We start from the raw sequence: 144,179 nt of genomic DNA, 5'->3' as shown, positions 1-144,179 counted from the left end.
AGATTTTCTATGGGATTAAGGTCTGGAGACTGGCTAGGCCACTCCAGGACCTTAATGTGCTTCTACTTGAGCCACTCCTTTGTTGCCTTGGCCGTGTGTTTTGGGTCATTGTCATGCTGGAATACCTATCCACGATCCATTTACAATGCCCTGGCTGAGGGAAGGAGGTTCTCACCCAAGATTTGACGGTACATGGCGCCGTCCATCGTCCCTTTGATGCGGTGAAGTTGCCCTGTCCCCTTAGCAGAAAAACAACCCCAAAGCATAATCTTTCCACCTCCATGTTTGATGGTGGGGATGGTGTTCTTGTGGTCATAGGCAGCATTCCTCCTCCTCCAAACACGGCGAGTTGAGTTGATGCCAAAGAGCTCCATTTTGGTCTCATCTGACCACAACACTTTCACCCAGTTCTCCTCTGAATCATTCAGATGTTCATTGGCAAACTTCAGACGGGCATGTATATGTGCTTTCTTGAGCAGGGGGACTTTGCGGGCACTGCAGGATTTCAGTCCTTCACGGCGTAGTGTGTTACCAATTGTTTTCTTGGTGACTATGGTCCCAGCTGCCTTGAGATCATTGACAAGATGCTCCGGTGTAGTTCTGGGCTGATTCCTCACCGTTCTCATGATCATTGCAACTCCACGAGGTGAGATCTTGCATGGAGCCCCAGGCCGAGGGAGATTTACAGTTATTTTGTGTTTCTTCCATTTGCGAATAATCGCACCAACTGTTGTCACCTTCTCACCAAGCTGCTTGGCGATGGTCTTGTAGCCCATTCCAGCCTTGTGTAGGTCTACAATCTTGTCCCTGACATCCTTGGAGAGCTCTTTGGTCTTGGCCATGGTGGAGAGTTTGGAATCTGATTGATTGATTGCTTCTGTGGACAGGTGTCTTTTATACAGGTAACAAGCTGAGATTAGGAGCACTCCCTTTAAGAGTGTGCTCCTAATCTCAGCTCGTTACCTGTATAAAAGAGACCTGGGAGCCAGAAATCTTTCTGATTGAGAGGGGGTCAAATACTTATTTCCCTCATTAAAATGCAAATCAATTTATAACATTTTTGACATGCGTTTTTCTGGATTTTGTTGTTGTTATTCTATCTCTCATTGTTCAAATAAACCTACCATTAAAATTATAGACTGATCATGTCTTTGTCAGTGGGCAAATGTACAAAATCAGCAGGGGATCAAATACTTTTTTCCCTCACTGTATATGTTATACATTCTTTTACTTTTAGATTTGTGTATTGTTGTTAATTGTTAGATACTACTGCACTGTTGGAGCTAGGAACAAAAGCATTTCGCTACACCCGCAATAACATCTGCTAAATATGTGTATGTGACCAATAACATTTTATTTTATTTGATATAGCTTGTCCATAAGTATTTAAAAATGATTGATAGCTGCCATCTATTTGACCACATCGCCTACTGCGAGCTAAAGCCTGCAATTACCACATCGACTACTGCATTTCGCTACACCCGCAATGATATCTGCTAAACACGTGTATGTGACAAATAAAATGTGATTTGTGTGCCGAGCAGTGCCAAACAGTTATATTAGGGAAGAGGGCCTGGAGCCTTGTTGCTACTCCGCTCTTGCTTCCCAGCATGACAGACGCACCATCACACGTAATTCCAATGAGGGTTTTGGAGAGAACTTTACACACTAATCCAGATAACAGATTACGGACAATTCCCCCATCAGATAAATCCTCCAGTTCCACAAGATCAATAAAAATGTTTGCCTGTACATCCATATCTGCCAGCTCAAGTCTGATGTGTACAATCAAGGCAGTCTTTTTATTCAAACTAGTAGCCTCATCGAGCATTTCCGTGCCCAAACTCCCTACCTTTTTGCATGTTGTACAGCCCAGCTTTGAATTTTGCTTGACAAACCAGGGGTTATAAGTTTGCTTGGTCTCTGTCCAAATTGCACCGGCACCGGGCACTTCGTCGGTGGATGCACTGATTTTTTATTTGCCTTTCCCTCAGTTTCAAATTCAGTAGGGAGACGACTAGCCTAGGCTACGTGACGTGATTACGTAAGGACCTCTTCATTAGCTGACCACCACTACAAAGACCTGTTTCAAGATCAGTGAATTACCTCGCCGGCCAGCCTCATAACCTATATGTACAAATAAGAGAGCAGGTCTGAAATCAGTGTGGAAGGATTAGGATGATTGCACAGAAGGATCACCACGCATGATGGTTTTCTGGGAGGTGGGAGAAATAACCAGGAGGCAACTTCAAATCAAATCACATTTTATTTGTCACATGCGCTGAATACAACAGGTGTAGACCTTACCGTGAAATGCTTGCTTACAAGCCCTTAACCAATAATGCAGTTCAAGAAATATAATTAAGAAAATATTTACAAAATAAAAGAAAGTAAAAAATTTAATTAAAAGTTACACAATAAAATAACAATAACTTGATTCAACTCTGATCGCCTTTTTTATGTTTACAGTGCAAACAGTGAACAAATTGTATAAATAATGCCGCATGAGGTACCGGAGCCGGGCAAATAGGTGCCAGAACAAACAAGGTAAAATCTGAGAGGTGCCGGATCCTGTTACGTCAGGATCTGGCTCAAATTAAGCACTGACGTCGGTGTGAGACGCGGTGTGGGTGAATGGATGATCTCTGCATGTGTAGTTCCCACCGTAAAGCATGGAGGAGGAGGTGTTATGGTGTGGGGGTGCTTTGCTGGTGACACAGTCTGTGATTTATTTAGAATTCAAGGCACACTTAACCAGCATGGCTACCACAGCATTCTGCAGCGATACGCCTGTGAAAAGGGTTCAACATGGAACCCAAAAGGGTTCTACCTGGAACCAAAATGGTGTTACCTGGAACTAAAAAGGGTTCTTCAAAGGGTTCTCCTATGGGGACAGCCGAATAACCATTTTAGGTTCTAGTTGCACCTTTTTTTCTAAGAGTGTACAGCTATAGACATTGACTTGTGTTGCAGCATGATGTTACAAGTTTAGTCATGTTTAGGTTTCTGTTTTACTAGGTCTGTGGCAAAGCCTGTTATCTTGATTAGAAAGTGGTTTTAATTGGTTTGCTGTTTTCAGTGTGATCTTATTCGTTCTGGAATAGGCTCAACTTAAATGTCAAGTCATTGTAGGCCTATATGCGTCAACATATCATAACCTTAGAACTCTGATGCATAGGTGGACTCTCTCCATGTGTTGTTTCCATATATTTTCAGCTGGGGTGGACAAATGTAACACATCTGGGCAAACACTGGTTGAATAAACGTTGTTTTCCTCGTTGATTTCACATTAGTCGACAACTCAACCAAATGTCAATCAAAACTAGTCGTTGAACTGATATCTGTGCCCAGTGAGATGAGCTCAGCTGGTTCTCACAGACTTGGTGGCTCTAGGCTTCAATAAGGACCCATTAGGACCTAATCATTGGGAATCGATCAGGCGTTAACGCACTTTTGCAAATGCAAATCTTGGAGAGGGCCGGGCCTATATATGGAGGGCCATATCACTATATGCTCTGACCCTCCTCGGATAGTTTGCTGAGCTCATGGAAGCAAACATGGTCAATAACTTCTCTGTAGACTGGTTGGCGAAGAGCCATCACGACACCAACCCGAAAGAAGGACCTGTGGACACTGGACATGTGCATACTATGCTAACCCACTTCAAACCCCATGTTCCTTGCATGGTCCAGCCTCGACCTCCAACCTCTTCTAACAAGGTCTACCTCCAGCCAAAGCCAAAGACCACAAGGTTTGAATTGACGAATTCCACTGAAAAACCAAAGAATCAGGAATCCAGGTTGAGCTCACCTCTGCATCCGACAAGCTGCTCTTCCCCAAGTCGTAAGCAACATTTAGGCTACTATATGTTAACATTTAATTTAATATTACATGTAAAACTTGGTGTTACAACACATTTAAATCGTGTTTTTTATTGAAAAGCATTTTATTAACTGATATTTTTTCACAGTTTCAGAAAACAGTGGGTACTCCTCGGCGTATGATAGTGAGGCTGCCTTCTCGGAATGTCCCTCGGTGGAAGAGGGGAGCGAGGGAGAGAGAGACGGAGCCCAACGACGTGTACGTACTAGGTTCACACCGTCGCAGATTGAAAAGTTGGAAAAGATATACAACAAGCACAAGTATTCAGATGCTGGAAATCGAGTCAAAACGGCACTGAAGTTGAACCTCTCTGAAACTCAGGTAAGACTAGAATGCAAAAGCACATTATACATTGTGCTGTAGGCCTATTTAATTATACGAGTGTTGATTTGGTTCTAATGGTTTTTATGTTATGTGTTTCTTGTTTCAGGTGAGAACTTGGTTTCAGAATAGGAGGATGAAACAGAAACAGGAACTCCAAGACTTGCGCGCTGAGTACCTCGCTCCCGCCCAGTCTCCGATGACGTTCCAGCCCATGCGCCCATTTCAGTACCACAGCTTCGGTGGACAGCACCTACCATACACCCCTGCCAACCACGCGATGTATCCGCCCATGGTGCAACAGATGGTTTCTTATCATCAGCACCCCCACCCAACGATGTCCAACGCATATTTTTACTATATTAATTACATATTAAGACTATACGCTACAGACTGAACTTTCGACTCAAACACTTACAAATCCATCTTTTATCTTGGATGGGATTTTTGTAAATAATTTGTTTAAAGGTGTGCAGAGATTAAAGTCTATTTATCATTCAAGAATATCTTATATCACAACATTTCTTTTTTATTTAGTTTTATTCGTATGTAATGTTACAACACTGCATAACAACTTCCAGCTGAACAATTAGCTTATGCACAACAGTTTTGTGGTTTGACAGTATGTAAATCAGCAATCTTCTCTGTAAGGGCATGGGCATATTAGCGTAATTTAATTCTGATAAGTGTAAGATTAATCAAACCAAAATCAAAGTTTATTGTTCTCATACACAGATTTGCAGATGCTAACTCAGGTGCAGCGCCAACAGTGCAGTAATGTGCTACCTAGCAATTATAGGTATTTTTCCAGTACATATATTATAAAAGCAGAATCATTATGGGTTTAAAAGAGGATTAGTGACTACACCTGTCTGATGTATGAAACATATTTTGAAACATGATGTATGAAACATATTATGAAACATGTTTTGTAATCCAGATGCATGACTGGACAACCACATTGTGACTGCAGTAATTTACATTGACATTTTAGTCATTTAGCAGACGCTCTTATCCAGAGCGACTTTACAGTTAGTGAGTGCATACATTTATTTTTATTTTTATCAATGTACTATATAATTATCATCAGGTGTGTATGTATATTATTTTTAAAGGAACTGTCTTTATCACGCCACCAATAGAGTCAGGCAAGAGGACGGGAAACCAAGCAGACATGGGCATAGACAGGAAAGAGGCTAGACAAGAAACGATAGTGGCTCAAGGTCAACACAAATAGCACTATAACAGTAATCCAAATGCAATCTATGCATATCTACACCGGATGAATTGACACAAAATATACTAAGAATGATATGTACAGCAGTAGATATATGAAATCAAACCAAATCCAAATGTATTGGTCACATGCCGCCCAATACAACAGGTGTAGACTTTACCCTGTTGACTTTACCGTGAAATGATTCCTTATGAGCATATTCCCAACAATACAGAGTTAAAAAGTAAGAAAAAAAATTGCTCAATAAAAAAGGAAATGGTAACACAATAAAATAACAATAACGAGGCTATATACAGGAAGTACCAGTACCGAGTCAATGTGCGGGGGTAGGAGGTAGTTCAGGTAATTGAGGTTATACAGTACGTACATGTGTGTAGGGGTAAAAAACATTACTAGGCAATAAGGATATAATAATAAACAGAGTAGCAGCAGTGTATATGAAAAGCTTCCCAGGATGTAGAAAAAGGAGTCAATGCGAGCTTTGAACTCCCTGGCAGCAAAGATGTCAGAGAAATTAGCAATGTTACACTTCCCCCTAAGGGCAGCAGCATGGTATGTGTCCACATAAAAAAAGTGTGTGTGTGGCGTCAATATGCATGTGTGAGTGTGTATTGTGTGCTTGGGCATTTGTAGTGTGTGTGTGTGTTGGAGTGCTAGTGTAGTATGTGTGAGTGTGTGGGTAGAGTCTAGTGAGTGTGAATAGAGCCAGTGCAAGAGGGATTAGAGTGTGCTATGTAAATACATATGCTGTGTGTACAAAACAGTGTAACTAAAATGCAATGTACAGTAGTAGAAATAAACTGAACAAATATATAAATGCACCATGTAAAGTGTTGGTCCCATGTTTCATGAGCTGAAATAAAATAATTTTGAGGGCCTACCTCTGACACCGCCTGGTATAGAGGTCCTGGATGGCAGGAAGCTTGGCCCAAGTGATGTACTGGGCCGTACGCACTACCCTCTGTAGTGCCTTGCGGTCGGAGGCCGAGCAGTTGCCATACCAGGCGGTGATGCAACCAGTCAGGATGCCCTCGATGGTGCAGCTGTATAACCTTTTGAGGATCTGAGGACCCATACCAAATCTTTTCAGTCTCCTGAGGGGGAATAGGCTTTGTCGTGCCCTCTTCACGACTGTCTTGGTGTGTTTGGACCATGATAGTTTGTTGGTGATGTGGACACCAAGGAACTTGAAGCTCTCAACCTGTTCCACTATAGCCCCGTCGATGAGAATGGGGACATGCTCAGTCCTCTTTCTTTTCCTGTAGTCCACAATCATCTCCTTTGTCTTGATCACGTTGAGGGAGAGGTTGTTATCCTGGCACCACACGGTATATTAGAATAAGCTATGTCGAGAATACAGTATATAAATACACAGTATAAAACCCCATAGCAATATGGTTATAATTGCAGGAAATTAGCTTATGGGCCTGAGTCCAGAATATAAATAATATACTGTATATGTATGTGAATGGTGTGTATAGACAGTATGGGGCTGATTCCAACCCGAGCTAAGCGTGCCGAAATGGAACGTAATTCCCTTTTTATGCAATTTTCTCTCAGTGTATTCTGACCTTGAACTTAAGCATGAGAATAGCATATTTGGGGTTGAGATCTAAGAAATGAAGGTGTGGCAGAGGTGTGTCTACAGATGCCATATTCTGACCTTGACTTAATTCTCTCATAATTCCACCACCTTTAGACATAGGGGAACCATAAATAAGGTCGAGCAAACCTGCCTGTTCCAAGTGAGAAAAGCATCTACTTTCTTTTCTCTGATAGAAATAATATCATTCTTCATGAACTGTAAATTATAAATTGATAAGAACTATTGATAAGAGCTAGGTAAATGAGTAATCCATTTGGAGAAGGGGATTGTAAATACAAATAGCAATTGTTTTAGATAATTTTGAGCTAGGTAAATGAGTAATCCATTTGGAGAAGGGGATTGTAAATACACATAGCAATTGTTTTAGATAATTTTTCCTTATGATCCCTGGTGATGAATGTGAAACCAGTCATATGGAAGCAAACTGAAAATCATATCAACATGATATGTATTGCTGCCCATTTTCCACATTGAAGTAGGCTATTAATTGTTGTGCCATAATTCAGAATTGTAATTGTGTCCCTCATAACTTGCGTGGATGAAATTTGGCGACCCAAGCTATAGGCTTCTGTATCGCTGAACCTGCCAAATTGATGTTTGTGCTTTAGAATGTTTTAATTATATGCCTGGGTTTTTCTGTTTTATTTTACAATTTGTATCATGTTCAATATTAGCCACTATCAGGAGCCACCGTCAGTAATACCCTCATACATTTATAGGTGTCACTTTAGTAGCTTACATTTGGCATCATTCCATTCCGTTTACCGTTCTTTCCTCTGTCATGTATGAAAAATGTATGCACTCACTAACTGTAAGTCGCTCTGGATACGAGCGTCTGCTAAATGACTAAAATGTAAATGTAATGTCTGTGTAGCTGCTCCTGAGGGTTGTTAGTGAATCATATTAGGCTAATGTTGTGCAATAGGTTGTAGCCTATTTGAATCATTATGGAACTCAGACCACATGTAGCACGTTTCATGATGACTGGACCTTTGTCATACAACTGATGATTAGTAAGGATTAGGGTAGATTTATGGGACAATTGTTCAACCTTATTGTACACTTTATCCTGACAACTTTCAGGATAAATCAAACCACTGTCGTTTTGATTCCTCAATACATGTATTGTTTAAAGACTCTCCAAACCAGTTTTCCTTATGATTCATACATACTTTCCTAACCCTAAAATGTGCCTAAATAATCATAATATATAAGATCCAAGTATTTTTTAATCTACCAGTTGGTGCTGAAACGGAGACAATATGCATATATTTAGATGGCTTTCTTTCATTTATCCCTATATTCTGAACCCCTTCTCTCAATGTATTCCAGTGAGTTTTTTCGACACAATTCTAATTAAAAGGTACACCATATTTAAAGGGATGGCTTAAGATAAATGTTCTGAAAACCCTATTGAATGAAAACTCCAAGAGAAAATCTGTTGGCCAGCAAGTGGGAGGGTTTTCAGCTGTTGAATTAAACGTATTAGCGGCGTGCAAGAGACCCCACGCCTGCAAAGCCCTTTACGCACCAAAGCAGAGTTTTGCAAGCTTCCGACCTACCTCGATTCACTGTTAACATTTTCAAATATGAGACACAAAACGCGTTCACATGGATGGTTAACTCTCGAGGTTCCACTAGTACATACCGATCTAGGTAAATCCACCTTCAATTTTAGTGCCCCCCCCCCCCCCACACACACACACACACACATTTCTGTAATAGCCTACAAAACTCCCTACATCTTGACTCTCTGGTGCCTTTAGGGTAGTTTAGGACTTAAATGTTGAATTAATTTAATGAGAATGGCAACTGTTTGGATTGAATGTAAATAATTGAAGCTGTAGTGTTGAATCTGTATTTTGTATTTTATTTTATTTGTATTGATCATTTTAAATGTGTTGTATTGTTGTCCTCAGGGCACAATCGTAAATGAGACCCTGGTCTCAATTGCTTTCCCTGAATTAATACAAGTGAAATAAAAAAATCCCACTTGTGGGATTGTAACGTGGCTCATTTAGCAAGGATCGTTACATTATGCTTTACATATGTTTATTCTATGCCTTGTGACGTCACGAGAGGCTACACAGCTTTCAGCGGGATTGCTCAAGTAGTGCAAGGAGACAAGGTTCAAACAAAACAAGGATTTTATTATAGGTCTTGGGAAATTAACGAAAATATAACAAAATTCTGTTCTCTTGTGGCTCTTTAAGGGTTAACCGTTCAGGGATGTCTCTTCCACATCCAGAATCATAATTCTCACTCGCTCAGATAACTTTTCCCCAGCCTTACTGTAGTCCACGTTGCAGCTAGTGGCCAACCCAGCAAAAAGTCCTTCCAAATGTCTCTCACGTATTTCCACAGGTGCATATATCCAAAGGTGAGTATTTCCCAAAGGTAAGTATCTCCAAATCCTTATATTCCTCATGGAAGTGGACGTGCAGCACTCTTGTCCTCCAGAGAGCCCAGGTTGGAGACGGTGTCTCTTCCCTTCCCCAAACCTTCAGCTCATCAGCTCCTCATTTGTTCCAGCTGCGTGGGAAGATTGGCCATAGAGGGGTGGAGTTCCCGACCATACCAGCAGATGGAGCCATAGCTGTCTGGGTTTGCAGCCACCTCAGGGGGATGTAACGTCCCTCCAGGACACAGCCTCTCGTGACATCACACATCCCCCTCCTCGGGACCGACGTCCTCGTCGGGGTAAAGGCAGCGAAGAAGGCATCACGCCGGGAGAGGGCGTCCGCATTGCCGTGGTGCTTGCCAGCCTGCTCTCTCTTCAACTCCTCCACCTCTAGGACCAGGGACTCAGCCTCCTGTTGTCTCTCCTTGAGTTTCTTACTGAACGCATCAGCCTTGGTTTTAGCAGAGTTTAGCTTCTGTTGAGCAGCTTTCAGTTCCTTCTCTCTCTCTGCCTCCGCATTCTTCATCTTGTTCTCCAACACCTTGTACTTCTCCTCTGCCTTCTTCTGGACCTCCTTACTACTGCGCAGGGTCTCCTCACACTCCTCGATGGTCCTGCGCAGCCTCTCCAGCTCCTCCTGTTGCTTAGGAAGGAGCTCTGTTGGAGTTTAGCCTGGAGGATATCTAACTCTTCTGTCTTCATGTCTAACTGTTGCTTTAACAAACGATACCTCTCAGCGGTCCCCTTCAGACCAGACAGTTCTTTGTCCAGATTCTGTAGCTCCGTCTCTGTGTCGGTCTGGGCACCTGCCATCCCTATCAGAGCCCGGGCGGGAGTGAGTAACTCGGAGGATTGCACCGGAGCCTTCCCAGGATGAGTCTTGCCTCTCCGTTTCCGAGGTACTCGGGTTATCCTCTCCTGAGACTCTCTCCAGAGTGGGTAAAAGGCTGGGCAGTCTCGTCCAATTAGGACAGGGACGGGGAGGGAATCAACCACCCCCGCCGTCGTGTGTATGGTTCCCCGTGTGCTGGTCATTGTAAGTTCAGTAATGGGGTATTCTCTGGTGTCCCCATGGACACAGGAAACTGGGAGGACTTTCCCTGGGGTCAGACACGTTGGGCCCACCAAATCCTTACGCACCAGGGTGGCCCGGCTACCAGAATCCAGTAAGGCCTCCACATCATGGTGATTCACAGTTACCGGGCAGGTGGGGGGTCGATCTGGGCCGCCATCTACGACTCCCAAGAGCGAGGCAAAACGGTGTGTGGGTGCTGAGCTGGAGGACTCCGCAGTGGGCATAGGTTCATCGGCTGGTTTCCCACACTGCCAGGAGATATGTCCCATCTCCCCACACCGGTAACACTGTCGAGTTTCCCCCTCCTGGTGTACTCTTCTTGGACTCGCCTGGTTTCTGGCTCCCCCTGGAGCCGGGATAAGTCCTGACGTGGCTGGGTTCGAGACCTTGGGGTCCTTTGGACGGGTTCTTCCCATTTGTGGTGGGGCCGCCCTCCTGGGGTCTTTTTCGGGAAGCATTCAGCATCTCCGCTGTGGCCTGGTACTTTTCCACAGCTTCCACGGTCAGATCAGCCGTGGTCAAGGCCTGTTGACTGATGAACCGTTTTGCCTCATAAGGCAGGGCGCGTAGGTAACGATCCACCACAACGGCCTCCACCACCGCCGCTGCTGTATTCCTCTGCGGATCCAGCCATTTCCTTGCGATTCGGACAAGTTCATGCATCTGCGCCCGAGGAGGTTGGTCTGGTTGGAAGGTCCAGCTGTGAAAGCGCTGGGCCATACCAAACTTTGTGAGTCCATATCTGCTGAGGATCTCAGACTTCAGGGCATCATAGTCAGTAACCTGGTCAGGGCCCAGGTCCCGGACAGCATTCAGCGATTCCCCGGTTAGAAAGGGGGGCTAACAGACCAACCCACTGTTGCTTGGGCCAGGCTTCCCTAGTGGCCGTGGCCTCAAATGCATGCAGGTATGCCTCAATGTCATCGGTAGCTCCCATCTTAGATATAAAGTCACTTGCCTTTATTGGGCGGGTATTTTGGACCACCCTCTGTCTCTGCAACTGCAATTCCTCTGCCTTCAGAAGGTTGGCTTTCTTTTGCTCCTCCAAGAGAGCCACGTTTGCTTGCATCTGGGCTTGCTGGCCAGCAACAAGGGCTTTCAATATGTCCTCCATTTCAGTCGGCGGGGAGCCTACGGCCAACTTGGAAAACTGGGTGATCAAACCTTCGGTATCCTCCTCTGACATGCACTATTAACGCTTGAGCGTGCCCGCATTCTCCACCACCTGTGACGTCACGAGAGGCTACACAGCTTTCAGCGGGATTGCTCAAGTAGTGCAAGGAGACAAGGTTCAAACAAAACAAGGATTTTATTATAGGTCTTGGGAAATTAACGAAAATATAACAAAATTCTGTTCTCTTGTGGCTCTTTAAGGGTTAACCGTTCAGGGATGTCTCTTCCACATCCAGAATCATAATTCTCACTCGCTCAGATAACTTTTCCCCAGCCTTACTGTAGTCCACGTTGCAGCTAGTGGCCAACCCAGCAAAAAGTCCTTCCAAATGTCTCTCACGTATTTCCACAGGTGCATATATCCAAAGGTGAGTATTTCCCAAAGGTAAGTATCTCCAAATCCTTATATTCCTCATGGAAGTGGACGTGCAGCACTCTTGTCCTCCAGAGAGCCCAGGTTGGAGACTGTGTCTCTTCCCTTCCCCAAACCTTCAGCTCATCAGCTCCTCATTTGTTCCAGCTGCGTGGGAAGATTGGCCATAGAGGGGTGGAGTTCCCGACCATACCAGCAGATGGAGCCATAGCTGTCTGGGTTTGCAGCCACCTCAGGGGGATGTAACGTCCCTCCAGGACACAGCCTCTCGTGACATCACAGCCTATATCGTGAGTAATCATTCACAAATCAATGCAATAGCCTACTGATGTAAGCACCCAATTGTATAGGCTAAAAGTGCGCCTTCCTGACACATGCGCAGAAAGACCCCCAGAAACTCTGCTGTATGTGGGTGCGCGCGCGTCACCTCTCTCTCGTCTATCACAGCAGTGGCACCCATACTGTGCTTTAATGTGCGCGTCTGTTTGTCTCCAATGCGGTACTTCAAAGGTTAGCTAACGGGAAGATCATGGTCAACAATTAGTTAGAATTGAGCCGGTCATTGATGAGTTTACACCTACCACATGAGCCATAGGGACCGGCTCCAAAGAGTCTGGGGTTTTGTGCGCTGGAGAGCCAGATCTCAGGTTTGATGTTCAGCCTGAGGTCACACTTTGATTATGTGATATGATTGCTGAGCCCCTGTGCCTTGAAATAGGGAATTGATAGGACACCTTTGTCTATATAAATACATGTGAAAACCAGTCATTGTCTAGTTGACCATGAACGGTTCAATTAAAGTGTGATCATTTTAAGGAGGAAGGCTAGGATCACAAAAATTACAGTGATTTTGGTCTGCTGATGAGACTGGCGCTGAATGAAATGTAGGAACTGCATTGAAACATGCAATGGAACATGGTCACCAGTTTCACAACGGGCCAGGGGCTTATAGCAAATGCCTATTTAAATTCACAAATAAACAGAGATCAAATGTGGTTCTCTCACTTTCCGTTTAGGCATGTTGCCAACAATCACACCCACTTTGTCAGACAGCCAATTGGTCCTCATCAGCAATCAGCTTCACGTTGGCGAGCAGACAGCTGGGCGCTTCTGTCTACATCTGGAACAACGGTCTCACAAATGATAGTTACAGTAGCCTGTCCCATAGAACATCAGTAGCAACAGAGAATTTAACGTATAGAAAAAAGGCCATATGCCAGCACAAGGGTATGTCACATTAATCAATGGATTTTTAGGTGATAATTGCATTGCATGGGCATACCTTTCCCTAAAAAAATAAGATGAATGTAGGCTATCAATCAATTATGCCAATGCTATTGACAGATATTTTATTTACTTTTCCAAATGAAATAATGTAATAGAATCATATATAGCTTTGTTCAACCCAGTCTACTCTAAACTCGTATGGGCCTATAATGAAGTCATACTCTTAAATGATTGACATACATAATTCATCCTCAGATGGGCAACTAGGAGGCTATACCTGCAAGACGGAGTTTGATAGTATACTCAGACATGGTGGCTACTGAACGTGTGAAAAACCACAATAGCAACATCTATTAATTTCAATTGCACCTACCATCAAGTTTGTATCGTTCCGTTGAGAACCCTTTACATATGCAAATAGATTGGGGTGTCTCCTATATAGAGCGAAGTCCGGAGCCTAGAGGCCTACAACAGACCACCTGCGCCCTAACTAGAGCGCACGCCGCACACCATGGCGAAATTCTCAGTAGAATGGTTATCTCAAAGTTTTTACAACACTTCAAAGGACCGAGTGGATGTCGAAGAAGGCACACAATATGGCAGACATGGAATAACAAGGTCTCATATGCCTTGTGTAGTTGTTCCTCGGCCTCCATTAACGTATAAAGTGGTTTCAGTTGAGCCGAAAGTACCTACTGAAGTGATACTTCATGTCAACATGGAAGAGCTTGCTAAAGAGTCGACTAAAGACTACACTCCATCATCTCCAAACAGTAAGTGTATACTTTCCTTCTCAAAACAATCAATTTGAGCATTTAATGTTGGTGTGTGTTCCGTATAGGCACTTGTGATTTCTGGATTATTTACAAAATAAATGTTTACCTTTCCAGCTAGCTGTGGCTACAATACGGGCTCTGAGAGTGAGGTGGGGGATAATAGCGAGGGCGAGTCTGCACTACACCGCAGGATGAGAACCAAGTTCTCCTCTGATCAGATCTGCAGGCTAGAACGGGCCTTCAACAAACACAAGTACCTCGGTGCAACTCAAAGGAGAAAAAATGCTGACAAACTGAAACTCTCTGAAACTCAGGTAAAGACACAAGCTATAGCATAAAAAGCTATGACATGTCTTAAAGACTTGAATTTATGATATGATCAAGAACAACATTACAAAGTTAGCATTCACTAATGTATCATATTTGTATGCTTTCATTTCAGGTTAAAACATGGTTTCAAAACAGAAGGATGAAGCTGAAGCGCGAAGTCCAAGACATGCGCCCAGAATTCTTCGCTCCTCCAGCATCTCTGCTCCCACCGCTGGTCTTCGCAGCCGCTTCGTCATTACAGCACCATGCGCTTGGTGGACAGCTCCCCGCCCTCGCGCAGAGCACACAAGTGTTGTACCCGCATTACATTCAGAGAGATCCCATGCAACAGATGGTCCATCAACAACCAATACATCCAATGATGTTGGCGCCCTGTTACTACTGATTGGACTGCAATCATAAAGACTGATTCTTATATTTTAACTTCTGTTTTACTATTGAACTTCTGTTTCATTATTTGAGTCTCATCTGGTTGATTCCCATTGGGGGAATTCGTATCTAGAATCTAGATGTGTCTTCATCATTGTCCTTTCTGAGAGGATTTTAGACATTGTAATTAATTGCAAAGAACTAAGTTATATTTATATAATGATCAATATATGTAAACATTTGGAAGTTGCGTTTTTCACAAATAAAAATGCGAATTGTTACTAGCTTCTTGCTTTTTGCTTGTTTTCCCCATTATGAATGGACTATTCCACATTAGTTTCGGTTCAGCCCTTGAAATAGCCTAATTGTATTTTAACCAAGCAGATACTTTTCAATGATCTTCCTTAAACGAAAAAAAGAAAGAAGTTTGCCTGCATCCTGCATTGGTCGTGTATGAAGGAACACAATGGCTTGGTGTTTAATACACACCTGTCATTCCCGCCATGAATAAGGTCAAGCAACAAACGGTATAATTTCAGCAAACTTTACTTATGGCAATTACATATTTGGTGCCGATTTTGTATCACCCATGGCATCTATAGGTATAGAAAATATAATGTCAGCTGGCATGACTGGGTGCCTCCTCAAAGGGAAGAATGAAGGGGATGGCGGGTGTAAGTGGTGCGTTTCTTCGACCCACCTTTTTAAGGACACATTATGAACAGACTAGGCGTACATCATGAGCATAATTATCCTCAATGGTAAGAGAGGACCTATCAATAACGGATTATATTGATGGATATCTTTTTTTATAGTATTATTTTGGTAACAAATGATTTTACAAATTTTAGAAACACAAACAAAAACACTAAATAATTTCAATTTCACTGTTCAAGAAAATAGCAATTTGTTACATGATCTAATACCGACTTTAAGATGGTCTTCTCTGGCCTATATTGCCTCACCTTAATGTCATTAGTTGATACCAGCTAAATAGGTGGCTGATTGAGTCATTCCTTCATAAACAATTCTGGAGATATTTGATTGTCCAAACCATGGTTTTAAACAACCAAACATCTTACACAACACTCAGGGCTAGCAGTGCATCTGAGGTCAAACATGCCCAGATAGGAATCAGGGCCGGAGGCTATGTTTAAGCCATGCCCAGGTACAGCGCCTTCGGAAAGTAATTGTCAATAAAAGCCTTTGACACTTATCGAATGCGTGTAATTATACTTCAGTATACCATAGTAACATCTGACAAAAATATCTAAAAACACTGAAGCAGCAAACTTTGTGAAGACCAATACTTGTGTCATTCTCAAAACTTTTGACCACGACTGTACAGTTGAAGTCGGAAGTTTACATACATCTTAGCCAAATACATTTAAACTCAGTTTTTCACAATTCCTGACATTTAATCCTAGTAAAAATTCCCTGTTTTAGGTCAGTTAGGATGTGAAATGTCAGAATAATAGTAGAGAGAATGATTTATTTCAGCTTTTATTTATTTCATCACATTCCCAGTGGGTCATACAGTGGGGAAAAAAAGTATTTAGTCAGCCACCAATTATGCAAGTTCTCCCACTTAAAAATATGAGAGAGGCCTGTAATTTTCATCATAGGTACACGTCAACTATGACAGACAAATTGAGGAAAAAAAATCCAGAAGATCACATTGTAGGATTTTTTATTAATTTATTTGCAAATGATGGTGGAAAATAAGTATTTGGTCACCTACAAACAAGCAAGATTTCTGGCTCTCACAGACCTGTAACTTCTTCTTTAAGAGGCTCCTCTGTCCTCCACTCGTTACCTGTATTAATGGCACCTGTTTGAACTTGTTATCAGTATAAAAGACACCTGTCCACAACCTCAAACAGTCACACTCCAAACTCCACTATGGCCAAGACCAAAGAGCTGTCAAAGGACACCAGAAACAAAATTGTAGACCTGCAGCAGGCTGGGAAGACTGAATCTGCAATAGGTAAGCAGCTTGATTTGAAGAAATCAACTGTGGGAGCAATTATTAGGAAATGGAAGACATACAAGACCACTGAAAATCTCCCTCGATCTGGGGCTCCACGCAAGATCTCACCCTGTGGGGTCAAAATGATCACAAGAACGGTGAGTAAAAATCCCAGAACCACACGGGGGGGACCTAGTGAATGACCTGCAGAGAGCTGGGACCAAAGTAACAAAGCCTACCATCAGTAACACACTACGCCGCCAGGGACTCAAATCCTGCAGTGCAAGACGTGTCCCCATGCTTAAGCCAGTACATGTCCAGGCCCGTCTGATGTTTGCTAGAGTGCATTTGGATGATCCAGAAGAGGATTGGGAGAATGTCATATGGTCAGATGAAACCAAAATATAACTTTTTTGGTAAAAACTCAACTCGTTGTGTTTGGAGGACAAAGAATGCTGAGTTGCATCCAAAGAACACCATACCTACTGTGAAGCATGGGGGTGGAAACATCATGCTTTGGGGCTGTTTTTCTGCAAAGGGACCAGGACGACTGATCCGTGTAAAGGAAAGAATGAATGGGGCCACGTATCATGAGATTTTGAGTGAAAACCTCCTTCCATCAGCAAGGGCATTGAAGATGAAACGTGGCTGGGTCTTTCAGCATGACAATGATCCCAAACACACCGCCCGGGCAACGAAGGAGTGGCTTCGTAAGAAGCATTTCAAGGTCCTGGAGTGGCCTAGCCAGTCTCCAGATCTCAACCCCATAGAAAATCTTTGGAGGGAGTTGAAAGTCTGTGTTGCCCAGCGACAGCCCCAAAACATCACTGCTCTAGAGGAGATCTGCATGGAGGAATGGGCCAAAATACCAGCAACAGTGTGTGAAAACCTTGTGAAGACTTACAGAAAACGTTTGACCTGTGTCATTGCCAACAAAGGGTATATAACAAAGTATTGAGAAACTTTTGTTATTGACCAAATACTTATTTTCCACCATAATTTGCAAATAAATTCATAAAAAATCCTACAATGTGATTTTCTGGAATTTTTTTCCTCATTTTGTCTGTCATAGTTGACGTGTACCTATGATGAAAATTACAGGCCTCTCTCATCTTTTTAAGTGGGAGAACTTGCACAATTGGTGGCTGACTAAATACTTTTTTTCCCCACTGTAAGTTTACATACACTCAATTAGTGTTTGGTAGCATTGCCTTTAAATTGTTTAACTTGGGTCAAATGTTTCGGGTAGCCTTCTACAAAATTCTCACAATAAGTTGGGTGAATTTTGGCCCATTCCTTCTGACAGAGCTGGTGTAACTGAGTCAGGTTCGTAGTCCTCCTTGCGCGCACACACTTTTTCAGTTCTGCCCACAAATGTTCTATAGGATTGAGGTCAGGGCTTTGTGATGGCCACTCCAATACCTTGACTTTGTTGTCCTTAAGCCATTTTGCCACAACTTTGGAAGTATGCTTGGGGTCATTGTCCATTTGGAAGACCCATTTGCGACCAAGCTTTAACTTCCTGACTGATGTCTTGAGACGTTGCTTCAATATATCCACATAATTTTCCTTCCTCATGATGCCATCTATTTTGTGAAGTGCACCAGCCCCTCCTGCAACAAAGCACCCCCACAGCATGATGCTGCCACCCCCGTGCTTCACGGTTGGGATGATGTTCTTCGGCTTGCAAGCATCCCTCTTTTTCCTCCAAACATAACAATGGTCATTATGGCCAAACAGTTCTATTTTTGTTTCATCAGACCAGAGGACATTTCTCCAAAAAGTACGATCTTTGTCCCCATGTGCCGTTGCAAACCGTAGTCTGGCTTTTTTTATGGCGGTTTTGGAGCAGTGGCTTCTTCCTTGCTGAGCGGCCTTTCAGTTTATGTCGATATAGGACTTGTTTTACTGTGTATATAGATAATTTTGTACCTGTTTCCTCCAGCATCTTCACACGGTCCTTTGCTGTTGTTCTGGGATTGATTTGCACTTTTCGCACCAAAGTACGTTCATCTCTAGGAGACAGAACTCATCTCCTTCCTGAGCGGTATGACGACTGCGTGGTCCCATGGTGTTTATACTTGCATACTATTGTTTGTACAGATGAACGTGGTACCTTCAGGCTTTTTGAAATTGCTCCCAAGGATGAACTAGACTTGTGTAGGTCTACAATTCTTTTTCTGAGGTCTTCGCTGATTTCTTTTGATTTTCCCATGATGTCAAGCATAGAGGCACTAAGATTGAAGGTAGGCCTTGAAATACATCCACAGGTACACCTCCAATTGACCCAAATTATGTCAATTATCCTATCAGAAGCTTCTAAAGCCATGACATAATTTTCTGGAATTTTCCAAGCTGTTTAAAGGCACAGTCAACTTAGTGTATGTAAACTTCTGACCCACTGGAATTGTGATACAGTGAATTATAAGTGAAATAATCTGTCTGTGAACAATTGTTGGAAAAATTACTTGTGTCATGCACAAAGTGTCCTAACCGACTGGCCAAAACTAAAGTTTGTTAACAAGAAATGTGTGAAGTGATTGAAAAATGAGTTTTAATGACTCCAACCTAAGTGTATGTAAACTTCCGACTTCAACTGTATACATGAGTTGTATGAGGCACAATATGAGGCATAATTTCTGATTTATGTTTTGCTAAAATTGTGTCAAGCACACACGTTATAATATAATGGAAGTAAATCACAGATACTACAAACTGCCCTCCACCCCCCAAGCAGGGACATGATGACCACAATTTTACATAACTAATTGACAGATTAGCGTACAGCCATACACTGAATAAAATATATGGTAATCTGTACTTCCCATCCACATGTATGGAGGCATGCATTGGGCATGTTTGAATAACAACTGTTTCAGTGATCCACAGTTAGGGTGAAATCAGATAATGCAATTTTAAATAGAGTTACATTGTAGTTATTCTATGACATAGTTAAAATACCACCATACCACCTTGTACTTAAAGCCTGCAGAAATGACCTTAAGGTTTTTAACATTCACATATGATTTACAGTGAGGGAAAAAAGTATTTGATCCCCTGCTGATTTTGTACGTTTGCCCACTGACAAAGACATGATCAGTCTATAATTTTAATGGTAGGTTTATTTGAACAGTGAGAGACAGAATAACAACAAAAAATCCAGAAAAACGCATGTAAAAAATGTTATACATTGATTTGCATTTTAATGAGGGAAATAAGTATTTGACCCCCTCCCATTCAGAAAGATTTCTGGCTCCCAGGTGTCTTTTATACAGGTAACGAGCTGAGATTAGGAGCACACTCTTAATGGGAGTGCTCCTAATCTCAGTTTGTTACCTTTATAAAAGACACCTGTCCACAGAAGCAAACAATCAATCAGATTCCAAACTCTCCACCATGGCCAAGACCAAAGAGCTCTCCAAGGATGTCAGGGACAAGATTGTAGACCTACACAAGGCTGGAATGGGCTACAAGACCATCGCTAAGCAGCTTGGTGAGAAGGTGACAACAGTTGGTGCGATTATTCGCAAATGGAAGAAACACAAAATAACTGTCAATCTCCCTCGGCCTGGGGCTCCATGCAAGATCTCACCTCGTTGAAAAACACATGTCAAAAATGTTATACATTGATTTGCATTTTAATGAGGGAAATAAGTATTTGACCACTCTGCAAAACATGACTTAGTATTTGGTGGCAAAACCCTTGTTGGCAATTACAGAGGTTGGCCACCAGGTTTGCACACATCTCAGGAGGGATTTTGTCCCACTCCTCTTTGCAGATCTTCTCCAAGTCATTAAGGTTTTGAGGCTGACGTTTGGCAACTCGAACCTTCAGCTCCCTCCACAGACTTTCTATGGGATTAAGGTCTGGAGACTGGCTAGCCCACTCCAGGACCTTAATGTGCTTCTTCTTGAGCCACTCCTTTGTTGCGTTGGCCGTGTGTTTTGGGTCATTGTCATGCTGGAATACCCATCCACGACCCATTTTCAATGCCCTGGCTAAGGGAAGGAGGTTCTCACACAATATTTGACGGTACAGGGCCCCGTCCATCGTCCCTTTGATGCAGTGAAGTTGTCCTGTCCCCTTAGCAGAAAAACACCCCCAAAGCATAATGTTTCCACCTCCATGTTTGACGGTGGGGATGGTGTTCTTGGTGTCATAGGCAGCATTCCTCCTCCTCCAAACACGGCGAGTTGAGTTGATGCCAAAGAGCTCGATTTTGGTCTCATCTGACCACAACACTTTCACCCAGTTCTCCTCTGAATCATTCAGATGTTCATTGGCAAACTTCAGACGGGCCTGTATATGTGCTTTCTTGAGCAGGGGGACCTTGCGGGCGCTGCAGGATTTCAGTCCTTCACGGCGTAGTGAGTTACCAATTGTTTCCTTGGTGACTATGGTCCCAGCTGCCTTGAGATCATTGACAAGATCCTCCCATGTAGTTCTGGGTTGATTGCTCACAGTTCTCATGATCATTGCAACTCCACTTGGTGAGATCTTGCATGGAGCCCCAGGCAGAAGGAGACTGACAGTTCTTTTGTGTTTCTTAGAGTGTGCTCCTAATCTCAGCTCGTTACCTGTATAAAAGACACCTGGGAGCCAGAAATCTTTCTGATTGAGAGGGGGTCAAATACTTATTTCCCTCATTAAAATGCAAATCAATTTATAACATTTTTGACGTGTTTTTCTGGATTTTGTTGTTGTTATTCTGTCTCTCACTGTTCAAATAAACCTACCATTAAAATTATAGACTGATCATTTCTTTATCAGTGGGCAAATGTACAAAATCAGCAGGGGATCAAATACTTTATTCCCTCACTGTAAGATTTCGAGGAATAGCAAGCCTTGTAAGGTCAAGGGCAAAATATGGTTTAGATACCAGTAAAGTCCCCCAGTTGTTATTCAAACATGCCTAATGCACGCCTTCATACATGTGGATGGGAAATACGGATTACTGTACATTTTATTCAGTGAACGGCATGTGAGTGGCAATCAGGTGAGGATGTGCTAACTGCGCTGCTAAGAGCTGACTGCTCTGTGGCTGAATGGCTGCAGACAGAGTGTAGCTGACAGGACTGAGGATGGGGGGGAAAAGAGGCCCAATGGCTGTTTGCTGCATAATGTACACTTTTGTCATTCTCCCATCACTCACTCTTCCATCTTATCCTAAGCTATAGACGCTCTGATACAGGAGACATTCTTCAAGTACAATCATCTAGTGCCATCTGAATTATCAGAATCAAAAGGCAAGATTCTTAGAACCATGCACAGTTCTTAGAACCTTCCACAGATGTATAACCTCACATAATTTTGGCAAATCACTGAAATTCCTGTATTGTGGGAAATGTGACTGATAACATCAGAACCACACTATTTCAAACGTTTCTCTTTACCATTAACTCTTTATGTGGATATGCTTCTTTAAATCTCATAGGATTGAGGAAAAACTACAGTTTAATTATTCAAGTGTAAGCTTTCCATTGCTAAGCTAATTGGTAACTTTACTGGGATCTAAACCATCTTTTGCAAATGCCTTGACATTAAAAGGGTTGCCATTCTTTGAAATCTTGTTCTGTAAAATGTTCTGTTAAAAACCTTATATCGTAATTTCTGCATGCTTTAAATACAATGTCGTGTGTTGGTATTTTAACTAAGTCATAGAATAACTACAATGTAAATCAATTTAAGATTGTATTATCTGATTACTCACTAACTATTCATGATTATTCAGTTTAAGGGTTACATTTGTCCTATAATAGAAAATAAGACAAACATTTGAAGATCAATAATTGGTTCTTTTTTTTTACACACTTTGTTACAACAACAGACAATTCCACCCACTAGGTGGACAACAAACATTACAAAACATTAAGCAATATAAAAAGTCAGCAATACAGCAACAGCTTGGACATCTATGAAATGTACTATAGTATTATCATCATAAATAAAGGAGCCATCAGATGACAACAGAATGTTTCAGGACATTGTAAAATCCAGTCTCTCCTTACGAGGTATGGTATGGTCTCTCCACTGAGTTCAGGGTGTGGTCTTGTTGTGGTCTTTTTATTCTGGAGTCCTCTAGATCAGGTCCAAGATGGGGGAACAGGGAGAACTCCGGGCTGTGGTAGTTGACCAACCAGGGGTAGTTTGGTCGGTGAAATACCTCTGCAGCCCCATTTTCCCATGCCCTATGCCTCTTTAAAGCTAGATCTCAAAGAGGTATATGCATAGGAAAAAGGAACAGCGAGTGCAGATACCCCTCTCGAATCCACCGCTGTGTGGACCTAGAAGGAAGAGACACAGACAACCTCACAGAATGAACTCTTTGAATATTAAACCTTATACAATGGTATTTAAAGAAAAAAAAAAGAAAAAAAGTGATTCCTATTTGATCATGTATAGACGATTTTGTACAAGTAACTATACTTTAGAATACGCCCAAAAAATATTTTCAGGACTTCAATCATTGAATAAGACAATAACTGCAATTGAAAATTCTTAATAAAAAAGAATTTGCTAAACAGCAAATGTGAAAAACATTTGAGACTTTATATTCTGCATGAGCCTGTTTGAGGTTTTAGTTCTATATAATTTATTAGGTGAAAATCCTTCAAAAAAAGCTGACTTACCCTGTACAGCACCAGAGCTGTCTCCCTAAAGCAAACACCTCCTCAGGGTAATTTATTCCTCCCGAGAGACCTTGAAGATGTTTGAGAAAGACAGAGTAGCTGTTTTCTGTGCTCCGTCAGCACTTAGCCCACCTCCTTGGTTTCAGGCCATGGCATAACATGCACTTGCAGGGGCCAGAGCAACCCAAAAAAAAATAACACATTATAAAGTAACCAGCAACAAGCATGACAAAACCTCAGTGTCTCGGCTAAGGTTGATTGGCTGTCGTTGCTCACCATTGTCGCGTAGGGTGAACTTGCTACATAATAATCTGCTATCTTCTTCTCAGATGTCAACAGCACAGCGAGGAAAGAGGGAGAGAGTTAGAACACCTAGTTCCTACCGCTGAAAAGTTTCTTATCGGTTCAGGGTCTCTTTCTCTCCCTCTCCCAGGAGAGGCCCCATGCTTTAGCCTCCTCAAGGTCTTCCGACAAGCACTCTCAGGGTGTGCTGAGGTGAGACATTCACACACGAGTGTGTGTTCATGCACCAACGTAGTACACACAAGCATACACAGACACACACATACAAATGTACACTCAAGCAAACACAGACACACACACACACAAATGTACACTCAAGCATACACAGACACACATGCATTGCACACGCACTCAGGTGCTCACATACACACACACAATGTAACAGTGGGAGTGTTCTGGCACGTCAAGGCCAGAGGCCAGTACAAACCCTCTGACCAGCCAGAAATGAAACCAGCCAGAAATCCTCTTCTGATTTTGCACTAAGGGAGGTGGTCATGTATCATAGGAGTTGGTAACGGAAGTCCTGTCATACATGACCATATCCTTGCCTAAACAGGCCAGTAAAGTATGTCCAAGTTTAGCTTCTGAATAGCAGTGTGGGGAACTCTTTAGAATTAACTCTGTCAGACTAAGACCTGGGTTTAAACAGTTATGGGCATACCCTGTCCTGGAGTCAATCTATTAAGGCCTGTTGTAGTGATGCATAGATTTATTAGATTTCACTGTGGACATGTGTGTGTATCATGACAAGCTGGGAAAATATCCCCATATAGAATAATGCATCTAAATTGTATCTGAATACCTTTTTCAGATATGAATGTGTCAGTCTACTCATGCACTTAATAGGACTCTTGATGAGACACATATACCATGTTGTGAAAACCACTGGGCTGAACTCAATCTCCACCATCCATCATGTTCAACCTTTGACACAGCTTTCCACAATCACCACTGGGGGGCAGCAGTTTCAAGCCCTGGATAACAGCATAGCTCTTATGCTGAGTTTTATATTCTAGGGAAAAATTGCAGAGTTAATAGAAACTGTCTCCCGTCTCAGAAGCGTGCAACAAAAGCTGCTTGTTCATCTAAATAGACCTACCATGCATCATGAACTATTTGCGGCAATTCAGAGGCATATTTTGAAGGAAGTAACAGTTTGAGATCATTAGGTTGGTGACATCACCTTACTTGCTACACTGCGTAAACACGTTTCTCTGCATTTGTAGCCCTTTCAAAGTGTTTGTTGGGCTCAAATGAACAATGATTAGGAAAGTGTTCTTCTGCCTGGTACACATCTTTTGACTGGACCACAGACAATATATCAGCCATTTCTTCAACTTATGTTGACTTTGGGCTTTACAAAGAATTTGGTTTATGGCTGACGCATTGGGCTTTACAAAGAATTTGGTTTATGGCTGACGCTTTGGGCTTTACAAAGAATTTGGTTTATGGCTGACGCTTTGGGCTTTACAAAGAATTTGGTTTATGGCTGACACTTTGACACATTCACTGTATATGTTTTCTTGGTTGCATTGCGTTTTTACATCACATACCTCTTCCAATTCGAATGTGAAGTATTTCTCTTTAATTCCTAACAGCGGATGATATCGCAAACAATGACTCAGGCAGGCCCAAGGCCATTTGGGCTGAAGAATACAATTAATCTGTGATATTGGCACCTGTAGTAACGCTTAGAGGGAAAAGTTGAGAGTGGACAGAGACTAGGGGGCCTGAGTCAAACCTGGTAAAACATTGTTCTTCTTGAAGTCTTGTTCAGAGAGAGAGAGAAATTGTACTTTTAAAATAGGTTAAAAGATCAATAGGAGAATATGTCAACCTCTAGCTTTAGACCAAGCTTCAGTGATTAAGCTTAAACTCATGACCTCATGAAATTAAGTAAATGAAGAATGAGGGGTGGTAATGGATTATAGTACAGTGTTCTCATAGCTCAGCCTTTCGAGTGAACCGTTCTTAAACTCATTATACAGTCTGATGAATGTGTCACTGACTTAATATAGTAGCTGCTTTCTTGTAAATACTTGTCCTTTTTATGTCCCTTCTCTGTTGGCCTCATTGTAGTTCACTGATTTTATGCCGCTAGCAGAAGCTTTTATCCAAAGCTACTTCCAGGAAAGTACATTTTTATTTTGTTCTGTGATCCCTGTGGGAATTGAACCCACAACCTTGCTAGGCCATGCTCTTACCAACTGAGCCATATTATTTCACTTCATGTTGAAGTCAAAACAAGGCAATGTCTAACCCCCGGCTGTGTTCATGATATCAGTAACACTGTATGATACTGTATACTCACCTTGCTAACATTGCGGACAATACTTTCTCTCTCCCTGGCTGAGTTAATGTTACTACTTCTTGCCCACAATACCCATATTCCTATTTTTCCTTATCCTGTCCTCTCTTTCCTTAGTTAACAGACATTGTTACTCAAGGCTGTAAGACACATTACATCTAATATTAATTTAACCAAAGGCCTTTCCTGAGGGCAAAATCTTTGTAGCCCCTCATTTTGACAGGTCATGGTCAAGTTTGGTTTCTGGCTCATTCACTTGACCTTGGTCCTCACCACCATTACCAGACTAAACCAATTCCGTGTCTCTAGCCTACCGGTCCAATCGTGTTCAATTTGGTGCAGGATGTTGTGATTTGTGAAATCAGCTCGGTGGCTCACCTCTCTCCTAATTTCTGCCCAAAGGTGGTTCAGACAGACAATGCCTGTCAGTCATCCGTCAGACATTTGCATTTAGCCACCTCACTCCCGGGCGAATTTTTACTTCAAAGGCATCGGGTCCCCAGGTTTCCCCTGGAGCTCCAGGCTCGGGACACTGTCTATCTCCCCTCACTGTTCAACAATGCTGAGGAGTGCCTTGGCACCCCTGTGGCACGTCTGTCGGTCCCCATCCAAAACAAAGGACTCTCAGATGGAAACAGGAGCACACTGAATTATTCTGGATGAATAAAATAACATCTCAATTGTACTGTACCGGATGGAATATTTCTGACGTTTTACAATAAGAAATATACATGTGGAGACAATTTGAATTGTTAACATCTTTATTATGTGATTGATAGCTGTGATTGCTGTATAAAAGTCACATGTTGACCGTGAAATACATGTGAGGTTTTAGTCTCTTATCTAATGTATTATTCAATCAAAACCTGTAACCAGATTTCTGGAAAAATTAAATAGCATTGTCTTTCCTGTGCAGTGAGAAATAATATTTTTGAAATTACATGTCAGAGTCTTTGTTTCACACAGTAGATGTATTTTTGAGGAGATGAATTCCGACATGCCTTCTTGCGATTGAACAAGGGCCTCCTATGCTATAGTGTGACAGAGATGGGAACAACCTTGCCATGAGTGTAGTGAAGTGTGAACATGTGACTACTTGGTGTAAAATGATAGACAGTAGCCATACTACTATAGTTTTAACAGGAGCAAAGGGAAGTTCCACAATGTTAATCCATAAGGTTCCCAACACAGGCCTACCAAATGAATGAGAACACAAAAATACACAAAAAAAAGCTTTTATTTGGGATGTAACTGCTAATATTTGCTTGGGTAATCTTTTTTAAGTGACAACTTTATGTTTCAGTACAGTGGATGGCATTTCACTTCTAAAGAGAAGGACATGACAACAAAAAAACATTAATACATTTGACCATTGACACCATTCAAGCTTGCAAATGTTTCTTAAGAACAATTAGAAAGTTCCAAAATAGGTCCAGTCTCAAGATATGGCTTATGTGATTTTTTTAACACCTAGGAAAGGACAAATTAAATACATTTCCTTTACCCTTTCAACAATATAAATTCATTTGTGGGAGAATTGTAGGCCTACCTTCAAGAAGACATTCATTCAACAAACAATTCTGGCACATGGCACCACAGGAGGCTCCCAGGTAAAATGTCTACGGTATTATGGTGGTCCGCAAACATACGTTAGAGGTGCATGCCGCCACCTACTGTTTGGGAGTGTGAAAAAAGGACAGGGAAAAGGAAGAAAGAAATGGCCCTACCAACTAACCCTTTATGTTTCAGTACTAAAAACAAAGAACAAAGAACAAGGGTTGGCATTTCATTTCTAAAGAGAAGAATGACTACATAAAAAAACGTTAATACATTTGACCGTTGAAGCTTGCAAATGTTTAAGAACAATTAGAATGTACACTTACAAAATAGGTCTTCTTTATAGAAATACCAGTCCCAACATATGGCTTAACTTATTTTTTAACACCTAGGGAAGGACAAATTAATGAAATACATTTCCTTTACTAGTGATGTTACGTTTGATACCAGAGCTCCAAGGCATGCATCAAAATAGCTGAGCACTGTACTTGGAAGCAGTGTGCCGATGCCTGTATCACTTTATCAGAAGTGTGATCAATGACGGCCGAAGCTTCATTTCATCTAACAACCACCTGATTGGTTTGGTAGAAGACAAAAAGACTACGCTGGACACACGCGTCAGTGTCTGGGACATCCTCTATAATAATTTGGCTGCTCTAAATTCTTTTGACCAGCAGGTGCCAGTAGTGTACACTGTGTTGATGAAAGCCTTGTGTAATGAACCTATTTTCTACACAATTGGCTTTTCTCTCTCTCTCTCTCTCTCTCTCTCTCTCTCTCTCTCTCTCTCTCTCTCTCTCTCTCTCTCTCTCTCTCTCTCTCTCTCTCTCTCTCTCTCTCTCTCTCTCTCTCTCTCTCTCTCTCTCTCTCTCTCTCTCTCTCTCTCTCTCTCTCTCTCTCTCTCTCTCTCTCTCTCTCTCTCTCTCTCTCTCTCTCTCTCTCTCTCTCTCTCTCTCTCTCTCTCTCTCTCTCTCTCTCTCTCTCTCTCTCTCTCTCTCTCTCTCTCTCTCTCTCTCTCTCTCTCTCTCTCTCTCTCTCTCTCGTTAGCTCCATTGTCCAAATATATCTGGCGAGGACTGTAGAAATTGGTTCCCACCTTCATTGGTGGGAACCTGGAGGGGGCAGAGATAAGGTGATGCAGCTGGGTGGTCTCCAGAGAACAGGGCGTCCTGGGACTCTAATACTGGTGGTGCTGAGAGATAGGGAGAGCGGGAGGAAGGGATGGAGGCAGGCCCGGCTGGGTGGTGACACCATTCCCAAGTTAGTGCTGGTGGTATGAATGTATCAAGTGTGTGTGTGTGTATGTATGTCTCTATGCGTGTGGTGACATAACGTTATCAGGGCTGTTCAACAAAATAAAAGAGATCACTCTTGCAGTCCAGTTCATAACATCGTTCCCTCCACTTTCTGCTGAGCTCTACAGACTTGACATTGCCCATCAAAAACTTCCCCAAAATGTACTTTTTTCCATTCATCAAATCTGCTTTTGTATTGAGGAATTCTGTCCCATATCCTTGAAAATACACATCTGGCAACAACTTGTGAACTTACATAACCATTCAAGGCTAGTCAAAGCATAGGTCAGGATGACCCTGCACAGAGCAACCTCTCGAGGCCGGCCTCAGTGTGATGTTCTCTTTTCTCTTTCTCAATAGCCTCGTTTATACCTGCCACTAACATGTGTACTGTGTCTTGATCTTCTTTACATTCTGATTGTGCTCACATTTTCAGAAATGCTTCTACACATGATATTAAAATGTCTCATCCGTCCACTGTGTCCGCATTGTGCCCAGATTTCCTGGTCTCTCCATGTATGCAAATTATTTGACTGATATTCTTTCAAAATAATATTGACTTATTCTAAGACACATATTGATGCCATAAGTCAGTAGTGCCACCTGTCAATGATTTTGTAGGATGGGATAAAATGGTTTCACTGTCCAAATCCATCTACACTTGTAAGATATCCAGACACAATGGCTGCATTTACACATTTTTGGCCCAATTAATAGTAAAAAATGCTGATCTGATTGGTGAATAACCAATCGATGGAAAAAGATCAGAATTTAATTGTCTACACATGTCTAAACATTTGGGCACAGATCAAAACAAAGGACGCATGTTAGAACCAGGTATAAATGGGGCTAATGTTTAGTCATTCACTGTGTCCACTGTGACTTTACCACCTGGAAAGCATCTGAAAACCTGTCAAAAATAATACTTTGATTTCAGATGCTTTCTCCCTTTCCAATTTTGTTAATGAGCTGTCAGCCAAATTACGAAGTTTGATCCACAGGCTACAGTTTCAGGGATGTGTGTGTTACTACAGGGATACTCTACTATACTAAGCCGCATGCTGCCTTTTTCTTGAGCGGATTGTCAGGGGGGCGGAACATAATTAGAAATAATTTGTAGACTACACATTCACCCCAAGAAGCCAAACCGATTTCACTAAAACATAATAATTTCAAACTTTGCTTACATTTGTATACGATCACATACATCTCGCTATGCGTGGGAAAACTTTGGAACAGATTTCCAAAATTAAAATCACTTGGAGCTGATTTGCTGGTGTTTTTACAGTTTTATGTCCAACAATAAAAAAAAATATATACACTGCCATTCAAGGGTTTTTATTTATTTTTACTATTTTTTACATTATAGAATGATAGTGAAGACATCAAAACTATGAAATAACACATATGGAATCATGTAGTAACCAAAAAAGTGTTAAACAAATGAAAATATATTTTATATTTGAGATTCTTCAAATAACCACCCCTTGCCTTGATGACAGCTTTGCACACTCTTGGCATTCTCTCAACCAGCTTCATGAGGTAGTCTGTCGTAGCTGGCCGCGACCGGGAGACCCATGGGGCGATGCACAATTGGCCCAGCGTCGTCCAGGGTAGGGGAGGGAATGGCCGGCAGGGATGTAGCTCAGTTGGTAGAGCATGGCGTTTGCAACGCCAGGGTTGTGGGTTTGATTCCCATGAAAAAATAAACAAATAAATAAATAAATAATAATAATAATACCAAAAATAAAAGACAAGACAAAAAAATGTAGTCACCTGGAATGCATTTCAATTAACAGGTGTGCCTTCTTAAAAGTTAATTTGTGGAATTTTTTCCATTCTAATGCGTTTGAGCCAATCAGTTGTGTTGTGACAAGGTAGGGGGGTTATACAGAAGACCAAGCCCTATTTGGCAAAAGACCAAGTCCATATTATGGCAAGAATAGCTCAAATAAGCAAAGAGAAACGACAGTCCATCATTACTTTAAGACATGAAGGTCAGTCAATATGGAACATTTCAAGAACTATGAAAGTTTCTTCAAGTGCAGTCGCAAAAACCATCACGCGCTATGATGAAACTGGCTCTCATGAGGACTGCCACAGGAATGGAAGACCCAGAATGACCTCTGCTGCAGAGGATAAGTTCATTAGAGTTACCAGCCTCAGAAATTGCTGCCCAAATAAATGGTTCACAGAGTTCAAGTCACAGACACATCTCAACATCAACGGTTCAGAAGGGACTGTGTGAATCAGGCCTTCATGGTCAAATTGCTGCAAAGAAACCACTACTAAAGGACAACGATAAGAAGAAGAGACCTGTTTGGGCCAAGAAACACGAGCAATTGACATTAGACCGGTGGAAATGTGTCCTTTCGTCTGGAGTCCAAATTTGAGATTTTTGGTTCCAACCGCGGTGTCTTCGTGAGACGCGGTGTGGGTGAACGGATGATCTCCGTATGTTTAGTTCCCACCGTAAAGCATGGAGGAGGAGGTGTTATGGTGTGGGGTGCTTTGCTGGTGACACTATCAGTGATTTATTTAGAATTAAAGGCACACTTAACCAGCATGGCTACCACAGCATCTGCAGCGATACGCCATCCCATCTGGTTTGGGCTTAGTGGGACTATCATTTGTTTTTCAACAGGACAATGACCAAACACACCTCCAGGCTGTGTAAGGGCTATTTTATCAAGAAGGCGAGTGATAGAGTGCTGCATCAGATGACCTGGCCTTCACAATCCCCCGACCTCAACCCAATTGGGATGGTTTGGGATGAGTTGGACCGCAGAGTGAAGAAAAAGCAGCCAACAATTGCTCCGCATATGTGGGAACTCCTTCAAGACTGTTGGAAAAGCCTTCCAGGTGAAGCTGGTTGAGGGAATGCCAAGAGTGTGCAAAGCTGTCATCAAGGCAAAGGGTGGCTATTAGAAGAATCTCAAATATAAAATATATTTTGATACGTTTAACACGTTACTACATGATTCCATGTGTGTTATTTCGTAGTTTTGATGTTCACTATTATTGTACAATGTAAAAAATAGTAAAAATAAAAAACCTTTGAATGAGTAGGTGTGTCCAAAATTTTGACTGGTACTGTATATGTACACATCTTTCGCTCAGAAAACTTGGAGGGCCAAATAAAATCATCCGCAGGCCAAATTCGGCCCACAGTTGGGGAACCATGCTCTACCAAAACTTGGAACTGGAATTACTCCTGGCTTTGCGCACAAAAACAAACAGGCAAATGTGAGTCTGTCTGTTTAGTTGATCTCGTATATCATATTCACAGTGTAGGTAGGAATTAACACCCTCTGTTGGATTCTCCCTTTATCTCTCTCTCACACATCGTTCACAGCTTTGTGGAAGTTACCTGTGGCGCTGATGTTTAAGCCAAGGTATGTATCGTTTTTTGTGTGCTCTAGGGCAACGGTGTCTAGATGGAATTTGTATTCGTGGTCCTGGCAACTGGACCTTTTATGGAACACCATCATTTTTATCTTACTGAGATTTACTGTCAGGGACCAGGTCTGACAGAATCTAGGTGCTGCTGTAGGCCCTCCTTGGTTGGGGACAGAAGCACCAGATCATCAGCAAATAGTAGACATTTGATTTCAGATTCTAGTAGGGTGAGGCCGGGTGCTGCAGAGTGTTCTAGTGCCCTCGCCAATTCGTTGATATATACAGTGGCTTGCGAAAATATTTACCCCCCTTGGCATTTTTCCTATTTTGTTGCCTTACAACCTGGAATTAAAATAGATTTTTTGGGGGGTTTGTATCATTTGATTTACACAACATGCCTTAGACTTTGAAGATGCAAAATATGTGTTATTGTGAAACAAACAAGAAATAAATAAAACAGAAATCTTGAGCGTGCATAACTATTCACCCCCCCCCAAAGTCAATACTTTGTAGAGCCACCTTTTGCAGCAATTACAGCTGCAAGTCTCTTGGGGTATGTCTCTATAAGCTTGGCACATCTAGCCACTGGGATTTTTGTCCATTCTTCAAGGCAAAACTGTTCCAGCTCCTTCAAGTTGGATGGGTTCCGCTGGTGTACAGCAATCTTTAAGTCATACCACAGATTCTCAATTGGATAGAGGTCTGGGCTTTGACTAGGCCATTCCAAGACATTTAAATGTTTCCCCTTAAACCACTCAAGTGTTGCTTTTGCAATATGCTTAGGGTCATTGTCCTGCTGGAAGGTGAACCTCCGTCCCAGTCTCAAATATCAGGAAGACTGAAACAGGTTTCCCTCAAGAATTTCCCTGTATTTAGCGCCATCCATCATTCCTTCAATTCTGACCAGTTTCCCAGTCCCTGCCGATGAAAAACATCCCCACAGCATGATGCTGCCACCACCATGCTTCACTGTGGGTACCTTATTTTCACTGTGAGTACCTTCTTCCATATGTTTGGGTAGTCTCCCACATGCCTTTTGGCGAACATCAAACGTGTTTGCTTATTTTTTTCTTTAAGCAATGGCTTTTTTCTGGCCACTCTTCCGTAAAGCCCAACTCTGTGGAGTGTATGGCTTAAAGTGGTCCAATGGACAGATACTCCAATCTCCGCTGTGGAACTTTGCAGCTCCTTCAGGGTTTTCTTTGGTCTCTTTGTTGCCGCTCTGATTAATGCCCTCCTTGCCTGGTCCATGAGCTTTGGTGGGCAGGCCTCTCTTGGCAGGTTTGTTGTGGTGCCATATTCTTTAAATGTTTTAATAATGGATTTAATGGTGCTCCGTGGGATGTTCAAAGTTTCTGATATTTGTTTATAACCCAACCCTGATCTGTACTTCTCCACAACTTTGTCCCTGACCTGTTTGGAGAGCTCCTTGGTCTTCATGGTGCTGCTTGCTTGGTGGTGCCCCTTGCTTAGTGGTGTTGCAGACTCTGGGGCCTTTCAGAACAGGTGTATATATACTGAGATCATGTGACAGATCATGTGACACTTAGATTGCACACAGGTGGACTTTATTTAACTAATTATGTGACTTCTGAAGGTAATTGGTTGCACCAGATCTTATTTAGGGGCTTCATAGCAAAGGGGGTGAATACATATGCACGCACCACTTTTCCGTTATTTATTTTTTAGAATGTTTTGAAACAAGTTATTTTTTTCATTTCACTTCACCAATTTGGACTATTTTGTGTATATCCATTACATGAAATCCAAATAAAAATTCATTTAAATTACAGGTTGTAATGCAACAAAATAGAAAAAACGCCAAAACAACCTTGATAAAAAAAGGAGAGTAGAAAGAGATAGAAATAAATATTTTGAGAGAAAGGGAGGGAGACCTAGGGCCGTATGTAGGAAGAGTCTCAGAGTAGAAGTCCTGAACTAGGATCAGGTCCCCCTTGTCCATGTAATCTTACTCATTGTGATCTAAAAGCAAAAACTGATCCTAAATCAGCACTCCTACTCTGAGATACTTAATACATAGGACCCCTGCTCTTTCCCTACCCCTCATCCCATCATTCCCCTAGAACTCACACCCCCTACCAGCTCAAAAAACAGAGGGTGTTTCTCAATATGCATATTACCGTGCTCCACACTCTCATGCTCTGAGTGCATTCTCCGACCACGTTCTCTTGAGTACGTTCTCGGCGCCCGGGGAACAGTGGGTTAACTGCCTTGCTCAGGGGCAGAACAACAGATTTGTTTACCTTGTCAGCTCGGGGAGAATGATTCCTATGTTGTTGATGTAAAAAATATTTGTTGGTCCATGGTGTGTAATGAGAATCAACCAGATGCTGCACTTGACACATTTATGAAATTGCTTATCCTAGTTACTAATAAGCATGCACCCATTAAGAAAATGACTGTAAAAATTTAAAATCCCAATGGATTGATGAGTAATTGAACAATTGTATGTTTGAGAGGGATGAGGCAAAATAAATGACAAATAACTCTGGCTGCACAACCGATTGGCAAACGTACTGCAAATTGAGAAATCATGTGACTAAACTGAATTTAAAAAAGAAGGAACTACACTATGAAACAAAGAAAAATGACAAAGAATGATAGAAAAAAGCTTTGGAGCACCTTAAATTAAATTTTGGCCAAAAAGGCAAACTCCGCTCCATCATTCATTGAATCAGATGGCTCATTCATCACAAAACCCACTGATATTGCCAACTACTTTAATTATTTTTTCATTGGCAAGATTAGCAAACTTAGGCATGACATGCCAGCAACAAACGCTGACACTAGACATCCAAGTATATCTGACCAAATTATGAAAGACAAGCATTGTAATTTTGAATTCTGTAAAGTGAGTGTGGAAGAGATGAAAAAATATTGTTGTCGATCAATGACAAGCAACTGTGGTCTGACAACTTGGATGGAAAATTACTGAGGATAATAGCGGACGTTATTGCCACTCCTATTTTCCAAATCTTCAATTTAAGCCGACTAGAAAGTGTGTGCCCTCAGGCCTGGAGGGAAGCAAAAGTAATTCCCCTGCCTAAGAATAGTAAAGCCCCCTTTACTGGCTCAAATAGCCAACCAATCAGCCTATTACCAACCCTTAGTAAACTTTTGGGAAAAAAGGTGTTTGACCAGATACAATGCTATTTTACAGTACGTTTATAGGGAAGGACATTCAACAAGCACAGCACGTACACAAATGACTGATGATTGGCTGAGAGAAATTGATGATACAAAGATTGTGGGGGCTGTTTTGTTAGACTTCAGTGCAGCTTTTGACATTTTCGATAATAGTCTGCTGCTGGAAAAACTTAAGTGTTTTGGCTTTACACCCCCTGCTATATTGTGGATAAAGAGTTACCCGTCTAACAGAACACAGAGGGTGTTCTTTAATGGAAGCCTATCCAACATAATCCAGGTAGAATCAGGAATTCCCCAGGGCAGCTGTCTAGGCCCATTACTTTTTTCAATCTTTACTAACGACATCCCACTGGCTATTGTGTGCGGATGACTCAGCACTATACACGTCAGCTACTACAGCGACTGAAATGACTGCAACACTTAACAAAGAGCTGCAGTTAGTTTCAGAATGGGGTGGCAAGGAATAAGTTAGTCCTAAATATTACAAAAACTAAAAACATTGTATTTGGGACAAATCATTCACTAAACCCTAAACTTAAACAAAATCTTCAAATCAAATCAAACCACATTTTATTGGCCACATGCGCCGAATACAACAGGTGCAGACATTACAGTGAAATGCTTAGTTACAGCCCTTACCAACAGTGCATTTATTTTAAATAAAAAAGTAGAATAAAACAAAAAAGTGTTGAGAAAAAAAGAGCAGAAGTCAAATAAAATAACAGTAGGGAGGCTATATATACAGGGGGGTACCGGTACAGAGTCAATGTGCGGGGGCACCGGCTAGTTGAGGTAGTTGAAGTAATATGTACATGTGGGTAGAGTTAAAGTGACTATGCATAAATAATTAACAGAGTAGCAGCAGCGTAAAAAGATGGGGGTGGGGGGGCAGTGCAAATAGTCCGGGTAGCCATGATTAGCTGTTCAGGAGTCTTATGGCTTGGGGGTAGAAGCTGTTGAGAAGTATTTTGGACCTAGACTTGGCACTCCGGTACCGCTTGCCGTGCGGTAGCAGAGAGAACAATCTATGACTAGGGTGGCTGGAGTCTTTGACAATTTTGAGGGCCTTCCTCTGACACCGCCTGGTATAGAGGTCCTGGATGGCAGGAAGCTTGGCCCCAGTGATGTACTGGGCCGTACGCACTACCCTCTGTAGTGCCTTGCGGTCGGAGGCCGAGCAGTTGCCATACCAGGCGGTGATGCAACCAGTCAGGATGCTCTCGATGGTACAGCTGTAGAATTTTTTGAGGATCTGAGGACCCATGCCAAATCTTTTCAGTCTCCTGAGGGGGAATAGGCTTTGTCGTGCCCTCTTCACGACTGTCTTGGTGTGTTTGGACCATGATAGTTCGTTGGTGATGTGGACACCAAGGAACTTGAAGCTCTCAACCTATTCCAATACAGCCCCGTCGATGAGAATGGGGGCGTGCTCAGTCCTCTTTTTTTTCCTGTAGTCCACAATCATCTCCTTTGTCTTGGTCACGTTGAGGGAGAGGTTGTTATCCTGGCATCACACGGCTAGGTCTCTGACCTCCTCCATATAGGCTGTCTCATCGTTGTTGGTGATCAGGCCTACCACTGTTGTGTCGTCGGCAAACGTAATGATGGTATTGGAGTCGTGCCTGGCCATGCAGTCATGGGTGAACAGGGAGTACAGGAGGGGACTGAGCACGCACCCCTGAGGGGCCCCCGTGTTGAGAATCAGTGTGGCAGATGTGTGGTTACCTACCCTTACCACCTGGGGGCGGCCCGTCAGGAAGTCCAGGATCCAGTTGCAGAGGGAGGTGTTTAGTCCCAGGATCCTTAGCTTAGTGATGAGCTTTGAGGGCACTATGGTGTTGAATGCTGAGCTGTAGTCAATGAATAGCATTCTCACGTAGGTGTTCCTCTTGTCCAGGTGGGAAAGGGCAGTGTAGAGTGCAATAGAGATTGCATCATCTGTGGATCTGTTGGGGCGGTATGCAAATTGGAGTGAGTCTAGGGTTTCTGGGTTAATGGTGTTGATGTGAGCCATGACCAGCCTTTCAAAGCACTTCATGGCTACAGATGTCAGTGCTACGGGTCGGTAGTTATTTAGGCAGGTTATCTTAGAGTCCTTGGGCACAGGGACTATGGTGGTCTGCTTGAAACATGTTGGTATTACAGACTCAGTCAGGGACATGTTGAAAATGTCAGTGAAGACACTTGCCAGTTGGTCAGCACATGCTCGGAGTACACGTCCTGGTAATCCGTCTGGCTCTGCGGCCTTGTGAATGTTGACCTGCTTAAAAGTCTTACTCACATCGGCTACGGAGAGCATGATCACATAGTCATCCGGAACAGCTGGTGCTCTCATGCATGCTTCAGTGTTGCTTGCCTCGAAGCGAGCATAGAAGTGGTTTAGCTCGTCTGGAAGTCTTGTGTCACTGGGCAGCTCGTGGCTGTGCTTCCCTTTGTAGTCTGTAATAGTTTTCAAGCCCTGCCACATCCGACGAGCGTCAGAGCCGGTGTAGTACGATTCAATCTTAGTCCTGTATTGACTCTTTGCCTGTTTGATGGTTCGTCGGAGGGCATAGCGGGATTTCTTATAAGCGTCCGGGTTAGAGTCCCGCTACTTGAAAGTGGCAGCTCTACCCTTTAGCTCAGTGTGGATGTTTCCTGTAATCCATGGCTTCTGGTTGGGGTGTGTACGTACGGTCACTGTGGGGACGACATCATCGATGCACTTATTGATGAAGCCAGTGACTGATGTGGTGTACTCCTCAATGCTGTCTGAAGAATCCCGGAACATGTTCCAGTCTGTGCTAGCAAAACAGTCCTGTAGCTTAGCATCTGCGTCATCTGACCACTTTTTTATTAACCGAGTCACTGGTGCTTCCTGCTTTAGTTTTTGCTTATACGCAGGAATCAGTAGGATAGAGTTATGGTCAGATTTGCCAAATGGAGGGCGAGGGAGAGCTTTGTATGCGTCTCTGTGTGTGGAGTAAAGGTGGTCTAGAGTTTTTTTTCCTCTGGTTGCACATTTCACATGCTGGTAGAAATTAGGTAGAACTGATTTTAGTTTCCCTGCATTAAAGTCCCCGGCCATTAGGAGCGCTGCCTCTGGATGAGCGTTTTCCTGTTGACTTATGGCTTTATACAGCTCATTCAGTGCAATCTTAATGCCAGCATTTGTTTGTGGTGGTAAATAGACAGCTATGAAAAATATAGATGAAAACTCTCTTGGTAAATACTGTGGTCTACAGCTTATCATAAGATACTCTACCTCAGGCGAGCAAAACCTCGAGACTTCCTTAGTATTAGATTTTGTGCACCAGCTGTTGTTTACAAATATACACAGACCGCCACCCCTTGTCTTACCGGAGTCAGCCGTTCTATCCTGCCGATGTAGCGTATAGCCCGACTCGGTGAAACATAAGATATTACAGTTTTTAATGTCCCTGTGGTAGGATAACCGTAATCTTAAATCATCCAATTTATTCTCAAATGATTGAAGATTGGCTAATAGGATTGATGGGAGCGGCAGTTTACTTGCTCGCCGTCGGATCCTTACAAGGCACCCCGACCTACGTCCACGATATCTCCGTCTCTTCCTCATGCGAATGACGGGGATTTGGGCCTTGTCGGGTGTCTGTAGGATATCCTTCGCGGCCGCCTCGTTGAAGAAAAAATCTTCGTCCAATACGAGGTGAGTAATCGCTGTCCTGATGTCCAGAAGATCTTTTTGGTTATCAGAGACGATGGCAGAAACATTATGTACAAAATAAATTACAAATAACGCAGAAAACACACATAATAGTACAATTGGTTAGAGGGCTGTAAAACGGCAGCCTTCTTCTCCAGCGCCATTATAATAACTATAATGAATAATGTGGAAATTGAGCAAGTTGAGGTAACTAAACTGCTTGGAGTATCCCTGGATTGTAAACTGTCATGGTCAAAACATATTGATACAACAGTAGCTAAGATGAGGAGAAGTCTGTCCATAATAAAGCGCCGTTCTGCCTTCTTAACAGCACTATCAACAAGGCAGGTGCTATAGGCCCTAGTTTTGTTGCACCTGGACTACTGTTCAGTTGTGTGGTCAGGTGCCACAAAGAGGGACTTAGGAAAATTGCAATTGGCTCAGAACAGGGCAGCACAGCTGGCCCTTAGATGTACACAAAGAGCTAGCATTAATAATATGCATGTCAATCTCTCCTGGCTCAAAGTAAAGGAGAGATTGACTTCATCACTAATTGTATTTGTGAGAGGTATTGACATGTTGAGTGCACCGAGCTGTCTGTTTGAACTACTGGCACACAGCTCAGACACCCATGAATACCCCACAAGACATGCCACCAGCAGTCTCTTCACAGTCCCCAAGTCCAAAACAGACTATGGGAGGCGCACAGTACTACATAGAGCCATGACTACATGGCACTCTATTCCACATCAAGTAACTTATGCAAGCAGTAAAATTTGATTTAAAAAACAGATAGAAATACACCTTATGGAACAGCGGGGACTGTGAAGCAACACAAACATATGCACAGTCACATGCATACAAACACACGATAACATACGCACTATACACACGTACACATGGATTTTGTGTTGTAGATATGTGGTAGTAGAGTAAGGGCCTGAGGGCACACACTTAATGTGTTGTGAAATCTGTTGTGAATGTATTGTAATGTTTCTAAAACGGTATAACTGCCTTAATTTTGCTGGACCCCAGGAAGAGTAACTGCTGCCTTGGCAGCAGCTAATGGGGATCCATAATAAATACAAATACATAAAACAATACATTTGAGAAGCACTCGTACTACCTCACGCTTCACCTCCCCATTCACAGAACCTTCTTCCAAGATATACACAAAGCAACCGCTTTACTTAATAACAATCAGCTAGCTATATGTGAATCGTTATAATGTAGCTAACCAGATAGTTTAACAGGCAAAATGACCTAAAACTGATATTATGCAAGATAGATGTCAATTCTTCGTGGGTAGCTAGCTAACAATTCTTCGTGGCTATCTGGCTAGCTAAAAGTACTAGTAGCTAGCCAGTTAGCACTATTGATTTATAATGGGCTTGCAATCTATGGTACGTAGGCAGGTAAACATGCCAAAATTAACACAGCATGTATTTATTAACATATCAAGATTACAATATTGTAGTCAGGCAACATATGAGATGTGAATAGGCAACATTTCATTCCGAAGTCGGAATGTTTTTTCTCTCTCTTCAGCTCAAATAATGGCCGCCATTGATTTCACAAAATGGTGCATAATTTTTTACGTGATTGCATCATATTTCTATGCATACTTTCCGTTGAAGCTTGCATCGATGCATGCTTCAAAATATGTACAAACGGAGTACGCATTCGAGAAGTGCCCTCCGTGCTCCGTTTCGCATACTTTGATTTGGACTTAAACTCCGACCCTCCCGTGCTCCAATTTGCGTGCTCGGAGCACGGTAGTATGCATTTTGAGAAACATCCAGAGTCTATCTATCAACATTCAGACATTATTCTGAGAACATTCAGTATGTATGAGCCCATTCATTCACCATATCCCAGTGAAAACCCATTGGAGCGTTTCCCAGTGATCACACATGAGGAAACATCAGTGTCTGAAAGTTGCGCTTGAGTGTACTCTCTCTTTCACTCACTCAAACAAACACCCACCCACACAGCATCTGTCTGACGGTATAAAGAAGACAGTATGGTAAATAATACTTTTTTTGTTTAGATTTGATAGGGGTAATTCAGTCACACTCATTAACACAGTCTGGGTTTTACAGCAGCCAGTAAGGTTTTAGCGCAGCTTTACGCTGTGTGCCCCTGATGTTACCCTACTCTACTACTCTGTGGTCCTCTGTAGCTCAGCTGGTAGAGCACAGCGCTTGTAACGCCAAGGTAGTGGGTTCGATCCCCGGGACCACCCATACGTAAAAATGTATGCACGCATGACTGTAAGTCGCTTTGGATAAAAGCGTCTGCTAAATGGCATATTATTATTATTATTATTACTCTAAAATCTAAATCTTCCCTTTTCATCTGCTAAATGAATTTATCACAGGGCTTTTATGCTGAGGGCCCAGATGAGCAGAGACAAGCCTCTTTTCCCCTCCATGTGACCTGAATGCAGCTGCTTTCCCCCACTTAGCAAAGACCGCCATGGGAGCACATCAAAGTCCATGCCCTCTGCACTGTGAAGGCAATGAAAAATCCACAAACAAATGAAAAAGTATTCACAGAGCTGAGCTGAAAACCTTATTACGAGGTACAGTGCGTTTCATCATTTTCACATGTGATCCGTTTAGAGCTGTTGTTCCCTTTCAGTCGATCACTCGGTATAACATACTATGGGGAGTCAACGGCCAATTATATTCACCTGAAGAAAGCTGAAATAATGCCCAACGGGCCAATGGATGCCGAGCCCACCCAGGGAATCCCCGCCTTCCTGGCTATAATATTAGGTCTGGCATTAATTTCCTCAATTCTTCGCTCTTCAGCTCGCCTGAGGGAAGAACGTGTAACGCAATTGACAAACCTTTCAAGCACACAAAGATTACGAGATTCGGCTCCGACTTAGGTGTCTGTTAGTGGGGAGAGAGTACTCATCCCCCTAGATGTTTGCGCGTTTTGGGTCTTGGTATTGTTTTTTGTGTTTGCTAAAAGCTAACTACTTTCTGTTCTGCTTCTGTAGCCAGTGCTTCCTTGCTTAAGTAAGATGGCCAGTGGTAAGAGTAAATTCAAGGCAAACCAGCTGAGTTTGAACCTCCGACCGTGTCCTATGGCATGTGGTTTCACAATGAAAATTAAAGATACTCACGATTGCTATGCTGTTTGCCTGGGGTGGAAACATAATCAGGAAGCTTTGGCTCGGACCAGTTCGTGTGACCATTGTCTCCAGCTGGGTTCAACTTCCATTGGGCGTAGGGCTGACTTTGTGAGAAAAGATTAGGGCTGCTGGCGAAGGTTCTTCCGGTGAGGCGACCTCGGGAATAGGGTTGTTTGAGGCTGGGAGAGAGCAGCAGTGGTGGTCGGAGTTGATAGGGGTCTCATCCCAGCCGAGTGAGGCTCATTCCAGTTTCTCTGGCAGTGTTCAGAGTCCGGATTCCAGGGATGATATACTATCCTGGTTGGCTCTGGAGGGTTTTCAGAGTGTGAATCAGATGACATCAGTCCAGGGCAGCCTAAAGCCCCTGCTTTGGATTCGGCGGGGGAGAGTGAACCATTGGTGGTTAATGCGCCTTTGATGGAGCTGTGTCGTAGGGCGGCAGATCTCCTGGGGGTGGATTTGCTGTCTTCTCCCCCACAGTGGAGTTCCTCCAGGTTTGAGGGAAGGTATTTACCTCCTGTCCCTGCAGCGGTGAAGTGTCGCTTATGCTGTTTAAAGATTTTGCAGATGAACTAAAGGCGACCTGGGATTCCCCTCATTCAGCCAGGCTGGTACTACAAAGTTATGACGAGTTCATGAAGGTAGAGGGTATGGAGGAGTTACTTAGCTCCAGAGGTTAACAAGGGGGCTAATCCCAGCACGGTGCTTCTGAATAAACATTGGCGGTCCTTGGTGGATCAGCTGGACAAAGTGTACCAGGCTGAGGGTATGGCGGCCCGGTCGCTGAATGTGGTAACAATGCTGCAAATGTATCACATCGATTTGCTGCACGAGCTGAATAAGACTGTCGAGGCGGGGAAGACTGTTTCAGAGCTTCTCGACAAAATCCATGCTACGGCTGATTTTGTGCCGTGTCTGTCCAACTGTACTGTCCTGGATTTGACTCAGCTATGGGAGTACTTACACGCCTGTTTTGAGGAGAAACAAAAACAGGGCGCAGCTCTACGGGTCCTTTTCCCAAGAAAATCCTTCACAGGGGGTGGCTCGGCAGTCCAGGCGAGAGGCGGGTTGGCCAGGGGGCGGCTTCGAGGTCGTTTTTTGACTGTCTTGGTGCTTTTGGCAGCGGCCGACGTCTTGGCACAGGTGCCGAGCAGGGTGAAAGCCCTCCTCCCCAAGCATTTACTGGGGCAACAGTGCTCCCAAGTGGCTCGGTCAATGGGGGAAATTGACTGGTTGCCGAAGTCCCCGAACCCGGTGTGTGGTGGGTATCAGAACGGCGGTACCACAGAAGCACATTGTTTCTACCCAAAGTCCCATGTGTTCAGGGGTATCAAGAGTGCGGTATCGTCCAGGTGTGGGCATAATAAACACAGTTCCTTCCCCACATTCAGACACACGGTTGACTAGAGTGGTGGATATGAAAACAAGCATGACCCCAAAAATGTTTTTCCAGTCCTCAGGGTGGCACTCTGCCCCTTCAGGATATAATGTATTGGAGACTGGCAGCGTGCGCCGTCCATGCGTAGTTTCACCATGGGTGGTGCCAGGGGATCAAAGTATTGGCCTATCTGGATGATTGGCTGGTCGTAGCAGAGTTGAGGGAACAGGTGTAGCTCCACACTGCCACGCTGGTTTCCCATATTCAGTATCTGGGGTTCATAGTGAATCACAAGAAAAGTTGTTTGACTCTGGCTCAGCGTATTCAGTTTGTGTGTCTCGTTCTGGACTCGGTTCTAAATCATGAGTTTTTGTCCCAACAGAGGAGGGTTGCATTCCGGCTCTGTCTGGCACAGTTTCAGCTGGGGCACAGTGCCTTCTCGCTTGTGCCTGCGGTTATTGGGTCTGATGGCCTCTATGATAGGTGTGGTGCCTCTGGGACTTCTGTTGATGCATCTGTTTCAGAGCTGGGTGATTGCTACGCTTCTGGACGCATCTCGCCATGGCCATCGGTTGCTCAAGGTATACCTGTCATGCCTAAGGGTATTGACTCTTTGGAGGAACCCGCGATGGCTGTTGCAGGGGGTTCTCATGAGCTGGGTAGTGTCCCGCAGGGTGATCACGACAGATGCATCCTTACTGGGATGGGGAGCGCTGTGTCTGGGCTACTCGGAAAGAGGGATTTGTTCAACAGAGCAAAGGGCGCTGCATATCAATTACCTAGAGCTACTGACTGTTTTGCTAGTGTTGAGGTATAAGCTTCCGATGTAGGAGGGCCAGCATGTGTTGGTAAGGTCCGACAACAGTACAGTGGGGGCGTACATCAACAGGCAGGGGGGACACGGTCTCTTTCGCTCCTTAACCTGGCCCATAATCTGCTCATATAGAGCAGTGCACATTTCCTGTCGCTCAGGGCGACGTATCTTTCCAGATCGCTCAATGTGTGTTTCTACAGAGTGCAGACTGCACCCCTTGGTGGTTGTCCAGACATGGGACTGGTTCGGCAGGGCCAACGTAGATCTTCACGCATTGCGAGAAAACTTGCATTACCGTCTGTTCTTCTCAACAAGGGATCTGGGCGCTCCATTGGGAACGGATGCTTTGGCGTATCAGTGGTCTCGGATCCTGCTCCATGCGTTTCCTCCGGTGGACCTGATTCAGGCCACCGTGGAGAGGGTGATTCAGGAGGATCTGTTGTTGATTCTGGTGGCTCCCTGTTGGCCCAGACAACCCTGGTTCCCGGAGATCATCCGCCTGTTGGGCAGGGACCCATGGAGGGTTGCGTATCGTCGGGATCCATTGTCCCAGGCGCACGGGAGAGTTTGTCACCCACGGCTACAGATATGGGATCTGTGGGTTTGACCCCTAAACGTTTGACAGCTAGGGGTTTACCCTGAACATTATTACGACTATACAGTCGGCGCGTGCGCCCTCTATGAGAGCGTTGTATACAGATAAGTGTCGCGCATTTGAAGGTTGATGTCAGGTTAATCGAGTTTCTCCTTTTCAGAGCTCTTTGATGGACATTTTAAAAGTTATTGCAAGAGCTTTTTGAGCAGGGCCTTTCTTTTTACACATTGAAGGTTTATATGGCAGCCATATCGACGTGTCATGTAGGGATTGACGGCTCTACCCCTGGTTCACTTCCTCTGGTGGTGCGGTTCCTAAAAGGCATGCGTCAGCTCAGACCAGTGTTTAAACCTATGGCACCGACCTGGGACCTGGTTTGGTCCTGGACACTGTGTGAGCCTCCATTTGAACCATTAGAATCTTTGGACCTGAAGGTCCTTTCCAACAAGACTGCCCTGCTCATTGCCTTGGCGTCATCCAAGCGTGTTGGGGATCTCCACATGCTATCAGTACATCCTTCCTGTTTGGAGTTTGCTCCTGGCGACTCCGAAGTGATGTTACGTCCTAATGCAGACGTTGCTCCCAAAGTTTATGCCTGTCTTACAGGCCCCCTGGTTTACAGGTTCCCTGTTTTACAGGTCCCCTGGCTTACAGGTCCCCTGCCTTACAGGTCCCTGGCTTTCGAGCTGTTCCCCTTTCTTACCTCTGTTTCCTACCAGTGAACAACTGAGGTTGCATGGCCTGTATACGGTATGCACTTTACTTACGTATATGCATAGGACCAAGTATATCCGCCTTTGTGACTAGCTTTGTCTGTTTTGCTAATCCAGCTCGGGTAGGGCATTTTCTAAGCAGCGACTTTCTCAATGGATTGTGGAGGCTATCTCCCTGGCATATGACAGCAAAGGACAAGGGTTGCCTAGCGGTGTGCGTGCTCACTCCACTGGGGCTTCTTGGGTGTTGTTCAGGGGCATGACGATTGGTGTTATCTGTGCTGCAGCGAGTTGGGGTTCCCCACATACCTTTCTGAGGTTTTATCGCTTGGATGTCACTTCTCCCAGTTCCCTGTGGATTTGAGACTTGGGTTGCGGCAGCGCTTCAGTGTGCATTATCAGGGTTACCACAGTGTCCTGTGGGTTTGAGCCTTGGGCTGCCGTGGCAGCGTGCGAGTACACATTTTACAGGTTGCTACAGGCTTCCTGTGGGTTTGCGCCTCAGGCTGCCGTGGTTCATCGACTCTGGTTTATGCTATGTAGCGCACGTATTGTTTCGGGCTTGCGGTTCCTTGTACACGTTCTGACATTTCAGGCTTGCAAGGTAAGTATTGTTCTTGGAACTGTGGGGTCTATGGACTTGGTCTGCGGTGGCAACGTGTCAGTACACATAACCAAGTTGCAGCATGTTCTGGTTCCCTATATGGGGCTCTGACTAGGGCTGTTTCAGTGACCATATTACCGCCACACCGGCGGTCACGAGTCATATGATGGCAGTCAAATTCCATGTGACCGTTTAGTCACGGTAATTAGGCTTCTCCAAGCTCTGATGCTGCTGATGGTCATTAGTAGCCTACCAAACTTGCTAACTGCCTGGTACTCCACACTCTATTGTCCCTCTAATCACTAACATCAATGCAAATGTAAACGAAAATCTAATCAAACACTTCATGAGAGCCCATGAGCTCATGTTGCGCAACATTTCTATAGGCTATGCAATTGCATGAGAAAACAGAGTGATGGCCTCTATTAAAAAAGAGGAGGATCCCATCAGCTTTAAAACCGGAGTATAGCCTACCTGGCTGACATGAAAATGAACCATGAGAAAAGCGTCCTCCATTCGCTATTTAACTGCATAGATTACATGTATTTTCTTTTCGCTGCCCCTGTTTCAAGAATAGTGTGATGGATGACAATATTAGCCTATCACTTGTGAATTATATATTATCACTTGTGAATGATGCCCAGCTTAAGACAAACAGCACATGCTTTTTTTTGCGACTTTTTCATGTAGCCTAGCCCATAGGCCTATATGTTTTGATATGGTTTGTATCACAACTAAAATGGCCAAATAACTTCTTAAAATGAAGCACATTAATCCGCTTTACAATGGGTGTAGAGCCTGACTGGCATATATACGCAGCGCGTGAGTTTCAAGTTTGGGGAAGATAATTTTCACCATAAAAATGCACCTACAGTGGGGAGAACAAGTATTTGATACACTGCCGATTTTGCAGGTTTTCCTACTTACAAAGCATGTAGAGGTCTGTAATTTTTATCATAGGTACACTTCAACTGTGAGAGACGGAATCTACAACAAAAATCCAGCAAATCACATTGTATGATTTTAAAGTAATTCATTTGCATTTTATTGCATGACATAAGTATTTGATCACCTACCAACCAGTAAGAATTCCGGCTCTCAAAGACCTGTTAGTTTTTCTTTAAGAAGCCCTCCTGTTCTCCACTCATTACCTGAAATAACTGCACCTGTTTGAACTCGTTACCTGTATAAAAGACACCTGTCCACACACTCAAACAGACTCCAACCTCTCCACAATGGCCAAGAACAGAGAGCTGTGTAAGGACATCAGGGATAAAATTGTAGACCTGCACAAGGCTGGGATGGGCTACAGGACAATAGGCAAGCAGCTTGATGAGAAGGCAACAACTGTTGGCGCAATTATTAGAAAATGGAAGAAGTTCAAGATGACGGTCAATCACCCTCGGTCTGGGGCTCCATGCAAGATCTCACCTCGTGGGGCATCAATGATCATGAGGAAGGTGAGGGATCAGCCCAGAACTACACGGCAGGAACTGATCAATGACCTGAAGAGAGCTGGGACCACAGTCTCAAAGAAAACCATTAGTAACACACTATGCCGTCATGAATTAAAATCCTGCAGCGCACGCACGGTCCCCCTGCTCAAGCCAGTGCATGTCCAGGCCCGTCTGAAGTTTGCCAATGACCATCTGGATGATCCAGAGGAGGAATGGGAGAAGGTAATGTGGTCTGATGAGACAAAAATAGAGCTTTTTGGTCTAAACTTCACTCGCCGTGTTTGGAGGAAGAGGAAGGATGAGTACAACCCCAAGAACACCATCCCAACCGTGAAGCATGGAGGTGGAAACATCATTCTTTGGGGATGCTTTTCTGCAAAGGGGACAGGTCGACTGCACCGAATTGAGGGGAGGATGGATGGGGCCATGTATCGCAAGATCTTGGCCAACAACCTCCTTCCCTCAGTAAGAGCATTGAAGATGGGTCGTGGCTGGGTCTTCCAGCATGACAACGACCCGAAACACACAGCCAGGGCAACTAAGGAGTGGCTCCGTAAGAAGCATCTCAAGGTCCTGGAGTGGCCTAGCCAGTCTTCAGACCTGAACCCAATAGAACATCTTTGGAGGGAGCTGAAAGTCCGTATTGCCCAGCGACAGCCTCGAAACCTGAAGGATCTGGAGAAGGTCTGTATGGAGGAGTGGGCCAAAATCCCTGCTGCAGTGTGTGCAAACCTGGTCAAGACCTACAGGAAACATATGATCTCTGTAATTGCAAACAAAGGTTTCTGTACCAAATATTAAGTTCTGCTTTTCTGATGTATCAAATACTTATGTCATGCAATAAAATGCAAATGAATTACTTAAAAATCATACAATGTGATTTTCTGGAATTTTTTATTTTGCTTGTCCATTCCCAGCGCGCCTCATCAGGGTGTTGTTGGAGAGACTCATCGCTGCCACGCTCCACCAAAGTTCTGTCAAAGAATCATCTAACATAAATCATGTAGCAGATATAGTATATGGTAGAAAGAGTATGTGGCCTTTTCTGTAGCCTACAGGCTGGAGATAAAATGTATGACAATGTATTTAAAAAAAAATACATTTTAAGTAATTTAGCCGACGCTCTTATATAATAATAATAATAATAATATGCCATTTAGCAGATGTTTTTATCCAAAGCGACTTACAGTCATCCAGAGCGACTTACAGTAGTGAGTGTATACATTTTCAGATGTGTTTGTACTGGTCCCCCATGGGAATCAAACCCCCAACCCTGGTATTGCATTCGCATGCTCTACCAACTGAGCCACACAGGAGAGACACGGGAGAGACACTTTTTACATCATGCAGGTTTCTCCGATCAAATAGCCAAACCTAAATGGCTTCTAATCAAATAAAAACTGTGCTGAGATGTTAACAAACAACATATCCTAAAAGCAGGCCAGGTCAATGTAAAATGGACTATATGGAATGGATAATCAGGCTGGTCACAACTGCTGTCCAGGAGTTTCACCCCATGAGCTAAATTGTCATTATCAGTAGTTTCAAGTTTGTATCCATCAATTTCTGACAAGTTGATCATAGCGAAAAATAAAATACTTATGCATTTCCCGCTGTGTAAACACATTGCAAATAGGCTCAGGATAACTCCTGAAAAAGTTGGGTAGTTGATATTCAGAGCTTAAATAGCCAAATTGATTAGTCACAGGAATCAGGACTAATAAAGCCAATTCAACGGCCTGTTTTACAAATGGTGGGTCTACCACATCGTTGGGCATTCATAAAATTCCATTGCAGGCCAGACCGGCCTTGACTTCCACGGACGTTGGTTTTTGGTCCGGTCTGGACCGGCCTTGATTTGGTCCAAACATACAGTGGAGGAAAAAATTATTTAGTCAGCCACCAATTGTGCAAGTTCTCCCACTTAAAAAGATGAGAGAGGCCTGTAATTTTCATCATAGGTACACGTCAACTATTACAGACAAAATGAGAAAAAAAAATCCAGAAAATCACATTGTAGGATTTTTAATGAATTTATTTGTAAATTATGGTGGAAAATAAGTATTTGGTCACCTACAAACAAGCAAGATTTCTGGCTCTCACAGACCTGTAACTTCTTCTTTAAGAGGCTCCTCTGTCCTCCACTCGTTACCTGTATTAATGGCACCTGTTTGAACTTGTTATCAGTATAAAAGACACCTGTCCACAACCTCAAACAGTCACACTCCAAACTCCACTATGGCCAAGACCAAAGAGCTGTCAAAGGACACCAGAAACAAAATTGTAGACCTGCACCAGGCTGGGAAGACTGAATCTGCAATAGGTAAGCAGCTTGGTTTGAAGAAATCAACTGTGGGAGCAATTATTAGGAAATGGAAGACATACAAGACCACTGATAATCTCCCTCGATCTGGGGCTCCACGCAAGATCTCACCCCGTGGGGTCAAAATGATCACAAGAACGGTGAGCAAAAATCCCAGAACCACACGGGGGGACCTAGTGAATGACCTGCAGAGAGCTGGGACCAAAGTAACAAAGCCTACCATCAGTAACACACTACGCCGCCAGGGACTCAAATCCTAAAGTGCCAGACGTGTCCCCCTGCTTAAGCCAGTACATGTCCAGGCCCGTCTGAAGTTTGCTAGAGTGCATTTGGATGAACCAGAAGAGGATTGGGAGAATGTCATATGGTCAGATGAAACCAAAATATAACTTTTTGGTAAAAACTCAACTCGTCGTGTTTGGAGGACAAAGAATGCTGAGCTGCATCCAAAGAACACCATACCTACTGTGAAGCATGGGGGTGGAAACATCATGCTTTGGGGCTGTTTTTCTGCAAAGGGACCAGGACGACTGATCCGTGTAAAGGAAAGAATGAATGGGGCCATGTATCGTGAGATTTTTAGTGAAAACCTCCTTCCATCAGCAAGGGCATTGAAGTTGAAATGTGGCTGGGTCTTTCAGCATGACAATGATCCCAAACACACCGCCCGGGCAACGAAGGAGTGGCTTCGCAAGAAGCATTTCAAGGTCCTGGAGTGGCCTAGCCAGTCTCCAGATCTCAACCCCATAGAAAATCTTTGGAGGGAGTTGAAAGTCCGTGTTGCCCAGCGACAGCCCCAAAACATCACTGCTCTAGAGGAGATCTGCATGGAGGAATGGGCCAAAATACCAGCAACAGTGTGTGAAAACCTTGTGAAGACTTACAGAAAACGTTTGACCTGTGTCATTGCCAACAAAGGGTATAAGTATTGAGAAACTTTTGTTATTGACCAAATACTTATTTTCCACCATAATTTGCAAATAAATTCATAAAAAATCCTACAATGTGATTTCTGGATTTTTTTTCTCATTTTGTCTGTCATAGTTGACGTGTACCTATGATGAAAATTACAGGCCTCTCTCATCTTTTTAAGTGGGAGAACTTGCACAATTGATGGCTGACTAAATACTTTTTTCCCCACTGTAGATGTCTATAAATTATGTATTTTAATCTTTTAAAATTAACCTGATTTCAACATCCGGAAAAATACATATTTTCACCTTTCATTCAGAACCTAAATTGAACCTTCAACGTCTGGAAAATACGTATTTTTAGACGACTTTTCAACGCCATTTTGCTTACTGGGACTATTCTAGTTTTGCAGGGGTGGCAATATTTTGGTCTCAGAATGGCCAGGACTAGCCCTGAATAGAGGAGTAGTAAAGGCCCAGTGCACAACTTTTGTGAGACAATTATATTTTTTGCGCTGCAGACGGCTATATTGGTCCGCTAATACAGGATTGTAAACATTTATTTATTAAAAAAATTCAGAGGGTGCTGCAGCACCCTCAGCACCCCTACTTCCTGCGGCAATGCTAAAGGGTATTTCATTAACTGAGAAAACACGGTGACTGTAAATCTCTAACAATTTTATAACATCTGTAGAGCTATAATATATTCAAAATAATGTTGAAGGTTTAATTAGACCATATTGCTGCAGAACTATTAAAGTCATGTCTGTGGCCAGTTTAGACTGTGCTCATCTAGTAAACATATTGCCCTTTATATTGACATGGAGGTAATTAATTCACATGAAGGTCACTGCAGTATTAGACTTGTATCATGCATTTACAGTGTGGCGGTTGGTGTGCAAACAGTTTAGCTAGCAGTAAACGCTACTTTGCCTTTGATTCAATGGTAAGTACTGTACATACATCACAACAGTACTTACCATTGAATCAAAGGCAAAGTAGCGTTCACTGCTAGCTAAGCTGTAGGCCCAAGGAATAATAATTATTTGATCAAATGCTCTCTATAAACCTCTATTTACACTGGAGATTTTCCAAGCATTTGCAACAGGTAAAAAGTTTGCACCTGTTTTTATAACAATAAATAAATAAAATAAATAAACATTATGAACAAGAATAATTAAGAACAAAAAAGTACATAAAAAACGTAGGATAAAGAATAGTACATTAGGTAACATGTAAATAAACCATTTCATGTTTTATCTTTGTTTAGGTGTTAAATCCCTTCCAGAAAAACAGACATTTAGTATATCTGGGCCTTAGTATTGAATGACTACAGACCTCGTACAGCAGCTTTTTGCTGTGAGACAACAAAATATAATCTGTTGAAAGTGACCTTCACACTGTTGGGCCAAAATAGCCTTTGTTCATCCTGCCCACCTGCTGAGTGGAACCAGTGTATTCCCTGAGCTTGACACAGTGAGTGTGTGTCTACAGTCAGACATGGGGTTGCTGGGTAGGTGCTGGATGGGCTGGAAGCACGTACACGCACGGCTGAGATGGCTCTGTGACCTGGACAGGACCTCCCTGTGAGGGAGGATGGGGGTTTTCTGCCAGGTGACCAGGCACATGACACACACAGGATGGGGCAGGACTTGGCAAGTGTCACATCCCTGTTACAGCCACCTGCACATACTGATAAGGGGGAACCCTCGAAAGAGCATGTCCAGACACGTCACCTCATGTTATTCTTGAAGGACCTATATGCCCCCTAGTGAAGACAAAGAGTAATAACAGCCCTGGGCCTTTCATGCCAAAATGTGTCCACCCCTGCTAGAACTTGACAAATTCTGCCCGGGCTATGTAAAGACAGAAAAAAAATCTATAGCATTCGTTGCTATGTTCTGAATGTTCTGAGGTGCATGGTGAGAGAGGCGCATGCAGTCAAAAGACAGGGGGAAAATGTATGCTTCGAAGTTACAGGTTATTTACACTATTTATATAATATATAAATATGCCATTTAGCAGACGCTTTTATCCAAAGCGACTTACAGTCATGCGTGCATACATTTTTACGTATGGGTGGTCCTGGGGATCGAACCCACTACCCTGGCGTTACAAGCACCATGCTCTACCAATTGAGTGTCATAACACTTTATAACACAGTCATAAAAGCTGACATAAATCAACACTGTCATGACACATATAGATATTTAGAATTGTGACATATATTGCATTATTTTATGGCTGGTTATGACACCTACAAAAGAGTATAAAAACCATATAATTAGGAATTAGAATACTAGAATGGACATGAACCTTCATTATGACGGGATAAAGGTCAGCCATTTTGGTCAGGGAGTTGGTCAACCATGGTTTGCCCGTGCTGTGATAAGATATTGTGTAAAATAATGAATTTGAAGAATTTATCTGCACTGTATGTTTGTTAGCTAGCCAGCCAGCCAGCCAGCCAGCCAACCAGTTCCATTCATTTTTCAAATTAACTGCCAATATGACAACATTCCACTCAAACAATGCAGTCAATCCACAGCCATACACTGGCTGAAATCAGTTGATGATAGGACTTAAACAAGTTGTAAATGCAACAAGTTCTGATATTGTATCGTATAATAGCACTCACAGCTTTAGACTGGTTTGGATTTCTCCTTGACCAATGTGGCTGCCATTTTCATCCCATTCTGGAACTTTGAGGGTTTATGTTTATGACATAACACCTCTAGTAATTTAATAGCACGCAACCCACCAAAAAAGGCTTCAATAAAGGTGTTTCGGGCCTCCCGAGTGGTGCAGCGGTCTAAGGCACTGCATAGCAGTGCTAGAGGTGTCACTACAGACCCGGGTTCGTTCCCAGGCTGTGTCACAGCCAGCCGTGATCAGGAGTCCCATAGGGCGGCGCACAATTGGCCCAGCGTCATCCGGGTTAGGGGAGGGTTTGGCCGGGGGGGCTTTACTTGGCTGATCGCGCTCTAGCGACCACTTGTGGCGGGCCAGGCACCTGCAGGCTGACCTCGGTCGCCAGTAGAACGGTGTTTCCTCCGACACATTGGTGTAGCTGGCTTCCGGGTTAAGCGGGCGGGTGTTAAGAAGCGTGGTTTGGCGGGTCATGTTTCGGTGGACGCATGACTCGACCTTCACCTCCCGAGCCTGTTGGGGAGTTACAGCGATGAAACAAGATCAAAATTGGGGAGAAAAAGGGAGTAAATAAACCAAATAAAATAGTTTTCATGACCCAAGAAATGGAACTGCAAAGTTTCAACATCAAAACGTTGATAATTTTATGAACATGAACACTGCGTGATTCAAAACTTGTAAAAGTTGCACATTAATCAAATAATATAAATCAAAGGTAACATTTCCAAATCATAGTCCATTTTGTGTAATTCCCCCTAGCAACATTATGAGGTTGCTAAGTTACATCTTGGTTACAATTGTTACACAGGTTCCGTTCTCTATAAGTGCAGAAAACAACGTAAAGTGAGCTTTAAAAGTACTGGGACAGTGACACATTTGTTGTTGTTTTGACTCTGTACTCCAGCACTTTGGATTTGAAATGACATTCTATTATTTTTGTAAATAAGAATAGAATGTTTCTAAATATGTATACGTTTAATGTGGATACTACCATGACAACTGATACTCCTGAATGAATTGTGAATAATGATGAGGGAGGAAGTTACAAACGCACAAAAATCATACCCCCCCAAAAAATGCTAACCTCCCTTGTTATTGTAATGGTGAGAGGTTAGCATGTCTTGGGGGTATGATATTTGTGCGTCTGTAACTTTCTCATTATTATTTACGATTCATTCAGGATTATACGCAATCATGATAGCATCCACATTAATGTAGAAGTGTTGAGAAACATATTCTATTCTTCTTTACAATAAAAGTGACTCCAAAATGACACAATACATTATTTCCCATTCATTTCTATTGGGCACAAAATAATCTGGAACAACCAAAACAAACAGCCAGTGTTGCCAATTTAGCGACTTTGTTGCTATATTTAGCAAGTATTCAGAACCCTCTAGCGACACATTTTCAAAAAAGCGACAAATCTAGCTACTTTTTCTGGTGTTATTGGAGACTTTTGGAGACTCTGACGTGAAAGCACGTATCATTCTTACTCTTCTCAACGAGCAGCGGGTGCTGCCGTGGGCCCCACCCCAGTCCCAAAGCACTCACAGGCGGCCCAGTCCTCGCGCAGCAGTCAGAGCAGGAGATGATCACCCCTCAACGTCCAGACTGCAAATTAATTGCGCATGCGGGAAGCTGCCGCTGGCTGATCCCGCCCTGGCTTACATTCAGGGCAGGTTGTAAAGGTAAAACATTTTAAAAAACAAGAATCGTCAGAAGAAAGTTCAATTGTATTTTACTCACTTTTTGTCTCTCCTACGACGTTATTCCTCTCTCCTACAGCGTCCATCGCAATTACATGCACATGGCCAATTATGGAAATTAGGTGATGACGTCATTTAGCGACAGCCAATAGCTACTTTCCTTACTGTGGAGTTGGCAACACTGCAAACAGCAAATGCATCCAACAGATGTGTAGAGTCACAAGCTTGATGTAGTCATTGTGTGCTATGAATATGGGACCAAATATTACACTTTTTACTACTTTAATACACGCAAGTGAATTTGTTCCATTTGATACCCTAAAATGGGGGGACTGTGTACATAAAAAGTGCTGTCATTTCTAAACGGCTCACCTGATATGAATAAAAGTACCCTCAAATTAAAGCTGACAGTCTGCACTCTAACCTCATAGTCATTGTATCATTTCAAAACGAAAGTGCTGGAGTACAGTACTAAAACAACAAAACATTTTTGGAGCTCACTGTATGTACCGGACTGGAGGAATCCTGAAATTATACGAGAAAGGAAGCTGTTGAAACATGCTAAATATATTTTTCTCAGATGCCAGAACAGCGCTTTATAAAGCTGTCGGACATTGAATGTTTTGAGCGCTGTGTTAGCTAGCAAAGTTGTGCAGGCTTTAGTTTGGCTAGCAGGCAAAAGCAAGGATGGCCCTATAGGCCCTATAGGCGAAATACAGCTGCCAAAACATATTATTTTAACTGAGAAAACCACTGCACATGGTTAAACATATTTTCTCGTTTTGGGGCTCATCTGGATCAATGAAGGACCGATAACATGTGTTGCTTGAGATAATGCAAGGATGAACATCGAACCCACAAATTATTTTGTGTTCTGTATGTCAGAGTACAACAAAAGTAACCAAGGTGAAACATAGCAACGTTGGAACGTTTATAGAGAAATTACCTAAGATGCGCTGTGATTTCGATGCTAAATATCGTGACTTTGATGAAAGGTAAAGAATTTCTGTGCACATTTTACAAGTTAGTAATCAGGCAGTGTTCATGTTCATAACATTATCTACATCATGTTGTTTACATTTTGCAGTTCCGTTTTCTGGGTCATGGACAACACATTTTTGGTGGGTGGCCCTTGGACTATTATGTCACAAAGAGGGTGTCTTGTCCTACTCTTAAAACCTGCTTCTGCATTAATCAGCAACAGAGCATTGGGGTAGGTACAAGTCTGACACCAATGTGTGTGCAATTGCAATGGTAATAATATGGCTAATGGTTTGCCTTGAGTGGTAGGATTTGTGGGTTTTGACACCCTTATGTAGGTGTCATAACAAGCCATAAAATAATGCAATACATGTCACAACAGGTCTAAATGTAGGTGTCATGACAGTGTTATTACAATATTATGACAGGTTATGACACGTTATGTCAGCTGTTATGACAGGTTATGACAAGTTATGTCAGCTGTATGACATGGTTATGACCGTATTAGAAGATGTTATGACACTGCTGAGTTTATAGAGTATTCTGATAGCCCGGCATGGAATAGCAAGTTATCTGACAGAATGGTTCTAAGAAAACACAAAATATGCACCCATAATAACCAGAGATAATCATGATGAAAATAGTAATATGCTACTCTGCTGTTTATGTTGAATATTCACATCTGTGAAACTGCATCATACATACAGCACAACTCCTGTGAGAACTGCTACAATAAGCATATGATTTACTGGCTGCCTCTACAGCCTAATTAAACCATTGAACACTGAACAGTGGTGAAATACAGGAAGAGCTCTTTGACTTCAGCTTGCTGACTCTTGTGATTCGGCCCCTTTTGCAGCAGGCACTACCTTCAACGTCCAAATCCATTAGTGATTTCTGTACGACTAAAGTGGCGCTCGAGGGAAACCATTTCCCTGCATTAATGGCCTTCTTCCACCGCAGCGAATCAAAGGCTTAGCCTAATGACTCAGTCTACCTTAGCATGCTCTCTAAAAAAAAACTCAGGTTAGGAGCTGGAGGGCAGCACAAGAACCAAGGGAGAAAGAGATCCCATTCCACCGTTACATTTTTAAAGCAGAACAATTTATTATCAAGTACAATAATATCAAACAAAGAAGAAAAAAATTTAATCATGTTCACAAATGAGTTTTTCCACAATCTGCATCACTTTTGGTTGTTACAGTACAGATAATGACTTCAAGCTTGGGGATTTTTCCATGTTAGTTTGTAAGTTCTTGCTTCGTAAATGTGGAACTGCTCTGCTGACACAAGAGCAGAGTAAAAGGCAATTGACAGGGGTGTTTGGGTGTCAGAGTTCGTAAAGTGCTTCTCCCCCTATAACACCGGTCAGTCAGTCCCTGAACAGTGCTTCCTAAGCCATATGTGGGCCAGGGGGAACTAGTCCTCATAGGTAGAGGGGTGAACTAGCTTACTGCCAGTCAAAGGAGCGCTTCACCAGCCGGTAGAAGTTACGGTTGTGCTCCCGGAGGTAGGAGCGTAGCTGCTGCAGCACGGTATCATTGACGGCCGGGTGGGGACGCCCTTTGGACTCGTGCAGGCAGCGCTCTCGCCCTTCACTCCGGATGCAGTAGAACCCCTTGGTCTGGTTGAAGTAGAAGTTGGAGGACATTATCCTGGGGGGCAGGTTGAGAAAACGCTCCACCTTCTGTACCTCAGGCAGTGGGTCCCGGATCAAAGTGTCCCCATCCACGATGTGGATCTGCTCCAGGGGGAAATAGCGCAGCCAGTTGCGCATGTGCACGTCGTAGAGGCTCCGCTGGATGGCCTTATAGCGGGTATTGAGGGCTCCGCTGTGCACCAGCAGGTTCTCGATGGCCTGCACTGGCTTGTGGTTCTCCAGGCGGTTGAAGTAGACCTGGGTGTAGTCTGAGATGACACGTTCAGTTGGGTCTCTCAAAATCAGCAGCAGCTTGATGGAGGAGTTCATGGCACGGATGCGTTCTGGCGCCAAGGCAGAGGTGAAGTAGCCTGGCGTCTTCTCCACTGTGATCTGGTGCGGGTAGGAATATGGCATCAGCTCACGGTACCAGTCAAAGCCCTTGGCGTAGTTCTCGTCCCAGTCAAAAAAGTGCACCTCTATGGCAGCGGCAGCGACCTCAGGGTGGATGTCTAGCATTTCCAGCAGGGCGCGTGTACCCCCCTTGCGCACCCCAATAATGATGCTGTGGGGGGCATGTTTGCTAGTCCCCGGGGGTGGAGACAGAGTGTTAATGGCTGTGAGTCCAGGGCCCAGATCCAGACTCTGAACAAGCTCTGGTGGGGCAGCATATACCTGGAGAACCAGGAGGAACATTGATACCAGCAAGCAGGCCATGGTGAGGGAGGGTGATGAAAAGAGGAAGAGAGGAGAAGATGGTCAGAGAGAGAGCAGAGAAGATCAGAGAGGGATATCCTATGGTTTAGCTGTGGATCAGAGCCATCTCTCTGAGATCAAATCTGACAGGAAAGGAGAAGGGAGCTGTTTTCGTCTGCCATTGATCATGAGAAGGAGAATGAGGAGGAGGAGAAATCACAGCCAGTCCGAAGCACATCTGTAGAGACAGAAGACAAGAAAAAAAGAAATGGACTTAGATCTCCCCATCTGAATAGCTAGCACAGGCCCAAGTTACTTTCTTCATTTACCTGACAAAGCTTTCTAGTAATTAATAGAATGTATGTCTGTCTCAAGTGTTTCCTCTCCTTGGATTATCATTATTTATCTCCCTTTGCGTCTCTCATTTTGTCCTATCTCCCTCTCAGATCTCTCCTTTCCATATCAAGAGTAACTTACGTTTAATACTATGCTGTAATTTCACAGGATATATATTTTTCCTCATTACAAAATGTGGCTCAGATATGTGAGAGCGTGGCTCGGGGCCAAAACACAGAGGTCACACTACTTCATCTTGTTTTACCGGGTCATAATCCTCACACAAATCAATACACTTAATATCCTCCTTGGAACATTTCAATCAAGACAGCAGAGGTAGCTGTAAGGTCAAAGTGTGGCTGTAGAAACAAGAGGAGTTTTCAGTTCTGATAACTTAGATTTTCTATACACGTGAAACAAGATCAAAAGCAAGGCCAAGTGATGGATGCTATGTATTGGGACTAAGTATTTATGTTCTATGTGGGTTTCCGTAGCCTTAGTTCTAACGCTAAGTATCATGGGTATTGAAGTGGGTTGTTTAGAGTAGACTTCCTGAAGTAATGTAAGACGCACAACTTCTCAGTAAAGCACTCGTTGCATCTAAAACGATTTCTCCGTCCCCATTCCTGTGTGAGTCTAAAGTTAATCTGAAGAGTCAAGATACAACAAAGGTAGGACTAGGACAGGAGGACTAGGATTTAAAATACTGGATAGACTCTGAACAGCCATAACAGTTGAATCCTTCTGACCTTAAGTCTTCTCAAATACTTTCATGAGGAAAACAACATTTCTCCATGACAGTCAAAATAACTACTCTGCTGCATAAACATCCAACAACACCAAAGGTCATGGTAAGGCTCTATAAATATTACTTTATTGTTTCCACTTTGCTGTTGCCCGATATTAAATCAACCACTACCATCACTATGATTGAATAAGCAGAAAGCAATTGTTAAGGAACAACAACAGCCACAGCTCAAATCTGTTCCCCACTTCCCAGAGGGTTGCCTGTTTCCTCCACTTCCCAGAGGGTTGTCTGTTCCAACAGAGCCACTACCAGCCTCCCCCTCTCTCTAATCAGATCTTCCCATTGCAGACTGAAGGGAGTGATACCTGGACCATCATGAAGCTCTAATCTCTGGCCAAGGGGTCCAGGGGGCTGTGGATGCTAGGTATGGGGCTGGGGCTAGGTATGGGGCTAAGGATGGGGATGGGAAAAGAGCTGGGGCTAGGTAGCTGTGGGCATGGGAATAAGGCTGGGGGCTCTGCCTAGATGTTGCGCTGAGGGCTGGGGCTAGGTATAAGGTCTGAGGCTGGTGTCAAGTATGAGGGCTGGAGCAGTAGGTATGGGGGCTGGGGCTATAAGGGATGCAGCCCTGGGGGCTGGACTTTCCCAGAAGCACTGTGGATAAAGAAAAGGTGCTCTACTGTGAATGTCTGCGCAGGGAGCCACTTATGCGCTGTGACAGGCGCGCCTGCCTGTCAGCACTTCCATGGCGGAGAGCTGCCAAGTCTAATGTTAACAGCCAGGCAGCCAGACGAGCTTCCTGTCTTATCCAATTCCCCTCACTCCCTCAGCACACCGCCACCTGGAATGAGCCATTGTTGTTTCACATCCCGCTGAGCCGCGTTGCTTTATTCAATACTTGATGCATATCTTCAGGTTTTCATTCATCACACAGCCGACCCGGCACACTATCTCAGTATCTGGCAGAGCATTTAACTAAAACTATTGGAATATTGGAGAGAGAAACGGAATACCGACAGGTTACAGACAAGAGACTGTAAATATACTTATAGTCCAGAACTAAGTAAGAGGTCACATTGCAGTTGGCTGAATAAAACAACTAAGGTATTGAATATACTTGCCATTGTAAAAATAAAAAGAAGACATACAATCAAAGCCGCTATAACACTTGCATGTTTTACATCTGCAAACGTTTAGCTATGCCTACCTACGACAAATGACCCAACTATCACACACGTGGCACTGCGCTGACCTTCTGTGATCTCATTTTACAGTTTGTCAGTGGCTGCAGAGACTGTGGCTTATTACCTCATAGCATTATCACCGAGAGCCTGAGCCAGTGTAGCTCACGGTTCTACCCTATTATTCATCATCCTAGCAGGCACAGAGGGAGAAGCCACAGGTTTCCTGCTCCATGGGAACCCAACTCCCACTAATTACTCAAACCAGCCAGCCAGCTATATCTACAGTGGCTTGCGAAAGTATTCACCCCCCTTGGCATGTTTCCTACTTTGTTGCCTTACAACCTGGAATTAAAACTGATTTTTGGGGGGTTTGTATCATTTGATGTACATAATATGCCTCCTACTTTTTGTGTGTAACAAACAACAAATAAGACAAAAAAAAAACAGAAAACTTGAGCGTGCATAACTATTCACCCCCCCAAAGACAATACTTTGTAGAGCCACCTTTTGCAGCAATTACAGATGCAAGTCTCTTGGGGTATGTCTCTATAAGCTTGGCACATCTAGCCACTGGGAGTTTTGCCCATTCTTCAAGGCAAAACTGCTCCAGCTCCTTCAAGTTGGATGGGTTCCGCTGGTGTACAGCAATCTTTAAGTCATACCACAGATTCTCAATTGGATTGAGGTCTGGGCTTTGACTAGGCCATTCCAAGACATTTAAATGTTTCCCTTTAAACCACTCAAGTGTTGCTTTAGCAGTATGCTTAGGGTTAGCTAAAGCTAACTCTCTCTCCTCTGCTCTTATCCTTCTAGACCTATCCGCTGCCTTTGATACTGTAAACCATCAGATCCTCCTCTCCACCCTCTCCGAGTTGGGCATCTCCGGCGCTGCTCACTCTTGGATTGTGTCCTACCTGACAGGTCGCTCCTACCAGGTGGCGTGGCGAGAATCTGTCTCCGCACCACGTGCTCTCACCACTGGTGTCCCCCAGGGCTCAGTTCTAGGCCCTCTCCTATTCTCTCTATACACCAAGTCACTTGGTTCTGTCATATCCTCACATGGTCTCTCCTATCATTGCTACGCAGACGACACACAATTAATTTTCTCCTTTCCCCCTTCTGATAACCAGGTGGCGAATCGCATCTCTGCATGTCTGGCAGACATATCAGTGTGGATGTCAGATCACCACCTCAAGCTGAACCTCGGCAAGACGGAGCTGCTCTTCCTCCCGGGGAAGGACTGCCCGCTCCATGATCTCGCCATCACGGTTGACAACTCCATTGTGTCCTCCTCCCAGAGTGCAAAGAACCTTGGCGTGACCCTGGACAACACCCTGTCGTTCTCCGCTAACATCAAAGCGGTGACCCAATCCTGCAGGTTCATGCTCTACAACATTCGTAGAGTACGACCCTACCCTCCGCCAGGACAGCGGAGTCACTGACCACCTTCCGGAGACACTTGAAACCCTACCTCTTTAAGGAATACCTGGAATAGTATAAAGTAATCCTTCTACCCACCCATAAAAAATAAAAATAAAGTGGCTGTCCCACTGGCTATCATAAGTTGAATGCACCAATTTGTGAGTCGCTCTGGATAAGAGCGTCTGCTAAATGATGTAAATGTAAATGTCATTTTCCTGCTGGAAGGTGAACCTCTGTCCCAGTCTCAAATCTCTGGAAGACTGAAACAGGTTTCCCTCAAGAATTTCCCTGTATTTAGCACCATCCATCATTCCTTCAATTCTGACCAGTTTCCCAGTCCCTGATGACGAAAAACATCCCCACAGCATGATGCTGCCACCACCATGCTTCACTGTGGGGATGGTGTTCTCGGGGTGATGAGAGGTGTTGGGTTTGCGCCAGACATAGTGTTTTCCTTGACGGCCAAAAAGCTCAATTATAGTCTCATCTGACCTGAGTATCTTCTTCCATATGTTTGGGGAGTCTCCCACATGGCTTTTGGCGAACACCAAACGTGTTTGCTTATTTTTTTTCTTTAAGCAATGGCTTCTTTCTGGCCACTCTTCCGTAAAGCCCAGCTCTGTGGAGTGTACGGCTTAAAGTGGTCCAATTGACAGATACTCCAATCTCTGCTGTAGAGCTTTCCTTGGTCTTCATGGTGCCGCTTGCTTGGTGGTGCCCCTTGCTTAGTGGTGTTGCAGAATCTGGGGCCTTTCAGAACAGGTGTATATATACTGAGATCATGTGACAGATCATGTGACACTTAAATAAAGTCCACCTGTGTGCAATCTAACTAATTATGTGACTTCTGAAGGTAATTGGTTGCAACAGATCTTATTTATGGGCTTCATAGCAAAGGGGGTGAATACATATGCACACACCACTTTTCTGAAATTTATTTTTTAGAATTTTTTGAAACAAGTACTTTTTTTCATTTCACTTCACTTCACCAATTTGGACTATTTTGTGTATGTCCATTACATGAAATCCAAATAAAAATCAATTTAAATTACAGGTTGTAATGCAACAAAATCGGAAAAACGCCAAAGGGGATGAATACTTTTGCAACGCACTGTAGCTATATCTAAGGCAGGATCAAGAATAGATCCCGACCAATATGCGTTGTTTGAGTCCGATACCGAGGCAAAAGTCACCGATTACCAATATATCTGCCGTTATATTGTTTTTTAGAGGTGGAATAAAAACATACCTTTTTATTTTATTTTACACAAATTGAGCTCCAAAGGATTAACAGATACATTACATTACCAAAAGTATGTGGACACCTGCTCGTCGAACATCTCATCGCATTAATATGGAGTTGGTCCACCCTTTGATGCTATAACAGCCTCCACTCTTCTGGGAAGGCTTTCCACTAGATGTTGGAACATTCCTGCAGGGACTTGCTTCCATTCTGCCACAAGAGCATTAGTGATGTTGGGCAATGATGTTGGCCGATTAGGCCTGGCTCACAGTCGGCGTTCCAGTTCATCCCAAAGGTGTTGGATGGGGTTGAGGTCAGGGCTCTGTGCATGCCAGTTGAGTTTTTCCACACCGATCTCGACAAATCATTTCTGTATGGACTTCGCTTTGTGCACGGGGGCATTGTCAAGCTGAAACAGGAAAGGGCCTTCTCCAAACTGTTGCCACAAAGTTGGAAGCACAGAATCGTCTAGAATGTCATTGTATGCTGTAGTGTTAAGATTTCCCTTCACTGGAGGGGCCTAGCCCGAACCATGAAAAACAGCCACAGACCATTATTCCTCCTCCACCAAACTTTACAGTTGGCGCTATGCATTTGGGCGGGTAGCGTTCTCCTGGCATCCACCAAACCCAGATTCGTCCGGCGGACTGCCAGATGGTAAAGCGTGATTCATCACTCCAGAGAACGCGTTTCCACTGCTCCAGTGTCCAATGACAGCGAGCTTTACACCACTCCAGCCGACGCTTGGCATTGCGCATGGTAATCTTAGGCTTGTGTGTGGCTGCTAGGCCATGGAAACCCATTTCACGAAGCTCCCGGCGAACAGTTCTTGTGCTGACATTGCTTCCAGAGGCAGTCTGGAACTCGGTAGTGAGTGTTGCAACCGAGGACAGACGATTTTTACACGCTAAGCGCTTCAGCACCCAGCGGTCCTGTTCTGTGAGCTTGTGTGGCCTACCACTTCACAGCTGAGCTGTTGTTGCTCCTAGACGTTTCCACTTCACAATAACAGCACTTACAGTTGACCGGGGAAGCTCTAGCAGGGCAGAAATTTGATGAACTTGTTGGAAAGGTGGCATCCTATGACGGTGCCACGTTGAAAGTCACTGAGTTCTTCAGTAAGGCCATTCTACTGCCAATGTTTGTCTATGGAGATTGCATGGCTGTGTGCTCGATTTTATACACCTGTCAGTAACGGGTGTGGCTGAAATAGCAGAATACACTAATCTGAAGGGGTGTCCACATACTTTTGTATATACAGTATAGCGTATTCTAAATGATGATTTCTTAACACAGTGGTGTGTATTCATGGATGCCAAGGGAAGCCAGGCTTCCCCAAAAAAATTGACCAAGAAAAAAACGTATTAAATAATGTATCTTTTGTCTCTCTGTTTCATAAATTTCCTTCAATTCGCAAGAGGCTGAATGTACCCCACTGGAGAAATCATCCAAGCGAACGAAACAGCACCCCTCTGTCTCCGTATGTGTAGCGTATCTATCTGATGCTGTCTGGACATTGTTGCATTGAATTCAAGGGAAGCCAGTGAGCATTTGGCCTTCCTTGATAAAAAATAAAGAAAATAACAGCCAATCTGCGTTGAGCTAAACTGAGTGAGCTCATCTGTGAATGGTCCTGGCGCACCAAAAAAAATGTGTCAAGGGAAGCCAGTTTGGATTTGGCTTCAGACCAATGACATCACATCAGAAGCGAAGCGTCATTGACAGAAAACAACTTGTATTCTTGCATCTCGTTGTGTCGTTGTCCTCCGGTGTCTAGCTAGCTAAAATCGTCCCTTTCCTAAATTAGCCATGGATGGAGATAGTGATTTGGACTTGTGGTTCTACTTAATTCTCTGTACTGGCCAGTGATTATAACAACAATTCTGATCCAACCATAAATTCATTTTAGCCAGGTAGCTTAGTACAACAAAAATGTAAAGCCTGTACTGTATGACAGAGTCCTAGACCATTTAGGCAACATGACACACCACACACACACAGAAATCAGTATCATGGACAGACGCATCATATTTAACTTTTGTTGATTGGACTAAATAGTTTTTGTTATCTTTTAGTTGTCACTGTATTAGACTAAGCATAGATGATTAGATGTTGAAATGTTGAAGTTGAAATGGTGCTGGAATAGTGGAGGCAGCGCCTGTTTTCTTTGTGACTTGCGGTAACTCTCCGTGGCTCTAAATCAATAGTTATTTAGTATGTCGAAAGTGTCGGAAACATTACCTTGCTTGACCATGCTGTAGGTCATGTAACTGTTTGTTATATGCAATATGTTTTGTGGACTTCACCGGACAGATGTTTCTTTCCAGTTTTGTAATGAAACAAATGTTGGTTGAATTTATTCTGCCACTGTCTTCTTATTGTCTCGGCCTTAGGCCTGTATATCACGATGTCAAGGCATATGAACTAACAAGTTATAGAGCCAACAATGCAATTATCACAACACATAGGTTGTAATATGGCTTTTTTTCTGGCTTGGCTTCCCCAGTGATTTTACCCAGGCACCGCCACTGTGTAAACAAACACTTTATGGCAACCTTGCAATGAGAGGGTCAGTGCTATGCGGGACCCTTGGGACGTCCCTACCCTAAACTCTAACCCCTACCCTAACCTTAACCATAACCCTTACCTAACCATAACTCTTACCTAACCCTAACTATTTTAAACGTCAACTTCAATGGGGTAACGTAAGGAACGTCCCAAGGATCCCACATCACATGAGAGTACGTTATGACAAGCTAGCTGTTCATTACGACAATGTTTTCTTACAGAACCCATATGTACATTACATTTACGTTTGACATTTTAGTCATTTAGCAGACGCTCTTATCCAGAGCGACTTACAGTTAGTGAGTGCATACATTCTTCATACATTACACTGTTATTCAATACAAAATGTATTGGCTATACATTTAAACTTCAAATGGCATGTGCTGATGACTGAAAATGTTTATGCAGGCAAATGCTTGCCACACTCCTTTTAGTCACACGTTCTAATTTAGCTAGCTAGCTAACGTTAGCTACTTATCTCATCTTGAATGCAAGTGCATGGCCTGAATAATAGATCTGTGCCAACTGCTTTTTGCAGATTGCATATTTCAAAAACGAACTAAATAAGCACACTAACTAGCTATAATATGCCCAAACCGTAACAGTGCTCTTTTTGTATCATGGTCGAGTGTTCACTTTGGCGCCAGTCCAGTGTTGGCACATAAGTAGCACAGATTGCTAGCTAGCTAGCCAGCTAACGTTAACTAAATGAGAACGTGATGAGGACAGGGCTGCTTGCTTGGTGAAGTGTACTTTTCACTATTCATTTATTCAAATACACTAGCTGTGGCAAGCTACTCACCGTCAAACCACCATGCCTAATCTCTCTCACGTTGTGACCTAGTAGGACTGAATGATGTTCAATGAGCGCCCTCTTCGGGCAACTATTGAAAATGTCAAATAATTACCGCAAAGGAGCAGACATATTTGTTTATTATATGTATATAATATCGGCGCTTTATCTGTGGAATAAAGACATATACAAATATTTTTTGTGAAAGGGGTTCGGTAATACACTTCTAGATGTGCTGGGTGGTACCACCTCAAGACTTACATGCTGACCACATCGCCCGTGTCGCTTGCTAGAGCGTTGCAAAATAAATGTACACATACATGTTATTCAATCATTGCACCCACACTGCTCACGAGTGTCTGTGTAGCCAGGCGCTAACATACTGACCAATGAGGAGATGGGAGAGGCAAGCCTTGCAGCGCGTCAAGCGTCACAAAAACAACAAGTTATATTTTAGCGCCTGGCTACGCAGAGTCGCAGACGCTCGTTGACGCGCACGAGCGGTGTAGGTGCAATGACTGGTGAATTTTCTTCTGTGAATCAAAACTACATTTGCCGATGTCGAATTCGTGTGCTCAGAGTTTTGGCACTAATTTAGCATCTAACCTTGTCCAAAAGTTCTGTAGTTGTAAGAAAAATAATCTGCAAGAAAGCAGCAGAGAAATACACAAGCTCTGGTGGCCAGGGCTTTTTCTTCTGACCAATCAAGTGAGGTGTTGTCATTCTGGAACGCGCTTTCATGTTTCACAGGGTTCCGGTCTGGAAGCACGATTACTGTGCAAAATATGGATCGAATTTGTAAAAATTACTAGCTAGCTAAATTACATTCACAGAATTTGAAAGCTACAACAAGGCTTTGGTGAGGAAGATGAAGGGAATAATTAAAGCGAGTGTTTCCACATAGCATGACCGCTACACAGCTGATGCTAGCTAGTTAGCTAACCTCTTTTCTATTGACATTACATGGCTGGTTAGCTAGCTAGTATTAGAGCGTTCTGGCAAGTCTGTATCCATTGGTTCTTATGTTGTGTAACAGAGCAATAGGTCTAGCTATGTACTTGTTATTTGGTTGAGACGAACAGTTTAAAAAATAATTGTTTCCTCTGTGTATATTTGGTGTGTAGTTGGTTGGCTTTGCTAGTTAGCAAGCTGAGATCTCCGCTCAATTTGGCTAACGTTAGCTAGCTTGCTAATAATGTTTTGAGGAAAACAGGCTAGCTCCCTGTAGAATCAAGACAAGAGGGGATGGAAGAACATTAGATGTGCAGTTGCTTCATCTGGCTGAAGCAGTGCCCAGACGAGATGAGAGCTACCTGCTACAGAGATAAGCCAGCGTCGTCCAGGGTAGGGGAGGGCATGGCCGGCAGGGATGTAGCTCAGTTGGTAGAGCATGGCGTTTGCAACGCCAGGGTTGTGGGTTCGATTCCCACAGGGGGCCAGTATGAAAATGTATGCACTCACTTAACTGTAAGTCTCTCTGGATAAGAGCGTCTGCTAAATGACTAAAATGTAAATGTAAAATAAAAAAGTGAGATCTCTCAGATTCTATCTTGATTAGCTAGTGAGATTTCAATGTTGAACGAATGCAATGATATTCAATAATATTGGCTTGCTATATGAACTGCTTTTCCTGAACATGTCCATCTGATATAGCTACAGTGAGGGAAAAAAGTATTTGATCCCCTGCTGATTTTGTATGTTTGCCAACTGACAAAGACATTATCAGTCTATAATTTTAATGGTAGGTTTATTTGAACATTGAGAGACAGAATAACAACAAAAAAATCCAGAAAGACGCATGTAAAAAATGTTATAAATTAATTTGCATTTTAATGAGGGAAATAAGTATTTGACCCCCTCTCAATCAGAAAGAGTTCTGGCTCCCAAGTGTCTTTTATACAGGTAACGAGCTGAGATTAGGAGCACACTCTTAAAGGGAGTGCTCCTAATCTCAGTTTGTTACCTGTATAAAAGACAACTGTCCACAGAAGCAATCAATCAATCAGATTCCAAACTCTCCACCATGGCCAAGACCAAAGAGCTCTCCAAGGAAGTCAAGATTGTAGACCTACACAAGGCTGGAATGGGCTACAAGACCATCGCCAAGCAGCTTGGTGAGAAGGTGACAACAGTTGGTGCAATTATTCGCAAATGGAAGAAACAAAAAATAACTGTCAATCTCCCTCGGCCTGGGGCTCCATGCAAGATCTCACCTCGTGGAGTTGCAATGATCATGAGAACGGTGAGGAATCAGCCCAGAACTACACGGGAGGATATTGTCAATGATCTCAAGGCAGCTGGGACCATAGTCACCAAGAAAACAATTGGTAACACACTACGCCGTGAAGGACTGAAATCCTGCAGCGCCCGCAAGGTCCCCCTGCTCAAGAAAGCACATATACATGCCCGTCTGAAGTTTTCCAATGAACATCTGAATGATTCAGAGGGGAACTGGGTGAAAGTGTTGTGGTCAGATGAGACCAAAATTGAGCTCTTTGGCATCAACTCAACTCGCCGTGTTTGGAGGAGGAGGAATGCTGCCTATGACCCCAAGAACACCATCCCCACCGTCAAACATGGAGGTGGGAAACATTATGCTTTGGGGTGTTTTTCTGCTAAGGGGACAGGACAACTTCACCGCATCAAAGGGACGATGGACGGGGCCATGTACCGTCAAATCTTGGGTGAGAACCTCCTTTCCTCAGCCAGGGCATTGAAAATGGGTCGTGGATGGGTATTCCAGCATGACAATGACCCAAAACACACGGCCAAGGCAACAAAGGAGTGGCTCAAGAAGTAGCACATTAAGGTCCTGGAGTGGCCTAGCCAATCTCCAGACCTTAATCCCACAGAAAATCTGTGGAGGGAGCTGAACGTTCGAGTTGCCAAACGTCAGCCTAGAAACCTTAATGACTTGGAGAAGATCTGCAAAGAGGAGTGGGACAAAATCCCTCCTGAGATGTGTGCAAACCTGGTGGCCAACTACAAGAAACGTCTGACCTCTGTGATTGCCAACAAGGGTTTTGCCACCAAGTACTAAGTCATGTTTTGCAGAGGGGTCAAATACTTATTTCCCTCATTAAAATGCAAATCAATTTATAACATTTTTGACATGATGCGTTTTTCTGGATTTTTTTGTTGTTATTCTGTCTCTCACTGTTCAAATAACCCTACCATTAAAATGATAGACTGATAATTTCTTTGTCAGTGGGTAAACGTACAAAATCAGCAGGGGATCAAATACTTTTTTCCCTCACTGTAGCTAGTTGTTGTTGTTCTAGTGTCGGTTAAATGTTACAGCCACAACATCATGATCATGTATTTATGCATCTGCAGACCAGCGAGGAGGAGAAAAGCCTGCTTTTGGTGAGCTAGCTAGAAATAATATCAGAAACATTTTCAGGAATAGCGTGGATCAAGCTAGCTACCTGTAGTAATTGTATTATTTTAAACCAACTCATGCACATCATCTGTATCTGTGTTACATTCCATACTATGTTCTAATACAATTGTATTGCTATCTGTCTCAAATTATACAAATCATCAGCATGAAGAACACTGAATTCTGTTTAAATTGTCAAGTGGACTGAATTGTCATTCAAATAATGTTGTGCCTCCGTTTCATTTCTGCTAAGCACACCTCTGCTAGCAACCCAACCACTGCCTTAGAGTTGTTGGGTAAGCTCCTTCCTGGCTGGCCCTGTCCAGGGGTGACAATGGACAGGGCCACAGTGTCTCCCAACCCCACTGTCTCAGTCTCCAGTAATTATTCTGCAATAGTTTGTGCCGGGGGGCTAGGGTCAACTTGTCTTATCCGGACCCGTATTCACAAAGCGTCTTAGAGTAGGAGTGCTGATCTAGGATCCGTTTTTAATTTTTAGATCATAATGAATCAAATTATATTGACAGGTGAGACCTGACCCTAGATCAGCACTCCTACTTGTGGCGCATTTCCATCCAGGATTTACCTCAGTGTATTACCCAAGAGGCTCAGACTTTTCTGTTTCCATCTACGAGGGCCGTGTCTCACTGGGCCATGGCTCCAGTGGACCTGCTCTCACTTCGGGCCAAAGTCAAGCAACTGGTACTTTTCAACTGGCATTTATATAAATGGTTAACTGTGAACTTTAATATCTTCTCACAAAGCGACTGTTTCAAGCAATCTTCGTTATGCAGAGGTTGTTGATTCTGCTCTTCACAAGTCCTTAGTGCCAGCCCTAGCTATGGAAACAATTTCCCAAAAATATCATAAGGGTGTATACCCTAGTGTAATACAGATGTTAGTCGGAATGCAGCACTGGATGCTTTGTGAAAATTGGCCCTAGTGTAATGTGTGATCCACCACCACTTTTCTAATGAACACACCTCCTCAATCTGTTGTACATGGAAAAACATGATCTATGTATTTATGATTAATATTCCCTTTTGTCATCAACAGATTCTACACATCATGGCAACATGGCTGACTGTAAAAAGCTTTAAACATATCTTTAGACTTTATGGAGGTTATGGTGGTGATGGGCTTGCCCATCAGATTTCATATTATGTGAATATGTAAAAGTTCTCAATTAGGAAGATGGTGCTGTTCAGAATGACAAGTTCATGACTGTTGATGTTCACAGGACTCTCCTAATGCTATGTTGAAAGAGAACCATGGATGAAGGAGGGGGAGGAAAACAGCTTCTCTCTACCTTACCTTCACCAAGTCATCCAATGTTAGCTTCATGAACAACTGTTGCATCTTCTAAGATAAATATAGAATAAAAAAATATCATTCTGTTTCAATTTTTGTTATGCTGGATGTGAATCATTTAGCAGGTCTATAGTATACTGTATTGTTTTGAAATGTTTATTAAATACATATTCAGTCAAGTCATTGATTATTTTATTTTGCCTTTTTAAATGTTTGTTAAGATTATGTATGTTTTGTATTGTTACTTTGTACATGCTGAAACAGTCATTCGTTTTGGGCTAGACTATGATCTGTAAATGTCTACTACCCTTTAAAAAAAGTTGTTGAGTGAAATTAGCACTCGTCTTAGCACTCGTCAACCTCGGATGTGTATTAAGTATGCATGTAAAGTGGACTTGAGTGCTGAAAACCTAAATGTATAAAACTTAATTGACCAGGAGAGATAGTTGACAAACAAACATAATTGGATGGCAAGAATCATCACAGACACATGTGTAAAGTATTGTGTGATATGTTTCTTGTTGAATATGTAATAAAGTGAAAAAATATTTTATATATACACTACCAGTCAAAAGTTTGGACACACCTACTCATTCAAGGGTTTTTCTTTATTTTTACTATTTTTTACATTGTAGAATAATAGCTAAGACATCAAAACTATGAAAAAACCCATATGGAGTCGTGCAGTAACCAAAAAAGTGTTACACAAATCAAAATATATTTTATATTTGAGATTCTTCAAATAGCCACCCTTTGCCTTGATGACAGCTTTGCACACTCTTGGCATTCTCTCAACCAGCTTCATGAGGTAGTCACCTGGAATGCATTTCAATTAACAGGTGTGCCTTCTTAAAAGTTAATTTGTGGAAATTCTTTCGTGTTTATGCATTTGAGCCAATCAGTTGTGTTGTGACAAGGTAGGGGGGGTATACAGAAGATAGCCCTATTTGGTAAAAGACCAAGTCCATATTATGGCAAGAACAGCTAAAAAAAGCAAAGAGAAACGACAGTCCATCATTACTTTAAGACATGAAGGTCAGTCAATACTGAACATTTCAAGAACTTTGAAAGTTTCTTCAAGTGCAGTCGCAAAAACCAACAAGCACTACGAAGAAACTAGCTCTCATGAAGACCGCCACAGGAATGGAAGACTCAGAGTTACCTCTGCTGCAGAGGATAAGTTCATTAGCCTCAGAAATTGCAGCCCAAATAAATGCTTCACAGAGTTCAAGTAACAGGCTCATCTCAACATCAACTTGTTCAGAGGGGACTGTGTGAATCAGGCCTTCATGGTCGAATTGCTGCAAAGAAACCACTACTAAAGGACACCAATAATAAGAAGAGACCTGCTTGGGCCAAGAAACACAAGCAATGGACATTAGACCGGTGGAAATGTGTCGTTTGGTCTGGAGTCCAAATATGAGATTTTTGGTTCAAACCGCTGTGTCTTTGTGAGACGTGGTGTGGGTGAACAGATGATCTCCGCATGTGTAGTTCCCACCGTAAAGCATGGAGGAGGAGGTGTTATGGTGTGGGAGTGCTTTGCTGGTAACACTGTCTGTGATTTATTTAGAATTCAAGAACACTTAACCAGCATGGCTACCACAGCATTCTGCAGAGATACGCCATCCCATCTGGTTTGGGCTTAGTGGGACTATCATTTCTTTTTCAACAGGACAATGACCCAACACACCTCCAGGCTGTGTAAGGGCTATTTGACCAAGAAGGAGAGTGATGGAGTGCTGCATCAGATGACCTGGCTCCACAATCCCCCGACCTCAACCCAATTGAGAGTTTGGGATGAGTTGGACGGTAGAGTGAAGGAAAAGCAGCCATCAAGTGCTCAGCATATGTGGGAACTCCTTCAAGACTGTTGGAAAAGCATTCCAGGTGAAGCTGGTTGAGAGAATGCCAAGAGTGTGGAAAGCTGTCATCAAGGCAAAGGGTGGCTATTTGAAGAATCTCAAATATAAAATATATTTTTTGGTTACTACATGATTCCATTTGTGTTATTTCATAGTTTGATGTCTTCACTATTATTCTACAATGTAAAAAATAGTAAAAATAAAGAAAAACCCTTGAATGAGTAGGTCTCCAAACCTTTGACTGGTACTGTATATGCTTCAATCTACAGATTTAAGGGCACTGAAGTTTTAAACATAATGGCATACAGTGAGGGAAAAAAGTATTTGATCCCCTGCTGATGTTGTACGTTTGCCCACTGACAAAGAAATGATCAGTCTATAATTTTAATGGTAGGTTTATTTGAACAGTGAGAGACAGAATAACACCAAAAAAATCCAGAAAAACGCATGTCAAAAATGTTATAAATTGATTAGCATTTTAATGAGGGAAATAAGTATTTGACCCCCTCTCAATCAGAAAGATTTCTGGCTCCCAGGTGTCTTTTATACAGGTAACGAGCTGAGATTAGGAGCACACTCTTAAAGGGAGTGCTCCTAATCTCAGCTTGTTACCTGTATAAAAGACACCTGTCCACAGAAGCAATCAATCAATCAGATTCCAAACTCTCCACCATGGCCAAGACCAAAGAGCTCTCCAAGGAAGTCAAGATTATAGACCTACACAAGGCTGGAATGGGCTACAAGACCATCGCCAAGCAGCTTGGTGAGAAGGTGACAACAGTTGGTGCGATTATTCGCAAATGGAAGAAACACAAAAGAACTGTCAATCTCCCTCGGCCTGGGGCTCCATGCAAGATCTCACCTCGTGGAGTTGCAATGATCATGAGAACGGTGAGGAATCAGCCCAGAACTACACGGGAGGATCTTGTCAATGATCTCAAGGCAGCTGGGACCATAGTCACCAAGAAAACAATTGGTAACACACTACGCCGTGAAGGACTGAAATCCTGCAGCGCCCGCAAGGTCCCCCTGCTCAAGAAAGCACATATACAGGGCCGTCTGAAGTTTTCCAATGAACATCTGAATGATTCAGAGGGGAACTGGGTGAAAGTGTTGTGGTCAGATGAGAGCAAAATTGAGCTCTTTGGCATCAACTCAACTCGCCGTGTTTGGAGGAGGAGGAATGCTGCCTATGACCCCAAGAACACCATCCCCACCGTCAAACATGGTGGTGGAAACATTATGCTTTGGGGGGTGTTTTTTCTGCTAAGGGGACAGGACAACTTCACTGCATCAAAGGGACGATGGACGGGGCCATGTACCGTCAAATCTTGGGTGAGAACCTCCTTCCCTCAGCAGGGGCATTGAAAATGGGTCGTGGATGGGTATTCCAGCATGACAATGACCCAAAACACACGGCCAAGGCAACAAAGGAGTGGCTCAAGAAGAAGCACATTAAGGTCCTGGAGTGGCCTAGCCAGTCTCCAGACCTTAATCCCATAAAAAAATCTGTGGAGGGAGCTGAAGGTTCTAAGTACTAAGTCATGTTTTGCAGAGGGGTCAAATACTTATTTCCCTCATTAAAATGCAAATCAATTTATAACATTTTTTACATGCGTTTTTCTGGATTTTTTTGTTGTTATTCTGTCTCTCAATGTTCAAATAAACCTACCATTAAAATTATAGACTGATCATGTCTTTGTCAGTGGGCAAACGTACAAAATCAGCAGGGGATCAAATACTTTTTTCCCTCACTGTATAACATTTACATAAGTATTCACACCCCTGAGTCAGTACTTTGTAGAAGTACCTTTGGCAGTGATTACAGCTGTGTCTTTCCGGGTAAGTCTAAGAGCTTTCCACACCTGGGTTGTGCAACATTTGCCCATTATTCTTTTCAGAATTCTTCAAGCTCTGTCAAACTGGTTGTTGATCATTGCTAGACAACCATTTTCAGGTCTTGCCATAGATTTTCAAGTAGATTTAAGTCAAAACTGTATCTTGGCCACTCAGGAACATTCACTGTCTTCTTGTTAAGCAGCACCAGTGTAGATTTGGCCTTGTGTTTTAGGTTATTGTCTTGCTGAAAGGTGAATTCATCTCCCAGTGTCTGGTGGAAAGCAGACCAAACCAGGTTTTCCTCTAGTATTTGTCCTGTGCTCAGCTCCATTCTGTTTCTTTTTAAACATAACACTTTATATTCAGGCCAAAAGTTTTTTGCAGTATTACCTTGTTGCAAACAGGATGACTGTTTTGGATTTTTTTTTATTCGGTACAGACTTCCTTCTTTTCATTCTGTCAATTAGGTTAGTATTGTGGAGTAACTACAAGGTTGTTGATCCATCCTACGTTTTCTCCTATCACAGCCATTAAACTCAGTTTTAAAGTCACCATTGACTTCATGGTGAAATCCCTGAGCGGTTTCTTTCCTCTCCGGCAACTGAGTTAGGAAGGACGCCTGCATCTTTATAGTGACTGGGTGTATTGATACACCATCCAAAGTGTAATTAATAACTTCACCATGCTCAAAGGGATATTCAATGTCTGCTTTTTTATTTTTACCCATCTACCAATAGGTGCCCTTCTTTGCGAGGCATTGGAAAACCTCCCTGGTCTTTGTGGTTGAATCAGTGTTTAAAATTCACTGCTCGACTGAGGGGTACAGAGATGAGGTAGTCATAAAAAATAATGTTAAACACTATTATTGCACACAGAGTCCATGCAACTTATGTGACTTATTAAGCTATTGTTTTATTTTACTCCTGACCGTATGTAGGCTTGCCATAACAAGCCTAAATACGTTCTGGACCTGTTAGTTGTTTAGCACCCCCTGGTGGCAGTTTAAGTGCAACAGTGTAGAATTTACCTGTTTGTGTCATGTGACAGGAAGCAGTTTCAGAATTGAAGCAATGTGGAAGATGTGCAAGTGTGACATAGTAGTTACAATCCTTCAACATCCTTCTTTATAAGCTTTGTAAGATGCAATGTCTAAGTACATTTGTTTATTAACACAAGATAAATGTTTATCACATATCATTTTCATTTTTCTGTAAAAGATGAAGAATTTAGTTAGCTGTTACCTACTTTGCATTAGCTTCAGTGCTATTTTCCCTAAGGACACCTAGCTTAGCAATATCAAGCATACAGTTGCATTCTAGTAACCATATTTTATATTTGACTCTAGATTGAGTACTCTTATTCCTTATTTTGTACATTTAGCGCAGTTATTGTGTAAGACATTCTGTGCTCTATACTACTGTAACTGAAAACATGTACTTTTGTGTTTGTTGCAGTTTCACACTGATTCAAGTAAACTTCCAAAATGGCACCCTGCTTCTCACAGAGTTATTTGAATGAGTGTTTAGCTAACTGGATAGCTGGGTAAGGGCTACTGTACATTTTGCGAGTCCAGTATAAGGGTACCAGAAATAAATGAATAAAAACACAAAACTAATGAAAGAGCACACAGGGCCAGAGCACTTCAGGAGCATAGACACCAAAAAATATCCCTGGCATCAATATTTTCAACTGGTTCGGCTCGCTATTACAGCACCACAAATGTCCACTTATTAAAGGTGGATAAAATTCCTATTGAGAGGGGTGGCTGGAAACAGCCGATGAATCTGCCAAAGTCTGCCAAAAGCTCCAGAACTGTCTTTGTTACAATGAAAATCAGGAGATACCCTATTTGTTTGAGCTTCTCTGCAAAAACCTGTTAGAGAGCCTTGCGTAGTGTGGCACTGTTGTTGACTCCCCTGTGAAGAGGAAGAATATGAGCACCATGATCATGGTGAAGTAGAGGATGGTAGTGGCCACACTGATGATCTGCAGCTTGGAAAAGTAGTGCACATCGTAGACAAACAGGTAGACTGCCATGAAGAGACTAGTCAGGTAGGAATGCCACCACCAGTAAGTCCTATACAAAACACAACACACTCTTTTTGAACACTAGTGAGGTCTAAGTGCTTGGATCAATGAGCAGAGATAAATGGAGTGATTTCATAAAACTAAAATAGATTTACTGTTGACACGAAGACTTCACACTTGTTTCTTTATGAATCATTATACAAGCACCACTAGGCTAATTCAGGCTCATGGTTGAGTGGCAGACTTGACCCTTGTTCTTACCAGATGCTGTTGAGAATGAAGAAGACCTGGATGAAGATGCAGCCGAAAAGTTTGAAAAGGCTTTGTGCCAGTCCACCATTCCTCGCATAATAGCTCTCTATTTCTAAGATAATTATTAAGCACCAGAGAAAAAGTACATTTTCATAGGAAGTACAGACAACCTATTCAACAGCCCAGGTACTTGAGACATTCCTTGAAGACATTATTTGCAAGCAGCAGACATTCGAAGGTCACACAAGAAGGGGTTTAAGAGAAAAGATCTTGGGGGAGGTTGGTAGGAGACTGCTCTCTCATCAACATCATCACATTGGAGTTGGACTAATGTATACCATCGTCGTCGTCGGGTGAGGTTGTGTCTCTCTCTGGCGGGAGGTAAGCTTGGCTTATATGGCTTATATACATAGTTTAAGCTTTGTCGAGTAAAGCTTAAACTATGTATTTAGATTGTAGTTAGGTATTGTAGGTAGTTATCGTAGGTTGTTGTATGTAATTATTGTAGGTAAGTATTGTATTCGGCTGAGCCCGGTGAAGCACGAAGCTAGCCAACCCACTAACTGGACTAGCTAGCGGGTAGCTATTACAGACTACAAAGGGAAGCACAGCCGCGAGCTGCCCAGTGACACAAGCCTACCAGACGAGCTAAACCACTTCTATGCTCGCTTCGAGGCAAGCAACACTGAAGCATGCATGAGAGCACCAGCTGTTCCGGATGACTATGTGATCACGCTCTCCGTAGCCGATGTGAGTAAGACTTTTAAGCAGGTCAACATTCACAAGGCCGCAGGGCCAGACGGATTACCAGGACGTGTACACCGAGCATGTGCTGACCAACTGGCAAGTGTCTTCACTGACATTTTCAACATGTCCCTGACTGAGTCTGTAATACCAACATGTTTCAAGCAGACCACCATAGTCCCCGTGCCCAAGGACTCTAAGATAACCTGCCTAAATGACTACCGACCCGTAGCACTGACATCTGTAGCCATGAAGTGCTTTGAAAGGCTGGTCATGGCTCACATCAACAGCATTATCCCAGAAACCCTAGACCCACTCCAATTTGCATACCGCCCCAACAGATCCACAGATGATGCAATCTCTATTGCACTCCACACTGCCCTTTCCCACCTGGACAAGAGGAACACCTACGTGAGAATGCTATTCATTGACTACAGCTCAGCATTCAACACCATAGTGCCCTCAAAGCTCATCACTAAGCTAAGGACCCTGGGACTAAACACCTCCCTCTGCAACTGGATCCTGGACTTCCTGACGGGCCGCCCCCAGGTGGTAAGGGTAGGTAACAACACATCTGCCACACTGATCCTCAACACGGGGGCCCCTCAGGGGTGCGTGCTCAATCCCCTCCTGTACTCTCTGTTCACCCATGACTGCATGGCCAGGCACGACTCCAACACCATCATTAAGTTTGTCGACGACACAACAGTGGTAGGCCTGATCACCGACATCGATGAGACAGCCTATAGGGAGGAGGTCAGAGACCTGGCCGTGTGGTGCCAGGACAACAACCTCTCCCCTCAACGTGACCAAGACAAAGGGAGATGATTGTGGACTACAGGAAAAAAAAGAGGACTGAGCACGCCCCCATTCTCATCGACGGGGCTGTAGTGGAACAGGTTGAGAGCTTCAAGTTCCTTGGTGTCCACATCACCAACGAACTATCATGGTCCAAACACACCAAGACAGTCGTGAAGAGGGCATGACAAAGCCTATTCCCCCTCAGGAGACTGAAAAGATTTGGCATGGGTCCTCAGATCCTCAAAAAATTCTACAGCTGCACCATCGAGAGCATCCTGACTGGTTGCATCACCGCCTGGTATGGCAACTGCTTGGCCTCCGACCGCAAGGCACTACAGAGGGTAGTGCGTACGGCCCAGTACATCACTGGGGCCAAGCTTCCTGCCATCCAGGACCTCTATACCAGGCGGTGTCAGAGGAAGGCCCTCAAAATTGTCAAAGACTCCAGCCACCCTAGTCATAGACTGTTCTCCCTGCTACCGCACGGCAAGCGGTACCGGAGTGCCAAGTCTAGGTCCAAAAGACTTCTCAACAGCTTCTACCCCCAAGCCATAAGACTCCTGAACAGCTAATCATGGCTACCCGGACTATTTGCACTGCCCCCCCCACCCCATCCTTTTTACGCTGCTGCTACTCTGTTAATTATTTATGCATAGTCACTTTAACTCTACCCACATGTACATATTACTTCAACTATCTCAACTAGCCGGTGCCCCCGCACATTGACTCTGCACCGGTACCCCCCTGTATATATAGCCTCCCTACTGTTATTTTATTTTACTTCTGCTCTTTTTTTCTCAACACTTTTTTTGTTGTTGTTTTATTTTTACTTTTTTCGTTAAAAATAAATGCACTGTTGGTTAAGGGCTGTAAGTAAGCATTTCACTGTAATGTCTGCACCTGTTGTATTCGGCGCATGTGACCAATACAATTTGATTTGATTTGATTTGATTTAGCTACTGGTAACTATTAGCAACTGTGGATAGTTGTTTCACGCCTGAGAGTACCTGTAATTACGCCAACCTTATTGTCTGAAGCGTTAACGTTAGGTAGTAAGTAGCTACTGTGCTCGAAATGTTGTTAGCTTGTTGCTACCTGGATAGCTACTAAAAAATAGCTGGAACGACCTAGCTAACAGACGCAAACTGGCCGAATCGATTCAGTGGCTAGCTTTGCACTTGGCTTGCTACAGTGGGGGGAAAAGTATTTAGTCAGCCACCAATTGTGCAAGTTCTCCCACTTAAAAAGATGAGAGAGGCCTGTAATTTTCATCATAGGTACACGTCAACTATGACAGACAAAATGAGAAAAAAAATCCAGAAAATCACATTGTAGGATTTTTTATGAATTTATTTGCAAATTGTTGTGGAAAATAAGTATTTGGTCAATAACTAAAGTTTCTCAATACTTTGTTATATACCCTTTGTTGGCAATATCACAGGTCAAACGTTTTCTGTAAGTCTTCACGAGGTTTTCACACACTGTTGCTGGTATTTTGGCCCATTCCTCCATGCAGATCTCCTCTAGAGCAGTGATGTTTTGGGGCTGTCGCTGGGCAACACGGACTTTCAACTACCTCTAAAGATTTTCTATGGGGTTGAGATCTGGAGACTGGCTAGGCCACTCCAGGACCTTGAAATGCTTCTTACGAAGCCACTCCTTCGTTGCCCGGGCGGTGTGTTTGGGATCATTGTCATGCTGAAAGACCCAGCCACGTTTCATCTTCAATGCCCTTGCTAATGGAAGGAGGTTTTCACTCAAAATCTCACGATACATGGCCCCATTCATTCTTTCCTTTACACGGATCAGTCGTCTTGGTCCCTTTGCAGAAAAACAGCCCCAAAGCATGATGTTTCCACCCCCATGCTTCACAGTAGGTATGGTGTTCTTTGGATGCAACTCAGCATTCTTTGTCCTCCAAACACGACGAGTTGAGTTTTTACCAAAAAGTTATATTTTGGTTTCATCTGACCATATGACATTCTCCCAATCCTCTTCTGGATCATCCAAATGCACTCTAGCAAACTTCAGACGGGCCTGGACATGTACTGGCTTAAGCAGGGGGACACGTCTGGCACTGCAGGATTTGAGTCCCTGGCGGCGTAGTGTGTTACTGATGGTAGGCTTTGTTACTTTGGTCCCAGCTCTCTGCAGGTCATTCACTAGGTCCCCCCGTGTGGTTCTGGGATTTATGCTCACCGTTCTTGTGATCATTTTGACCCCACGGGGTGAGATCTTGCGTGGAGCTTGCGTCTTGTATGTCTTCCATTTCCTAATAATTGCTCCCACAGTTGATTTCTTCAAACCAAGCTGCTTACCTATTGCAGATTCAGTCTTCCCAGCCTGGTGCAGGTCTACAATTTTGTTTCTGGTGTCCTTTGACAGCTCTTTGGTCTTGGCCATAGTGGAGTTTGGAGTGTGACTGTTTGAGGTTGTGGACAGGTGTCTTTTATACTGATAACAAGTTCAAACAGGTGCCATTAATACAGGTAACGAGTGGAGGACAGAGGAGCCTCTTAAAGAAGAAGTTACAGGTCTGTGAGAGCCAGAAATCTTGCTTGTTTGTAGGTGACCAAATACTTATTTTCCACCATAATTTGCAAATAAATTCATTAAAAATCCTACAATGTGATTTTCTGGAATTTTTTTCCTCCATTTGTCTGTCATAGTTGACGTGTACCTATGATGACAATTACAGGCCTCTCTCATTTTTTTAAGTGGGAGAACTTCCACAATTGGTGGCTGACTAAATACTTTTTCCCCCACTGTAACAGTAGCTGCTAGGGGTAAGTTATAACCTACATTTGTGTTTTGTTTTTACATACTGGTAGCCAGAGTCGTTCAAGGGAATTTGGGACATGGGTGACTAGTTAACGTTAGCTTGGCTCTCTCTGTGTGTTCGTGCCGTAGGTGGACGGGTTTCTTCGTTGGCTGAAAGCAATGGCTAGCTAGTATGCTAACTATTCTAGCTAACTAACTGGCTGAATAAGTTGACGACGGACTCGCTCAAGCTGTCGCGACTAACCCACAATGTTAGACACGGACACGAATGATCTGCTTGGCATGTTGACACACTGGTGGTTTGTTGTGGCCGAGTATTGGTGCTAAACCGTGTTGTTGGAGGCCGGCATGCTAGTTGGCTGTGGCGTCATATGACTAGGTGCCCTGGACGGTTTTCACAGAAGAATACTGTACCAAGTTAGCTAGCTGAATAAACTAAGTTAGTCTATTCCTAGAAAACATTGAACCGCTGTAGTTTACAACAATTATAGTTTCTGAGGTGGAAGTTGGGAAAGTTATATTTGGGTGTTTCAGTGAAACGTAAGTGAGGGAGGCCCCGCTCTCTTGCTTTCCCAGATGTTTAGTTCATTTCATTCTGATCTCCTTTGCATTATTGTAGCCATTTTCTGTAGCCTGTCAACTATGCCTCTGTCTATCCCTGTTCTCTCCTCTCCGCACAGGCTATACAAACACCTCACACCGCGTGGCTGCTGCCTCTCTAACCTGGTGGTCCCTGCACGCACGACCCACGTGGAGTTCCAGGTCTCCGGCAGCCTCTGGAACTGCCGTTCTGCGGCCAACAAGGCAGAGTTCATCTCAGCCTATGCTACCCTCCAGTCCCTCGACTTCTTGGCACTGACGGAAACATGGATTACCACTGAAAACACTGCTACTCCTACTGCTCTCTCCTCGTCTGACAATGTGTTCTCGCATACCCCGAGAGCATCTGGTCAGCGGGGTGGTGGCACAGGAATCCTCATCTCTCCCAAGTGGACATTCTCTCTTTTTCCCCTGAACCATCTGTCTATCTCTTCATTTGAATTCCATGCTGTCACAGTCACTAGCTCATTCAAGCTTAACATCCTTAACATTTATCGCCCTCCAGGTTCCCTTGGAGAGTTCATCAATGAGCTTGACGCCTTGATAAGTTCCTTTCCTGAGGATGGCTCACCCCTCACAGTTCTGGGTGACTTCAACCTCCCTACGTCTACCTTTGACTCATTTCTCTCTGCCTCCTTCTTTCCACTCCTCTCCTCTTTTGACCTCACCCTCTCACCGTCCCCCCCTACTCACAAGGCAGGCAATACGCTTGACCTCATCTTTACTAGATGCTGTTCTTCTACTAATCTCACTGCAACTCCCCTCCAAGTCTCCGACCACTACTTTGTATCCTTTTCTCTCACGCTCTCCTCCAACACTACTCAATCTGCCCCTACTCAGATAGTAATGGGCCGTCGCAACCTTCGATCTCTCTCTCCCGCTACTCTCTCCTCTTCCATCCTATCATCTCTTCCCTCTGCTCAATCCTTCTCCCTCCAATCTCCTGATTCTGCCTCCTCAACCCTCCTCTCCTCCCTTTCTGCATCCTTTGACTCTCTATGTCCCCTATCCTCCCGGCCGGCTCGGTCCTCTCCTCCTGCTCCGTGGCTTGATGACTCATTGCGAGCTCACAGAATAGGGCTCCGGGCAGCCGAGCGGAAATGGAGGAAAACTAGACTCCCTGCGGACCTGGCATCTTTTCACTCCCTCCTCTCTACATTTTCTTCATCTGGTTCTGCTGCTAAAGCCACTTTCTACCACTCTAAATTCCAAGCATCTGCCTCTAACCCTAGGAAGCTCTTTGCCACCTTCTCCTCCCTGCTGGATACCCAACCCCCCCTCCTCCCTCTCTGTGGATGACTTCGTCAACCATTTTGAAAAGAAGGTTGACGACATCCGATCCTCGTTTGTTAAGTCAAATGACACTGCTGGTCCTGCTCACACTGCCCTACCCTATGCTTTGACTTCTTTCTCCCCTCTCTCTCCAGATGAAATCTTGCGACTTGTGATGGCCGGCCGCCCAACAACCTGCCCGCTTGACCCTATCCCCTCCGCTCTTCTCCAGACCATCTCCGGTGACCTTCTCCCTTACCTCACCTCGCTCATCAACTCATCCTTGACCGCTGGCTATGTCCCTTCCGTCTTCAAGAGAGCGAGAGTTGCACCCCTTCTCAAAAAACCAACACTCGATCCCTCTGATGTCAACAACTACAGACCAGTATCCCTTCTTTCTTTTCTCTCCAAAACTCTTGAGCGTGCCGTCTTTAGCCAACTCTCTTGCTATCTCTCTCAGAATGACCTTCTTGATCCAAACCAGTCAGGTTTCAAGACTGGTCATTCAACTGAGACTGCTCTTCTCTGTGTCACGGAGGCTCTCTGCACTGCTAAAGCTAACTCTCGCTCCTCTGCTCTTGTCCTTCTAGACCTGTCTGCTGCCTTTGATACTGTGAACCATCAGATCCTCCTCTCCACCCTCTCCGAGTTGGGCATATCCGGCGCGGTTCACTCTTGGATTGCGTCCTACCTGACCGGTCGCTCCTACCAAGTAGCGTGGCGAGAATCTGTCTCCGCACCACGTGCTCTCACCACTGGTGTCCCCCAGGGCTCAGTTCTAGGCCCTCTCCTATTCTCGCTATACACCAAGTCACTTGGCTCTGTCATATCCTCACATGGCCTCTCCTATCATTGCTACGCAGACGACACACAACTAATCTCCTTTCCCCCTTCTGATAACCAGGTGGCGAATCGCATCTCTGCATGTCTGGCAGACATATCAGTGTGGATGACGGATCACCACCCAAGCTGAACCTCGGCAAGACGGAGCTGCTCTTCCTCCGGGGGAAGGACTGCCGTTCCATGATCTCGCCATCACGGTTGACAACTCCGTTGTGTCTCCTCCTCCCAGAGTGCGAAGAGCCTTGGCGTGACCCTGGACAACACCCTGTCGTTCTTCGCTAACATCAAGGCGGTGACCCGATCCTGTAGGTTCATGCTCTACAACATTCGGAGAGTACGACCCTGCCTTACACAGGAAGCGGCACAGGTCCTAATCCAGGCACTTGTCATCTCCCGTCTGGATTACTGCAACTCGCTGTTGGCTGGGCTCCCTGCCTGTGCCATTACACCCCTACAACTCATCCAGAATGCCGCAGACCGTCTGGTGTTCAACCTTCCCAAGTTCTCTCACGTCACCCCACTCCTCCGCACACTCCACTGGCTTCCAGTTGAAGCTCGCATCTGCTACAAGACCATGGTGCTTGCCTACGGAGCTGTGAGGGGAACAGAACCTCCGTACCTTCAGGCTCTGATCAGTCCCTACACCCAAACGAGGGCATTGCGTTCATCCACCTCTGGCCTGCTGGCCCCCCTACCTCTGCGGAAGCACAGTTCCCGCTCAGCCCTGTCAAAACTGTTCGCTGCTCTGGCACCCCAATGGTGGAACAAGCTCCCTCACGACGCCAGGACAGCGGAGTCACTCACCACCTTCCGGAGACACTTGAAACACCACCTCTTTAAGGAATACCTGGGATAGGATAAAGTAATCCTTCCACCCCACCTTACCCCACCGCAAAGAAAGAAAGAAAAAGAAAAAAACATTTTGTAAAGTGGTTATCCCACTGGCTATAAGGTGAATGCACCAATTTGTAAGTCGCTCTGGATAAGAGCGTCTGCTAAATGACGTAAATGTAAATGTAAATGTATACCTGCAGGGCCCCCTGGTGGTTAAAAAGTAAACCTTTGGCTTGTCAGACTAGCACTAATGCAGAATCACCCAAAATCGATGCATGCCTTGCTGCAACTCAAACCCACAAACAACAAACTTGATCCCAGTCTTCAAGTTTCACCCCTCTTAAGATGTCCTTCTCTCAATGAAGATGGCACCACAGCGCACACATAAATAGAATGAATAGATTATATTTCTATGGCACCACATACATCAGACTTCCCACACCTCCACTCCATAAGCTGATTTCTGAATGATAATGGCGATGGAAGAAAATCTATTTTTTATTTTTTATTTTTATTTTTTCTTATGGCAGGTTTCAGGACACTGATATATCTGAATATGTTGAAAAAATATACTGCCACTATTTTCACCACCAAAGAATAGCAGTGTGTTTTTTTGTTTTTGTTTTTTTTGGGGGGGTAGATCAGCTTAATATTGCAGATAGATTGTAACTTCCATCAATGTAATTGTCTGCATCACTTCTTATCCCCCATGTTTTTTATATATATACTCCCCTTTATTACTTTTCAACCCCGCCATCCTTTCCCTACTTGGGGTAAATTAGTGAACAACAATGCACAGGCCTCTACTTCCAGCCTATACTTACTATCTACACCTTATGGACACAGTCAATTTGACAATAATTCTATTTTATTTGTTTTTGCTCCTGAACTTCTTCTACTCTCAACCTCTCCGATCATTTTCATGATGTCCATCCGGTTTGGTTCTATATGCCATATCTTTCTAACTGTGCTCTTTCCCAAAAGCTCCCAACATACAACCTATATACTTATTATGGACACAGTATGCTTACATTATTACTTATCTTATTATTATTTGTTGTTATTTGTTATTAGTCCCATCCTTCAACTCCATTCAATACCTCCCATCTATCTCTTAACACCATCCATATAGGATTTCTATTTGCCATATATATTTCAACCGTACTGTGATGTTTTACAAAAGTTCTGAACCTTTCTATTCTCATTGCTTCTACAGATTGTGAATTAAAAATAAACATTTTTGCTAAAAGTATTATTATATTATTGATCGATTGACTATGACTTTTCAGATCACCCAGTAATGCTATCTGCAAGGTTAGGTCCAGGTAAATATTGCAATCCTTTAGCCATTCCTGGACCTGTGTCCAAAAACAAGCTACAAATGGACAGAACCAAAACAAATGATCTAATGATTCTGTCTCTTCACAGCAAAATCTGCAGAGATGGGAAGATTGTAATCCCCCATATAAATAACATTCTATTGGTAGCAAGAATTGTATATAATAATTTAAATTGAAAGATTCAAATTTTTGATCCGGTGTCGTTTTGCGTGTCAGTTCATAAACACTATGCCACGGGATCGGTACGTCAAAAATCTCTTCCCAACTATTTTGCAATCTATATGGGACGGCTGTCAATCCTTTGGTCCTTAAGTGAAACTGATATACTTTTTTATTTATCACAGTTTTCCTTAACCAATTATGTTCTTTAATGCAAGGCCGACAGACAAGTTCCTTACTTTCTCCCCCTTCCACTTTCCTCTTCCACTTTTGCGGTAAGGCTGCAATTATTTGGTTGTAATTTTGGGTAGAGCAGACATTTCCATATGTTTTTGTTAGCTGCATGTGCGACATAACTCCACCAGTCCTACCGATGATATCATTTACGAAGATTATACCTTTTTTAAACATTCTGTCAAAAAATAACATTTTTTTGTCAATTAGTATATTTGAATTTAACCACAATATTTGTTGCATTATTTGTTCTGTCGTTTCTGGAGGATTAAATTGAAATTGCAACCAACTTTCTATGGCTTGTTTTAGAAATAGTGATATTTGGGAGATGATTTCCTTTTCAAATAACTGAAAATGAGTGTTTGTAATCTGAATAAAGGGAAAAGGCCATTCTTGAACATTGGGTGAGACAATCTTACTAATTTGCTTGAGAACCAGTTCGGATTTAAGTATAACTTTTGTATGACTGAAGCTTTTAGTGATAGGTCTAATGCTTTAATATTTAATAATTTCTGTCCTCCGAATTCATATTCATTATATAAATAGACCCTTTTAATTTTGTCTGGCTTGCCATTCCAAATAAAATTGAATATTTTTTTCTCATATAATTAAAAAAACTGTTCGCTAGGCGTAGGCAAGACCATAAGCAAATAGGTAAACTGGGATAATACTAAAGAGTTAATCAGGGTGATTTTTCCACAAATTGACAGGTATTTTCCTTTCCATGGTAGCAAGATCTTATCTATTTTTGCTAACTTTCTATTAAAATGTATTGAAGTGAGATCATTTATTTCCTTTGGGATATGTATTCCGAGTATATCCACATCACCATCAGACCATTTTATTGGTAAACTACATGGTAATGTAAAATTTTTATTTTTTAGTGATCCAATACGTAATATAGTACATTTGTCATAATTTGGTTGTAATCCAGAGAGGTTAGAAAATGTATCTAGATCCTCTATGAGGCTGTGGAGGGATTCTAGTTGTGGATTTAAAAGAAAACATGAATCATCAGCGTACAATGACACCTTTGTTTTTAAGCCCTGGATTTCTAATCCTCTGATATTATTATTGGATCTGATTTTAATAGCTAACATCTCGATGGCCACAATAAATAGATATGCCGATAGTGGACAACCTTGTTTCACTCCTCTTGACAGTTTAAAACTTTCTGAGAAATAGCCATTATTTACTATTTTACACCTAGGGTTACTATACATGATTTTGACCCATTTTATAAGAGATTCTCCAAAATTGAAATGCTCCAGGCATTTATATATAAACCCCAGTCGTACTTTATCAAATGCCTTTTCGAAGTCTGCTATGAATAGCAGGCCTGGATTCCCATATTTTCCATAGTGTTCTATTGTTTCCAATACTTGCCTTATATTATCTCCAATGTATCTTCCATGTAAAAAACCTGTCTGATTAGAATGAATAATATCCAACAATACCTTTTTAATTCTATGCGCTATACATTTTGCTAGAATTTTAACATCACAACACTGAAGTGTAAGGGGCCTCCAATATTTTAAATGGACTGGATCTTTATATTTCCCACTTGTATCCTGTTTCAGTAATAATGAGATCTTCTTCTTGAGTGTCAGATAATCTACCATTTACATAGGAATGGTTAAAACATGCTAATAACGGTCCTCTTAGTATATCAAAAAAGGTTTGGTATACCTCGACTGGTATGCCATCCAACCCTGGAGTTTTCCCGGACTTAAAGTCTTTAATTGCATCCAGAAGTTCCTCCTCTGTAATTTCACCTTCACATGAGTCTTTCTGTATGGCTGTTAATTTTAAATTATCAATAGAAAAAAAATCTCTTTGTTTCCTCCTTCAAAATATCATTTGGTGAATCATGGGTGACTCCGTCAATTGTAACCAGTTTCGTTAAGTCCTTTTTGGTAGCTTTCCTATGTTGAAGATTAAAAAATAATTTTGTGCATTTTTCCCCATATTCCATCCAGTTTGCTTTATTTTTTATCATATATTACACTTGATCTTTCTTGAATAAGTTTCTCCATTTCTTTTTGTTTTTCCTCTAATTTATTCTGAGCCTCTATGTTACAGTTTTTATTGCCATCTATCTGTTCTGTTAGACTTTCTATTTCCTTTGTTAGTATAAACTCTTTTGACCTAAATTGCTTTTGTTTTCGAGATGAGTACTGAATTGCATGGCCTCTAAAGGCACATTTAAAGGTGTCCCATACAATAAGTGGATTTGCTGTACCTATGTTATGTCGGAAAAAGTCAGTTATAAATTCCTTTGTTCTAATTATAAATAAATTATCATCCAATAGGCTTTGATTAAATTTCCAATATCCTCGCCCACGTGGAAATTCAGTAAGAGTAATGTATATGCCAATTATATGATGGTCCGACCGCATTCTGTTCCCTATCAACACTTTTTAAACTTTTGGTGCCAATGAGAATGAGATAAGAAAGAAGTCAATACGACTAGCTTGATTGAGTCTCCGCCATGTACAGTGAGCTCCATAATTCATTGGACAGTGACCATTGTTTTGTTATTTTGGTTCTGTACTCTAGCACTTTGAGTTTGAAAAGATACAATGACAATGAGCGTGAAGTGCAGACTGTCAGCTTTAATTTGAGGGTATTTTCATACATATCGGATGAACCGTTTAGAAATGACAGCACCTTTTGTACATGGTCCCCCCATTTTAAGGTACTACAAGTATTTGTTAAATTGGCTTCACAGATGTGTGTCGTTAGGCAGGTGTATTCATTTGTGTCGTTAGTGAATGCAGGAGAGCTGTTGATGAATAGTAATGATTCTAGATGTTGCTATTGCCTTTGGAGGTTGTTATTGGGGTGTGACAACATGAGGAAGACAGCAGTGTCGATGCAAATGAAGTTGGCCGTCATAAGGCTCAGAAATGAAAATCAATCATTCAGGAACATTGCAAAAACCCTGGCCATGCCCAAGTCAACAGTTTTGTTCATCATTAACAAGAAAAAAACAACCGGTGAACTCAATTATGTCAAAAGACCCGGTAGACAGAGGAAGACCACTGTAGTGGATGACCGGAGAATACTCTCTATGGTGAAGAAAAACCCCCTGATAACAGCCCAACAGATCAAAAACACTCTCCTGGATGCAGGTGTAGATGTGTCAAAGTCTACCATACGCAGAAGACTACACCAGCATGACTACAGAGGGTACACTACAAGATGCAAACCACTGATAAGCCTGAAGAACAGAAAGGCAAGATTACAGTTTGCTAAAAAGCACCTAAAAGAGCCCCAAGAGTTCTGGAAAAAAGTATTGTGGACAGATGAGACAAAGATTAACATGTACCAGAGTGATGGAAAGACAAAAGTGTGGAGAAAAAAAAGAAATGCCCATGATCCAAAGCATACCACCTCTTCCATGAAACATGGTGGAGGGGGTGTTATGGCTTGGGCCTGTATGGCTGCCAGTGGAACAGGCTCACTTGTCTTCATCGATGATGTGACTGCAGACAGAAGTAGAACAATGAATTCTGAAGTCTACAGAAATATTTTATCTGCTCAGATAAAACCAAATGCCTCAAACTCATTGGACGGCACTTAATCATGCAACAAGACAATGACCCTAAACGTACTGCTAGAGCAACAAAGGGGGTTTTTGATGGCCAAAAAGTGGAAAATCCTTGACTGGCCGAGTCAATCACCAGATCTGAATCCAATTGAACATGCATTTTACATGCTGAAGAGGAGACTTAAGGCAATAAGTCCCCGAAACAAGCAGGAACTGAAGATGGCTGCAGTACAGGCCTGGCAGAGCATCACCAGGGAAGATACCCAGCGTCTGGTGATGGCGATGCATCGCAGACTTCAAGCAGTCATTGCATGCAAAGGATATGCGACCAAATGTTAACAATGATTACTTTATTCTACATTATGTTAAACTGTCCAATGTTTTTTGATGCCCGAAAATGGGGGGGGACCATGTACAAAAGCTTCTATAATTCGTAAACGGTTCATCCGATATGTATGAAAATACCCTCAAATTAAAGCTGACAGTCTGCACTTCACCCTCATTGTCATTGTATCCTTTCAAACTCAAAGTGCTAGAGTACAGAACCAAAATAACAAAAGAATGGTCACTGTCCAGTGAATTATGGAGCTCACTGTATATCTCACTAGATCAGTATATTTAAGCCTCCATATATCTACTAGTTCTAATGTATCCATGACATTCACAATTTCCTTAAGAGCATGTGGGTGATTGTTTGTGGTGTGATTTCTTTTACAGTCCATTGAGCTATTTAAAACAGTATTATAATCCCCCACCATAATAATATTGTCTTGAATTGCTTGCAGGGTTGATAATTTATTATATATATTGTCAAAGAAGTGTGAATCATCATTATTTGGTCCGTAAAGGTTAATGAGCCATATCTGTTTATGGTCCAATAACATATTTAAAATAATCCATCTACCTTGCGTATCTATTTGGACAATTTGCACATTCGGATCGAAATTACTATTAATTAATATCATCACCCCTTTTGAATTTCTTTGCCCTAATCTCGAATTGTTGAATGAGTTTCCTGTATACAATAGATATTATATTCCTTCTCTTTGAGCCATGTAAATAGTGTTCTTCTTTTGTTATTATCAGCTAAGCCATTACAATTATAACTGGCTATACTTATTTCACCATACACCATAATGAGATACAAGTTTCAAGTCTATTTATCATTATATATGTTTGTAAATTTACCAATAAAAAATACCGTAATGATTGAGTGTCCATATAGCTGTACCGTGATATTTGCATTGCTACTGAGTAACCCTTCAATTGTTCTCCACTAATTCCCCCGCTAAAGCCCCTCCCCATCCCAAATTGAGCCGTCATCCCAGTGATCGGCATCCCACCCACGTCCCTCCAGATCCCTAAGGCCCCGAGAGGCCAGGACCCATCCATCGAAAACAGCACACAGTGCCACCCACAAAACAGAAGCAGATTAACCGCCAAAAGCATTCCCAATGCTGTCACCTCATATATATATATATATATATATATATATATCAACTATTTAAAAAAAATTATGCATATCCATTTTCCATCATTATCAATTAATATGCGTAATAATGTCAGCAGTTCATGCGTAGGATTTTAACATATAACCCGGATTGCCAATGTATTACATTTAATTTATTGACAAGCAATTATTATCCTAGCAAATAATTCCCGTGGTCCATCCCTTTGTAGGACCAACCCTGCCAGGCAGGCTCAGGGCGGTGCTGCTCAAGTAGGTCTCTGACCGTATTTATTTCTCTGTTTAGGCCGCATACTCACAGCAGGTCCATAAAAGAGATGGGAACTTCTTTTTGGTGTATGGGTCGCTCAGGTGGGTGTCCAGGATATATAGTTATGGATCTTTCCATCATGATAGGAAAATAAAACATTAGATTAGATGTATACTATATTAAAAAATGTATACCCATCATCTACACAAAATTGAAAGCTCTCTCTCACTACCCCTGCTCATAGACCCCCGTCGGCTCTGGGATATGCAACCATTTCCCCTCTCACTCACTTAATGCCGCACCTTTTCAAACACAAAAATGCACTCCACATGGTTGACTGCGGAAGAAATGGGCAGAGCGTGCAAACGCACCAGCATCCACACCTGCCGCAAGGGGGAAAGGACGCAAGAGAGAACACAGGACCAACCACAACAACCATCCGCCAAAACAACAACCGCCCGCCAAAAAAGCCATGTTCTAATTATTTGTATTTAAAGATGTATTATTCTGCTTGTTATCTTTCCTTGTTATATCGTTTTATCCTTTTATAAAATACTATACTTACTATAAATGCTCTTTAATATTACAATCCCTATCATTGCTAGTATTGGGTGCTCCATTATTCGACTCCTCTATTACAACTTTTAGAATAGCCATGGAGTAGTCTTTGTGTCTTTGAACATTTGGTTGTTGATATACAGTTTATCCACCACGAGTGCAACACGTTTCCCTTTTAATCTGTTTTCCTTGAAGATTGGATACAGAACTTTGCGCCTTTCTGCAATCTCCCTCGGGAACTGATCATTCATGCCTATTTTCGTGCCAGCAAGTCTTTTCCCTAGGCTTTTAACCATTGCTTTATCCTTAAAAAACGCAAATTTGGCAACGATTGGGCGCTCATATTTCTGTCCTCTTTTTCCGAAACGGTGTACACGTTCGAGTTGGATTTTATCGACAGCCTCGAGTGGGATTTGTAGCGCTGTATGCAGGAAGTCCTTCATAATATTCTCTGTTATTTCTCCCTCCTTTTCCTGAATACCCGTAAGTACTAGATTTTCTCTCATCGATCTAGTTTGGATGTCTAGTAAGGCTTCTCTCAGAAGGTTGTTCTCCTTTTTAAGTTCCCTAACGTCCGTTTCCATCTTAGAGACTATCACTTTTAATTTTTTGGTTTCTTTCTCCATTACCAAAGCTTTTTCGTCACTCATTTGAAGACTCGCTTTCAACTCTTTTACGTCCTTACTGACCAATTCTAGTATGCCCAATTAGTCATTTATCGACTTCAACAGGTCGCTTTCCACACTTACCAGACCCAGTGGTGAAAAGCATATATCATCTGTATCAGTCGACGAGTCGCGTTTCCTCTTGGGGATCGGCTCTCCTCGCTTATCTTCCGCCATGTTTTGGTGTTGCGTGTTGTTGTAATATTTGTCGATATATTTCTCTAGCCTTATGATCTGTTTTGTGTTATTATCCAGATTGGATTATATTAACTGCGAATATATGAAATGCTAATATTTAGTCTAACTTACTGATTTTGAATATTATGTTTTTATCTTGAGGTGGTTTGTACCGCTTTCTATTCAATACGCCATCTTGTCTACGTGTGCCCCGCCCTCTGTCCTCTTTGTTTGGGCTGAAATTGGGGAGCTGTTGGCAGCTGGGAGAAAAACTATTCTGCTATTTCTGGAGCACGTGAGTAAGGCGATGACCTAATCTGAACCCACTTGTCAGCCGAGGCATTCATTATGTGCTGCTGAGAGGGGGTAATCTGCCATTAACTGGTGCACTCAGATACGCGTGTCCTCAGCGCAGACACTAATTGTGGTGTTTTAACTCTAATATTTTGCTCTGCTCTTTATTCAGTTCACTGCAATGGACTTCAATGTTGAGAGCAACATCTCCCATTAGACACCCGTCTACCCACCACCATCTGTAGCTAGCCGCACTTTTGGCTGGATCTCAGTGTGTGTATATGCATGTGTTTGCCTGCAACATAGTGGTCCCTGTGGAGCATGATCCATGATGATCCATCTAAATGCCAGAATGCAGTTATAGGGATAGCCTACTGCACTTTAAGATGTACAGTATTCCCAATGAGTATGCCCCCAGAGAGCACTAACCTTTTGTGAGTTTGGAAACTGACTAGATACCCTAGATACCAATATGACCCAACATATCCATGCCATTTAATCATCCCTTACCAGTGGTGTAAAGTACTTAAGTAAAAATACTTTAAAGTACTACTTAGGTCGTTTTTGGGGGTATCTGTACTTTACTATTTATATTTTGGACAACTTTTACTCCACTACATTCGTAAAGAAAACAATGTACTTTCCGTAGCAAAATGCTTGTTGACATTTTCGATTATCGTAGATTTATCGGTAGTGACAGTGTTTCCTAGCCTCAGTGCAGTGGGCAGCTGGGAGGAGGAGCTGGGAGGAGGTGCTGGGAGGAGGTGCTCTTATTCTCCATGGACTTTCCAGTGTCCCAAAACATTTTGGAGTTAGTGCTACAGGATGCACATTTCTGTTTGAAAAAGTTAGCCTTTGCTTTCCTAACTGATTGTGTATATTGGTTCCTGACTTCCCTGAAAAGTAGCATATCGAGGGGGCTGTTCGAAGCTAATGCCGTACGCCACAGTATGTTTTTGTGCTGGTCAAGGGCAGTCAAGTCTGGGGTGAACCAGGGGATATCTCTGTTCTTAGTTCTGAATTTTTTGAATGGGGCATGCTTATTTAAAATGGAGAGGAAAGCACTTTTAAAGAACAACCAGGCATCCTCTACTGACGGAATGAGGTCAATATCCATCCAGGATACCCGGGCCAGGTCAATTAGAAAGGCCTGCTCGCTTCAGCGAAAAAAAAAGTGTTTTAGGGAGCGTTTGACAGTGATGAGGGGTGGTCGTTTGACCGCGGACCCATTACGGACGCAGACAATGAGGCAGTGATCACTGAGATCCTGGTTGAAGACAGCGGAGGTGTATTTAGAGGGTAAATTAGTCAGGATGATATCTACCCATGTTAACGGACTTAGGGTTGAACCTGGTAGGTTCCTTGATAATTTGTATGAGATTGAGAGCATCTAGTTTAGATTGTAGGACGGCCGGGGTGTTAAGCATATCCCAGTTTAGGTCACCAAGCAATACATTTACATTTACATTTTAGTCATTTAGCAGACGCTCTTATCCAGAGCGACTTACAGTTAGTGAGTGCATACATTATTTTTTGTATTTTTCATACTGGCCCCCCGTGGGAATCAAACCCACAACCCTGGCATTGCAAACATCATGCTCTACCAACTGAGCTACATCCCTGCCGGCCATTCCCTCCCCTACCCTGGACGACGCTGGGCCAATTGTGCGCCGCCCCATGGGATAGATGGGGGGAAATCAATTCACATATGGTGTTCAAGGCACAGCTGGGGGCTGAGGGGGGTCTGTAGCAAGCGGAAACAGTGAGAGACTTATTTCTGGAAAGGTGGATTTTTAGAAGTAGAAGCTCAAACTGTTTGGGCACAGACCTGGATTGTACGATAGAGCTCTGCAGGCTATCTCTACAGTAGATTGCAACTCCGCCCTCTTTGGCAGTTCTATCTAGATGGAAAATGTTGTAGTTGGGAATGGACATTTCAGAATCTTTGGTGGCCTTCCTAAGCCAGGATTCAGACACTGCTCGAACATCAGGGTTGGCTGAGTGTGCTAACGCAGTGAATAACTCAAACTTAGGGAGGAGGCTTCTGATGTTAACATGCAAGAAACCAAGGCTTTTGTGATTACAGAAGTCAACAAATGATAGCGCCTGGGGAGCAGGAGTGATACTGGGGGCTACAGGGCCCAGAGGAACAGAGGAGGAGTAGAATAAGGATACGGCTAAAGGCTTTAAGAACTGGTCTTCTAGTGCGTTGGGTACAGAGAAAAAAAGGGGCAGATTTCCGGGCGTTGTAGAATAGATTCAGGGCATTATGTACAGACAAGGATATGGAAGTATGTGAGTACAATGGAGGTAAACCTAAGCGTTGGGTAAAGATGAAAGAGATAGCATCACTGGAGGCACCGATTGAGCCGGTCTCCACCTGTGTGGGGGGTGGGACAAAGGAGCTATCTGAGTTAGGTTGAGCAGGACTGGGGGCTCTACATTGAAAAAGTACAGTTAGAACTAAACGAAACAGCAATAGGCAAGGCATATTGACATGGGAGAGAGGCATAAAGCAGTCACAGGTGTTATTCGAGAGAGCTAAGACAACAGCTGGTAATGGCGACGAAAGTTTGAGCTGAGGCTAAACAGATAAACAGGATGGGGTACTGTATAAAGGAACAGTCCAGCAGGCATCAGCTGTGTAGCTGAGTGATCATAAGGTCCAGTGAACAGCAATAAGTAAGTCCGGGAGCAGTTCAGTGGCTGCTACGCTATAGGCGAGCTGGAGGCACGGCTGTTGATTGCGTGTGCTAGCAGGCCGGGGCTAGCAGATGGATCTTCGTGGTCGTCGCAACGGGAAGCCTGTTGAAACCACATCAGACGATTACGTCGGCAGACCAGTCGTGATGGATCGGCGGGGCTCCGTGTCAACACTAGGAGGTCCCGTCCGGTTGACAGAGAGGTAGATAGCCGGGAGATGGGCCTGGCTCGAGGCTAGCTCAAGGCTAACTGGGGTTAGCTTCAGGACAGTGGTGATTAGCCAACAACGACAACAGCCGGTGTTAAGGTCCATTTCCATCCACAGTTTTTATGCGAGTAATGTAATACCGTAAAAAAACAAATCATGACAGCTGTGATGGAAACAGGAAATTTCAGTACAATTTTATAAATGCGACTCATAATTTGTTAGTTCGACATGGTGGGATCTTGTGTCAGTAAAATTAATTATGCGAGAAATGGCAGTGGAAAAACCTTGATGCGCAAATATTGATATAATAACCATCATATCGAAGTAAACTTGGAGTCACGCGATGATATGGTGTGTGGTCCTCCCACTTCAACTCGTGAAACCATGCAGTTTAGTAGGCTACAGATTAAATAAGTTATGATGAACTTCACTGGGTGGTGAAAGTGTTATTCTGGTGACGAGGATCTTATTCTGGTGACATGATGATTGATGCTTGACTGCCGTTTGACAAATAAAAAATTATCCATAATAATCTCATGATGTAGATTAGCCTACCCCTACTTGTATCTGCGAGCTGTTGGCTAGAGCACACATGCCAAGACCAGAGTAGGCACATTTGTGCTTTTGAACGCAACAGTTTTTGTGTCAAAACTTTCGGTAGAGTTGAAAATGCGATGGAAACACATTGAAATTTAGACTTTTATTCGGTACATGAAAATGTAAGTGAAAAAGTAAATGTTTTGTTCACTACATCAACACGCACAGATTTCTTTATGTGGATTTTAGAATATTCGCATGAAAATCTGTCGCCAATTGGATGGAAACCTAGCTATTGTCTAAATTCCCTGGAGGCATTCTGGCAGTCAAAACAGGCTAACTTACTCATCACCCCTGGATTGGTAGAGACAGCTATCAGAACCCACGCGGATGCACTCAGGGAATCTGTCTACAGTCGGTCAGACATAATAGTGACACTGAGGAAAGGCTCCGATAACATTTACATTTAAGTCATTTAGCAGACGCTCTTATCCAGAGCGACTTAAATGTGTCAGTAAAACACATTTAAATGTAAATGTGAATACATCTTTTTTTTTTATACTGGCCCCCCGTGGGAATCGAACCCACAACCCTGGCGTTGCAAACGCAATGCTCTATCAACTGAGCTACATCCCTGCCGGCCATTCCCTCCCCTACCCTGGATGACGCTGGGCCAATTGTGCGCCGCCCATGAGTCTCCCGGTCGCGGCCGGCTGCGACAGAGCCTTGATTCGAACCAGGATCTCTAGTGGCACAGTTAGCACTGCGATGCAGTGCCTTAGACCACTGCGCCAGATGAGCTTCATTCTATCTGACAGTTCTGATAAAACATTCAAGTAAGACAGAGACACAAGCATGCACACACAGAGACAAAGACAGAGACACAAGCATTTAAACACAAACACACATTATTATCTCATCAGGCATCTTTAGGTCTTTTCAAAGAGTCTAATCTCCGATTTGAGGTTCTCATATAGTAATTGGTCCAAAGTTTTCTAAAAGTGAACTCTCTCCCTGCTTAATTAAAATATTAATTTCTGCTTAATCTCTCCTTCCCTCGTTCATTCTCTGGAAGGCTGAGCCAGGCTTTCTCTCCAGACTACTGGAGCCTGCTAAGGGGAGGACGGCTCATGATAATAGCTGGAATGAAGTGAATGGAATGGCATCAAACCATGTGTTTGACGCATTTGATACCAGTCCACCTATTCCGCTCCAGCCATTACCACGAGCCCGTCCTCCCCAATTAAGGTGCCACCAATCTCCTGTGCTCCAGACTCTCCAGGCCTCCCACTAGCTGCAATACACACATACATTCTGGATGAATTACTTCATCAAATAAAAAGCAGGGCTTCTTGTGATGAACTTCGGGGATACTCTTCATCTTTGATGAGGCCTATCTGATTAATAGTTTAATGAGGGGACTATAGCAGGGTTTGTTTAGTGTTGACAAAGACTTAAAAGAAGCAGGAAATCGCAGAATAGAGATTTATAATAATTTAGCGAATGCATTTTGTTTTTCATCAGTCTTTTTGTTTATCCTCCATCCAACCAACTCTGTTCATAAGCTGCACAGAGCAAGAGTATGTGGAGCAATTCTGTGTCGATCTCAGAATAGGAGTGCTGATGTAGGATCTGGGTCAGTATCTATAAACGCTCTCAGAGTAGGAGTGCTGATCTAGGATCCATTTAGCCTTTTAGATCATAATGTATAAGATTATATGGACAGGTGGCAACCTGATCCTAGATCAGCACTCCTACTCTGTGACAAGGGCCCAGGTCTCTCCTGTCCATATACTGTATACTTATTCATTATGATCAAAATGAAATACTGATCCTAGATCAGTACTCCTACTTTGACAAGCTTTATGAATACAGGCCCTGAACTCTCCAACTCCGTGGATGTCCTGGAGTTGCTTCTTCCTTTACACAGCTCGCATGTACCATCCTTGAAAGTAGGCCTACCAAATTCTCTAGAGGAGTAACCAGTAACCACAGACAGACAACTTCTGATCTTCTACAACTTTACAGCTGGTATATGTCTGTGTTCTCCACCTACTGGACTCGGTTCCCTGCTCTGGCACAATAGCGTCCCATTGGACGACACACCCAGTGCAGTCCCGCCAGCATTTTTATCATGACAGATATGTACTTAGCAGGCACTGCAGACAAGACATTTCTTGGGTTTGGAGCTGGCCCTTCTGTGATCCGATGCTGAGTGCGAAGCACTAGAGCGCTTTGACTGCTGCTGCAGCTGGATCCAAAGCATTTTTCAGTTTCCCACAGTGTTAGGTATCTATCTGTAAACCATTCTAGCCTAGACTGTGAGATATGCAGATCATAAGTGGTATGGATCGGTATGGACAGCAGCACTGGAAGCACATTTGCACAAAGTGCATGACCTTGATCTCATGCAAAAACAATGTTCACGAGATGATCCCAGTGTTGAGTTCCCAAAAGTAATAGTTGTTGCACTACATATGCATGCTGCCTATTGATTGTAACCTAATCACTCGGCTCTGATGATGTAGGTCAAGGTGGCTAAGGTCAAGTCTGTCTGTCTGTGCATAACCTAACGTAGCAGGCGTAAAATAAACACCTGAAACTAGATCCTCGCATACTTGACAAGAAGAAAAACAACTGGTCGGGGGAGGTTATCTTCTGCACTGTTCAACCAATCCAGTAAATGTGGAGGAGGAGTTAAGATGGAGTGTCACCTTGTTAACGTTCAAAAGCGGAAGTTGCGTCACAGGCTCTCTTTCCATTTCCCTTGAAATGTATGTGTATGTGTTTTGTTCAGCTGCTGTCTGAACACACTTCGGAAGCTAAACTTCCTGCGGTATCCTTGTAATTTCCCACTCGGAAGCGGAATAGATCGGAGGGGAAATGTTTATCTATAATGACAATCTCTAGCTCCATTTCCCTACATCACAGCTCTGGATCTCCTGCAGAGGAGAGGAGTGCTACAGAGATCTGATTGGGCAGATGTAAACAGCATCTGAGCTTCACCTAGTAGTCTTGGTAGTGAGCTGGGCTAGATTATTCCCAGCATGCCCTCCCCCTGCGATGCCGACTATGCTGCACCCCAGTGCCCATCTCTACCGGCTGGCAACGTCGCTCCAGAATCTGCCTTCAGCAGAGCGCTCTACCAGCGTTTAACCTCAGAGACATTGGCAAAGATACATGGCAGATCTATTGGTTCTTTCACTTTCTCTGCTCCTAATACTTCCCCTTTCGTTTTAAGGGAGGATTTGGGAGTGTGAAAAACAATCCAGCACTTTACTTAGAGGGTATCTATCTAGAGGTGGCTATGTCATCATTTAAATCACTACAGGGTGAACCGCAGAAAACAGCTGAAGGTGTGAAAACACATGGTAATTATTTCTGACTCAAAGTAAATATAATACCCAAGAGGGAAATAGCTATCTGATGTGATTTAAAAGCATAAAAGGCTGTCGTAGAGGAAATTAGTGTGATTCTGTTTGTATAGCTTTTACTGTCTGACAGAATCACGTTATGACTGTGTAATCAGGAATTGTTTGGCGGGTTATATCTTTTACAATATCAATGGCCATCTGTTGCTGGTTGTCTATTAGGCCAGAGGTACAGGTCCATGTCATAGTCATTCAAGCCCCAGAACTCTCACTTTCCTCTGTATGCTATTTTAGCAACCCAAAGCAATACATTTGCAAACATACACACATGTCCATAATAATTTCACTTCAGAACAGTGCGAAAGCTCATCATCTGTAAACTTGACCATAAAGTACATGTGGAGACACAAAGGTTGGCCTGGAGTCAAGGTTTAAATCAGCTCACAAGTCTTTTTGAGACGCCTTATCATAACTCTAATGACTTATCGTCCTAACTTCTCCCTGTCACTTTCATCTGTGCCTCTTGTTCTGCTCTGCCCATGAATAAGTCATCAGGGCCTTTGGCTTACTGCTCGTCGTCCCGCCGCCTCCGTGGCCCTGTAAAACCAACTGTAGTGTTTATGGGAGATAAGAGGCAATGAAGGTCGCACGCCCAATAACGGCTTTTATCACCCCACGTTCTGCAGTGAGAGACATTTTACTTGAGAGCCCATACTGAAGACGAATCCTTAATTAGAGAAGTTTCTGGACCCAACTTAAGAGGCATAACAGGGGACTAAAAAAAGGGCATTGAAAGGGCAGCATCTGCGGGATCTCGTTGGCTTGGTCTGGCGTTGTGTCTGCCAGCCTCCATGGAGAGATAGGAGCTCTGTAACCTCAAAGCAATATCTGTAAAAAAAATAAAAATAAACATTTTTGGAGAAGCATGGTAAGCTTTTCTGCAATGCTTGAATGTAATGGTTGTCTAGACTTCAGAATAGTCTCGGAATTATTTCAGTTAATTGATTTTCCTTAGCTTTATCTGCGCAAGTCATTCTACATGGTCTGTCAAATTAGTGCCAAAGGCATTCATTTAGTCTGCTCTCATTTCCTGTAAATCTAACACCACCCAGAAGAAAAGGCTTACCAATAGAAAGAAATGTACTGCATGTTCAATGTTACTCTTGACATGACCTTGTTGGTCATGGTGACCATACTGAGGACACAGATGAGATGACAACAAATCCCATGACTACTCAGATTTCTTGCACACAAACACATTTAGACTAGCCTTGGATCACCACCAACATAACAGCCAAGCCTAGGATTCCATAGAAAATGTCATCACCATACTTGGACCAGACAGACTCCAAAACATGTAGCACAAACATCCTCTACTTCTAGCCATGCTGCACCAAGTCGTCCCTCTTGACATCCTATAATACTTAACGTTTGACGATATTCAACAGCATATTAAAAGGTTGGAACCATAGGTTATTCTATTGCTACTCCATACAAATGTTACCGTTCAGACATCTGAATAGGAGTTAGTTGAAGTTATAATTAGCAAAGCACACGTTTCACCACACTCATATAATGACTGGCGCTCCTATTCCCAGTCGTCTGAATAATCACTGCCGAAAAAAATTGAATTAATTACTCACTCTCCCAGACTGAGGAAGAGCGATTGTGGCCTTGATTGCATAATTTACCAAACTCCATAATTATCTCCACTCCACAGTGAATATGTAGTAGTCAAGGGGACTCGCATATGGTTTGTGTTCGTCCCTTTGACTGTTCAAAGCATGATTATCATCTGTAGAAGACTTCATGACAAAAAACATGTTATATGAAGGATTAATTGGCTTTGATTTTAACACAACCACACCAATGTTGTTTTTGAACACCTATCTTAGTAAATCATCAAGTAGGCCTATGCCCCATATAACTGCCTAACATTCAAACTCAAACACAAGTTCAGATGCAGTACCACAGGTCTAAAATAATAGGAAAGACAATAATAGCCTGGTGGGAACTGGGGAAAGGGATTGACGCGGTTCTCTTCTTCCTGGACTCTCCTATAAACCCCAAATGAGCCATTCTGCAGTTACTTTAGGCTCGGAGGATTCTTCCTGGTTCGCCTGATTATATCTATCACGAACAGGCACCAAAGATTTATTGGTATTTAACAAAGATTAGCTTTAAATTGATGATTAACCTTTGTAATCCTGTGTGCACATAGAGAATAGCTCCGCTTGTCTTTTGCAAGAGCCACACTAAAGGAGCTGCACTATCGTTCTGGGAAAATTGAGGCTCAGCAAGCAAATGACGCAGCAGCGTTATCTGTAACTGCCGCTCCGGTGGATAATGAAGACGAATCTCCAGAATGGAGAGTCCTCTCATAATGAATCAGAACAGAATAGGTTTTTTTGTCTCACATTGTGCATCTTTTAATAAAACTTCTACTTCCACTACATCCCTTGACATAATTGCGTCCCTGATCTCACCAAGGAGGGAATTAACATTAGGGAATGAATTCCTGGCATTGTTTATATGGCTGTATCAAGGACTAAATCGGACATGAAATTAGTAATTTCTTAATATTTACTGTAACTCAGACTTGGGAGGCGATGGTTTAATTTGCCGGGCAATGAGTTTCCCCCTGTGGAGTTTACTTTGCATTCGATCACAGGCTGCTGCCTGCCACTGCTACAATCTGCTCCCTCTTGTATACAACTTACTGGACTACATGCTGTATACTGTACACTTCTCTCAACCACAGGACACAACATGTTGAAGTCTGCATCAACAAGGTACAGCCCTGGCACTGAATTTGCAATGATCAAATATAGCAGTGATGCAGGGAGCACAAGTGGTGGGGAGAGAAAGGTATAGCCCAAGTTTGAAGCCACAAAGCCTACAGTTAGATACTTTACAGGATACTTTCTCACCCTGTGCACCTCTATCAACAGGTATCTCTTTAGATGCTTCTGCCTTGGAAATATCCTGTTTACCCCTCAGGTACCCAGCCTACTAATCTAACACTCTCCATACAAGTTTTAATTTGAGGCCTTTATATACAGAAGGTTTGCCCAATATGGCTTCAGCAATGTCATTGTCCTGCTTTTTTCTGCCCCTATCCCAATGGCATTGTGTCACTGTCACTACCCCATACTGTGCTAAAATATGGACTTCAATGACAGGATGCACGCACACACACACTGAACTACAAGCCATTCATAAGAGCACTGCATGCATGTGGCCTGGATTGCCCTTTAGTTGACTGATGTTTTCACCTACATGAACCTCAATTAATGTCTAGAAATAGCAAGTTTCAGTCAAGATTCAGTCAAACTCAAATATTTCATTCAAATGTCAAATGCCGCTCGTGTGAACCAGTAGAAATGATTGACAACAGCTTGAGGCCCCAACCCAACAGTTGCTATGACTCAGTCTCACAAAATGCATAATATGTGCATAAAGTGACCCTTAAATGGAGTCCCTCCTTATCACCTTGTCAAGGCGCCAAGACAAATGAATGCACTCAACTTAAAATCTCCTTACAGTAAAAAATGCCTCTGTGCCGAGCGTATTTACATATTTAAATTAAAATATCTTCGCTAAATTATTTCTTAAAATATTCTGCTCTGAGGCAGAGAGACAGACAAAATAGGGGCATATTTTATAAACATGAGAACAGTCAGAGATCACTAAATAAAAAACATTATCTTACAGCCTCCAGCACAAGGGTAGAGTATATGTCTAGAATCTACTCTGTAACAACACACACACAATGACACAAACAGACGCACAAACAATGAGACACACACGAGAGACCCACACACACACCATACAGTTTATTAGGTACACCACCCCGTTCATGAAAATGGCTCGCTCCTACAGACAGTGAGAGTCAAGTGACCGTGGCTTGTATATAAAGCAAACAGACAGGCATCGAGGCATTCAGCTACTGTTCGATTGAACGTTAGAATGGGCAAAACTAGTGACCTATGTGACTTTGTGCGTGGTATGATTGTCGGTGCCAGGCACGCCGGATCCAGTATCTCAGAAACGGCCGCCCTCCTTGGCTTTTCACGCACGACAGTGTTTAGGGTTTACAGAGAATGGTGGAACAAACAAAAAGCATCCAGTCCGCGGCAGTCCTGTGGGCGAAAACAGCTAGTTGATGAGAGAGGTCGAAGGGGAATGGCAAGAATCGTGCAAGCTAACAGGCGGGCCACAAACAGACAAATAACAGCGCAGTACAACAGTGGTGTACAGAACGGCATCTCGGAACGCACAAATCGTCAAACGTTGTCATGGATAGGCTATTGCAGCAGACGACCACACCGGCTTCCACTCCTTTCAGCTAAAAACACGATGAAGCGTCTCCAGTGGGCACTCGATCAATAACAATGGACAATTGGGGATTGGAAAAACATCGCCTGGAAAATGACAGTGAGTTCAGTTGACTTGAGTGGCCTTAGCAGTCCCCAGACCTGATGCGTGATGCCATCGCGTCAGCATGGACAAACATCCCTGTGGAACGTTTCCAACACCTTGTAGAATGCCCTGAAGAATTCAGGCTGTTGTGGAGGGAAAGGGGATCCAACCCGGTACTAGATGGGTGTACCTAATAAACTGGGCCATGAGAGCAGCCATTACAATTTTGAATTTTTCTTTAAAAAAAGAAGAGCAGCTGTCATCACCAAAACGCTTTCTCATGGATAATGGCATTTTATTTGATTATACATTCATACTATTGATTTAAAATATATTTTATATACAGTTGAAGTCGGAAGTTTACATACACCTTAGCCAAATACATTTCAACTCAGTTTTTCACAATTCCTAACATTTAATCCTATTAAAAATTCCCTGTCTTAGGTCAGTTAGGATCACCACTTTATTTTAAGAATGTGAAATGTCAGAATAATAGAATGATTTATTTCAGCTTTTATTTATTTCATCACATTCCCAGTGGGTCAGAAGTTTACATAGAGTCAATTAATATTTGGTAGCATTGCCTTTAAATTGTTTAACTTGGGTCAAACGTTTTGGGTAGCCTTCCAGAGCTTCCCACAATAAGTTGGGGGAATTTTGGCCCATTCGTCCTGACAGAGCCGGTGTAACTGAGTCAGGTTTGTAGGCCTCCTTGCTCGCACGCGCTTTTTCAGTTCGGCCCACAAATGCTCTATAGGGTTGAGGTCAGGGCTTTGTGATGGCCACTCCAATACCTTGACTTTGTTGTCCTTAAGCCATTTTGCCACAACTTTGGAAGTATGCTTGGGGTCATTGTTCATTTGGAAGACCCATTTGCGACCAAGCTTTAACTTCCTGACTGATGTCTTGAGATGTTGCTTCAATATATCCACATAATTTTCCTTCCTCATGATGCCATCTATTTTGTGAAGTGCACCAGTCCCACCTGCAGCAAAGCACCCCCACTGCATGATGCTGCCACCCCCGTTCTTCACGGTTGGGATGGTGTTCTTCAGCTTGCAAGCAACCCCCTTTTTCCTCCAAACATAACGATGGTCATTATGGCCAAACAGTTCTATTTTTGTTTCATCAGACCAGAGGACATTTCTCCAAAAAGTACGATCTTTGTCCCCATGTGCAGTTGCAAACCGTAGTCTGGCTTTTTTATGGCGGTTTTGGAGCAGTGGCTTCTTCCTTGCTTAGCGGCCTTTCAGGTTATGTCGATATAGGACTCGTTTTACTGTGGATATAGATACTTTTGTACCTGTTTCCTCCAGCATCTTCACAAGGTCCTTTGCTGTTGTTCTGGGATTGATTTGCACTTTCCGCACCAAAGTGCGTTCATCTCTAGGAGACAGAACGCGTCTCCGTCCTGAGCGGTATGACGGCTGCGTGGTCCCATGGTGTTTATACTTGCGTACTATTGTTTGTACAGATGAACGTGGTACCTTCAGGCATTTGGAAATTGCTCCCAAGGATGAACCAGACATGTGGAGGTCTACCATATATTTTTCTTAGGTCTTGGCTGAATTCTTTTGATTTTCCCATGATGTCAAGCAAAGAGGCACTGAGTTTGAAGGTAGGCCTTGAAATACATCCACAGGTACACCACCAATTGACTCAAATGATGTCAATTAGCCTATCAGAAGCTCCTAAAGCTATGACATCATTTTCTGGAATTTTCCAAGATGTTTAAAAGGCACAGTCAACTTAGTGTATGTAAACTTCTGACCCAACAATTGTTGGGAATATTACGTGTCATGCACAGAGTAGAAGTCCTAACCGACTTGCCAAAACTATAGTTTGTTAACAAGAAATTTGTGGAGTGGTTGAAAAACGATTTTTAATGACTCCAACCTAAGTATATGTAAACTTCCGACTTCAACAAAAAATACAGTGAGGGAAAAAAGTATTTGATCCCCTGCTGATTTTGTACGTTTGCCCACTGACAAAGACATGATCAGTCTATCATTTTAATGGTAGGTTTATTTGAACAGTGAGAGACAGAATAACAACAAAAAAATCCAGAAAAATGCATGTTAAAAATGTTATGAATTGATTTGCATTTTAATGAGGGAAATAAGTATTTGACCCCTCTGCAAAACATGACTTAGTACTTGGTGGCAAAATCCTTGTTGGCAATCACAGAGGTCAGACGTTTCTTGTAGTTGGCCACCAGGTTTGCAAACATCTCAGGATGGATTTTGTTCCACTCCTCTTTGCAGATCTTCTCCAAGTCATTAAGGTTTCGAGGCTGACATTTGGCAACTCGAACGTTCAGCTTCCTCCACAGATTTTCAAAGGGATTAAGGTCTGGAGACTGTCTAGGCAACTCCAGGACCTTAATGTGCTTCTTCTTGAGCCACTCCTTTGTTGCCTTGGCCGTGTGTTTTGGGTCATTGTCATACTGGAATGCCCATCCACTACCCATTTTCAATGCCCTGGCTGAGGGAAGGAGGTTCTCACACAAGATTTGACGGTACATGGCTCCGTCCATCGTCCCTTTGATGTGGTGAAGTTGTCCTGTCCCCTTAGCAGAAAAACACCCCCAAAGCATAATGTTTCCACCTCCATGTTTGACGGTGGGGATGGTGTTCTTGTGGTCATAGGCAGCATTCCTCCTCCTCCAAACACGGCGAGTTGAGTTGATGCCAAAGAGCTCGATTTTGGTCTCATCTGACCACAACACTTTCACCCAGTTCTCCTCTGAATCATTCAGATGTTCATTGGCAAACTTCAGACGGCCCTGTATATGTGCATTCTTGAGCAAGGGGTCCTTGCGGGCGCTGCAGGATTTCAGTCCTTCACGGCGTAGTGTGTTACCAATTGTTTTCTTGGTGACTATGGTCCCAGCTGCCTTGAGATCATTGACAAGATCCTCCCGTGTATTTCTGGGCTGATTCCTCACCGTTCTCATGATCATTGCAACTCCACTTGGTGAGATCTTGCATGGAGCCCCAGGCCGAGGGAGATTGACAGTTATTTTGTGTTTCTTCCATTTGCGAATAATCGCACCAACTGTTGTCACCTTCTCACCAAGCTGCTTGGCAATGGTCTTGTAGCCCATTCCAGCCTTGTGTAGGTCTACAATCTTGTCCCTGACATCCTTGGAGAGCTCTTTGGTCTTGGCCATGGTGGAGAGTTTGGAATCTGATTGATTGATTGCTTCTGTGGACAGGTGTCTTTTATACAGGTAACAAGCTGAGATTAGGGGCACTCCCTTTAAGAGTGTGCTCCTAATCTCAGCTCGTTAACTGTATAAAAGACCCCTGGGAGCCAGAAATCTTTCTGATTGAGAGGGGGTGAAATACTTATTTCCTTCATTAAAATGCAAATCAATTTATAAAATTTTTGACATGCGTTTTTCTGGATTTTTGTTTTGTTATTCTGTCTCTCACTGTTCAAATAAACCTACCATTAAAACTATAGACTGATCATTTCTTTGTCAGTGGGAAAACGTACAAAATCAGCAGGGGATCAAATACTTTTTATCCCTCACTGTACGTACGTACGTACGTACATACATACATACATACATACATACATACATACATACTTCTTTAAATTATATATTTGATCAATATATTTATATTTCATTCATTGAAATGTATTCCAATATATATTTTTTTCCTATTAGACACACACACACACACCACTACCACCACCCCAAACACACAAAGAAAATGCACATGAACAAATAACATTGAAACATAAGACCAGAACCCTGCTGAAATCCAAACAACCCCCTTCTCCACATGATAGGGCTAAGATCGCTCAAAACTTTTTCCTTCCTCTTAATGTGACAGAAATCACAAGGCATGGCTGCAGCATGAAAAGGCCTGTATGCTACACAATAACCAATAATGAGGGATCTGTTAACATGTGCCTACTCATCTGATGGAGGAAGGTAGGGAGGGAACAAAAGGTCATGAATAAAAAATCTACTTCATAACACATGGATATTATGGCGTCTGCCTCTCTCCTCTGAACCCCTGATTAAAAAATGCCCCATAAAATAGATTCTGAATTTGGTGTCAGAGCCTCTTCCTGTCTACTGCGCTCCCACCCACTCTCTCTATCCCATTATTCTAAAATGACAGCAAATTGAGCAGAACAAAGCTCATCGTCTGGTAGCATGGATGGTAGAATGTATCTAGGAAACCTCATCAAATTCCTGTGCCTTTAATAAGGCTTTGCTCAGGCAAGAGTTTAGACTCTGGGCTTTTGATGCAATAGCATCACGGCTTCAATACTGCTTTTTCATATAGTGTTTCCTGGTTACTGATGCGAAGGCAGGCAGGCAGAGTGGGATCAGCCAGCGAGATTTACAGTAGGCTAGGTAGCTTTATGCTCCACGCAGCCCTGCCATACTCATGAATAATGGAATTCTGTACAAATATGCAAATATGAAAAGCCTAGCTATGCCCCTGTAATGTAACTTACAGTGACTTATGTATTATGTATAAGCCCCCGATAGGAAGAAAGAAGGAAAGAAGGCCTGGCAGCTAACTTCATACAGTAGTCTCCACACAGTCACTACCTAACCCGCGTTATGAAAGGGGGCAGAATAAAAGGAGAGGTGGCTCTAAATTCTACGGCTACGCCGCACTAGATCGCTGAAGACGTGCAGAATTAGCATTGGGTTCCACCACCATGCTCAATTGCCAAGCTACTTAAAATAACAATGGTCAACGGTAGGATTTGGAAGCCTATAAGATAGCGGGAATGAGCATAAATCACTGCTATGCTCGCTTCGAGGCAAGCAACACTGAAGTATTCCGGATTACTATGTGATCACGCTCTCCGTAGCCGATGTGATTAAGACATTTAAGCAGGTCAACATTCATAAGGCCGCAGGGCCATACGGATTACCAGGACGTGCACTCCGAGCATGTGCTGACCAACTGGCAAGTGTCTTCACCGACGTTTTCAACATGTCCCTGACTGAGTCTGTAATACCAACATGTTTCAAGCAGACCACCATAGTCCCCGTGCCCAAGGACACTAAGATAACCTGCCTAAATGACTACCGACCCGTAGCACTAACGTCTGTATTTACATTTTACATTTTAGTCATTTAGCAGACGCTCTTATCCTGAGCGACTTACAGTTAGTGAGTGCATAGATTTTTTTATTTTTATTATTATTTTTTATACTGGGCCACATGGGAATCGAACCCACAACCCTGGCGTTGCAAGCGCCATGCTCTACCAACTAAGCTACACGGGTCTGTAGCCATGCAGTGCTTTGAAAGGCTGGTCATGACTCACATCAACACCATTATCCCAGAAACCCTAGACCCACTCCAATTTGCATACCGCCCCAACAGATCCACAGATGATGCAATCTCTATTGCAATCCACACTGCCCTTTCCCACCTGGACAAGAGGAAGACCTACGTGAGAACGCTATTCATTGACTACAGCTCAGCGTTCAACACCATAGTGCCCTCAAAGCTCATCACAAAGCTAAGGATCCTGGGACTAAACACCTCCCTCTGCAACTGGATCCTGGACTTCCTGACGGGCCGCCCCCAGGTGGTAAGGGTAGGTAACAACACATTTGCCACGCTGATCCTCAACACGGGGGCCCCTCAGGGGTGCGTGCTCAATCCCCTCCTGAACTCCCTGTTCACACATGACTGCATGGCCAGGCACGACTCCAACACCATCATTAAGTTTGCCGACGACACAACAGTGGTAGGCCTGATCACCGACAACGATGAGACAGCCTGTAGGGAGGAGGTCAGAGACCTGGCCGTGTGGTGCCAGGATAACAACCTCTCCCTCAACGTGACCAAAACAAAGGAGATGATTGTGGACTACAGGAAAAAAAAGAGGACTGAGCACGCACCCATTCTCATCGACTGGGCTGTAGAGGAACAGGTTGAGAGCTTCAAGTTCCTTGGTGTCCACATCACCAACAAACTATCATGGTCCAAACACACCAAGACAGTCGTGAAGAGGGCACGACAAAGCCTATTCCCCCTCAGGAGACTGAAAAGATTTGGCATGTGTCCTCAGATCCTCAAAAAGTTCTACAGCTGCACCATCGAGAGCATCCTGACTGGTTGCATCACCGCCTGGTATGGCAACTGCTTGGCCTCCGACCGCAAGGCACTACAGAGGGTAATGCTTACGGCCCAGTACATCATTGGGGCCAAGCTTCCTGCCATCCAGGACCTCTATACCAGGCGGTGTCAGAGGAAGGCCCACAAAATTGTCAAAGACTCCAGCCACCCTAGTCATAGACTGTTCTCTCTGCTACCGCACGGCAAGCGGTACCGGAGTGCCAAGTCTAGGTCCAAAAGGCTTCTCAACAGCTTCTACCCCCAAGCCATAAGACTCCTGAACAGCTAATCATGGCTACCCGGACTACTTTCACCCCCACCCCTTCTTTTTACGCTGCTGCTACTCTGTTAATTATTTATGCATAGTCACTCTACCCACATGTACATATTACCTCAACTACCTCAACTAACCGGTGCCCCCACACATTGACTCTGCACCGGTACCCCCCTGTATATAGCCTCCCTACTGTTATTTTATTTTACTTCTGCTCTTTTTTTCTCAACACTTTTTTGTTGTTGTTGTTTTATTTTACTTTTTTATTAAGAAATAAATGCATTGTTGGTTAAGGGCTGTAAGTAACCATTTCACGGTAATGTCTACACCTGTTGTATTCGGCGCATGTGGCAAATACAATTTGATTTGATATGATTTGAAGTAGTTGCTAACCCCCTGATTCTCCCCAAAGGCTGATATGAAGTGTTAGTGTGTTCATTAATCAGTCCACAGGGGACAGAAGGTTCTATAGGCATGCAGAAAATATGTATATGCACTGTATAAAACTACCATCCTAATGTAGGTCTATGATAAATGCTTCCTGTTGACTAATAGTCCTATAAAGACATGGTACAGTATATACTGTATGTAGAGCCACAATCAACACAAGGTCCCACCAGTAGTACAGGATGTTACTTGGTCTATGAGAGGTTGAAATCACAGGCCACATGAGGCTACTGCAATATGCAGCACAGGCCAAAAGCACAATGAATGGGTCACCATGGCCCTATTATAAGCAACACAATTATTAGCTTCAATCAATGTAAATGTGGAATACATTTACATGTTTAAAAATGTTCCCTCCGCTAGTACGCTTCTTCTTCTAATTGAGCAAACATAACCTCATCTAATATTAATAACATTATTGTGTTGTCTTTTATTGGTGTTGATGAAGAAAACTTGAAAAAGATACTGACAAGTCCACGTAAAGGTATTTCGTTGAGATTTTTCACATAAAACATATGCCAAAAACCCCCATTGATTTCAAAGTTTAACAAACCATACAACTCTATGCACAAGAACTACTTCTAACAGTTTACAGTGAAAACTGCACCACCACTCCTTAAATCCATAGTCAAGTTGTGTGCAAAATGTTTTTTTTTCCTGTTTGATACTCTGATCTTTAATGTGTATTGATTCCTACTAGCCAGCTTTGTAAGAGCTAGGTTTGTACTAGCTATGCTGATGATCATTACCATTTTTTCTCTGCATCAGGTCTCACTGAGACTGGATTTCCCAAGAGACATGCTATTCAGCTGCCCATGATTGCCTGATTTTATTTATAATAAGGTTACATGGAGAATATCGGACCTCTCTGAAATGAAAATGGATGGCCCTCCTTTCAGCAAAATATATTTTACCTAACCCCTCCCTGAAAGCTTGTTTAAAAAGTTGATAGAGAACGTGTCCACCTTTACCCTCACTTCTTGGACAGACTAGAGCCTTAGATATGCAGTTTTAGAAAAATGTTCTTCGTCCTGTAAGCATTACATGGCAACACAAGAATTTTGATAGCGCACAGGGCTGCGGGCCAGAAGGCTTTGGTGGACCACGGTGGACAAGAGTAGGGGTGAAAAGATCTCCTTTATAGTAAAAGCATTGTATGAGTTATCATCATTTTTGCAGGTCCAAGAAAAAATTGCCTTTTATAAACATGCAATTGTATGTCACTTTAAAAAAAGCACAATCATTTAATACCACACAAATTACCGAAGTTACAGGCTAGTCCTATGTTTTCATCTTATCAAATTTCTCCAATGCCAAATCAGTGCGTCTTGCAATGAAACTGTCCCCGTTTGCAAATAATAAAATTTGAGAATGGGCGTATAACGTGAATGTCTAGCAACCCAAAAGGTTGTGAGTTTAAATCTCATTCCGGACAACTTTAGCATTTTAGCAACTTTTCAACTACTTACTACTTTTTAGCAACTACTTAGCATGTTAGCTAACCCTTCCCCTAACCCTTTTAGCTAAAACTTCCCCTAACCCTTTAACCTAACTCCTATACTTAACCCTAACCTCTAGCCTAGCTAACGTTAGCTAGAATTTGTAACATATCATACGTTTCGCAAATTCGTTACATTTTGTACATTATGCTAATTCATAACATATAATACGAATTGTAATTCGTAACATATCATATGAAATGGATGATGACATCCACAAATTAATACATACCATACAGTATCATACTAAATGGAGTGTCTAAGATTTAAGTACATAATAATACTAAATGTTTTGAGACCAGGTTGCTCATACCCCCTCAATTCGAGTCTTGGTTTTAACTTAACAGCCCTTCACTGACACGGAGGTAGGCTATTTAAAGAGTGTATGGTGGGTAGAGGAATTGACCGACAAATCTAAGGATATCAAAGAACAGATTTTCTGCCGCATGTGCCAAATACTACAGGTGTAGATCTTACAGTGAAATGCTTACTTACAAGCCCTTAACACTTTTTTATTTTCTTAAAACTGCATTGTTGGTTAAGTAAAAAATAGCAGTAAAATAAAATAACAGTAGGGAGGCTATATACAGGGGGTACCGGTACAGAGTCAATGTGCGGGGGCACCGGTTAGTCGAGGTAATTGAGGTAATATGTACATGTGGGTAGAGTTAAAGTGACTATGCATACATAATAAACAGAGTAGCAGCAGCGTAAAAGAAGGGGTGGGGTGGGGTGGGGGTGGGAGGGACAATGCAAATATACTGGGTAGCCATGATTAGCTGTTCAGGAGTCTTATGGCTTGGGGGTAGAAGCTGTTAAGAAGCCTTTTGGACCTAGACTTGGCGCTCCGGTACCGCTTGCCGTGCGGTAGCAGAGAGAACAGTCTATGACTAGGGTGGCTGGAGTCTTTGACAATTTTGAGGGCCTTCCTCTGACACCGCCTGGTATAGAGGTCCTGGATGGCAGGAAGCTTGGCCCCAGTGATGTACTGGGCCGTAAGCACTACCCTCTGTAGTGACTTGCGGTCGGAGACCGGGCAGTTGCCATACCAGGCGGTGATGCAACCAGTCAGGATGCTCTCGATGGTGCAGCTGTATAACTTTTTGAGGATCTGAGGACCCATACCAAATCTTTTCAGTCTCCTGAGGGGGAATAGGCTTTATTGTGCCCTCTTCACGACTGTCTTGGTGTGTTTGGACCATGATAGTTTGTTGGTGATATGGACACCAAGGAACTTGAAGCTCTCAACCTGTTCCACTACAGCCCAGTCGATGAGAATGGGGGCATGCTCAGTCCTATTTTTTTCTGTGTAGTCCACAATCATCGCCTTTGTCTTAATCACGTTGAGGGAGAGGTTGTTATCCTGGCACCACACGGCCAGGTATCTGACCTCCTCCCTATAGGCTGTCTCATCGTAGTTGGTGATCAGGCCTACCACTGTTGTGTCATCGGCAAACTTAATGATGGTGTTGGAGTCGTGCCTGGCCATGCAGTCATGGGTGAACAGGGAGTACAGGAGGGGACTGAGCACGCACCCCTGAGGGGCCCTCGTGTTGAGGATCAGCGTAGCAGATGTGTTGTTACCTACCCTTACCACCAGGGAGCGGCCCATCAGTTCAGGATCCAGTTGCAGAGGGAGGTGTTTAGTCCCAGGGTCCTTAGCTTAGTGATGAGCTTTGAAGGCACTATGGTGTTGTACGCTGAGCTGTAGTCAATTAATAGCATTCTCACATAGGTGTTCCTCTTGACCAGGTGGGAAAGGGCTGTGTGGAGTGCAATAAAGATTGCATCATCTGTGGATCTGTTGGGGCAGTATGCAAATTGGAGTGTGTGCGCGGTTTCTGGGATAATGGTGTTGATGTGAGCCTTTCAAAGCACTTCATGGCTACAGACGTGAGTGCTACGGGTTGGTAGTCATTTAGGCAGGTTATCTTAGTGTTCTTGGTCACAGGGACTATGGTGGTCTGCTTGAAACATGTTGGTATTACAGACTCAGTCAGGGACATGTTGAAAATGTCAGTGAAGACACTTGCCAGTTGGTCAGCGCATGCTCAGAGTACACGTCCTGGTAATCCGTCTGGCCCTGCGGCCTTATGAATGTTGACCTGCTTAAATGTCTTACTCACATCGGCTACGGAGAGCGATCACATAGTCATCCGGAACAGCAGATGATCTCATGCATACTTCAGTGTTGCTTGCCTCGAAGCGAGCATAGAAGTGATTTAGCTCGACTGGTAGGCTCGTGTCACTGGGCAGCTTGTGGCTGTGATTCCCTTTGTATTCTGTAATAGTTTGCAAGCCCTGCCACATCCGACGAGCGTCGGAGCCGGTTTAGTAAGATTCAATCTTAGTCCTGTATTGACTATTTTCTTGTTTGATGGTTCGTCGGAGAGCATAGCGGGATGTCTTATAGATGTCCGGGCTAGAGTCCTGCTCTTTGAAAGCGGCAGCTCTACCCTTTAGCTCAGTGCGGATGTTGCCTGTAATCCATGGCTTCTGGTTGGGGTATGTACGTACGGTCACTGTGGGGACGACGTCATCGATGCACTTATTGTTGAAGCCAGTGACTGATGTGGTGTACTCCTCAATGCCATCGGAAGAATCCCGGAACATATTCCAGTATGTGCTAGCAAAACAGTCCTGTAGCTTAGCATCTGCGTCATCTGACCACTTCCTTATTAACTGAGTCACTGGTGCTTCCTGCTTTAGTTTTTGCTTATAAGCAGGAATCAGAAGGATAGAATTATGGTCAGATTTGCCAAATGGAGGGCGAAGGAGAGCTTTGTACCCGTCTCTGTGTGTGGAGTAAAGGTGGTCTAGATTTTTTTTTTCCCTCTGGTTGCACATTTAACATGCTGGTAGAAATTAGGTAGAACGGATTTAAGTTTCCCTGCATTAAAGTCCCCTGCCACTAGGAGCGCTGCCTCTTGATGAGCATTTTCCTGTTTGCTTATGGCCTTATACAGTTCCTTGAGTGCAATTTTATTGCCAGCATTGGTTTGTGGTGGTAAATAGAAAGCTACGAAAAATATAGAAGAAAACTCTCTTGGTAAATAGTGTGGTCTACAGCTTATCATGAGATACTCTACCTCAGGCAGGCAAAACCTAGAGACTTCCTTAGTATTAGATTTTATGCACTAGCTGTTGTTTACAAATATACACAGACCGCCACCCCTTGTCTTACTGGAGTCAGCTGTTCTATCCTGCCAATGTAGCGTATATCCCGCCAGCTGTATGTTATCCATGTCGTCGTTCAGCCACGACTCGGTGAAACATAAGATATTACAGTTAATGTCCCATTGGTAGTATATTCTTGTTCTTAGGTCGTCCATTTTGTTTTCAAATGATTGTACGTTGGCTAATAGGATTGATGGAAGAGGCAGCTTACTCACTCGCCGTCGGATCCCTACAAGGCACCCCGACCTACGTCCAAGATATCTCTGTCTCTTTCTCATGCGAATTACGGGGATTTGGGCCTTGTCGGGTGTCTGTAGAATATCCTTTGTGTCCGACTCGTTGAAGAAAAAATATTTGTCCAATACGAGGTGAGTAATCGAGAAAATCACATTGTATTATTTTTAAGTAATTAATTTGCATTTTATTGCATGACATAAGTATTTGATACATCAGAAAAGCAGAACTTAATATTTGGTACAGAAACCTTTGTTTGCAATTACAGAGATCATACGTTTCCTATAGGTCTTGACCAGGTTTGCACACACTGCAGTAGGGATTTTGGCCCACTCCTCCATACAGACCTTCTCCAGATCCTTCAGGTTTCGGGGCTGTCGCTGGGCAATACGGACTTTCAGCTCCCTCCAAAGATGTTCTATTGGGTTCATGTCTGGAGACTGGCTAGGCCACTCCAGGACCTTGAGATGCTTCTTACGGAGCCACTCCTTAGTTGCCCTGACTGTGTGTTTCGGGTCGTTGTCATGCTGAAAGACCCAGCCACGACCCATCTTCAATGCGCTTACTGAGGGAAGGAGGTTGTTGGCCAAGATCTCGCGATACATGGCCCCATCCATCCTCCCCTCAATACGGTGCAGTCGTCCTGTCCCCTTTGCAGAAAAGCATCCCCAAAAAATGATGTTTCCACCTCCATGCTTCACGGTTGGGATGGTGTTCTTGGGGTTGTACTCATCCTTCTTCTTCCTCCAAACACGGCGAGTGGAGTTTAGACCAAACAGCTCTATTTTTTGTCTCATCAGACCACATGACCTTCTCCCATTCCTCCTCTGGATCATCCAGATGGTCATTGGCAAACTTCAGATGGGCCTGGACATGCGCTGGCTTGAGCAGGGGGACCTTGCGTGCGCTGCAGGATTTTAATCCATGACGGCGTAGTGTGTTACTAATGGTTTTCTTTGAGACTGTGGTCCCAGCTCTCTTCAGGTCATTGACCAGGTCCTGCCGTGTAGTTCTGGGCTGATCCCTCACCTTCCTCATGATCATTGATGCCCCACGAGGTGAGATCTTGCATGGAGCCCCAGACCGAGGGTGATTGACCATCATCTTGAACTTCTTCCATTTTCTAATAATTGCGCCAAAAGTTGTTGCCTTCTCACCAAGCTGCTTGCCTATTGTCCTGTAGCCCATCCCAGCCTTGTGCAGGTCTACAATTTTATCCCTGATGTCCTTACACATCTCTCTGGTCTTGGCCATTGTGGAGAGGTTGGAGTCTGTTTGATTGGGTGTGTGGACAGGTGTCTTTTATACAGGTAACGAGTTCAAACAGGTGCAGTTAATTCAGGTAATGAGTGGAGAGAGGAGGGCTTCTTAAAGAAAAACTAACAGGTCTGTGAGAGCCGGAATTCTTACTGGTTGGTAGGTGATCAAATACTTATGTCATGCAATAAAATGCAAATTAATTACTTAAAAATCATACAATGTGATTTTCTGGATTTTTGTTTTAGATTCCATCTCTCACAGTTGAAGTGTACCTATGATAAAAATTACAGACCTCTACATGCTTTGTAAGTAGGAAAACCTGCAAAATCGGCAGTGTATCAAATACTTGTTATCCCCACTGTATATATATAAATTGCTCAATAATTATACATTTATGGATTTAAAGTATTGTTTTCTCTTTATTCAACCCACCCTTCATCCACAAAATATTTAATTACCCTAAGCCCGACCACCCCGCGGATATAACCGCAGGGACTGCAGGTTATGAGTCAACCCACGCATCACTAATGCACACACATTTATACTGACTCTACACACACACAAAATCATCATATACACTGCTGCTACTCTGTTTATCATATATCCTGATGCCTAGTCACCTTACCCCTATACACATCTACCTCACACTCCTGCACATTGTAAATATAGTATTGGAACTGACCCTGTATAGCCTATAGCTTCTTACTTTCTCGTGTTATTCTTATTTCTTATTTTTACTGTATTGTACTCTACTGTAATATAATGTACTGTGCTGTCCAAACTTGTTAAACATAGACGTCTATGTATTTGAGCATGGCCTTATTTATATTACAGCATATTGCATGACCGTCATTCATATTCCATTCACCCAGCCCAATGTAACATTAATAGGTTTAGGCTACTACATACTCAGATTTTCCCTATACCCATCATGAGGTTGCTACAATCTAGCCTATGAATGAAAGTTTACAACATAGGAGCACAGGATGAGAGAAAAATGTGCCTAATAAAGGTGACACACTCTTGCCTGCATCTAGCTTATCTAGGGTGTAATCAAAAAGTTGCAAAAAAAGTTTATATTGGACAAATTCAGGTATGTTTATCCCCATTTCATTCCGTTTGCTTCCGTTTAAGAAACATTTTTCAACAGAATCGGCAGAATGAATACACCATTCATCACACACAAACACAGTTCACTTTCATAGCAGCCACATACAAACAGCATGATCACTTTGCTTGTTGTATAATTCCTTCTCACATCTACGCGCTCTCCTCTTCTCACATTTTCCCTTCACTTGTGGACTTCAGTGCACAACACATCAGCTGTCTGTGACCAGACGAAAATCCTTTCCAAACCTTTATATCATAACCGCTACACACAGCCAAAATCGTCACCATATAAGCGAACGTCATAGTCAACATAGCTACTAGAACTAACACGTTAGTAAACCCGCTACAATCATGCAGTACAGTCAGCAAGCAGTTTAGCAGTTACACCGGCGGGCCCCGGTGGCAATAAATTAATAAAGTCTCTTTCTCATTTGTTCAAAACTGTTCAACTATTGTATTTCTCTCTCTTTGAGTCAACTATTCAGTGGTGGCAAAAGTACCCAATTGTCATACTTGAGTAAAGTAAAGATACCTTAATAGAAAATGACTCAAGTAAAAGTGAAAGTCACCCAGTAAAATACTACTTGAGTAAAAGTCCAAAAGCATTTGGTTATAAATATACTTAAGTATATTTTAGCAATTACATTTACTTTAATACAAAACTAAAGTATAAATCATTTCACATTCCTTATTTTTTTACGGATCGCCAGGGGCACACTCCAACATTATTTACAAATTAAGTGTGTTTAGTGAGTCCGCAAGATCAGAGGCAGTAGGGATGACCAGGGATGTTCTTTTGATAAGTGTGTGAATTGGACCATTTTCCTCTCCCGCTAAGCAGTCAATATGTAACGAGTACTTTTGGGTGTCAGGCAAAATGTATGTAGTAAAAAGTACATTATTTTCTTCAGGAATGTAGGAGTAAAAGTTGTAAAAAATATAAATAGTGACGTAAAGATACCCCAAAAAACTACTTAAGTAGTACTTCAAAGTATTTGTACACCACTTCAACTACTCAACACATTTTATGCACTGCAGTGTTATCTAGCTGTACCTTATGCTTTCGGTACTAGATTAATTCCCTTTGATTGGGAGGACAATGTCAGTTCATGCTGCAAGTGCTCTGATAGGTTGGAGGATGTCCTCCAGAAGTTGTCATAATTACTGTGCAAGTCTATGGAATGGGGTGAGAACCATGAGCCTCCTAGGTTTTGTATTGAAGTCAATGTACCCAGAGGAGGATGGAAACTAGCTGCCCTCTGGGTACAACATGGTCCTACCCTACAGAGTGCTGTTCAGGCTACAGTAGACCTTAATTGCAAAACAGCGTGTTTTAATCAATTATTTGGTGACATATTGTATAGTTTTAACAAAAAATGATCACTTGAATGTTTCACTTTTTTTATGAAATTCAATTTGGAGGATGGTCCTCTCCTTCCTCCTCTGAGGAGCCTCCACTGATCTTAAAAAATACACTACATTTCCAAAAGTATGTGGACACCTGCTCGTCGAACATCTCATTCCAAAATCATGGGCTTTAATATGGAGTTGGTCCCTCCTTTGCTGCTATAACAACCTCCACTCTTCTGGGAAAGCTTTCCACTAGATGTTGGAACATTGCTGCGGGGACTTGCTTCAATTCAACCACAAGAGCACTAGTAAGGTCAGGTACTGATGTTGGGCGATTAGGCCTGGAATCACGAACAGTGGCGACCCGTCATATTTTTGTTGTTGCCTGTTTTGCATGTTATTTTGGCATTAATTCATGTCATATATCAGTTTGCAAACAACGTAAAAACACATTTATTGAGTGAATAAAGCCGCATACAAACATCTCTTTCTAGCTTTCTTGAGTAAGGCAGCTCCAAAATGCAGGTGTTTCATCCTAGCTCAGTGCTTTCTGTGGTGGAGTGGCAGCCAACGGAAAATACAGAGCGTTGGGGTAATCTTCTCTAGTTGCGCCGTGATTGGCACACTACTTCACCGCAGAATCCACAGGGAGAGCTAGGCAGTTCATGCCCCCTTCTGCCATAGATTTACATTAGAAGTGCCCATCCAAAAAGTTCAAGGTCATTGGCCACAGATAAAATGACGCCAAAGCACGTTATATCTACCGTAGCTTTGATTGGACTGATCATGTCAACATCATAATTTCAAAATCTTAGCTAGCAAGCTAGACAAGCAGTCATCATCATGAATCACGTCGACAATCTACTGGCAAATCCTTTTCAATCCTTGTCATATGAAGAGAAATTATAAATAAAATGTATTGGTGCTCACCGGCCCATTGGACATAAACATTACACAACAAGTTGGAAATCGCAAATTCAACAATGAGTGGTTTGGAAGGAATCAGTGGCTAACTGCAAGCGTTGCAAAGCAATCACTATTTGGCTTCCCCCACCTGCTATTCGGTGGAAAGAGTGTGAAGTCTGGGTTTAAGGATTTAAAACATCTGTCTGAAAAGGTCTCTTTTCCAAGCTTAAAAGGATAAACATTCACACACACACACACACACACACACACACACACACACACACACACACACACACACACACACACACACACACAACACCATGGGCCATAAAAGGTTGAATACACTGGCTGCAAAGCTCCACAGCGGAGATAGGAGTATCTGTCCATAGGACCACTTTAAGCCGTACACTCCACAGAGCTGGGCTTTACAGAAGAGTGGCCAGAAAAAAGCCATTGCTTAAAGAAAAAAATAAGCAAACACGTTTTGTGTTCGCCAAAAGCCATGTGGGAGACTCCCCAAACATATGGAAGAAGGTACTGGCGCAAACCCAACACCTCTCATCACCCCAAGAACACCATCCACCATGTTTTTCATCGGCAGGGACTGGGAAACTGGTGTTGAAGGAATGATGGATAGCGCTAAATACAGGGAAATTCTTGAGGGAAACCTGTTTCAGTCTTCCAGAGATTTGAGACTGGGATGGAAGTTCACCTTCCAGCAGGACAATGACCCCAAGCATACTGCTAAAGCAACACTCGAGTGGTTTAAGGGGAAACATTTGAAATGTCTTGGAATGGCCTGGTCAAAGCCCAGACCTCAATCCAATTGAGAATATGTGGTATGACTTAAAGATTGCTGTACACCAGCGGAACCCATCCAACTTGAAGGAGCTGGAGCAGTTTTGCCTTGAAGAATGGGCAAAAATCCCAGTGGCTAGATGTGCCAAGCTTATAGAGACATACCCCAAGAGACTTGCAGCTGTAATTGCTGCAAAAGGTGGCTCTACAAAGTATTGACTTTGGGGGGGGTGAATAGTTATGCACGCTCAAGTTCTGTTTTTTTGTCTTATTTCTTGTTTGTTTCACAATAAAATATATTTTGCATTTTGAAAGTGGTAGGCATGTTGTGTAAATCAAATGATACAACCCCCCCCCAAAAAATAAATTTTTATTCCAGGTTGTAAGGCAACAAAATAGGAAAAATGCCAAGGGGGGTGAATACTTTCACAAGCCACTGTATAGCCTGTTTTAGAGAAATGTAATCATAGAATATTGTAAGAGCTTTCTTTGTCTGCTTATATGCCCCCTTTATTTATCCTATGGTTCTGACTTGGTTTATAGGGAGAATACTGTAAGAACAGCTTTATGTAGGCCCTAACAGTTTGGGGGCACCGTTTGTCACCGTTATAGTGCAATTAATGTATTGTTTAGTGTTGTGTAGTGGCTTTCCTGGCATGCATCCCAGAAAATGTGGGGAGTTTGCCCCACCAAGATTTACATGCTAAAATCGCCACTGGTTACGAAACACCAAAAACTGTAATGACATTCATCGAGTGTCATTAGGCACACTTGTAGTCTGAATTGATGTGTAAACTACTGTCTGCGCACGTCGGTCTCAGCCACTCATCTCTCTGGGAAAATGTCAGTGTTCTCATCGATCCACACCTCATTTTGGAGCGTATACCACCTGTTTTCAAGTCCATTCGCTCATTTTTCATGCGACTGACATGCAGTAATGATAAATAATAATGTAATAGCATACAGTTTTCTTGGCATTATCTTTTAAATATTGTGTTGGCTCATGTTTGAACTGGAATGGCGTACCCCACAATATTTATTTTGCCAGTACACAATACCGGACCAAGCTACTTTCACGGACCAGCATACCCTGCCACTAACCCTAACCCCTAGCTTAGCTAATGATAGCCACCTAGCTAACGTTAGCTACAACAAATTGGAATTCGTAACACATCCTACATATTGCCAATGTTTAACATATTATACGAATTGGAAATCGTAACATACACTACATGGCCGCACAGAAGCCTAAGATTACCATGCGCAATGCCAAGCGTCGGCTGGAGTGGTGTAAATCTCGCCACCATTGGACTCTGGAGCAGTGGAAACGTGTCCTCTGGAGTGATAAATCACGCTTCACCATCTGGCAGTCCGCCGGACGAATCTGGAATTGGCGGATGCCAGGAGAACGCTACCTGCCCGAATGCATAATGCCAACTGTAAAGTTTGGTGTAGAAGGAGTAATGGTCTGGGGCTGTTTTTCATGGTTTGGGCTAGGCCCCTTAGTTCCAGTGAAGGGAAATAACGCTACAGCATACAATGACATTCTAGATGATTCTGTGCTTCCAACTTTGTGGCAAAAATTTGGGGAAGGCCCTTTCCTGTTTCAGCATGACAATGCCACCGTGCACAAAGCAAGGTCCAAACAGAAATGGTTTGTTGAGATCGGTGTGGAAGAACTTCACTGGCCTGCACAGAGCCCTGACCTCATCGAACACCTTTGGGATGAATTGGAACGCTGACTGCGAGCCAGGCCTAATTGCCCAACATCAGTACCCGACCTCTAATGCTCTAGTGGCTGAATGGAAGCAACTCCCTGCAGCAATGTTCCAGCATCTAGTGGAGGTTGTTATAGGAGCAAAGGGGGGACCAACTCCATATTAATGCCCATGATTTTTGGAATGAGATGTTCGACAAGCAGTTGTCCACATACTTTTGGCCAGATAGTGTATCAAACGAATTTGAGGACGATTAATACATATCAAACGAAGCATAACATATCATAAACAATGGAGGGATACAAATGTCATTTTACCACTGAGCCCAGGTTGCAATTGAGAACCCAAGAGGACCCCCTCTTGGGGGAATGAGAATTACTACTGCCCCAGAAAGACTGCTGATTGATTTTTGTAAATCAAGCCTCAATCGCTGACACAGACATGGCTATTTACCACTTAATGCCCCATTATTGGTGTAAGCGCAAAATCAGCTGCAGTGCAAAATCAGATCTGGGGTCTTAAAAGTTTAACTCCATTGTTTTATAAGACACAAATAGTCTAAGGCCTCAGTTTACCTCAACATGTATTAAATCCTTTCTATGAAGCCAATATCCACTGTCTATGATTAAAGTTACGCTGTATCATAGGCTATGTGCACTCCAGAATGGCTGGGATTAAATAAATAAAATACAACAAATAGAGAATTAGGCATGGATATAAAATAGTTGATGTGCATGAATGATGTAGTGTATAGAGCTTACATATTAATATAATTAATATGTTAATATGGAATATTAAGTTTACAACCATGTTCTTATCTATGACCAGACAACATTTATCTGGTTTCAATTTAGCTTGGTAATGGATCGAAAGCCATTCGAATTGTCCAACGAGGAACAATGGTAGATTACCAGAACATGACTTTACATATTTCACAAATAACTTGGAAATACATTGAGCTGGAACTTCTCCTGGCTGATCCAAAAACAAGAAAGAACCCTATTTCAGAATGCGATCACAGAGCAATAAGCCTGCGTCCCTTTCCGTCGCAAATGAAGAGAGCGAGAGAGAGACAGAGAGAGCGAGAGAGAGAATTCGACTAGAATGTATGGAAAAGTACATGTCCTTGGAGACAAAATCTGGTTACCTTGCATGAGGTCGGTGATAGTGATGGAATCTCCGGGAGTCATCGGTCTGGCTTGAGTTCAGTCGCAGATGAACCGAAGGATCCCACTTTTAAACCCAGCAGCCGACTCGGTCTGTCACCCTTTCGCTCTCATTGAAGCGCACCCGGAGCATCAACCACTGTCATCACTAATTTATTTGAAGCCAAACATGGTGCAAACTGAGCCCTGATCTTTACAAAGAGCTTGAGTAGCACTTTGGAAGGAGGACTCTCGTCAGGTGACCAGATAAATCGCTGTTGTAGCCTACCAATTCAAAGTTGCTATCTTCCAGAGGAGGCTGGTGGGATGAGCTAGAGGAAAACGGGCTCATTGTAATGGCTGGAATGGAATACATGGAATGGAGTCAAACATGTGGTTTCCATATGTTTGATGTGTTTGATACTTCCATTTATTCTATTCCAGCCATTACAATGAGCCAGTCCTATAGCTCATTCCACCAGCCTCCTCTGCTATCTTCATAAACGTAAACCATTTAGTCTACTATTAGTAGCTCCGAATGTGAACTCATATATTATTGTAGGCTACTTAATAATGGGAATCTTTTAGGCTAAATTTTGCACTCTAGCCAAAGGCTAGCCCAATATGTACTCTTAAGGAGCCTAATGTTACCGTTACTCTTTAAGGTCCAAGGACCTTCTTTGTTATTTTCAGAGGTAGACTGGCGCTGGCAGCCAAAACAGCCAAATACTCCATCTAAACGTGAAACGATTCTCAATTATGATATGGTTCTAGAAACATAAAGCCCTTTACTTTCATATGACATCTATACTGAACAAAAATATAAGTGCAACATGCAACAATTTCTAAGATTTTACTGAGTTACAGTTCATATAAGGAAATCAGTCAATTGAATTAAATTAATTATACCCTAATCTATGGATTTCACATGACTGGGAATACAGATATGCATCTGTTGGTCACAGATACCTTAAAGAAAGGTAGGGGCGTGGATCAGAAAACCAGTCAGTATCTGGTGTGACCACAATTTGCCTAATGAAGCGCGACACATCTCCTTCGCATAGAGTTGATCAGGCAGTTGATTGTGGCCTGTGAAATGTTGTCCCACTCCTTTTCAATGGTTGTGCGAAGTTGCTGGATATTGGCGGGAACTGGAACAAACTGTCATACACATCGGTCCGGAGCATCCCAAACATGCTCAATAGGTGACATTCCTGGTGAGTATGCATCCATGGAAGAACTGGGACATTTTCAGCTTCCAGGAATTGTGTACAAATCCTTGTGACATGGGGCTGTGCATTATCATGCTGAAACATGAGGTGATGGCGGCGGATGAATGGCACGACAATGGGCCTCAGGAACTCGTCACAGTATCTCTTTGCATTCAAACGGACATAGATAAAATGCAATTGTGTTTGTTGTTCGTAGCTTATGCCTGCCCATACCATAACCCCACCGCCACCATGGGGCACTTTGTTCACAACGTTGACATCAGCAAACCGCTCGCCCATACGATGCCATACATGTGGTCTGCGGTTGTGAGGCCGGTTGGACATACTGGAAAATTCTCTAAAACGACGTTGGAGGCGGCATATGGTAGAGAATTTAACATTCAATTTGCTGGCAACAGCTCTGATGGACATTCCTTTAGTCAGCATGCCAATTGCACGCTCCCTCAAAACTTTAGACATCTGTGGTATTGTGCTGTGTGACAAAACTAGCCTTTTATTGTCCCCAGCACAAGGTGCACCTGTGTAATGATAATGTTGTTTAATCAGCTTCTTGATATGCCACACCTGTCAGATGGATGATTTATCTTGGCAAAGGAGAAATGCTCACTAACAGGAATGTAAACACATTTGAGAGAAATAAGCTTTTTGTGCATATGGAACATTTCTGGGATCTTTTATTTCAGCTCATGAAACATGGGACCAACACTTTACATGTTGCTTTTATATTTTTGCTCAGTGTAAATAATTTCACAAATGCAAAGTATGCACTTACTGTACACTGTTTTAACCGGCTTTGTCACAGTTGCAGCAGACAGTATTTTTCAGTGACAACACGTTTCTGGCGGTCTTCTTCCGTTAATCATAGGTGTTCGGAGCATGCTAGATAGCTAATTAGCACAGGTGGCCCCTCTGTCTTCCACATGCTGGAACATGGAGATATGGCCGTGTGGGAACTCTAACCCTATAAAGGTGTGTATCAATTTAACGTTTCGTTTTTTGAAAATTGTTTCTCGCTGATATGAAAGATAAGGTCCTTATGCTTCCAAAACCGTACCGCAAGTGATGCATGTTAATGTTCAGACCAAGCGTCAAGGCTCTTAACAAAACTCCCCCGTACAGAAGACGCCTTCGTCCAATAACTCTTATGTGTAACATAATGGAACTGAGAGTCATGATCAAGGGCTAGCCAAAGCCATGCTAGAAGCCGTTGACTTCCCAATTTAATTAATAATAATAAATAATAAATATATGCATATTGGATATTTTACAGTATACATTGCAGGCTAGTAGGCCTATGCCCGGAGCTTCATTGATAGAATTGCATCTCTGATAAACATATTTACACTATGGGCAAGATGTATGTAAGTTGTTAGTCATTTCAACTCTAATGTGATGCATCTGTTTCATTCAGAGTAGCCTATGATTATTGTGGCTTTCTTTTAAGTCATAATTTGCTGTCTATTAAAACAACCGGCAGTGACAGATGTTTTGGTCTGTCTTCCATTCATCTTAGGTGTTTGTTGTTAGAGACAAGTGTTTGTGCAAAACGTGATTCTGTGAAAATGTATGAATGAGTCATCAAGCATACATTCAAGTGCTGAGATGGTAAGGAAATGATTTATCCCTTCTCAGTTGATAGCGAAAGCGACCCCTTTGAAAACATCGGTAAGCTCTTTCAATAGAGTGAGTCAAACACGCCTGGAAGCTATCGCCTGCTGTTATGCTATCCTTTCCTCAAGTGTAACAATGACTTCCAGCTTGATGGCACATTCACCACAGACACGGCCTACTACATTCAAATTCAATAAAGGCCTACTAACTTGAACCTACTAAAAAAAGATGTGTCATAATACTTGGCTAGCCCTGCTGCCTCCTCTGAGAGACAAAGAGAGGGCAAACAGGGGGCACATCTATATTTCAGCAGCTCTGTGCCGGCAGAAGGAGAGAGAAAGAAAAAAACCATCCACATAAGTATTTGTTTCGTTAAAATTGCATGATGTTTGTAAAGCTTAAGACGGGAGCGCCAGACAGACTTCTCTCAGCTCTGACACTGGTTGATAGTGAGATCTGTAAGCTATGTGCAGACTCTGATAAAGACATCAAGTAAAATGTTATTTTGAGCAGTGGTGATTTGCACAGACACCTCTCTGGGTCCAGGGGATTCATTCAGCTGAAAATGTGGCTTCCCAAGCTACACTCTTAGAAAAAAGGGTTATTCGGCTGTCCCCATAGGATAACTCTTTTTAGTTCCAGGTAGAACCCTTTTTGGTTCCAGGTAGAACCATTTTGAGTTCCATGTAGAGCCCTCTGTAGAAAGGGTTGTACATGGAACCCAAAAGATTTCTACCTGGAACCAAAAGGGTTCTAGTTGCAACCAAAAAGGGTTATTCAAAGGGTTCTCCTATGGGGACAGCCAAAGAAACATTTAAGGTTCTAGATAGCACCTTTATTTCTAAGAGTGTATGATTTAAAGAGGTGACACTTTGAAAATATTTATTACAATGTTTCATCCCTGCTCAGTCCTATAGTGACATATTTCTAAGTGACCATCAAAGGAATAATATTGATTTCCAAAGATCATTTATAAATTCTCTAATATGTCAGTTTTGAGTGATTACCAAAATTGCACCAATAATGTATTGATATTAATAATTATATATTTGTTTGAGGAATCACTTGTAGTCATGGCATTTATCAAAGTTGGCTGTAGTCTAATCATTGTGTTATCTGATTGGATGAGGTTGTAAGTGTCTCTGTTGTGTGCTGGTGCTTCTGTAATCTCCTTCCCTAGCAGGGCGACAACAGGAGCATTGTCCTGGGCTGGTGAAGAATCCAGCTGATACATTTTTCAGTAAGCAAACAAAGTCAGGCAGAGTTTCAGAATACTTGTAGGAATACATACGCTTGTATTAATACGGTTACTCCGAAATACGGTATGAAAAGGTAAAGATGTCCTTACGGCTGAAGGAACCTCTTCAGGTCAGTGTTTAGGCTTTTAGGTGGACTCTGATTTCCTGAACAGTTGGTTGTGACATGGCTGTGTAACGCTACTGACACCATGGCAAATGTTACATTGTCACACATCTGTAAATGTCTACAAGTGGGTGTATGGTGATGAGGATTATCAGTTTCATAGCGATGGCTGTGAATTCATCTGGGTTCATTGACAGTCTGCAGACACACTACAACAACCTGACCACTGACCCCCTTGGATACTGTGAAATCTGAGAGCCCTATCATGTTTTCTAAATGTCTGTTTTTCAGTTTGTGAGCTGCCTATGAGCCTCTAATGGCATACTTTTATCACCATGTGCTTCATATTTAACGAAAAGCAAATACCATTTGGATATCAGAATTTACACAATTAGTCAGAGTTGAGCTAGTTTGATTTTCTCCCAGGTTTTAAGAAATCCAAAATCACAAATCACAAGAGAGGGACCCTTTTGTCATTGAGGGTTATCAGTTGAAAGTGAAAAGCAGAGCTGTTTTAATTATTCCATGTCTCCACACGTCATACTTCCAGGGGATCTCAAGACTCTGTACTGGCTCCTTACCCCTTATGGACAAATTGCAAGCAGGCCTACGTTTGAATCAGTCCAAAAAATATGTAATGACTGCTTAAACTTTAATTGGAGTACTGGTTAAATATTAATTAATGTTTTGAGAGATTACCCACTTGTGGGTGGTGTTGTCCAAAATAAATCCTTATCATGCTAACATTTGGATGTAGCTAGGCTGACTCATTTCTATCCAGTGCTGGCAGGTAATGAAATAACATTTGCAGTTGCGAAGTTTCATCATGAACATAAGAATGAGATGCTTTTCTTGAAGTTTAATGCTTGGATTCCAAATTTGTGAACTGTGAATACCAGGGGCGTAGCCAGAAATCTGTTGGTTTGGTGGGCCTGCAGAAAGATAAAGTTCTACGACTGGCCATCCAAGCCAAAAAGTCGGGAGTCGGCCCTTTGATGTAGGAGGGCCATAGGATCTACATCAACTCTGACATGAGCAGAGACCTCTATATGAAACGCAGAGAATTTGACCCCATAAATAAAAAGCTATGGGAAAAACTAATCCCGTTCTCTTTGGTGTACCCCGCACAACTACGGGTCAAATGGAAGGAAAGAGACATCACACTGAAATCAGCAAAAGAAGCTAACCTGGACAAGGAGAACAATGGAAATGGCAATGAATGAACTGTGTAGACTACGTGTCTTAACAAAAGACTCCACTATGCAAGTAACCGTTTCAATAGAATGTTCATGATGTCAATGAGACAACTGTTGATAGACATAGCTGGTAAATTCGCTCTGGCTATCTACTCCGATTTCAGAGCACTCTCGTCTGAGTGTGCCAGAGCGCAGAATAACTGACACATTTACGAACGCTCAACACCCGTTGAATATGGCCAGTGTCAGTAAAAGTTGGTAAAAAAAAGCGTAATTAAATTGTTGCCAGCAGCACAGTTGCAGTCACCAACACTCTGGATAACATAAAAACAGCCTAACCAGCTCTGCTAGGGTGAGTAAAATGGTCAGTGAGCTGTTCTCTCATTTGTGTCTGGAAGTAGGTAGCAACCTAGCCAATGTTAGCCAGTTAGCTTAGGTGCTTGACTGCTGTTGTAATGACAAAACGCTCGGATCAACCCTACTCCTCGGCCAGAGCGTCCAGTGTGCGCTCTGAACACTCTGAGAACGAATGGACAATCTGACAACGCTCTGAGTTTACGGGCGGGGCTACAGTGCCTTGCAAAAGTATTAATCACGCTTGGGGTTTTTCCTATTTTGTTGCATTACAACCTGAAATTTAAATGGGGTTTTATTTGGATTTCATGTAATGAACATACACAAAATAGTCCAAATTGGTGAAGTGGAATGAAAAAAATAACTTGTTTCAAAAAATTCTAAAAAATAAATAACCGAAAAGTGGTGCGTGCATATGTATTCACCCCCTTTGCTATGAAGCCCCTAAATAAGATCTAGTGCAACCAATTACCTTCAGAAGTCACATAATTAGTTAAATAAAGTCCACCTGTGTGCAATCTAAGTGTCACATGATCTGTCACATGATCTCAGTATATATAGTGGGGAGAACAAGTATTTGATACACTACCGATTTTGCAGGTTTTCCTACTTACAAAGCATGTAGAGGTCTGTACATTTTATCATAGGTACACTTCAACTGTGAGAGACGGAATCTAAAACAAATATCCAGAAAATCACATTGTATGATTTTTAAGTAATTAATTTGCATTTTATTGCATGACATAAGTATTTGATCACCTACCAACCAGTAAGAATTCCGGCTCTCACAGACCTGTTAGTTTTTCTTTAAGAAGCCCTCCTGTTCTCCACTCATTACCTGTATTAACTGCACCTGTTTGAATTCATTACCTGTATAAAAGACACCTGTCCACACACTCAATCAAACAGACTCCAACCTCTCCACAATGGCCAAGCCCAGAGAGATGTGTAAGGACATCAGGGATACAATTGTAGACCTGCACAAGGCTGGGATGGGCTACAGGACAATAGTCAAGCAGCTTGGTGAGAAGGCAACAACTGTTGGCGCAATTATTAGAAAATGGAAGAAGTTCAAGATGACGGTCAATCACCCTCGGTCTGGGGCTCCATGCAAGATCTCACCTTATGGGGCATCAATGATCATGAGGAAGGTGAGGGATCAGCCCAGAACTACATGGCAGGACCTGGTCAATGACCTGAAGAGAGCTGGGACCACAGTCTCAAAGAAAACCATTAGTAACACACTACGCCGTCATGGATTAAAATCCTGCAGCGCATGCAAGGTCCCCCTGCTCAAGCCAGCACATGTCCAGGCCCGTCTGAAGTTTGCCAATGACCATCTGGATGATCCAGAGGTGGAATGGGAGAAGGTCATGTGGTCTGATGAGACAAAAATATAGCTTTTTGGTCTAAACTCCACTCGCCGTGTTTGGAGGAAGAAGAAGGATGAGTACAACCCCAAGAACACCATCCCAACCGTGAAGCATGGAGGTGGAAACATCATTCTTTGGGGATGCTTTTCTGCAAAGGGGACAGGACGACTGCACCGTATTGAGGGGAGGATGGATGGGGCCATGTATCGCGAGATCTTGGCCAACAACCTCCTTCCCTCAGTAAGAGCATTGAAGATGGGTCGTGGCTGGGTCTTCCAGCATGACAACGGCCCAAAACACACAGCCAGGGCAACTAAGGAGTGGCTCCGTAAGAAGCATCTCAACGTCCTGGAGTGGCCTAGCCAGTCTCCAGACCTGAACCCAATAGAACATCTTTGGAGGGAGCTGAAAGTCCATATTGCCCAGCGACAGCCCCGAAACCTGAAGGATCTGGAGAAGGTTTGTATGGAGGAGTGGGCCAAAATCCCTGCTGCAGTGTGTGCAAACCTGGTCAAGACCTACAGGAAACGTATGATCTCTGTAAACAAAGGTTTCTGTACCAAATATTAAGTTCTGCTTTTCTGATGTATCAAATACTTATGTCATGCAATAAAATGCAAATTAATTACTTAAAAATCATACAATGTGATTTTCTGGATTTTTGTTTTAGATTCCATCTCTCACAGTTGAAGTGTACCTATGATAGAAATTACAGACCTCTACATGCTTTGTAAGTAGGAAAACCTGCAAAATCGGCAGTGTATCAAATACTTGTTCTCCCCACTGTATATATATATATATATACACCTGTTCTGAAAGGCCCCAGAGTCTGCAACACCACTAAGCAAGGGGCACCACCAAGCAAGTGACACCATGAAGACCAAGGAGCTCTCCAAACAGGTCAGGGACAAAGTTGTGGAGAAGTACAGATCAGGGTTGGGTTATAAAAAAATATCAGAAACTTTGAACATCCCACAGAGCACCATTAAATCCATTATTAAAAAATTGAAATAATATGGCATCACAACAAACCTGCCAAGAAAGGGCCGCCCACCAAAACTCGTGGACCAGGCAAGGAGGGCATTAATCAGAAAGGCAACAAAGACACCAAAGATAACCCTGAAGGAGCTGCAAAGCTCCACAGCGGAGATAGGAGTATCTGTCCATAGGACCACTTTAAGCCGTACACTCCACAGAGCTGGGCTTTACAGAAGAGTGGCCAGAAAAAAGCCATTGCTTAAAGAAAAAAATAAGCAAACACGTTTTGTGTTCGCCAAAAGCCATGTGGGAGACTCCCCAAACATATGGAAGAAGGTACTCTGGTCAGATGAGACAAAAATTGAGCTTTTTGGGCATTAAGGAAAACGTTATGTCTGGCGCAAACCCATCACCTCTCATCACCCCGAGAACAACATCCCCACAGTGAAGCATGGTGGTGGCAGCATCATGCTGTGGGGATGTTTTTCATCAGCAGGGACTGGGAAACTGGTCAGAATTGAAGGAATGATGGATGGCGCTAAATACAGGGAAATTCTTGAGGGAAACCTGTTTCAGTCTTCCAGAGATTTGAGACTGGGACGGAGGTTCACCTTCCAGCAGGACAATGACTCTAAGCATACTGCTAAAGTATGAAAAAAATTTATGCACTCACTAACTGTAAGTCGCTCTGGATAAGAGCGTCTGCTAAATGACTCAAATGTAAAAATTTAAAACAACACTCAAGTGGTTTAAGGGAAACATTTAAATGTCTTGGAATGGCCTAGACAAAGCCCAGACCTCAATCCAATTGAGAATCTGTGGTATGACTTAAAGATTGCTGTACACCAGCGGAACCCATCCAACTTGAAGGAGCTGGAGCAGTTTTGCCTTGAAGAATGGGCAAAAATCCCAGTGGCTAGATGTGCCAAGCTTATAGAGATATACCTCAAGAGACTTGCAGCTGTAATTGCTGCAAAAGGTGGCTCTACAAAGTATTGACTTTGGGGGCGTGAATAGTTATGCACGCTCAAGTTTTTTTGTCTAATTTCTTGTTTGTTTCAAAATAAAATAAAAATGCATCTTCAAAGTGGTATGCATGTTGTGTAAGTCAAATGATACAAACCTCCCAAAAAATCAATTTTAATTCCAGGTTGTAAGGCAAGCCACTGTATAGCTTAGGAGGGTGTGAACGATGCTGAATGGGTGTAGACAAAGACAAGCTCTACCGTGGGTGTACCAAAACATTAAAAGGCAATTTTCTCAAAAGTGAGGTTACAAGTTTATCAACTTTCAAAGCAGAATTACTTTCCCATTGTTCCTCAACTGTAGCGTATGATATCCAATTTTCTAGCTCTGATTTTCTACGTTTATCCAATGTAAAAAACACAATTTTGCTACATAAGACCGAATCGAGCCGGTCGGTCACATATAGACACGCCCTATGTGTTTTAATAAGACAAATGCCTCAAGAGAGGGACAGAGATCTAGATAACCAGAAGAAGAAAAAAACTTCACCTGACCCAACTATTGTCCTCCTGCTTCTGATGGCTTTTGCAGATTCTGCCATTACTCTCCTGAAGTTGCCGGTAATAGGCTACACAAGGAGTCGGCCACCTTTCTCACATGGAATGCCAATTTATCTCACCATTTCTACTGATCTGCATGCCTGTTATGGTTCTCATATGCACATTTTCATGAAACAGTTTCATTTCATTTATGTGGTCCTCTGTAGCTCAATTGGTAGAGCATGGCGCTTGTAACGCCAGGGTAGTGGGTTCGATCCCCGGGACCACCCATACGTAAAAATGTATGCGCACATGACTGTAAGTCGCTTTGGATAAAAGTGTCTGCTAAATGGCATATTATTATTATTATATTATAATAACGTCTTCATATCTCAAAATCATTGTCATGTGGTTAATCAAAATTCTATCCAAATCTAAACTAAAATGATACAAACCTAAAAAGTAACTTCTATTGCCATTGCCAACTATGTCAAAATAGCCTACATAAGGCCAACAAATAAAAACATTGCAGCCTGCAGGTAGAAAATATCCTGATAAAAATAAATATCCTATAAATCACATTGACTACACATTGCCTGTCTGCAACGAACTTGAAACATTGTATCAGCTATTACCTTGGGTCTGGCCCAAAGCTTGAGCTAGCGAACTTGCAACACTGTATAGAATATTCTGTGCCCTCAGAGTTTCCTGGGCTAGTGAGCTCGGGACAGACACAGCTGTAGGCCATTTGCACAAGGGATAAGAAGCAGTGCTTGACCTGGGCAGGAGCTCACCAGAGCTGAGTACCGGCGCCTCAAATATTCTACTGCTTGAGCTCCTGTTCCTCTTATAGAATATTAGCTCAAAAGTATTGTGGAGCTCCAGCACCTAAATATAAACAGTACCAGCACGCAAAATGAGAACCGGAACCTATTTCAATCCAAGTCAAGCACTGATAAGAAGTAATCAGGTAGGCCTATTTTATTACGTTTTCACTGGATCAGTGCATGACATTGTTCCCTTTCACACTGAGTGGTTATCGAAAGGGAGAGAGCTGGAAGGTTTTTAAAATACATTGAGGAACTATTGTAATTCTCAATCAATGTAAAAACAGACTTCGTTTGCTGTTTGGGGTGAAGAAAACATTACTTTGAGAAGCTCCACAGGTCATTAGTGGTGGTGGTTAAGTCAATCAGAAATATTATCAGATCCCCAAATGGCCGCATTTATATGTCTATATTTGCGCACAGGCCAGGTAGCCTATAGGCCTACTTCTATGAGTACGCGTCCTTACTCAACATTGACAGGAGCTCTCCAAACAAAAGACAATTACTAAATTGACAAAACTCGTAAATGGAATGAAATAAACATTTGTTTCTCACAAGTATAGCATATGTTGTGCACGCTGCAAACAATGTGTCCACTCCGACAATGACAACGGGAAGACTGGAATAATAATATTGAATGCATTAACAGAAGTTAACCAAAGTAACAAACATTGTAGATTAGAAATTATAGGAATTAACAGTAAATGTACTACTGGTGATATTTCTAATGGGGAATTGATATACTCTAACAATCAAACACAAACCATTCACACAATGAAGTTATGAAACAATGAATGTGCACAAATTGGCGGGAGAGAGCGCATTCTGGAGAGACAAGTGCATTGTGCATCTGGGCGCATGGTCAATCCGACATCTGCACCGGCCATGCAGCATTTACGGTGATACGGCCTCAGCAGAAGTCAGGGCATTCATACTTCTTGCACTTCGCGGAGCAGTGTAGAGTTGTTGTCAAGGAAGTGAGTTTGTGTTTTCTACAGGATGTACCGCCCCCACCTATCGTCAATCAATCATGTCAATGCGAAGCTATACCGAGCCATCCGCATTCTTAAAACATTTCTGAGGCGCATGGCGATGCGATATGGAGCTCGATTTGGCCTTTGCATGCCTCTGGAAGCTCTGATATTGCGTATACAGAAGATAGCCCTATTTGGTAAAATACCAAGTCCATATTATGGCAAGAACAGCTCAAATAAGCAAAGAGAAACGACAGTCCATCATTACTTTAAGACATGAAGGTCAGTCAATACGGAACATTTCAAGAACTTTGAAAGTTTCTTCAAGTGCAGTCGCAAAAACCATCAAGCACTATAATGAAACTGGCTCTCATGAGGACTGCCACAGGAATGGAAGACCCAGAGTTACCTCTGCTGTGGAGAATAAGTTCATTAGAGTTACCAGCCTCAGAAATTGCAGCCCAAATAAATGTTGCCGGAAACAGGTCATGTGACTCATGACTTGTTATTGTGCACTGCTAGCTCTGCTCCTTTGACAGCCAACAAGCGATAGCGAAATCCTCGAATTGTGGACAAATTCTTTGTTTTATTGAAAGCGTACTGCCGAATTAGCTATTTTTATCAAAAGTACTCTCGGTTTTGAGTCAGGATATATCGTAATTTTATATGGCCAACTGCAACAACAGCGGAGATGGGTAACAACTGTGCATGTGCGCTCTCGTGGGGCAAACTCTATGACGTACAGTGGGGAGAACAAGTATTTCATACACTGCCGATTTTGCAGGTTTTCCTACTTACAAAGCATGTAGAGGTCTCTAATTTTTATCATAGGTACACTTCAACTGTGAGAGACGGAATCTAAAACAAAAATCCAGAAAATCACATTGCAGCAGGGATTTTCGTCCACTCCTCCATACAGATCTTCTCCAGATCCTTCAGGTTTCGGGGCTGTCGCTGGGCAATACGGACTTTCAGCTCCCTCCAAAGATTTTCTATTGGGTTCAGGTCTGGAGACTGGCTAGGCCACTCCAGGACCTTGAGATGTTTCTTACGGAGCCACTCCTTAGTTGCCCTGGCAGTGTGTTTCGGGTCGTTGTCATGCTGGAAGACCCAGCCACCACCCATCTTCAATGCTCTTACTGAGGGAAGGAGGTTGTTGGCCAAGATCCCCTCAATACGGTGCAGTCGTCCTGTCCCCTTTGCAGAAAAGCATCCCCAAAGAATGATGTTTCCACCTCCATGCTTCACGGTTGGGATGGTGTTCTTGGGGTTGTACTCATCCTTCTTCTTCCTCCAAACACGGCGAGTGGAGTTTAGACCAAAAAGCTCTATTTTTGTCTCATCAGACCACATGACCTTCTCCCATTCCACCTCTGGATCATCCAGATGGTCATTGGCAAACTTCAGACGGGCCTGGACAGGCGCTGGCTTGAGCAGGGGGACCTTGAGTACGCTGCAGGATTTTAATCCATGACGGCGTAGTGTGTTACTAATGGTTTTCTTTGAGACTGTGATCCCAGCTCTCTTCAGGTCCTGCCGTATAGTTCTGGGCTGATCCCTCACCTTCCTCATGATCATTGATGCCCCACGAGGTGAGATCTTGCATGGAGCCCCAGACCGAGGGTGATTGAACGTCATCTTGAACTTCTTCCATTTTCTAATAATTGCGCCAACAGTTGTTGCCTTCTCACCAAGCTGCTTGACTATTGTCCTGTAGCCCATCCCAGCCTTGTGCAGGTGTACAATTGTATCCCTGATGTCCTTACACATCTCTCTGGTCTTGACCATTGTGGAGAGGTTGGAGTCTGTTTGATTGAGTGTGTGGACAGGTGTCTTTTATACAGGTAACAAATTCAAACAGGTGCAGTTAATACAGGTAATGAGTGGAGAACAGGAGGGCTTCTTAAAGAAAAACTTACAGGTCTGTGAGAGCCGGAATTCTTACTGGTTGGTTGGTGATCAAATACTTATGTCATGCAATAAAATGCAAATTAATTACTTAAAAATCATACAATGTGATTTTCTGGATTTTTGTTTTAGATTCCGTCTCTCACAGTTGAAGTGTACCTATGATAAAAATTACAGACATCTACATGCTTTGTAAGTAGGAAAACCTGCAAAATCGGCAGTGTATACTTGTTCTCCCCACTGTATATGCACTTATTTGGAGTTTGACGTGGAAAGACTTATCACTGGTAGCCTAAAGTTAGTTATGAAAAGTGGAAATCCGAAGAGATGGCAGCAAGAGAAAGCTGGTGTTCGGTCCCTGGCTGCACTTTATATAAGAAATCTAGGTCAGAAGGCACACAATGTCACTGTTTTCCGTTGAAAGATACAGAGAGATGCAGAAGATTGCTAGTAGCGATAAAAAACAGCAAATACGATGTAAACACTCCTACAGCCAATCTTGCAAATCTACTTCATAGATGATGAAGATTCTACTAAAGAGATATACAATCGGAAATGATGGGAACAAAACACAGACGACAACTCAAAGACACAGCTGTTCCTTCTGTATTCCCATGGACTGGATCTGGTGCCGTGTCAAAATACAGAGGCGCTTTTGAGAAGAGAAAGTGTCAAAGCGAGCGTGCGGAGGTATGTAGTCTAATTATTGCAGTTCGAGTTGATATTATTGTGTACCATTGCACCATATCATGTAGACATAGCCTAGGCACTCTACCGGTTACCATATGTGCCATGTCTTTATGACAAGGGGGTTGAGGAGAATAGACAGTAATTGAGTCACCTTACATTGTAATATACAGTAATTGTGCTATATTACTTTGCAGAATAGACAAAATAAAAATGAACAGTATTGTTGTATTTTTATTATTTAAGATTGGGTCTACTCGCTTTTTTTCATAATCATAATCTCCAATGTCTGATGTGTTGGCTAGCCATGGTTTATTTGCATGACAACAGTTCATGCTTTTAACAACTGTATAGCCTTGCGTGAAATACATGGCCCCAGGAACCACATGGGGTAGGCCTATTTGGTTGCATGTAGTCTGGTCTATTGTGTATTCGTAACCCCCACCTCCCCCTGTTGATAGTGGCCATGAGTATAATTTGACATTTGACATTTAGGTAATTTAGCAGACACTCTTATCCAGAGCGACTTACAGTTAGTGCATTCATCTTAAGATAGCTAGGTGGGACAACCATATATCACAGTCATAGTAAGTACATTTTTCCTCAATAAAGTATCTATCAGAAAAGTCAGAGCTACGGGGAAGAAAGAAAGTTCATCTTGGGGGTCGGGGTAAGAAGGGGGTTCGAGGGGGGTGCTGTGGGATCATTTAAGATACTCTTTGAAGAGATAGGGTTTCAGATGTTTTCGGAAGATGGGCAGGGACTCTGCTGTCCTAGTTTCAGGGGGAAGCTGGTTCCAACATTGGGGTGCCAGGAAAGAGAAGAGCTTGGAATGGGCTGAGCGGGAGCTGCCCACCGGTATGGGGTGGGAGGGCCAAGAGACCAGAGGTGACAGAACAGAGTGCTCGGGTTGGGGTGTAGGGTTTGTTCATAGCCTGAAGGTAGGGAGGGGATGTTCCTCTTGCTGCTCCGTAGGCAAGTACCCATGGTCTGTTAGTGGATGCGAACTTTGACTGGAAGCCAGTGGAGTGTGCGGAGGAGCGGGGCGACATGGGAGAACTTAGGAAGGTTGAACACCAGGTGGGCTGCAGCGTTCTGGATAAGTTGTAGGGGTTTGATGGCACAAGCGGGGAGCCCAGCCAACAGCGAGTTGCAGTAGTCCAGACGGGAGATGACAAGTGCCTGGATTAGGACCTGCGGCGCTTCCTGTGTGAGGTAGGGTCGTACTCTACGAATGTTGTAGAGCATGAACCTGCAGGAGCGAGTCACTGCTTTGATGTTTGCAGTGAATGACAGGGTGTTTTCCAGGGTCTCGCCAAGGTTCTCTGCACTCTGGAAGGGGGACACCGTGGAGTTGTCAACCGTGGAGGGAGGAGAAGGTGGAAAATAGTTTCCTTGGGTTAGAAGCAGAAGCTTGAAATTTAGAGTGATAGAAAGTGGCTTTAGCAGCGGATACAGAGGAAGAGAAGGCAGAGAGGAGGGAGTGGAAGGATGATAGGTCCTCATGAAGTTTAGTATTCCTCAATTTTTGCTCAGCTGCCCACAGCCCTGTTCTGTAAGCTCACAATGATTCATTCAGCCACAGAGCAGGAGGGGAGGGACTAGCCGTCCGGGAAGAAAGGGGACAGTGCGAGTCATAGGATGCGGAAAGGGAGGAGAGTAAGGTTGAAGAAGAGGTAGAATCAGGAGAGAGAAGGATTTAGCAGAATGGAGAGATGATAGGATAGAATAGAGTAATGGGAGAGAGAGAGCGAAGATTGCAATGGTGCATGACCATCTAGGTAGGGGCTGAGAGGGTTGGAGGAAAGGGAGACAGAAAAGGAAACAAAGTAGTGATCAGAGACCTGGAGGGGTTGCAATGAGATTAGTAGGCGAACAGCCCCTAGTAAAGATGAGGTCAAGCGTATTGCCTGCCTTGTGAGTGGAAGGGGACTGGGAAAGGGTGAGGTCAAATGAGACAAGGAGGGGAAAGAGAGAGTTGGAAAAAATATAATTGAAGGCAGACGTCGGGAGGTTGAAGTTGCCAAGTATGAAGTGCGGTGAGCCATCTTCAGGAAATTAGCTTATTAAGGTGTCAAGCTCATTGAGGAACTCTCTAAGGGCACATGAGGCAAGATGGCGCCGACAGACATGGCAGCTCTGCTTCTAGCTCCTAAGGAACTTTAAATTAGTATGTGTTATTTCTTATATTGTTAGCCCAGAATGTTTTTTTGTGTTACTACATACAGCCGGAAATAAATGTTGGATATCGGAGCGGCGGTAATGACTTTCCCGAATTAGATCCTTTGTACGTACCCCCCAAGGCAATTTAACTTCTAGTCCGACTCAGGAGGTGTGCACACCATCCACCGCTTCCTGTAGTACTTGTGCTTCAACAACTCTCGACCACTGTTACTCTCCCTTCTGGGATGGCTACAAAGTCCTCCTTTTGCCCTCCCTTTGGCAAATCAGATCACGACTCCATTCTGCTCCTCCCTTCCTATAGGCAGAAACTCAAACTGGTACCCATGCTAAGGACTATTCAACGCTGGTGTGATCAATCGGAATCCATGCTTCAAGATTGTTTTGATCACGTGGACTGGGATATGTTCCGGGTTGCCTCTGAGAATAACATTGACGTATACACTGACACGGTGACTGAGTTCATCAGGAAATGTATAGAGGATGTTGTTCCCACTGTGACTATTAAAACTTTCCCAAAACAAAAACTGTGGATAGATGGCAGCATACGCGTAAAACTGAAAGCGTGAACCACCGCATTTAACCACGGAAGGTGACTGGGAATATGGTTGAATACAAACAGTGCAGTTATGCCCTCCGTAAGGCAATCAAACAGGCAAAACATCAGTACAGAGACAAAGTGGAGTTGCAATTCAACGGTTCAGACACAAGATGTACTGTATGTGGCAGGGACTCCAGACAATCATGGATTACAAAGGGAAAACCAGCCACTTCGCCGACACACGACGTCTTCCTCCTGGACAAGCTAAACACCTTCTTCGCTCGCTTTGAGGATAACACAGTGCCACTGACACGGCCCGATCCCGAGGACTGTGGGCTCTCATTCTCCATGGCCGATGTGAGTAAGATGTTTAAGCGTGTTAACCCTCGCCAGGCTGCCGGCCCAGACGGCATCCCTAGCCGCGTCCTCAGAGCATGCGCAGACCAGCTGGCTAGAGTGTTTATGGACATATTCAATCTCTCCCTATCCCAGTCTGCTGTTCCCTCTTGCTTCAAGATGTCCACCATTGTTCCTGTACCCAAGAAAGCAAAGGTAACTGAACTAAATGACTATCGCCCCGTAGCACTCACTTCGGTCATCATGAAGTGCTTTGAGAGGATAGTTACGGATCATATCACCTCCAACTTACCTGACACACTAAACCCACTTCAATTTGCATACAGCCCCAATAGATCCACAGACTATGCAATCACCATCGCACTGCACACTGCCCTATCGCATCTGGACAAGAGGAATACCTATGTAAGAATTATTTTTATTGACTACAGCTCAGCCTTCAACATCATAGCAACCTCCAAGCTCATCATTAAGCTTGGGGCCCTGGGTCTGAACCCCGCCCTGTGCAACTGGGTCCTGGACTTCCTGATGGGCCGCCCCCCACCAGAGGGTGGTGCGGTCTGCCCAACGCATCACTGTGGGCACACTGCCTGCCCTCCAGGACACCTACAGCACCCGATGTCACAGGAAGGCCAAAAAGATCATCAAGGACATCAACCACCCGAGCCATGGCCTGTTCACCCCGCTATCATCCAGAAGGCGAGGTCAGTACAGGTGCATCAAAGGTGGGACCGAGAGACTGAAAAACTGCTTCTATCAAAAGGCCATCAGACTGTTAAATAGCCATCATTAGCCGGCTTCCACCCAGTACCCTGCCCTGAACTTAGTCACTAGCCGGCTACCAACCCTGCACCTTAGAGGCTGCTGCCCTATGTGCATAGACATGGAATCACTGGTCACTTAAATAATGGAACACTGGTCACTTTGATAATGTTTACATACTGTTTTACTCATTTCATATGTATATACTGTATTCTAGTCAATGCCACTCCGACATTGCTCATCCTAAAATGTATATATATCCTATTCCATTATTTTACTTTGAGATTTGTGTGTATTGTTGGGAATTGTTAGATACTACTGCACTGTTGGAGATAGGAACGCAAGCATTTCGCTACACCCGTAATAACATCTGCTAAATATGTGTATGTGTCACGATCGTCGTTAAGAGAGGAGGACCAAGGCACAGCGTGATGAACGAACATGTTTATTTATCTATAGTGATAAATACTGACAATGAACAAAACAACAAACGACTCGTAACGTCCTAGGTAACATAGACCAACACGGAACAAGAACCCACAACCACAAAGGGAAAACAGACAGTTTAAATATGGCTCCCAATCAGAGACAACCAGCCCCAGCTGACACTCGTTGCCTCTGATTGGGAGTCACTCTAGCCAACATAGAAATAAACACAACTAGAACTCCCAACATAGAAATATAACACATAGAAAGAACACACCCTGGCTCAACATATAGAGTCCCAGAGCCAGGGTGTTACAGTATGTGACCAATACAATTTAATTTGATTGGGCGATAGATGACAGCATGGAATTCAAATGAGGAGATGGACAGGTGAGAAAATAGAAAATGTCCACTTA

General features: G+C 43.1%; 2 protein-coding genes and 1 long non-coding RNA gene across 3 annotated transcripts; 1 reads left to right on the top strand and 2 right to left on the bottom strand.

The window, feature by feature from the left end:
• The first annotated feature begins 2,878 nt into the window (after positions 1-2,878).
• LOC121582700 (homeobox protein vent1-like) lies at positions 2,879-5,568 on the top strand. The gene is made up of 3 exons (XM_041898712.2): positions 2,879-3,843; positions 3,971-4,203; positions 4,313-5,568. The coding sequence occupies exons 1-3, from the start codon at positions 3,546-3,548 to the stop codon at positions 4,598-4,600; spliced, it is 819 nt and encodes a 272-aa protein (XP_041754646.1). The 5' UTR covers positions 2,879-3,545; the 3' UTR covers positions 4,601-5,568.
• A 16,946-nt stretch (positions 5,569-22,514) lies between these two features.
• Positions 22,515-23,664, bottom strand: LOC121582694. Its single transcript, XR_006003392.1, has 2 exons — positions 23,370-23,664; positions 22,515-23,024 (listed from the first exon to the last, which is right to left on the bottom strand). It is a non-coding gene; the product is annotated as an uncharacterized LOC121582694 (long non-coding RNA).
• A 33,760-nt stretch (positions 23,665-57,424) lies between these two features.
• Positions 57,425-125,767, bottom strand: LOC121582690 (heparan sulfate glucosamine 3-O-sulfotransferase 1-like). Its single transcript, XM_041898689.1, has 2 exons — positions 125,492-125,767; positions 57,425-58,915 (listed from the first exon to the last, which is right to left on the bottom strand). Exon 2 carries the CDS (start codon positions 58,696-58,698, stop codon positions 57,793-57,795), a length of 906 nt encoding a protein of 301 aa, XP_041754623.1. The 5' UTR covers positions 58,699-58,915; positions 125,492-125,767; the 3' UTR covers positions 57,425-57,792.
• Positions 125,768-144,179: the final 18,412 nt, after the last annotated feature.

Source organism: Coregonus clupeaformis, chromosome 1 (genome assembly GCF_020615455.1).
Source record: "Coregonus clupeaformis isolate EN_2021a chromosome 1, ASM2061545v1, whole genome shotgun sequence".
In the NCBI taxonomy this organism is placed as follows: Eukaryota; Metazoa; Chordata; class Actinopteri; order Salmoniformes; family Salmonidae; genus Coregonus; species Coregonus clupeaformis.
Note: the sequence above shows the minus strand (reverse complement) of the source record. Positions and strands in the feature narration are given on the sequence as shown.

What these genes read in the sequence shown, in the direction of transcription:
- LOC121582690 (XM_041898689.1), bottom strand. Translation starts at nt 58,698, where the DNA reads ATGGCCTGCTTGCTGGTATCAATGTTCCTCCTGGTTCTCCAGGTATAT.
- LOC121582700 (XM_041898712.2), top strand. Translation starts at nt 3,546, where the DNA reads ATGGAAGCAAACATGGTCAATAACTTCTCTGTAGACTGGTTGGCGAAG. An exon ending in AAGCTGCTCTTCCCCAAGTC is followed by an intron (nt 3,844 to 3,970) that starts GTAAGCAACATT and finishes ATTTTTTCACAG; the next exon opens with TTTCAGAAAACAGTGGGTAC. An exon ending in TGAACCTCTCTGAAACTCAG is followed by an intron (nt 4,204 to 4,312) that starts GTAAGACTAGAA and finishes TTCTTGTTTCAG; the next exon opens with GTGAGAACTTGGTTTCAGAA.